This window comes from Rhinichthys klamathensis, unplaced genomic scaffold (assembly GCF_029890125.1).
Source record: "Rhinichthys klamathensis goyatoka isolate OS25496 unplaced genomic scaffold, OSU_Roscu_1.1 h1tg000022l_1, whole genome shotgun sequence".
NCBI lineage: Eukaryota > Metazoa > Chordata > Actinopteri > Cypriniformes > Leuciscidae > Rhinichthys > Rhinichthys klamathensis.
The window spans coordinates 536034-644445 of record NW_026606573.1 but is presented as its reverse complement, the minus strand read 5'-3'; the positions used below and the strand labels follow the sequence as shown (position 1 = coordinate 644445).

At 40.4% G+C, this 108412-nt stretch overlaps 2 protein-coding genes across 4 annotated transcripts; one reads left to right on the top strand and one right to left on the bottom strand.

Annotated features, from left to right (window-relative positions):
- Nucleotides 1-9914: 9914 nt before the first annotated feature.
- Nucleotides 9915-16946, top strand: crabp1b (cellular retinoic acid binding protein 1b). The gene is made up of 4 exons (XM_056242419.1): nt 9915-10022; nt 11655-11833; nt 13533-13646; nt 16701-16946. Exons 1-4 carry the CDS (start codon nt 9953-9955, stop codon nt 16749-16751), a joined length of 414 nt encoding a protein of 137 aa, XP_056098394.1. The 5' UTR covers nt 9915-9952; the 3' UTR covers nt 16752-16946.
- A 2979-nt stretch (nt 16947-19925) lies between these two features.
- On the bottom strand, nt 19926-51206 carry sin3ab (SIN3 transcription regulator family member Ab). 3 transcript variants are annotated; one of them, XM_056242319.1, is made up of 21 exons: nt 50989-51206; nt 48078-48291; nt 45935-46102; nt 45745-45857; nt 37711-38002; nt 37377-37628; nt 36314-36466; nt 36081-36236; nt 35888-35971; nt 35637-35755; nt 35235-35445; nt 34629-34745; nt 34298-34536; nt 32765-32948; nt 32120-32687; nt 31622-31791; nt 29031-29204; nt 25561-25653; nt 22967-23061; nt 20971-21172; nt 19926-20311 (listed from the first exon to the last, which is right to left on the bottom strand). In XM_056242319.1, exons 2-21 carry the CDS (start codon nt 48258-48260, stop codon nt 20090-20092), a joined length of 3795 nt encoding a protein of 1264 aa, XP_056098294.1. In that variant the 5' UTR covers nt 48261-48291; nt 50989-51206; the 3' UTR covers nt 19926-20089. The 3 variants fall into 3 exon arrangements, with proteins under 3 accessions (XP_056098294.1, XP_056098302.1, XP_056098309.1); XM_056242327.1 differs by having other exon boundaries at nt 45751-45857; nt 50989-51205; XM_056242334.1 differs by lacking the exons at nt 19926-20311; nt 20971-21172; nt 22967-23061 and adding an exon at nt 24888-25167.
- Between the last annotated feature and the right edge of the window lie 57206 nt (nt 51207-108412).

Sequence of the window (108412 nt, the reverse complement as noted above, 5' to 3'; positions counted from 1 at the left end):
CTGCAACAATTTTATTGTTAATCGGGGAATGATGACAATGTTTGGGTGAACTATCACTTTAATAGTGTTACTTTAAACATATTATGATGCAATTGGAGTGAACTGTGGGGCTATTAAGACTTTTTTTTCTAACCATATCTCTTAAATATGCTGTCTGCGAAGCCTCCAAATAATTATTTGCCTATAAATGTTGCATTGGCAGCGTAACTGTATACTGCAGGACAACGTTTAACAATGGTCATGGACTCTGTGCCGTGTGTTTCTAATTGTCACCACTAGGGAGCAGTCACTTATAAGGAGTTAGATGTTCTGCTCTAGTTTTATAGACATGCCTGATAAAGTCATCCCAATCATACTAATTATATATTCAGCAACTGTTGCTCTTCTGAGGCATTTTTACTTGCAGTTTAATTTTAACGTCATTTCAGCTACCACAGGGCAGACAGCAAATCAATATTAGCTTTGAATAATTTAAACTTGCTTATAGGGGAATCTGTGTTTATTTTTGCGAGCATCAACAAATGAATAGTTTATTGTATTGATAAAAGTATCAATACAGTAACAACCTGAGCAAAGAATTCAGAACTCACTTATTTTTAATCATTTTAAATAAAATGTCAAATATGATTTAATATTAATCACAATGTCAACAGGTATTGGAGTAAATTTCTGAAACGTTATGCATGTGCATAGCTGTTGATCTGTAAAAAAGTATATTAAGTACATACACTCACCTAAAGGATTATTAGGAACACCATACTGATAGTGTGTTTGACCCCCTTTCGCCTTCAGAACTGCCTTAATTCTACGTGGCATTGATTCAACAAGGTGCTGAAAGCATTCTTTAGAAATGTTGGCCCATATTGATAGGATAGCATCTTGCAGTTGATGGAGATTTGTGGGATGCACATCCAGGGCACGAAGCTCCCGTTCCACCACATCCCAAAGATGCTCTATTGTACAGTGTACAGTGAACTCATTGTCATGTTCAAGAAACCAATTTGAAATGATTTGAGCTTTGTGACATGGTGCATTATCCTGCTGGAAGTAGCCATCAGAGGATGGGTACATGGTGGCCATAAAGGGATGGACATGGTCAGAAACAATGCTCAGGTAGGCCGTGGCATTTAAACGATGCCCAATTGGCACTAAGGGGCCTAAAGTGTGCCAAGAAAACATCCCCCACACCATTACACCACCACCACCAGCCTGCACAGTGGTAACAAGGCATGATGGATCCATGTTCTCATTCTGTTTACGCCAAATTCTGACTCTACCATCTGAATGTCTCAACAGAAATCGAGACTCATCAGACCAGGCAACATTTTTCCAGTCTTCAACTGTCCAATTTTGGTGAGCTCTTGCAAATTGTAGCCTCTTTTTCCTATTTGTAGTGGAGATGAGTGGTACCCGGTGGGGTCTTCTGCTGTTGTAGCCCATCCGCCTCAAGGTTGTGCGTGTTCTGGCTTCACAAATGCTTTGCTGCATACCTCGGTTGTAACGAGTGGTTATTTCAGTCAAAGTTGCTCTTCTATCAGCTTGAATCAGTCGGCCCATTCTCCTCTGACCTCTAGCATCAACAAGGCATTTTCGCCCACAGGACTGCCGCATACTGGATGTTTTTCCCTTTTCACACCATTCTTTGTAAACCCTAGAAATGGTTGTGCGTGAAAATCCCAGTAACTGAGCAGATTGTGAAATACTCAGACCGGCCCGTCTGGCACCAACAACCATGCTACGCTCCAAATTGCTTAAATCACCTTTCTTTCCCATTCTGACAGTTCAGGAGATTGTCTTGTCCAGGACCACACCCCTAAATTGAAGCAACTGCCATGTGATTGGTTGATTAGATAAATGCATTAATGAGAAATTGAACAGGTGTTCCTAATAATCCTTTAGGTGAGTGTATAGCAAATATTATACTTCTCAATCAGGTGGCCTCAAGATTACTTAAATTATTTAAAATGATACAAAACAATAAAAAAAACGTTTTTATTTTATTTTTTATTCACCTCCTAAACAACTCATAACTCATCTTGAATATATGAGAAAGCCTAATTTTAATAGTATGATTTCTAGAGCTGAAAAATTAATGTACTTTTTATTTTCACTGCTTAAAGTATATATTTGTTTTCATTGTTTACCAAAACAGTTCAGCTCTGCTTCATGCTTCAAATATATTGGTTTTTCATTAAATAATTTTCCACTAATTTCAAGCGGTTAGGGAGACAATGTCTGCAATGTTTTATTTGCATAGATCATACAACAACATAAATATAGCTATAAATGCACAAGCAATGGCATGCAGCGCACTGATAGGTTGTTATCTCTTCAACACAGCAGCAGAAGACCAAACCAACTGACAAAAAGATTTGACCGTTTGGAACGAGTATATTCATTAGTTCAATTTCAGGGCAAGTGCGCTGCCCCCTACAGTGTGTTTGTCTTTGGGCAGTAGAGTTTCTTTCTGCTCTGATTTAATGATTAGTGCCAGGGCAGTGCTTCTCTAAAGCCCGAGGTATGTTTCCCTGCAGCTGCATTCATATGATGGTTCGTTGTGCTTCCTTCAAATCAAATGATATTACACATTTAAAATCCCAAGTTTGCAAATCTCATTGTTCTTTTTCTGTCAGTCGGACAGTTTTAAAATTTTGATGACTCTGCTTCAGTGTGAAACAACTTACTAAATAAAAGAGCAACCTTCAGTTTAGGCTCAACCTCAAAAGGTTTATTTGCTCAGTTGGGATGAAATACCAGGCTGCTTTTTATATAGACTACCATACTGAGGAAAACCATAAAACAATCCAAATATAAACTTGGACAGTTTTATGCAAAGTGAACGTAAAACACACAGCATATGGCATTTCTTCACTTACATAATTCACGCTTCCCTAGATTTGAACGCATGCACATAATTAAATCATAATAATAGAACAATGGCCTATTATCAGCATGCTAGCTGCAATATTTTGTGATTGGGGTGCAACATGCAGCTGTGATTAACTAGTGCTGTGATAGGGCCTCCACCCTCGGGCCAGGAAAGTGCTGCCAATGATCAATGTCTCAGCCAGAACACAATGGCACAGACTTCATCACTGTGGCCAAAACCACTATCTTGCGCCCGCAACGACTATGGACCGCTGAAAAGAGCATTACTGTCCTTTCACATAAAACACAATTTATGAAAAGAAACATTTTTTTTCACTTGTTAATACTTGTTGTTCTATAAAAAATAAAAAGGAAATGACGCACACTATCAATACTTGCAAAAAGTATAAAAAATGTTTATTTGCCAGTGTGCGATGGTAATTGTTAATTAGTTTGTCTATAAAATATTTATTATTTATAATAATGTTATATTTACATTTATTTAAAAACGTATTTATAAATGACTCTTATGCTATTTTAAAGGTTTCTATTTTTGTTTTGGAGGTCTCCTACAATAGGTTTACATGCATCCATGGTAAAATAATAATTTTCTCATAATATACAGTACATTTCAGGATCACCTCTTTATTTTATTTATTTATTTATTTATTTTTTATTGGAGAAATATTAAAAGTAGGATCACCTCTTTTCTCACAATGTCTGAAACGGTTCGATAAAGGAGTTGGTCTCTCTAAACCCCTCCTTTCTGCTCTCATTGGTAAGATATCTAAGCCTGTTGTGATTGGTCGGCTGCTAACAGCGTGTGTCAGAAACTAAATGGCCATTTCCTAATCTGAATTTCACTTCCAGACGCTCCTCATCACTTGTATCACAGTGAAACGAACAGTAACGAGGGCGTCAGTTTTACCGCATTAATTCGAGGCTGATCATCCCTTGGAAGTGCATGCAAAGTGGATTTGCTTTTCCAGAACAGAAAACAGCTTCTCGACATGTCGACAACACTAACCAAACTCTTTTAGGCCTCAGCAACAACTGCAGTGTTTGAGGGCTGGTCAAAGTAGACGTTCCTCGCGGGCAGCCAATGAAGACCAAAGACTGGCATTATGCAAATTTGTTACAAACCTAGATTCTTGGAGGAAGTTTCAGTCAGTTTAGAATCGGTTCTTTCTTTTGGGAGACAAGGGGCCTCATTTATAAAATGTTTTGTAGAACCCATAATACATGTGATCTTACGATCATTTCTCAAATGTGTGTATACTTGTGAATCAGAGAACGAACATATGCACAAAAAACGCGCATGCGTCTCTCTTCCAGATGTGAAATCTCGCAAATGATTTTGAAATTGTGCGCAGCTGAATGGTTTCAGATCTCCACCTTATAAACACCGGCTAATTAATGTCATTAGCATATAGAATAACATCAGTTCAAGTCCAAATCCTTTACTTGAGAATGGCAAGTGGCAAGAATTGCTTAGATTTCTAGAGACTCTTGCCAACATGGAAAAGTGTGTACATGTGCTTAAACCCTGATGTGGCACCACATCAAAGACTGTTTTCACAAATCTTAACATTGGTGTGGATTTTAGCAAATGCACACTCTTGTCACGGTGCGTGGTGTGGAATAAATCCGTGGATTCAAGTGCAGAGTAAGAAATATTTAATAAGGACCAAAACATAAAATAAACACAAGAAAACTACAACGTACAACCTTAATCCAGAACAAACAAGGCAGGGCAGGAACAGAACTCAACACGACGAATACACGTAACAAATACAACGAACGAGCACAGGACAGCAAACACAGGAAGACTAAATAGGAAGGCAAATAAGGTGGGTAACGAGGATAACAGGTGGGACAAATAAACCAATAATCAGATAACAAGGAGGAGGGACCAGACAATAACAAGAGCACATGGCCCAACATAACAAAACACTCAAGTGCATAACCAAGACAGGACAGACATGTGACACTACCCCCTCCCTATGGAGCGGCTTCCAGACGCTCCATAAAACCGGGGCGGGAGCGGAAGGTAACACCAGGGCGGGAAGGGAGGGACAGACCAGGGCGGGACGGACAGACCAGGGCAAAACAGAGAGTCCATCGACGGCCAGGGCGGTGAAGACCCCTCGGGCGGCCAGGGCGGTGAAGACCCCTCGGGCGGCCAGGGCGGTGAAGACCCCTCGGGCGGCCAGGGCGGTGAAGACCCCTCGGGCGGCCAGGGCGGTGAAGACCCCTCGGGCGGCCAGGGCGGTGAAGACCCCTCGGGAGGCCAGGGCGGTGAAGACCCCTCGGGAGGCCAGGGCGGTGAAGACCCCTCGGGAGGCCAGGGCGGTGAAGACCCCTCGGGAGGCCAGGGCGGAGCAGACCCCTCGGGCGGCCAGGGCGGAGCAGACCCCTCGGGCGGCCAGGGCGGAGCAGACCCCTCGGGCGGCCAGGGCGGAGCAGACCCCTCGGGAGGCCAGGGCGGTGAAGACCCCTCGGGAGGCCAGGGCGGTGAAGACCCCTCGGGAGGCCAGGGCGGTGAAGACCCCTCGGGAGGCCAGGGCGGTGAAGACCCCTCGGGAGGCCAGGGCGGAGCAGACCCCTCGGGCTCGGGCGGCCAGGGCGGAGCAGACGGCTCGGGCGGCCAGGGCGGTGGCTCAGGCTCTGGAAAAGCAGACACCGGCTCAGGAACAGCAGACACCGGCTCAGGAACAGCAGACACCGGCTCAGGAACAGCAGACACCGGCTCAGGAACAGCAGACACCGGCTCAGGAACAGCAGACACCGGCTCAGGAACAGCCACAAGAACTGTAACAGTCACAAAAACAGACACAAACACAGAAACAAACACTGGCTCTGGAACAGACATTGGCTCCAGCTCTGGGACGGGCACTGGCTCTGCCTCCGGCTCTGGAACGGGCAATGGCACTGGCTCCGGCTCTGGAACAGCAGACACTGGCTCCGGCCCTGGAACAGCAGACACTGGCTCCGGCCCTGGAACAGCAGACACTGGCTCCGGCCCTGGAACAGCAGACACTGGCTCCGGCCCTGGAACAGCAGACACTGGCTCCGGCTCGGGAACAGGAGACACGGGCATGTCCAGGATCCGAGCCAGACGCTCCAGATAGTCCAGGTCCATGAAGGCAGATGGCACTGGCTCTGCCTCCGGCTCTGGAACGGGTACTGGCTCTGCCTCCGGCTCTGGAACGGGTACTGGCTCTGCCTCCGGCTCTGGAACGGGCACTGGCTCTGCCTCCGGCTCTGGAACGGGCACTGGCTCTGCCTCCGGCTCTGGAACGGGCACTGGCTCTGCCTCCGGCTCTGGAACGGGCACTGGCTCTGCCTCCGGCTCTGGAACGGGCACTGGCTCTGCCTCCGGCTCTGGAACGGGCACTGGCTCTGCCTCCGGCTCTGGAACGGGCACTGGCTCTGCCTCCGGCTCTGGAACGGGCACTGGCTCTGCCTCCGGCTCTGGAACGGGCACTGGCTCTGCCTCCGGCTCTGGAACGGGCACTGGCTCTGCCTCTGGAACGGGCACTGGCTCTGCCTCCGGCTCTGGAACAGCAGACACAGGCATGTCCAGGATCCGAGCCAGACGCTCCAGATAGTCCAGGTCCATGAAGGGAGACGGAACGTGAACAGTCTCTGACTGGGCAGACGGAACGTGAACAGTCTCTGACTGGGCAGAGGGAATGTGAACAGTCTCTGACTGGGCAGACGGGACGTGAACAGTCTCTGACTGGGCAGACGGGACGTGAACAGTCTCTGACTGGGCAGACGGGACGTGAACAGTCTCTCGCTGGGCAGACGTGACGTGAACAGTCTCTCGCTGGGCAGACGTGACGTGAACAGTCTCTCGCTGGGCAGACGTGACGTGAACAGTCTCTCGCTGGGCAGACGTGACGTGAACAGTCTCTCGCTGGGCAGACGTGACGTGAACAGTCTCTCGCTGGGCAGACGTGACGTGAACAGTCTCTCGCTGGGCAGACGTGACGTGAACAGTCTCTCGCTGGGCAGACGTGACGTGAACAGTCTCTCGCTGGGCAGACGTGACGTGAACAGTCTCTCGCTGGGCAGACGTGACGTGAACAGTCTCTCGCTGGGCAGACGTGACGTGAACAGTCTCCGAATGGACAGGCGCAGGTCTCCTCCTCCTCCTCCGTCCCTTCTGACGGATATGCGCAGACTCGGGGCTGGCTAAAACCATCGACGGAGTACCAACACTGGACGGATCCAGTGACAATGATTTTCTTTCCGAAGAGGCCAGTGGAGAAGACTCTGCTGCCCTCCTCTCCTCATTCCTTTGAGCGCACAGGGAGAAATATTTTAAAAGAGAAATCCCATTCTCCCTTTCTGCAGGACAAAGTTCGCTCCGCTGAATCCACATAATGGCTCGTTCGTTCTGTCACGGTGCGTGGTGTGGAATAAATCCGTGGATTCAAGTGCAGAGTAAGAAATATTTAATAAGGACCAAAACATAAAATAAACACAAGAAAACTACAACGTACAACCTTAATCCAGAACAAACAAGGCAGGGCAGGAACAGAACTCAACACGACGAATACACGTAACAAATACAACGAACGAGCACAGGACAGCAAACACAGGAAGACTAAATAGGAAGGCAAATAAGGTGGGTAACGAGGATAACAGGTGGGACAAATAAACCAATAATCAGATAACAAGGGGGAGGGACCAGACAATAACAAGAGCACATGGCCCAACATAACAAAACACTCAAGTGCATAACCAAGACAGGACAGACATGTGACAACTCTAAGTTTGAAGTATGCACATGTTATAAATAAGACCCAATAACTCCATTTATTGTGCACTTTAATCTTTGAAATTTTGCAGACCCTTTACATTCAGTACATACTACATGGAAGGTAATATCCAAAAAAGCAAAATAGGGGCATACTAAATGAAACCTTATTCTAAAGTGTTACCAAATCAATATTAATGAAAGAATACTGCTGAGAGAATCGTTCAATGATAAGCATGGGAGATGGGAAGATTGCGAGCTGAGGTCTAAAGACTCAATCACTGATTAGTCAACATAGATAAATGATCAAGCAAAGATCAGATGGACTGGAGTTTGATGTACTGCTCTTCAGACGCCCAGGGCATTGACGCATACCGTCCCACTGGGAGTGACTTCCATTAGGTACGTTTCTGAGTGAAAAATGACTGAGCATAATAGATACCCTAATGAGTCTGGGGGTCTCTATATCTATGACATCAGTGGACAGGGTGTTGTCACACTAGGCCATGTCTCTTTTGCTAAGCTGGACGTTGATGGATGTTCTCCATTAGTGAATGTCGATTGGTGATTTGTTATTTGATCTGGTATGACCTCAAACCAGGTCCATCTGAGCCCTGATGGGAAGCTTTTAAAATCTAGGTGTTCATAAAAAGACAAAAGGAAAGATGAATACTTTACAATAAAGTTCCATTTGATAACATTAATTAAAACATTAACAATGAACAATACTTCTACAGCATTTAGTAATCTTTGTTAATGTTAATCTCAGCATTTACCAATACATTTTAAAGATCAAAAGTTGTATTGGTCACACTTTATATTAGGTTTTTAACTACCGGTATGTAAAAAATATGTTAGGTACAATCTACTTATTGAATTGCAAAACAGTTGCTGCTATTGAGGTCGGATACGGGTAAGGTTAGGGTCAGGTTTGGAGGTATGGTTAGTTTTAAGGGTGGGTTACAGACCGGTGTGAGGGAAGGCTTAACAATGCAATTATAGTAGTTGAGTACAATGTATAATTAAGTTCAATGTAAAACATGTATGTATGTACACAATAAGAGCATTGCATCAAATGATTAATTTAAATTTTAGTACACAGTACTAATGATTAATGAATGCTGTAAGAATAGATTGCTTATTATTAGTTATTACATGAACTCATGAGAGCTTATTGTAAAGTGTTACCCATAAGTGAAATAAAAGTACTTAAAAGCAACAGTCCACTGTTACTGCAATAACATGACACAATACAATACAGTATGTTAATGCAAACTTTAAACGTTCTGCAGGTTTTTGAGGAACAATTGCCCTCCACATCATGGTCTTGGCATAGCGTGGTCTCTTTCATGGACCACACATTGGCACATTCACCAGGGCCTTATAAAAACAAAGGAGAGAAAAGATACATTCACACACAGCATAATCTAAAGGCCCATACCAAATCAATTGATTGATGGGACAAACAGTGGCTGATGAGGGTGTGCGAGCGAGTGGATGGGTCCGTCCCTTCTCCTGGATACTTCCTGGAGAAATGACAGAGTGCTCTCTGCCCTCTCTCTACATTAATTATCAACCGCTGTCTCAAAGGCACTTTGTCAAATGAGATAAATGAAACAACATCGGGACAGGAACAAATCAGACTGTCGAGCAGGGGAGGGAGGAGTTCAGCCTGGGGCCCCTCTTTCTCTCCTGGGGCTCCTGTCCTTCTCCTCTTGGGAGGCAGGATCCGGGATGAATGGGTCTTCATGGGAAATGTGTCGAGGACATGTTCGGGGGTTGTTTTTAAAATGTGCTGTAGGTCGTTTAAAAGAGAATTAATATTCAGCACTTCGGAATGGTTTTTAAAAAATGAAACCTATTGCTTACATTTATATTCATCCAAAAGTTGCAGAACTGGCAGAATGATTAAAAGACTTTATAAGAGTGAACTGACTACTTAAAGTCTTTAGGAGCTTTCTATGAGAATAAATGCGACAGCTCGGATAGTATTAAAGCAATGAATTCAAGGATGTGAGATGAATGAGAAGCGCTAGAGAATGGCTCCTGTAAGCCATTACATCCATCTGGGCGGGAGGGAGGGACCACTGACGTACGTCACAGATGCTTGCTATCAGCAGTGGTCCAGAAGGCGTAACACAGAGACAGAAAGAAAGAGACAGTAAAAGAGACAGTGTGAGAAAGAGAAGAAGAAAACGGGGAGAGACTGACAAGTTCTTAGATCTGAAAAAAATAAAAAGGGTTGGAGATCTATTTAAATCTATTAGGTTTTTTAAAAGTTTTTAAAGTAACACTGATAAAAAGGAACCGGTCAAGATGCCTAATTTTGCTGGAACCTGGAAGATGAAGAGCAGTGAACATTTTGAAGAACTCCTGAAAGCGCTCGGTAAGTGATCCACTCAGTTTATCCTTCAATATGTGTGTAGTAGGTGAGCACTAGACTATTTTATCCTGTTGTTTAGGCCGCGTCCAGGATCCTCTCTTCTTCTGCTGTTTCGTCTTCAATAGCATATTCATGGATTAACTAGTGTGAAGAGTAAATCACTATTATTTTCGGGCTGTTGGACTGCTTCTTCAGTCTCTTTTGTTTCTTTGGCAGCATGAGTTGCCTGGATTCGTATTCAAATTCTCAAAGCTAGAGAGACAGAGCAAGAGATTTAGCAAGGGCACGAAAATGAACCCACTCAGTGGATTTTTTTTTCTTCAAAATTAAATTAAATCTAATAGTTTAATACCAATAACCATTTTACGAGGCCCCCTGCAAATACGGTTTGGTCAAAGTCTGTTCAGAACTTCACACTACCATTCAACTACTTTACACTACCATGTTTTTGAAAGACGTTTTTAATGTTCACAGAGGCTGCATTTATTTGATTAACAATACAGTTAAAACTAATAATGTACAAAAAATATTACAATTTTAAATAACTGTTTTTGGGTTTAATATGTTTTGAAATGTAATTTATTCCTGTGATGGCAAAGCTGTATTTTCATTAGTCCAGTTTTCAGTGCCACATGATCCTTCAGAAATCATTTTGCTCAATAAACATGTCTTATTATTATCAATGTTGAAAACATTGGTGCTGCTTAATAGTTTTGTGGAAACCATGATACACTGTGGTTTTCATGATTATTTGATGAAAAGAAAGTTCAAAAGGACAGCGTATTTAAAATGTAGAAATCTTTTAAATGCCTTAACTGTAACTTTGAATCAATTTAATGCTGAATAAAAGTATTAATGAAAAAAATGTGTGCATATTAGAATCAAGAAATGTCATATTTTCCAATCAAAAAATAAAGTAATGCTGAGTGAAACTGATGCCAGTTCTCCAGAAAAGCCTCTAAATTGTTTCCAAACATAAAGAGAGAAATTTTGGGATGGAGGGGAATGAGAATTGAAATATTTATGAAACTGATCAAACAGTTACTCACCCTAATAGTTTACACTACAATCCTGTGTAGTCCAAAAATGTGCAATTAGTCCTAGATTAATTTCAACATTGTCCAAGTAGGCACTATACAAGACCAAGAGCCGTGGCATTCCTTCCAGTCAACACCCTGTCATTACAACTCCTTATTTCCAACATCTGCTGATAACAATTTACTCTGTGGTCACTTGCAAACTATTTATGCAGAGAATGGCATACCACAGCTGTATGAATGCTTGCTTTGCCCCAGTTATGGCTTGGAAAAATGAACATCAGACACATTAAAAAACATGAAAGCAGATCAGATATTCCCTTTGCCCCAGTATCTATTGCAGCAGATACAAATAAATGATGTAAGTATACCGTCTTGAGGGAATTATATGAAAGTGGATAATTACAGCACAGTCGAGAGTGATGAGTGCTCACGGAGTTATTCGATTATTTATTGCGTATAATAATCATTTTAATTGGAGACTTTCAATTTGAGACATTTATCCACTCTGTCTCAATGACATAGAGCTGAAAACATTTACATAAGCAAAGTGACACATTTGTACACAAAACATGATTACATGTTTTGTGTAATGTAGGGGTGAACGCTATGCTGAGGAAGGTGGCCTGTGCAGCAGCTTCCAAACCACACGTGGAGATCCGTCAGAACGGAGAACAGTTCTACATCAAAACCTCCACTACCGTGAGGACCACAGAAATCAATTTCCAGATAGGACAAGAGTTCAACGAAGAGACCGTGGATGGGCGGAAGTGCAAGGTAATACAGCTTAGGGGTTTTCTTTTGTTGTGATCGATATTTATATTGTCATTTGAAAAAGAGCATAGAGAGATGACAAATCATAAGAACTATGTACAGACAGCTGACTATACCCTAAAAAGAATAACAAACAATACTGTTTAAAAGTTTGGGGTCAGTACTGTTTTCAGCTACATTAAATTGAACAAATGTGACAGCATAGACATTTATAATATCACAAAATATTTGAAATTGAAATTTCTATTCATTAAATCCTGAGTCCTGAAAAAATGTATCATGGTTTAAGCAGCACATCTGTTTTCAACAATGATATAACAAGAAATGGTAACATTTTACAATAAGGTTAATTAGTAACATAAACTAAGAATTAACAATACTTCTTCAGCATTTATTAATCTTAGTTTATATTCATTTCAACATTTACTAATACGTTATTAAAATCAAAGGTTGTATTTGTTAACATTAATGCACCGTGAACTAACATGAACAAACAATGAACAACTGCATTTTTATTAACTAACATTAACAAAGATTAATAAATACTGTAACAAATGTATTGCTCATTGTTAGATCTTAACACATAAACTAATGTTAACTAATGAACCTTATTGTAAAGTGTTACCCAAATGTTTCTTGGGCAGCAAATCAGCATATTAGAATGATTTCTGAAGGATCGTGTGACACTGAAGACTGGAGTAATGATGCTGAAAATTCAGCTTTGACATCACAGCCACAAATTACATTTTAAAATATATTAAAATAGAATACATCAAGTAAATGCAGCCTTGCTGAACATAAGAGATTTATTTAAAACAAAAGAGCAAAACACAATTCTTTCACCTCTTATTTAGGTCACAGATAGTTTGGTAAATTAGATTATAGGACACACAAGCGCATCAAAGCAACACTGCAGGCTTATCTAGACTAATTTCAGTCACCCTTATGTCTTCCACCTTTAATCTCCTGGATTTAAATGGATCTGAGGGGATTCTGACTCAAGCGGTTGCACCATCACACCCAGAACTGCATAAGATAATGTGTGCATACTAAAGAACTGATGAGCACTGATATGACAGGATGTGTTTCGTGAGGGCACTGAGTTTTCCTTCTGAGCCTGTCGACCCATCAGAGGCTGCTGAAAGGGCAATCGGCGGTTGCAGGCCGAGCTGTCATGTGCTGGAAGTCCTTTTTAACAAGTTAACCTTTATGACTGCTGCCATTTAACAGGCAAATAAAAGTAACCACAGATCTGGCACAAAATAAACATCTGTTTTTGACATAAATCGACACCCAGGCATTTTCTATTTAGATATTTGGCAGAGGCCATCTGGCATAATAAAATAAACATGAAATAAAACCTGTATATTTAGTCATCCAAGATTTTAGTTAAGCAGAGAGGGTGAGTAATACAGATGAATGTATGTAGAGGATATATAGAAGGGTAAAATGTATAGCTGTGGTGGGCGTCTCTCCTCAGCCTATTACTTAGGATTCACTCCCTCAAATCAATGGCCTAAGAGGCTTTAACATTCAATGGAGATCATAATTCAAATGCAAATGGACAGAAGAATTCCTCTGAGAATAATTTGAATGTTCTTCCCTGGAAAGAACTATTTTTTTTCACAGAGTAGGCCTACTGTAGATGTAGATACAGACGTGCATCTTCAAAAGACTACCGTTAGACTGTAATTGTCCACAGAGCCTGGTCACATGGGAGACAGAGAACAAGATGACCTGCAGGCAAACCCTTGTGGATGGTAACGGCCCTAAAACGTACTGGACACGGGAGCTGAGAGGGAACGAACTCATGCTGGTGAGGAACTTTTCCCTCAACACTACTAAAAATCACTCATTCTGTGTCTGGCACCCTCCATTCTGAGCTGAAGGTCGCATGTTTCAATCTGCTTTGCGATTACTAACACTCGTGATAAACTGCTCATATTCATTTATTTGCTTGGAATTAAAAAAAAATGCAACACTGGGTAAACATCTGGCCTTCTGTCTTTTATAGGCCAGATGGACAACAGTAAACTGGCCTTATAACTGAGGAGGTTTTACTGACTTTGCTGCCCCTGAGGGACATCAAATGCCTTCCTCTTTCGCTCAAGTATCTGTTGTAAACTTTAAAGCGCATTTCGGAAAGACTTGTGATGGTGAAACACTGTGAAATGATTTTTTACCATTCTTTACATGGGTCACTGAAAATATGTGCCATGAAAATGAGCATTCAATAAAGGTATCTTGTGCAGGACACAACCTACAGTAGCAGCTAACCTCATGTGACACTAATTTCTGGATCACATGGATCTTCTGCAATTTTGCTGATGAAAAAAAAAAAAAGTCATGCCATGACATAAAGTTCATGCTATTTATAAGTAGTTTGATATGTGTAGGCCAAACTTAAAAGTTCATAAGGGTTCCATATAACACAAGTTATGATGACCGAGGCCCAATTTTGGATTCGCTCACTATGCTTTATTCAGTAACCTCTTCAGCAAAATGCAGTACACTTTAGTATGCCAATACTTTTTTCAAAGCATTAGAAGCACAAACATCATATTTTTGTTGTGAGAACTATTCGTGATAATCACAGACAAGGCTTAAGCCGAGTCCCAGACTAAAATGCATGAAAGAAACATCTTAAAATATGTCAGTTCCATCGTTTGGTCTCAAGATGCACACCAGTAATGTTTTTTCGAAGACACGGACCGGTTAAAAAAAGCTACTTCGATGTCCTAATTGAACTAAGGTAAATAAATAAATATTCTTCCTTAAAATACAGGGTGCATAAGTCAGGACACCCATGTTAAATTCCCATAGAAACCTTCACCTTGGCTTACTTTCCATAAGATCATCTCAATGCAAATCAAACCAGCTATTAGGCTAACTGAAATAAAACCATGCCAATCTCTAGGTATGGTGAAGGGTATGTGATGATGTGGGGCTATTTAAATTTCAACGGCCAAGGGAACTTTATCAGGATGTCCTGGATCCTTTAAAAATAAAAATCTGCCTGCCTCTATGGGAATTTAACATAGGGGTGTCCTGACTTAGGCTATGCACCCTGTATTTTAAGGAAGAACATTTATTTATTTACGATACATTATTCATTCACAAAGAAAATTGGTGTCCTTAAAGGTTGGGGTTTTCCTCATTTTTTTAATTAAGGCATTAAGATCAATTTCCAAAAGATGATTTTTTATTCCTCTTTTTAGTCAACTTTAGCATGGGTGTGTTCACTTATGCTAAGCACTGTATACACATCTTCTGGGTTTCCAAAAAAGCTCTTTTTTAGTTTCATCTGACTAGAGAATCAGGGCCCTTTTGAAGTTCCAGTCGTGTCCGACAACTGAATATGCTGGAGTTTGTTTTTGGATGAGCGAGAAGGATTTTTCTTGATTATTGCCCTGATGGTCAAAATGGGAATTTTCAATGCTTTAGCTATTTTCTTGCAGCCACTTTCTATTTTGTGAAGCTCATCAATCTTTTTCTGCACATCAGAACTATATTCTTTGGTTTTACTCATTGTGAAGGATGATTAAGGGAATTTGGCCTTTGTGTTTCCTCATATTTGTAGTCATGTGAAAGTCATAGCTAGACAATTTCATGTTCCTAGTCACCCTGTTGTGCTAAAAAATGTACTGAGTAACAGCTAAATTTGCAGCATAGTTTTATATTACTTTTTAGTATTTTATTTATTTATGTATGCATTTATTCTTTTGTCTTGCATTATATTTTATGCTGAAATGTATTTCACATTTGTTGTAAAAGTGATTTAAGAGGCCATTTCAGGCCCTATGTACTCCTATTCATGGAAAGTCATTGCTAAATAAATGACCTCAACAGGGAAATACGCTGGACCATTAACACAGCACAACTTGCATCCAGTCTTATTTTTGGTCTACATTAATGCACTAATGGACCTTGACACAGTTGGTGGCATTACATGATGCAAGACAAGACATGTTGAAGTCACATCTGTGTCTTATTAGGCAGAGCAGTGAAATGGTGATGCAGCCGGCTCACATCACAATTCCTTCAGACTTTTGAATGCAAGATAGTGATGCATATCTTTCCATTCATGACCAGCTGTTTTGTCACGAGCTGAATAATCATGCCAAAGTATTTGACCAACTGCAGCTTATTTTAAAAATGTTCCGTTGCATACGCAATGGCACTTGCGCTTTTGTTTATTGAAATTAATGTGTTATTCTCATAAACCATTTGTCTTATGCATTGCAGCTCTCTTCATTATAAATGGCTCACTTAAACTTTTCTTCATCTTTATCTGTTTTTCCTTACCCTAATGATTAATGCGTGTGTGTTTTGTGTAAAAATGGCCACACATTACCAAAATGCTGGCATCATGGAGCAAAGTTACTGGCAGTGACCCAGAAAATACTTTGCAAATGTGTCTAATTGATCATGTTACATGTAGGAATGCTGGCGGTGTGTAGGGGCCTGACACTCCTCTCTCTAATGTCTCCCACGGCACCGCCACACACACCAGATGGCCTGTCCTAATACCATTTTTAAAAGAGTGTGTGAGGTGGTCCTGCTCTGGAGCGCAGATGGTGTATGGTGTTGTCAGCTGCTCTAGTTCTGTTTTGGTGTGATTTTCAAACTCGTAAATGGCAGCATCGAGATGTCAGAGGCACTTCCTCTTAATTCGATCAATACATCGGTCAAAGCATTTCAGTGATGCACAATTTCAACAAGCTACATACAAAAGTTAAACGTAAAACAGCTCCTGTACCTTCATCTTAATGACTGCAAATGAATCATGGTAAACGAAATAAACTGTGAATAACACTGAAAGAATGATTGAGTTCATGGCATTCTCTCTCTGTTTGTCTTCATTGCTCAGACCTTTGGGGCCGACGATGTGGTGTGCACACGGATTTATGTGCGGGAATGAGCACCGAGATGAACTGGATGGAGGGATATTCCGGCACTTGCAGCTTTGAAGGAGTAACATTTTGTTCATGATTAACTTGCACTGTGGTTTGTTAGTTGATACTTTCTTCTGTTCTAAGTTGGATACCATTTGTGTGCATTAATAATTAGATTCATTTTTATAATGTTTCTTATTAATTATAGCCTATATGTACAGTGTTAGTCAGGCCTGGCGCGAGGTCTAAGATTTAAGGTGGGCTACAGGACCCTTGGGGAGGGCCGGACAGTTGGGGAATTGAGTGATCCTGGTGTTAGTTATTATGGTAACACTTTACAATAAGGTTCATTAGTTAACTACATTAGTTAACATTAACTTAGAATGAACAATACTTCTTCAGCATTTATTCATCTTTGTTAATGTTAATTTCAACATTTACTAATACATTATTAAAATATTGTTAACATTAGTTAATGCACTGTGAACTAACATGAACAAACAGTGAACAGCTGGATTTGTATTAACTAACGTTAACAAAGATGAACAAAAACAGTAACAAATGTATTGCTCATGGTTATTCATGTTAGTTAATACATTAACTAATGTTTAATAAATTAACCTTATTGTAAAGTGTTACCGTTATTATATTCATGGTTATATCTGATAAAACATTCTTAGCACAGTTACGATGGTTCATTGCAGCCACGTCTCAAGAACTTAATTTACTTTACTTTCTTTTTCAGTCACTGACCGTGCATGAAATAATAAAGACATGTACTTGTTAATGATGTGATTGCATTTTTTTTCATGTAACTGTTTTATTGTAAAATATTTTAAAATGTAATTTAGTCCTCTGATCAGCGGGAATTATTTGAGTCTTCAGGATTTGACACAGAGACGCATGCACACACACACACACACTCTCTCTCTCTCTCTCTGTCTCTTTATTGGGACATTCCATAGACATAATGGTTTTTATACTGTACAAACTGTCCCCTTACACTAACCCTAACCCATCACAGAAATATTCTGCATTTTTAGATATTCAAGACTTAATTATGATGTATGCTGTGTTCCCTCATGGGGACCCCCAAAAAAAGTCCCCATATGGTCAAAATTTACTGGCATTACTATCGTTGTGGGGAACATTTGGTTCCCATAACATACACTCTAAAAAATGCTGGGTTGTTTCAACTCAAATTTGGGTCAAATATGGACAAACCCAACCGTTGGGTTAAGTTTTTTATTTAAATGCATATAAATGAGTGTAGGGAATACCAGGTATACACACACACGTAATACATTTCTTCCAAAATATGAAAGCTCATTAATATAAGACATTAGCAAATGCAAACAACAAACATGTGGCTAATGGTTTGTAAAAGAATCAAGGGTCAAAAGAAAGTGTTGGAATCCTACTCTCCATCTGTCATTAAAAACGTTTTCATTTCATGCTCTGAGAGTTATGGACTTGTAGAGTTTTTTTTGACCAATTTCTCCAGAGACTGCTTAACTATAATGCAGGGTAAAATCTTTATTGAATAATGAGGCATATCGAACCAGCACCTTTTTATTAATTGTTTTGTTAAATTTCACTGTAAACTTTTATTACTCTATTTGGTGTTAAAATTTCCCCTCCCCCCTTTTTTTGGGTCAAGAAAAGATCTTTGATTCTCGTTTAAAAAAAAAAAGCTAAATTTTATAAATTTTTACTAAGTATTAAAAAAACATAACAGATTATTAATAAAGTCTTAATTGCATTTCCTAATAACAACTGTAAAGAATTAACATGAGAACTCCTGTTATAATGAGAGTTCGAGTAATGTTTTAAGTTAACTCTAAAGTCACATTTCAGTGTAGAACATTATTACACTGTGCCCCAGGAGACGGTCCCAACGCTCCCTCTGCTGCCAGTGTGGAAAAACAACACCGTGGTTTCAGTGCACATTAATTATGCATCCTCATATTCAGAGCATGTGAACGTAATTCAGTGAAAAAACAAGCATGCATTATTGATCGTTACGGTTCCAGGAAGCAAGACACACGGCAGGGTAATCTACTACAATTCTGTTTTATTTCAATCTTTAAAACAATAAGTAATAATATAAAAGGGCTGTACATGAGAACATAGAAACATGCCATCATTGCCTTCTTTAAATATGTTTTACATATTTGTCAGCATAAACCAAAGCCTCAAAGCACACACAAATGTGCCCCAAGTTACATTTCCAGACTTCTCGTTATAAGAGGGCAAAATGGGACCAAACAGGATCGTTTCTAAGTTCTACTCAGAACACAGGCAGTGATATCACAAATTTGAATACAAGTTCAGATAAGGGCCAAATATAGCATCATGAAAAATGATCTTATATAACATCTGCAACAACAGATGTCAAAACGAACATTTCTGTGACTACATAAAGAGAGGAGACAGAGTGACCAGACAAAACACAAGTACTCCCTTTGGTAAGAATAGTCAAAGTGTTTTCTTAAACATCCCAGCATTAGCCTCCTCCACTACGCGGATAAGGAAGCCTAAAAGCTGAACTACGTAACAGTGAAGGTTGTCTGAATATAAACAGTCAGGCATATATATATATATACACACACATTGTATTTACATTACAAGAGCTTTTGTGACTGTACTTATTCTGGTGTTCCTGATTGACACGTTGTGGCTGGTATCTTGGATGTCTATTAACTAACAGTAATACCTTCATTAATGGTGCTGTAATTAACCAGTGAAAAGAGACCTTAATTACATTTCATGTATATTGCGAACAATAGACAAGGGAAATTCACATCATCATTCCTGGTTTAGCTGCGTAGCCCCAAGCACAGAGGCTTTTTTAAAAAAACTCAAGATTCAAGAGTCAAGATTTTATGTCATCGTCAGACATTTTCTCTCATTTTTTGAACATGTGTGTGGTTTAAGTGAACCACAAAAGATTGCTAATAAACTACTATTCACCTTGAGGAGATGAAAAATAAAAAACGATATACAAATGGGCATGGATTTGACCTGTATTTGTAAACCATCCTTTTCACAAAAAGCCACTCAAAAAGACAAAAGTGATTCTTATTGTCGTGAGAATCAAACGAATGTCTGACAAGAGCTTCAGCATTTTTAAGAAGTGTTTTCTTGCCCTCATGATTAAAGGGCAATAACCAACTGGGTATAAAGTCCTGGGGGACTCCAATCTAAAAAATTTAAAAGGTAAAAATAAAAAAAGAAAGTGAGCAATCTTCAAAGAACTCAATGGCGGTCCCATTTTAATTTCAGTGCTACTTCAGTCATCATAAAAACAACATAAAAAGGAGGTAAAAGCCCCCCCCCCCCCCCTGTTTTGAAAACTTGAGCTTTACAATGTAGTGCCATAGGTGACTTTATATTTGTTGATGTTCTGGAAGTGGACGATCTTGGGTTCACAGACCGTTCTGCAGGGCAGTAGCCCCTCCCGGCCCTCTCCCATCAGCCACTTGTGCGCGGCGGCTGCCATGTCGCTGGTCACGTGCTCTTTCCGCCACCTGTCCAGCCACGCCTGAAAGCGCTGATGCAGACGAGTGCTTACTCGCTGGTGAGACTGAAAACCATTGAGATAAACGGAAATCGAATCATTGTAAAACATCTCAAAACAAATTCCTTTATCACATTGATTCTTAACTGTAATTACATTTCTAATAAATATGAAAAAAAAAACAAGATGTGAATTGAAATCATATTTTCCTCTCAATAAGAACATACAGAATTAGAATCGTTAACATTCTGGAATCACAAAATTTATTGGGATAGTCCACCCAAAAATGATAATTTTGTCACAATTTACTTCCCCCATCATGTTGTTCCAAACCTGTAAGACCTTCTTCTGTGGATTAGAAAAGATATTTTGAGGACTGTTGGTAACCAAACAGTTTCAGTTCCCATTGACTTTCATTGTTATTTTTAAGTCAATGGGAACCAAAACTGTATGGTTACCATAATTCTTCAAAACATCTGCTTTTATGCTCCACAGAAGAAAGAAAGTCATACCGGTTTGATGAAAGAATTGTCATTTTTGGGTGGACTACACTTTAAAATATCAACACTCCCAGATTCTGTTAATACAAATAATCATTTTAATATTATAAGATAATTACAGAGGAAATTTCTCATTCAATAAGGGGGCCTTTGAATATGGTGTTGGACATTGGGAAGCCCTCAAGTCAAAAAAGTTTGAGAAGCACTGCTCTATCATCTATATACCTGATGCGCTCTCAGCTGTGCAGTGCGTCGGTACATGTAGTCCTCCGACTTAAAGACGTACACCATCTTGTAGGAGTTGAGCTTAAACATGCACTCCATCTTCGAGTCCTCGCCACCCTCAGAGGATTTCTTGGCCGTTTCTTTGACCTCTCTCATCTGCACCTCTTGACCTCTCTGGCACTTCCGGATTCGCCTGAGATTCCTTAAAAAAGAAAAGGGCACATTGTTTCATTTTCAAGAAACTTTCCTAAATTTAGTACAAATGCTATCAAACATGTTAAAGCTCAGTATCTGACAGCTTAAGGAGAGGAAGATCCTAATCTAAAAGAGAAATTATGCACCAATGCAACTGTCTACAGTGCACCTTGGTCTTAATAGATATCATAAAATATCAACAGATACGATTATTTCCATTGAAAACTCATATCCATGGCAAATTCATATTGATCAAGTGCCAAATCAAGGTTTTGGGTGGATAAAAAAAATCAATAAAAAAACAAACAAAAACAAAACAAAAAACCGGACAGTTAATTTCCTTGCTTCAATTAAAGACTAAAATTAGAAGTGTACTTACCAAAGGTTACAGATGTGAATGGGCATAGAAACCATGACTCTTATTTTGAATTCAGGACTTCACTTAAAGAAACTAGCCAATCGTCACAAAAAAAGAAACCAGGTAGGGAATTAGGTTAAATAGCCAGGATATGGGTTGACATTGTGCATTATGCATTGCATGACCATGCACTAGAAATGTTTGTTGCATTACTTTTTTCTTAGCAAAAACAGTGGTGCAATGTAAGCTACACAACCTCACACTGCACATAAACAGAAAAGAAATGAATCAATAAAAAAAGAAATAAAAGAAATTGATTGTCTGAATCTGGATGGAGACATCAAGAGCATCTCTCCAGCACTGCACATAAAACATGCATAAAAACAAAAAAGAACAAGCAAATCAATCATCCTTCCCATGCTAGAGCTCAAACGTCTGTTGGAAAGAAATACACGCACATTTGAGGATAAAATCCAGACCAGATTTTTATTGACAAGCCCCTCTCTGAAATACAGCCGTGTTTGTGTCAGACCATGGTGAGTTTAATTTCGAGTCACAGCACTACTTTGTAAACTGACAACCCCAATCGAACTCGAGAGAGAATCATCTCTGAGATCTCAGCATACAAGGTCTACTCAGTCCAATCTTTGACTATAAAAACATTTACACACAAGAATGAAATCAAGTTACATACAGAAATATATCTGTGAATAGAATTACACAAACAGACCACAGCACACTTTATATGAGAAAGCAAAGACGTTTTCTGAAACCCAAGAGTGGGCTATTTTAAAAAAGATTATGAAAATCTATTCAAAGGAAAAAAGTACAGATCTGAACAGAGCACTCAGGCTCATCTTATCTAAATGCACAGTCTTCAGTCTCTCCCAAAGAAAATGATGACTCAACCGAACCCTGTTAAGAGCAGGCATTTAAAAACATCTTCCATTTTCTCAGATGAAAAACATTAAAATAAAATGAATTTTTCCACCTCATTAAACGTGTTATAAAGGCTCAACCGCTATTATGCCCTAAAATAAAAAAGGGTGCACACAATTTTAGATGACACCTCTGCACACATTCCCCACAAACACACCATACTTACAATTCATAAATAAGCATAAAATAACCAATATGACTGTATTGTGGCCACATCTGAGCAGAGATAAACAACCTAACAATGAGTTTTCATTAAATAAATTCTCAGTAAAGTGCGAATGCAAGCAGGCAGAGAGCTCATGTGTGTTTGGGTAGAAAAAAACAAAACAAAATGCCAGGCGATTACAAACAGGCAGCACTTGTACAGTGTAACTCCCAGACATTTTCCCAAGACTACCGTAAGCATTCCTGGGATGTTCCTGTCTTGAGTTGATGCTTGATGGGAAGGGGGCAAGTGTAAAGGACTCATGGCTCTAAAGATGGGTGTACTTGGCTGAGCCTCACCTGGGTAGAAACACAGGCTTCTGGGACAGGTGCTCTCGCAGTTCTGGAGAGGCCGAGCTGGTGTTCAGATATCGCTCCACGTAGTCGGGCCAGCGCTGAAACACACACACAGACATTCAAGGTTACTCTTACAGGATAAAGAGTCACTGTTAATAGCTGAATACATACATAATCGGCAGGATATCCCCTCTGCGTGACAATTCTGTGTATTGTTTTTCATTATTTATTTCTATGAATGAACCTTGTGTATTATGTAAACACTTCATGTATTTCACATCTTCAATTGTTTTCTCTTTGTTGGAGCACAAACCCAAAACTGACATTTCCAATGTAAAAAGAACTGAATTAAAATCAAATCTAGTGACATTATTTAAAAAAAACAAAAACAAAAAACAACAACATTGGTAGCAATTATTACAATAACTGGGTAATAACTAGGTACTACTAACCCTAAAACCTAACCCATGTAGTTACCTTATATTACTAGTACTATCTTAGGTAAGTACTTTAAAATAGTGTAACCAAAACATTAAATAAGTACACATTACATACATTTATAACACTTTAATAACTAAACATTTGAATAAGTGGTTACAATATAAATAACAGAAACAACATTTTTTTATTAACAAAGTCCACCAATTTGAATTATTTTGCAATATAATTTAACAATAAATCTGTTTTTTTTTACATTATGTACAAGTGAATTAAACAGTATACAGTGCTTCTTTGTCTCTTTCTCTCTCTCTCAAACACACACACACACACACACGTTTACTTAGCTATCTAAATGGGGACATTCCATAAACGTATGGTTTTTATACTGTACAAACGGTCCCCTTACACTAACCCTACCCCTAAACCTACCCATCAGAGAAAACTTTCTGCATTTTAACATAAAAAAAAAAAAAAAAAAAAAACGTTATATACCAGATTTACAAATGAGGACGGGAGGTTTTTGGAGATTTTGTCAAGTTTTGGTCACTTCTGGGTACAAATGTGTCCTCAAAATATAGTTAGTTTCTCACTCACACACACACACACACACACACACGCGCTTCAGAATATAGAAAAGTCCTGGAGGAACTGTGGGACCTGATGCAGAAGTAGATGTACTTTGACAACCTATTTCTGCAAGGGCCACAATGAGTGTCCCCTTGAATACTGTGTGGGTCATTCATGTTGGCAATCTGCTGAAGGCCAAAACAGTTCAACACCACTGCCTGATTTCATGTAAAACTTCACAGCATCCAATTCATTAGGGTCCACTCTCTGTCACCATCCCTACAATCTCTGTAGGCTCTATGGAAGGATCAGTAGTTCCCACCATTCATCAAGCAGCACCTTGTTGTTTCTGATCCAGTGGATACTGCCGCAGAGAAAGTTCCTTTGCAGCATGTTCAGGTGTTCGGGACAAACTTATCCTGCATCCCGAACATTGCCACAAGCCCGAATGAATTTATGAAGGAACTCCCTGAAGAGTGAGAGGCTGGTGTAAGAGTTGCCAACAAAAAGCTTGTAGTCAGTGACCAACAATTTTTCATCCACAAGGGCTGTAACGAAGTAACAACTCAAATGGTCTGTGCTGAAAAAGACGTCTCCTCTCAAATCCCAAGCACAAATAAGAATCTGCCAGGGCAAATTTTTTTAGTCACCTTTGTGGGTTAATTTTTTCAGATGTTGGATGAAGTACAGCTCTGGAACATTCATTTATCAACCGCAATAATCTGTAAAACATGAAGAGGTCTTGCAGGGATCCGTCCATTCCTCATAGTGTCCAATTTCATGATATGGAGACTAAAGACGGACAGACATTTTGTGTAGGCCATGATTTGTGCCAGACATAGTGATGAGCAGAACTGGCTCATCTAAATAACAGCAAAATCTTGCCATGGCATGTCCTTTCTTTCTGGTATTAGAGCCATTTAGACAGTGTCAGAAAACTGCCCCAGTTGTTCGTACAGTTCAGAAACCAATATCTGGTTCATATCCATTGTCACCTCTCTTCTGAGGTGCAACAGGAAAGAGCAAGAAGGACATGGCACCATTTTTTTTTTACTTGTTTCCCCTCAACACCTCATGCAGCAGCAGGCGGCACAGATGTACCAGATGTTGTTGGAAACAGCGATGCAGCAGAAATGGCGAAATCTGTTCCTCTGAAAGATGGATCTCAGCCTTCAGGAGACGAGTCATCTGAAGGCCTATTGCACAGCACAGAATTTAAGGAATAGCACAAGTACCAAGTTTACTGACAACTACATTGGTAGCAAGTTATCATGACTGGTCTGTGCATTGCAACACTCACTTTGACGTCACATTATGTGGTCCATGCCCCCATGATTTTAAAGCAGTTTTCAGATCTTGTGCTTTAAAAACTTGAAATAGCACATTTTGTTTGTCAAAACTATTGGTGTCTCACCTCTAATAGTCTTAGCCTAAAGAACCTTTCAGAACGTGATGTGTTCTTGCATTTCGTTGTGCTATATTTTTTATTCTTTAATTGTTGGTTTTTATAAAAACATGCATCAGGGACAACTTTTGCTGTGAAGCAACTTTTCGCCGCTGTGAGCGATGGCCAAATCTTAGGCATGTACCTCAGTATCCACAGGTCCATCCGAGTTCTCTTCCTCTGTGTCCAACAACTCCACAGCCAGCTGCACAGTCCCCTTAGACTTCTGGAACAGTAACTGTAATACATATATATATACATATAAATATAAAGTATGTGTAGCTGACTATAATAATTATATATGCAGCCTATGTGATCTCACATAAATTGAGAGACAATATGAAATCTTTGCACTTTTACAAACTCTTTTTGTACAAACTATTGAAAGACTCAAAGCCAGTTTTAAGATGCAGTTTTTCTTATACATTCACATAAGTTTTAACCTAAAATGTTGAGAAAAAAATACATTATGAGCTTTATAGATGCATATCTATATACACAGGGCTCCAGGATAACATTTGAGAGGAGTAGCACCAGTGCGACTAAGTTCTACAGATGGTAGGAATTGATGGATAAAATTACTATTGTATAAGTTAAGTTACTAATAATATTGCATGTTTGTTTATTGGAAATTTGACAGTAAAGCACTGAGCATGAATTGAGATGCAGATAAAATTGGACTTTTATGAAGCCAAAAAGTGCTCCTCTGCCAGCATCTTCTAGTTATAATGGTAATTTCATGTTTTTTTTTTGTTTAAATAAATATAAAATAAAAGTGTTTGCCACAAAGTTTTATTTTTAATCCATGGAGAATGTTGGCGATTTGTGGATTAAAAAGCCTTTTATAACTCGTTCGTTCATGGCACAATGTTTCTCCTGGTTTCCACGTCAGTGCTGTTTGATCTGATATGGTTTATAACAGAATTCTGTGCCAAATTGAAATGCTCCTCACTAGATCTCGCTGTGATGTTATTAATGCAGCAGTAAATTCAAACGTTTTCTCACTGGATCTTCCAGCTGTGTAGGAACGTGTCGGGTGATCAAAGATCAGCCCGCAAGTACCTGTTCTGAGCTTGTGCTCAAACGGTCTAAGCAACAAATGGTCGCTCTTATCAGTTAGGCAACGTGGTGGTGGCACCAGTGCGATCTGTTGCAAAACTGTTGCACCGGCAGGAAAAAAGATCGCAAAATGTGACCATTTGGTCACAGTCTGGAGCCCTGATACACAAACGAAAGTGTGGTCAAACAAAAGTAGTTAAATGAAGCAGAGGTGAAGAGGCAGCAGATAACAGTGACTTTGAGAGATGCGGTCATTTAAACAAAAAGCAGTGATTTTAGTCGATAAAGCATCTTTGACCGATAGCTTGATGGATGGTCAATTGGCTTGCTTGAAAAACCAACAGAAAGACCTTTTCAGCATTTCCTATACAACCATCCTTTACGGAGACTTCACCTTTGTCACTGTCAATACAATTCTAGTACAAAACAAAAACACTTTCTTTCTACAAACACACCATAATATCTTCCCTATATACTACTGATACCACTTGTCTTCCACCCTTCTTGTAAATTGCTTTTCTTAAAAGTGACTGCATAAAACTACAAAAGCCCAAAGTACACTTTATTTTTGACTCAAACATTTAGTGTATGCGTAAAACCCAATGTGTAGCCTTTCAAAGTATATCCTATTTGATCGGGTGCGCGAACACAGGCACACGACAGATTCACACTGGAAAGCTTCATCCTTGTCCAGTGCCTGCGTTATTGCTCTCCAGAAGTTATGAGTAATAAACATGTCTTTGAACTCTCAACGCATATGTGTATTATTGTTGTCATCTCTAGAAGTTTATTGTTGCCACCTTGTGAACAAACTAATTACTGGAAGAAGAAAAAAATCGAGGCGCATACAGTATGCGAGCTGTACATACAGAGTATGCTTATTAAGTAGTATATTTATTATATAGTATATATTGTATTCTGAACACATTTAGTAAGAAAAGAAATGCATGTGTACTAGGGATGTGAATTTCTGCCAAAAATGACATTCGAAAAATCGAGGAGCAAAAGTCGATTATCGTAAAAAAAAAAAACAGAAGAAAAAAAACGCACACTTACAATGACAGAAAGGGAGGCCAATTTCATCTTTAGCGATTTGTCATCAAACAAACTGTTTATTATTCGAACAATTAACATGTTTTCGTCGTTTTTTTTTTTAACATATGCCTACCGGTAACTTAGTTAACATAGAAAAAAACAATAAGCACGACAGTCCGTTTTTGCATCGCCAATCGTTAGATAAAAAAAATAATGTCATAATGATTTTATGCAAACCTGCCTTGTTACTGCAAAAGCCTACTTTTTAAACAAATTAGTTTCAATCAAAACTATTCGTGTGATGCCACTGCGCAATAATACACACACATTACCGCGGGATGGCGGGGGTTCATTTCATAAACTGTGGACAATGGTAGCTTATTTAATGTAGCCTATAAATGAATGTATATGTCCAAAAAACGGATAATGTCATCATACTTGTAGTGCTATCGTCGAGTAATAATCTGTTTGGTTGTAAAATGTATTACCTGAATGAACTGAACTAGAATGTATCGTCCTGTGGATTAATTCATTCACAGACATCATACGAAGATGTTCAACTAGATCTTCATCGCTGGCAAAAATATGATGCATTTGCTTTCACTAGACTAAACTGTAGGTCCACGGCCACTTCATCCAACGCTCTTGATGTTCTTAAATCTTCCTGCTACGACTCCGTGTCGAGTGTGAATTGAAAGCGCTTCAGACGATTCAGTGCGCGAGGAACTGAACAGATCATTCAAACTGATTCGCGAACCGATTTAGACAGATCTGCCAACTTGTTTGATGAAGTCTTTGAACAGAATCGACTCAAAAGAGTGATTCATTTGTGAATGGAGCATCGCTCATGCCCATAAAAAAGACAGCGCGCTTGGAATAAACTACGCATTTAACAACATGTATTGCATTAAAATAAAGTAACGAGAGGAACGTCGCCCAACGTAGTGAAGTAAATGTAGCCTACTTTGTTACTACCATAGACGGTTACTACCATAGACAGTAAAGGTTAGTCTACTACTCTGTTGGGCGCAGAGTTAACGGTCACGACAATGCTCTTCTTCTGATGTTTGTTTACACTATGTATAAAACACTGGTATCCTAGATCGCGCAGGAGGGGGTTTCATTCATGTTAGTGACACCTTGTGTCCCTGACAGGAAAATACCCTGCTGCGCGATCTGTGACAGTATAGGCGCGCCGTCAATTATGTCACATTGGAATTGCGCAAAAATATAACGATATTCGAATAAGCAATTTTATGATCGAATTTCGAACGCAGTTCGACTATTCGACTATTCGAAGATCGCGACTCATCCCTAATGTGTACACAATGCGCTTACATGTTGATAACGATATTTTCGTTACACGCACTGCACACGTACCCTAGTGTATGGGTAAAAAAAAATGGTATACTTTGGGCTTTAATGAAAATCTTCTGTGGTAATTTTATCCATACCACTCTAATTCCATAAGCAATAAATAAGTACACAGTGTGTCTAGGTAAAGTAGAGAGATAGTCAAACCTTAAAACAGTTCTCGTCAGACATCAGCTGCTCAGCTTTGCGCTGGTAGGATGTCTCAACACTGCCTCTGGATGTTTGTGTGGACAGGGACCCACCAGTGGCTTTGTTGGTACACTCGCCAAGGTAAAGATCAGTCACCTGTACACAGATCTCATCGCTTACTATATGCTGCAGCTGTGGGAAAGTGAAAAAGAAAGAGAAAGTAATAAGTTGAGATGAAAATGCTCACGGATACACTTTTCAAGTGAAATTGAAGAACGAACTGGTGTGAAACCAAGTTCCTTTTGGAGTGTGTTTTAGAGCTCAGCCTGCCAAAGCAAAGTTTCCGGAAAAGTTTGCTCCGACTGATAAACAGACACGAACCACCACTGCTCTGAGGCTCTGCTTTCTTTGACGTGGACATCTCCTCTGGTTCATTTCTTCTGTTCAGTCCGTCGAGGTCATTGCAGAGCTTGTGCAAACATCCACATCGCTATGATCAGATTTTTACACTGCTGTCATTTTTGTGGTGAGTTTATTTTGTTATTGAGAGGAAAGCACATATTTACATATACATCTAAACTAGGGGTGTGCACGAATATTCGAATTTTCGAATATTTGATCTGTAATTATTATTCGAAAAATAAAATACTATTCGAATTTTACTACGTTGCTTTGCTGGCCGTAAATGCAGTGAATCCATGATAAATCCCAAGCACTAGCTCGCAGTTATAATTAAATGCACTGGGTGGCGCTGTGGAGTGTGTTAACAAGTTGTGTGTATTTGATCACATAATGTTGTCGTCTGCCTCGCGAAGTTTGGAATTACTTACTATCTTACTAAATGATCTTACAAAATGGAATTACTTTTGATCAAATTAATTAATTAATTTGAGTTATAATATCATCACCACAATGAGAAATGAAATCCAAACAGTCGAATGAGGAAAGGCAGCTGACCAACACTGCATTCACGACTGCAGGTAAGCGCAGCTGGACCCCGCGTGATCCGAGATGATAACTTATCTAATAGCAAAATGATTTTGAGACACATACTTCTTTTAAGATTCGTTGAGGGAGACCGGTTTAAGAACAGAAAATGCAAAGTGATGTTAGAAACTTAAGAACACCGATATCTTTGTGTCTCTGAAACGTCTGTCAGCGAAGCGCCTTTTCTCACTCAAGCATAAATTGCTGGCGGCGCCCCTGCATGTGGATATTATTGTTTTTCTCAACATAAACGTCAAACAATATAAACGATAATCATATGCTGACTCGAGTGTGTGTGTGTACGTTCTGTACGATATCTGGCGCCATCTGCTTTATTAGGCGTTTTTTTCCGTTCGCGCTGCTTGAGCATGCCATATTAATGCTTCTGTTTTTTTAATTTTTTGTTTACACATAGGCCTACTGTTTAAAATTTTCAACTAAAAGAAAACTTTAACATTTTTGTAAGCTTGTTGTGTATATTGCCTAATCGTAAACTTGTTCAGAAATGGTGACAAAAACGTAAAAAAAATTAAACTTAAAAAATAACATCTTTTTCGTTAAACGTCATTTAAATAAACGAATATTCGAATATTCGATTTATATGAGCCCGAATATTCGAATGCAATATTTTTGAAAAATGCTCATCCCTAATCTAAACGCCGCTCCCAGTGGTGTGGGTGGCGTCGGGATAATCACTAACATTATAAAACGGTTAGTTCCAATCCTTGATTCTGATTGGTCAAATAGCTGTGCTTTATTCACGATAAAACACGGCTATGACCGCTTCACCCAACGGTTCTATGTATCACTACACAACACCCCTAGCAACCACTCTTAGCAACTTAAACAGATGTTTCATCTCATTGATATTGTTCATTTAAAGCTAGAGCAGAGCATTGTAAGAGATCGAGTGAGCGAGTGTACCTCCATTTACAGTAGACGTAGCATTTTCCTTCAGGCCAGTCCTATATTCATAATAAAAAAATGCGTTTGAATGTCCGCTGCATATTTTGTCCTTTTAACAGTAATGGGGTTTTCCGTGCATAACGTTAGTCATCTGTCAGTTGCGTCTGTCTTCTCCGTGATCACAAGTTCGAGTCCTTTCAAAAGCCTTCTCTACAGACTCACTCACTCACTCACTCATAAAGACAGTCTTTGCCGCCATCTATTGGCGAAATAATATATGTAACTTCTGTTGCTGTTCACGTTCCGGGACTATTTTTTCCAGCGGAAGGCAGGCTTTTAGTGATTTTACTTCATGAAAGTTGCATAGATACATATTTTTCGGCTTTAATATTTTTATTGTGTGGCAACCGTTTTATAAAAGCAATAAGGTACTCGAGGCAAGTGCTGTATCGTGAATAAGTAACGGCTGAAGGGGTTGCAGGCACTCCGCTTCGCGTCGTGCCTAACAACGCCCTCCAGCCGTTACTTATTCACGATACAGCACAGCCTCTCGTACCTTATTGCTTACGTATATCGCTGCAAAGGTTACTTCTTTTTACCCCTCAGCGATGAAAATATGAGTATGCTGTGAGTATAATGGGGCCTAAAAGGAAGACCTTATAAAGCTAAAGCCAAAATAACAATGATAATACAAGTAATACAATAAAAAACCCTACCTGTCTCACTATACTCTGGACGAGTTTGTCCATGGTGAAGGCAATGTAGGCATGGATGGTAAACATTTCCCTCAGCTGGTCCTCGTATTGAGATGTCTCCATGTTGCCATCCAGAAGGTTTCGCACCATCTCTAAGAAGGCAGAGTAGTAGTCTTCAACATCGATGTCCACTGCAAAACAAACAAGACAATTTTATTTGATCAAAGTCAAGCAACTGCATTACCAACAAACAAATTACAGCCAATCTGTGAGTCGTTCAAGTAGTTTCCATGGTGATAGGGCCCTGAGGGTTGCAGGCAAATCTGAGAGAAATATCATTAGCTCTAACATGTGTTAAGACCCTTGAGAGAGACTGGTGATAAAACATCCTCCTGTCTTCACAAATTCAGGGCGAGTTCTCAACCTTACACGAAACCAGTGTGAAAATTTAGTGAAAAGGGGAATAAATTCATTTTGCAAAATGAACAGTTGTGTTCTGCTCTGTCATCTGAAACTTACTGGGTTCTTTCAAACGCAGCTGGATGGCCGGGCTGTCGTTCTTCTCTCTTTTCAATCCCAGTACGTTCCTTTCCCACTCCCTCTCTCTGGAGTCTTCCTCGATCTGTTTTTCCGCCTGCCCGTAGATCCGTAGCAGTCGGGAGCACAGGATCTGGTGCAGCCGAAGGAAGATGTACCAGTTATTGTTGACAAAGAAGAGGTTGTAGGCATCATCACAGTTACTCAGCTTCTGCTGGGTAGCTGCTGTATGGCTGAAGAGGAGCTTAGACTTTGCTGACGTCGTCCCATTGTGCTTTTTAGTCCCGTCTTCATCTTGTTCGGTCTCCTCTTCTTCCTCCTCCTCCACATCAGAAAGCTCACCACGCCGGGCGAACAGCATGTCGGGGATGAAATGGTAGATGATCTGTTTGATTTTATACTTGTCGTCTTTGTGGATGCCGGACTGCCTCTTGACATGGTGGATGATGAGAGCAGCTGCGTCTTCCAGGATCTGGCTGTCCTCGTACATGAGGGTCATGTGAGGGCCTGATGGAGGGGCGGCATTGTCTTCAGAAGCCTGCTCCTGTCGCTAAGTGGATGAAAAGGCCATTTTTAAGCAACCTAACAACAATTAAGATGCGCATGTACATTTAGAATGTTTCTTACCTCATCATAAAGAGACTCGATTTCATTGAGCAGTGTCTTGGAGCGAAACACCTTTGTGTCATTCTGTTTGAAGTTAATACCTTGGTGATCTAAAGACTTCAGGTAATACTTCTCATTCTGTTCTCTCCAGATCTTATTGAAGCCACGCTGCGCCTCTCGCCACTCTTCTTCTTTAATTTTCAGCCTGAGAAGACAAACACACAAGGAATTCTGTGAGGAAAACCTGAAATATAAAGAACTGAATAAGACAGCTCTCCCTGTCTGAAAGAAAAGTGCATAATGATGCTATAGGATAGTAATAACATGGTAAATTACTACGGTACTACTAAGGCTAAAGTTCTTTTTTTGTGCAATTTGACAAAAAATTCCAATTGCGATACATAAACGTTTACCATCTCATATTTCTGCTGCTTGGATATAAAAAAAGAAATAAAAAAAAGAAAGAACAAAAGCCGTAATAATCACATTGAAATAACAGATCTCATATTCAATAGTGTGTTGAACAAGTTTTGCTGCCAATAACAGGAACAATAAAAGTTACTCTTTAAGGGTATTTTTTTTTTTATAATTTAGAAATTTAGTTGATCAAAATGTGGAAAAAACATGGTTCTTTGCATTCACATCCTACCTGAATTTGAAATCAATCAATCAATCATGAAATCCAATTGATGGGTCTGGATCAGTCTACTTTGTACTCACACTGTCATTTTTGTAGCAAGCAAGCTAACTTTATATTTATTATATTACTGTAATATAAATAATTGATTATTAATATTATCACACTAGCAATACATTTTGGTCGTCAATTCTTCACTTTCACAAAGCAAAACTAGGCAGACTCTAGTCTTTAGTTTGGTTTAAACACAAGGAAGAACTGGTAGCTAAGAAATGTTTTAAATAAAGTCAACATGGAGCACTCTGAGGTTTAATAATCAAGATTTTGATCTTAATTTGAAAAACTGTGGAGCCCTATATGGTATTGAATAATTACCACATTCACGTACTATGCTGTAAACATTATACTCAAAAGAAAACTATGGTACTACCAAAGTAAATGTTAAAATAAAATGTTTTTAAAGGACAAGCTCGGTATTTTACACTGATATGCCCACACAAAAATCGCTGCAAAAGATGCTTTCCAACAGGTTTTATCGTAGTTTTTGTCCAACTCTTTTTGTGTGGGCATATCAGTGAACACCCCTGACCACTCGGTGAGTTTCACGTCTTTGTAAACTAGAGTTTAATGCGTTTTATGAAGGAATGTTCCAGTGCACCTATGCAACCATTGTGGAGGAGAGGGGGGGGGGTAGCAACCACAGAAACCGAAAATTCTCGGGCCAGCAGCATGTGTCCAAATTGAAATCTTAACCATTCTTTTTCATCAGAAACGATCTTAAAACAGGGCTTTAAGTGTAAAATACCGAATTTGTCCTTTAAACCAAATCCTTTCCTTTTTCATGCAACAATGTATGACATTTTTATCGTTTTCAGGAATTTGCTGGGAAGAAGTCAGACAATAACATTTATGCTGACCTTTTGAGTACAATAGGTACAGAGACAGCAGGGTTGGTCTTGAGCCCATCTATGATGTCTGGAGCTTTGTCACCATATATCCTCTGAATAGCTTTACGGTGGATGACCTCAGAGGAGCCTCCAATGGTGTTGTCCAGTCGGAACTTGGCTTGTTCCTCAGCAGACATGCGCGAGAGCCTCTTTTGAACAGACTCCAGAACACGGATAGTGGCGAGGTTTGTCTCCAGAACCACATCAAGCTGCATGACACATGACATGTTTGATTAAGCACCGAACTGAATATCCAATTACACCGATTTCTATGACAGTGAAGCTTTGTTTTATTTCTTACCTCAAAGCGCTCATCTTCACATCTATATATGTGCTCTTCATACTGGGTCTTTTTGGAGCTGACAAAGGTTGAGTCCTCAGACCAGGATGGAAATGACACCCATGTATCATTCAACACCTGAGAAGTATTCAACATTAGCATAGCGCTGTCACAATATCACAATTTGAATACACAATTATCGTGTTTAGAAGAATTTGCGATATTATTATATCTATATATATAAAAAAATATATATATATTAATAATAATTTGGCCAATGACTTCACACTGAAAATACGAGTGTAGGGAGGCAGAGTTTCTAACCATAACTGAACAAAATCATACAAAAAGAACTAACTGTTGATCAGCACTTCCTGCAGACTACAAAAAAACCACCCACAATGGCAAGCTAACTTCTTTAATTTTTAAATATCAAGATTATCATAAATACTGGTATATAGACACCCCCCTACATAACTACATGCTATCTGATATTTTCCTCCAAATAGATTTATAAGTGCCGAGTTAGCCTTGAATTCAGAAACAAAACCCTTTTGTGGTGTGATGTTTGTACATACAAGTTGAAATTGTATTTACAAACACACCACCATTGAATGGTGTACTCACCTCTTTGCACAGTGGAGTCCTGCCTGTACATCTAGGCTGCTGGAAGCTCTTGGGAAGGGCCCTATAACTGGAGCCCAATCTCTTGCAGGACGCATAATCAATTTCCATTGCAATGCCTTCAGTGGCTCGCTCTTTGGGAAAGCTCTCAATATGGGAACACTCTCTGTAGCCGAGGAAGTTCTTGAACCATGTAAAAAGCTCCGGGAATTTCCTGATAACCAAAAAAAGCAAAAATGTTAGAAAAAGGTCATAATATTTATTACAATTTTAACATGTAATAATGTGTAACGAATAATCTTATTGGTTTTTAAGTTATAATTATATATAATCAAATTAAACAATGGCTACATAAAATTAGTCTGCAAGTGTCTCACAGATGAAATTAATATGAATTCCACTCACCCCAAAAATGGCAAGACCAACTGCACAAGTTCAGCCCGTGAGATCACTTCTTGGTTGAAGATGACCAAACAGCGTAAGAAATTGTCATAAGCCTCTGAACTCCGCAGTGCTTTCCGCACCTAAAAAGAGAGCGGAGCATTTAAGCCACATAACTCACTGTAATCCTTGTAATATTTACTGTACCAACATAATGCTGCCGTTATATTTGTATTCCATTGTAATCAGTGCAAGACTATATTAAAAGCAATCACCTTTTCAAAAAAGAGAGATTCAGCACCAATTCCAAGTTTGCTGGCTTCAGCCATCGATTCTTTTGCCATAAACTTTTGCTTTTTCTGTTTAGGAGTAAAAAAATAAAGAACATGAATATTGGTTGATATGTATAAAAGAACAGTGTAAAAGAACAGCCATTAAGTACAATAATGTAAAGTTTTACTCAGTCACCTTAACAGGGGGTGTAGTGGGCGGCCCCGCGTGTCTGCGGATCTGACAACCATTCTGGTTAAAACTCTGCTTATGGTTAGGCTGGGGTCTCTTTACCGTCCCTCCACGATCAATACGCACAGATTCAGCCTTCTCGGCTGTAGTCTTACTCAATAACTGAGGAGAAGAGAAAAAAAGGCTTATGAATAATAAGCTAAATGAGCTCCATGATTTTTAGTTTTCATAATACCTACCGCTGAACTGTTAGCATCTGGCAGGAACTGGCCGAATTCTGAAAGGAGGTCCTCCTGGTTCTTGAAGAGCTGGGCCACCTGAGCATACACCTGCTGCTCCGTGAGAGTGGGTGTGTAGTTTCCTCCTGCCTCCTTAGCATTACGCTGCTCCTTCTATACAACACACAGAACAGAAAGTTTACAGTAAGCATGAAGGGCTGTAAATATACATTACTGTTAAAAAGTTTGGGCTCGGTAAGACTTTTTATTGTTTTTGTAAGAAGTCTCTTAGGCTCATTTTTGTATCATGTCTTTTATGCTGTATTTTTGATCATTTATTTGCTCAAAAATACAGTAAAACAAGTAATATTGTAAAATATTATTATTACAAATAATTTTAATACATTTTAAAATGCAATTTATTCCCGTGGTGGCAACTTTCAGATGATGAACTTTCAGCAGCCATTACTCAAGTCTTCAGTAGCTATGATTCCATCCACCTATTTTATACGCATTTTGGGATATCACGAAAAAAAAAAAAGCTGGATGGAAATGCCCAGATGCACATAAATTCTAAAAATAAAAAAATTCAAAATCTAAAAAAGAAAAATGTATACGATAAGAAAAACTACGACGGACCTAATAATTTCCTCGATGCGCATCAAAAAAAAGTAATGTGACTGTCACATAGCTAGTGTCACATGTTCCTTCACAAATCATTGCTGCTAAAAAAAAGTCTTATTATAACCAATGTTAGGGTTAGTCATGCTTGCTTAAAATTTGTGTAGAAACTGAGATACAGTTTTTTCAGGGTTCTTTGGGTTCGTGAATAGAAAAGAGAACAGCATATATTTGAAATAGAAATCTTTTCTAACATTATAAATGTCTTTACTGTCATTTTCGATCAATTTAATGCATCCTTGCTAAACTGAAATATTAATTTCTTTCACAAAAAGGAGAACAATCTTACTGAGCGCAAACTTTTGAACAGTAGTGTACTTAGCTGAATAAAAAAGTTGGTTGTACTACACAGTTGCACAGAGCATTTTGAAATGGATATTGCCCTTAGTGCCTCAGCTCTCACCTGGTATGTGTGCAAAATTTCCAAGAAGGATTTGTAGACCTCTGGCTGACCCTGAAATCGGTTCTTGATTTTGTTCACGTAGCTGATAGCATGGTTGAACTCTACAGGCTGGTTATTCTGTAGAGGGGTTGAACCGGCAGTGCTGCTACTGATGGGAGTGTGGGACTGGGCCGAGGGCGAGCGCGGGGAGGCGTACGAGGGAATGGACGGATTAGGCTGGCTCGTTGGGGTAAGTGCAGGAGACTGCATTGGCTGCGGAACATAAAACTTATTTAGACAACTTTGCAAATATACAACCCAAATCTGTACAGAAGGTAAAATAATTCAGTTTTACCTTGCTGATCTTGGCAGGGGTTGGCTGGCTAGGGATGACCACGGCAGCAGTGCTGGTGGGAGCTGCTGGTTGGGTCTGGTGCTGTGCTGGCTGGGTTATGGGGAGGTTCTGGACTGAGATCCCATGCGGGGTTATGTGGTGGATCTGGCCAGGAGTGGTCACATTAACCAGATCATTGGTCTGAACCTCAATCTTGTAGCCAGGAGGCAGGAAGGTGTTGAAGCCCATGATTAAGTCTGGATGACCTTTGAAGAGCTGGGAAACTCTGCTGATCACACCTGGTGTATCAATGCTGACAACACAAGGACAGTAGATTTATGGTATTTGATTTGCAGTGTCCCAAGAATCAATCCAAGTGTCCAAAAACACATGATTATAACAGTGTTATGGATATTACTTTTTTCTAAACTTGTAACACTAAGTATTAAACTTTAAAAACACTACATTAAATTATTTGTAATCATGTTATTTAATAATAAAATAATTAAATTAATTGATAATTATGTATTATGTAGGAATTTAAATGTTAAAATCTCCTGTTTACCTACATTAAATGCATGCTGGCCATTCAAAATCTAACTGACAGCAACGATTGCATATATGTAGAGTGAACTGTGATTGGGTACAGGTGATGTATCCGTGATGTATCCAGGATGTCTCCACAATCACTTAGTCAGGTTAAACACTGCCCTGCAAGCTTGCAAGCTTTAGAGTGCAATGCCCACATTTCAAAATTAAAATCAATGATGCATTAAATGAATAAAACACATAAATAAAAAAGTCCCTGATTGTGATTATTTAACCATCATTAGGTTTTTTTTAATAGAACTGTCCTTTTTAATAGAATTGGTTCTCGTACACTGATGAGTGTGAAGAGCAGCTCTAATTCAGCATTCATATACTCAGATCGAAAGCCTGACACCTAAGCTTAAAATCTTACTCTTCTGCTGCCTTGCAAAGCACTAGTATTTCCTATTTGGAAATGCAAATCTATTAGGGGTGCAACAGATCACAAAACTCACGGTTTGAATCATATTAAAATTTTGGACCGGAGAAAAATGAAAAAAAGGGGGGGGGGGGATAAATATAACTTTGCTTTAACTTTATTTATTACTTAAAGAACACTTCAAGTACTTCGATACCACAGCCAAATTAATACATTTCAAACATTATTAAAGACAAGTGAACAATAAGTAGTAAAATAAGAACAATTACATTTCATCCTTGTTAAAGCTGTCTCTTTTTATTAACATTAATGACACAGACAGCAGGAGGTTTATTAGGCGGCTGTCACTTTAAGATCTAATGCACGGATCCAAAATAACAACACATCCAATTTCTTTCTGTTTACGTTACGGTCCCATGACATGGGGTTATTTTATTATTTTATAATGTTTCCTGGGTTGCCCTTATAATGTTAGTATGTTTTTTAGATCAAAAATAGTCATCATTCAGAAATAAAAGGCATTTTTCCTAGCCTGATTTTAGCCTCTGATTTGAACGTACTGTTTGAAGGGGCGTGTCTGCTGTGGGATGCAGTGTAACCGGCCACTGCTGTGATTGGCTGACATGCTTGCAGAGCCGTCGCAAGGGCTGTGCGAACTGTGCAACCGCACAGGGCCTCGCACCACTAGCGGGCCTCGCAATCCTGCTGTTTTTTTTTTTCTCCCCCCAACAAATTAAGGGTTTTTTTTTCATAGGGCTGTAATCTCCCAGTCGATTTATTGGTCGATACGTTCTGGATTTTTTTAGTTTTTGACGTGTTAATTTCATCAGGTGGAAAGCACTAATTGCTAATGGGGGTGTTTTCAGAGCACCCACAGGTAACAGCCTGTCTTCAGAACACCCCCCTTGTTTTCACTTTTTTGGATTAGCCCAACCCACTGGAGACAGATTGAAGAAAGTACTAGACGGCATTGGTATGGAGGTTTGCTGAATATTAATTTAATTGCGAGCGTTTAATTTACTGTCAGTCCTTCTTTACCATGTCAAAGACATCGACAGTGTGGCAGCATTTTACGAAAATAGATAACGGAAAAGAAGTCAAATGCAAAGTTTGCAAGCAACAGTTTGCATATCACAGCTCTACTACAAACATGGCATATCACCTAAAAACGGTGAGCTAACTTGTCTGCGTTAGGTTGCCCCGTCTGTTTTGAGTAGGCTATATGAACGAACATATAAGAATTGGCATTGAAATATGCCAATTAGTAATAATCATGTTTATAACTGAAGGCGCACCCGCACGCAACGACGGTATTGCGTAATTGTGCTGTATTTGTTTTGAGCCAGTAAAAAAAAATTAAGTTAATGATCTCCATACGGGTGATTAGCCTATCCGCTTATTATTTAATCTACCCACGAACTAAATTTACACTCTATTCAACAGATTTCAATGTAATACCTTTTAAACATTTGAAAAATATATTCGTGTCTCAGCCGCGAAACTGAGCTTTAGCCTCGCTCTGTGCAAGAACATGCACAGAACGGCTGAAATGATAGTGTCTGTCAGTTATTATAACATTATGACAAAAACAACTGTCTAAATTATGTTGCATATTCCTCTACAGTTCTTGTGCTGATATCACTAGTTGACATAGTACTATTTACAGAAATCATAGGCTTTATTGCGCAGGTGCACGTGATGCAACGCCATCAGAGCCGACAGTGTGTGTAATTTCAGTACCAAATAATTAGGTCAAAAACGATTTAATATACTGCAAATAGCCTACTAGTTTTTTATGTTTATTTATAATTCATTTAAGCGGACAAGGCTGACAAGTACGCTACGCAGCCAATTATTCTAACGTTCAGAGCCTGGGAGGGGCCTCGCATTTCAAGTTCGCACAGGGCCTCGCACCCCACCTGCGACGGCACTGCATGCTTGCATATGAAATAGCTACGTATTACATGTGAAACTCTCTCGAATCCTTTTACTACAGCTATTATACGTTTTTACTATTACAGCTATCGAGATTAACGAATCGTGAGAAGTTTTTTAAGTATTTAGATCTATTCCCATCACATAAAATGTTGCCGTGATGAGCATTGAGCAAGCAGATGACAGTCTGTTGATCGCGAGAACGAAGATCTTCTCATTGCAACTGTTTCCTCAACTTGGGCCAATACAGAGCTGGCCTCGATGAACGTCTGAAAATAAATCGATCGAGCTACCAAGCAACAATTTCTGATGTGTAGCCTAAAGGTGATGATACACAGGGCAACTTTTTGAGCAATGTTGCCAAGCAATTGTTGCTTGGGTACTTTCCCATTGAAAATGGGCAATACATTTCTATCTGGATAATTTAGGTCAGTCGTGGGCCCTGTGTCTCATCTGGTTGCCCGTTGACGGCAACATTGCCCAGCAACATTGCTCAAAAAGTTGCCCTGTGTATCATCACCTTTAGGCTACACATCAGAAATTGTTGCTTGGTAGCTCAATCGATTTATTTTCAGACGTTCGTCGAGGCCAGCTCTGTATTGGCCCAAGTTGAGGAAACAGTCGTCGGTGAAATGTTTGGACCATACACAGGGTTCTTGCAGGTTTCAGTTTGTTACATTTAAGACCTTTTTAAGACCTTTTAAGACCATTATGTGTGAAGTTTAAGACCAACACGACACATAAATTGAAACATTAGAATGATCCCAGAAATTCTTAAACATATTTTAAGTTTGTAAAATACACACACTGACTGATGTCTATGGAAGCGGCAATAATAATCCTTTCCATTATAATAAGACGACACGTTTTATTCATATCAGATACACATTGTGTAAGTAGCTTTACATTTTACACTATTCTTCTCCCAGTTCTCCGGCCACTTTCATGTATTTCGTGAGAAGTTGAGGAATTGACGTGTTGTAAACTAACATGGCGCCGCCCATCGCACAAACAGCTCAACTAACGCGATCGTTATGAAGGTGTTTAAACAACAAAACACATCCACTTGCACATATTTGACAATCGGAATATCAGTGTTTCATGTTATAGCTAATACATTTGTGAATATTTTGAATAGAAAAGGGAAAATGACATCAAAGCAGATCATCATTCATTCAGCACTGTGTTGTGGTTGCGCTGTGTCACGTGACAAGCAATGACGCGTCACCATGGAAACATTAAAGTGACAGGTTCTAAATAACGGTCGCCTAGAAAAACTCACGCTGGGGATCAGTTAGAATATTTTAAACTTACGTGTGAAAGGGTTAAATACAAAAACAACAAACAAAAATAAACACAAATTAACAATGGTAAATTATTTAATGTATTTATTCTTTTTAGTAAACTGTTGTTTTTTCGTTAGAAACTCACGCTTACGGATGACGTGGTCGTTGAGCGCCCTCAGGCGACCGTTATGATTACATTCAAATGACTACACAATTTACAGATGATTATTGATTAACGAATATTTTTAAATCATCCACCAAATTATCATCTCTTTCTTGCAGTTTAATGAGTAAACAACGAACATCAAGACATACGGTCCGCTAATGGTGTTAATTAGATCTCTCTTGATGAAGTCCGCTATACCAAATCTTGTTAAACACACACTTCCCAATGATCTTTGAAAACTACGCGCTCGACGACAGCCCTGACTTAACGTTGCACGAATTCGGCGGGCAGGTAGCTAGTGAATCAACTTCCTTCACTTTATTGGCGGCGCGGGTTACATAACGCCACCTATTACAGGAGTTATACCTGCAGTGATCACGCAATGGGATTATCATCATCACGTAGCCTACTAGAAAACAAACAAAACAACCAACGTTTTATTTTCGGCGGACAACGCTTGACCACAATTAACAAAATGAACGGAGGTAAGAATTTTAAGACTTAGGTAAATTAAATTTAAGACCTAAACTTGTGTTTTTTAGACTTTTTGAGGCCTTAAATTTCACTTTCTGAATTTAAGTCTTTTTTAGACTTTTTAAGACTCCGCGGGAACCCTGATACAAAACTTTGGGATGTTGTGTCGGCGCATTTCTAGAGAAAATAAAATTAACCCATTGTTTCTTCAGAGGCTCGGATGAAGGGACTAAAAAATACCTTTGTGTTCATTTGTACATCCGAACACTGATCAACTGCCATGCTTCGCTCGTTTGCAAGCCATGATATCTCTCGAGGAAAAACTCAAATCGCGCTCGCGCATTCGTACTTCCTAGCTTATTTTCTCATGGGCGAGCCAAATTCTCTGGGCGGTCAAAGCAGAGAAAGGGGAGGTTACCTTTCCTCCTTATGACGTCATACGGAGGAGATTCAAGATCAGCCTGTCTGAGCTTTCATTTTCTCAAAGGCAGAGAAAGATAGGCAAAGCTCGGTTTACAGCGATTAAAATTTCTAGCCACTAGGGGACCATATACAGGCTAGGGGAACTCATATTAATGTTAAACCTCAGAAAGTGAAAATTTCATGTCATGGGACCTTTAACTTCACTTAAGACATAACTGACTGTGTTTACGAGAATACTTTCCAAGACAAGTATTTCGAGATAAGTTTGTGTGAATTTGTCTGTCAAGCACAAGGAGACGTGAAAGAACTCAATTCTGTCTAGGGCTGTGCACGATTTGGGCCAAAATGATAATCACGATTATTTTGATCAATATTGCGATCACGATTAATTATCACGATTATTTGTTGATTTTAACCAAAACAAATTTTATTGCCACATAGGCTAATTATAACTGCTTTCACATCCATATTGTGCTACATTTCTGCTAATGTATGTGTATCTAAATAAAATAGGTCCTCTTATTCACCAAAATTCAGTGCATCTCCTTAAAGAATAAAGAAAACAATAAAGAAAATGTAGCAAAACTTCAACAGGGCACTATTTTACATTTTACATTGTGTAAATCTATTTTAGGAAGCAAAATATAAACTTGCATTGTACCTGCATAATGGATGTGAATAAAACACGCAAAATATACAATCAATAAAAAAACAAATATTCCATAACAGAATGTAACCAAATGAGAACATTTCAAGGCAGAACTGCACTATGGAAGTTCGATTAATGGATGAAATTCAGAGTCATTGCTATTTGACGCTTAATAAATGTAAAATGTTGTGGTAGGCCTACAGTGTCAGTGATTAGTTGTGAAGTCTTACTGCATAAATTTAATCTATTTAATTCTCCATGTGAAAGTTTATGTGCTCAAATTATTTCTATTTGTTAAACAATAGGTCAAAACAAGACGTTTGTAGGACTGATTATTGGAGTCCATTAATCGAACTTCCATGCCTCTTATGTAAGGGTTAATGCCCGACGAGGTGTCCGTTGTCAGGTTTTAATGGACGACGGCGAGGTGTAAACCGGCCGACGCGCAGCGGAGGACGGTTGCCTCCGCCGAAGTCCATTAAAACCTGACAACGGTCACCTCGAAGGGCATTAACCCGCTTATACCATGGTCACTTGTCAAATAAAACATTTTTAAAACATTAGTTTATATTTTAATTAGGCTAAATCTAGTTTTTTCAAATAATAACTTGCCTGACGATTTATTTAGCAACTTGAGATATTTATAGTCCGCTCAGCTTGTAGAACCCTTCAGGTTCAAAAATGCATTTTTTTTTTCATGAAACACAAAGGTAGGCATAGTTATTTTTTTATTGCACATAAAACACTTTGTGTTACACTAGTCTACACTAACCACAGCCTCCGAAGCACCGCTGTAGGTCGACTCTCCGATGCTGGACTGGAGAGCCGTCAAATAAAGTCGGTGACAGGCCATCGATGCGAGAGCAGTCTGCGGGCTTACTGGGCTCCGTCAGTCCGTGAGAGACTGAAGATGAAATAACGAACGAAGTCGCTCATTGTAGTAGGCTATGTAATATCTAACTAACGTTGACTGCCTGTTGCTATGGTTACTCACACAGCTGTTGTAGTCAGCGCATTTATTTATTAATTTCGAATGGTAAACAGGCAGTTTCACCAGAACTACTTTAGGTGTCCTCTATCACTTTTTAACGGACACCCTGCAGCCAATCAGAATCGAGTATTCACCCAGACCATGGTATAAATAGTAAATATATATATGTAGTATGTACCAATTTACTAATGCAATTTAATAATGCTCACACTCGGTCTCTCACGCGCACTGTCACTCAGTCTCTCTCGCGCGCGACACAATCGGTAGGCGCGCGCTGTTGCTCGCACGCAGACACACTCGCGGTCTCTCTCGTGCACTGTCGCTCGCACGCAGACCGTAGGTCTCTCTCGCGCACCTGGGCTCATGGAGGCACGTGATCAGACACTGGTTTACGGTGCGCTAGATTGGCAAAAAAAAAGCTTTCTGTGAACTGAATGACGCATTTAAAATATCGCTCGATCACGCGAATTTGATCGTGGGAAGCCAAAATCGTGATCGTGATTAAAATTCGATTAATCGTGCAGCCCTAATTCTGTCTTTGCGCTATCTGAAATGGGGCTCTCTGTGTGCACGTTTTTGAGTGTTCACGCACAAAAACCTCGTCATGTTGCGCTTGAATGGTTTAAAATCACAAGACTTAGAAACACGTGCAAATAATAAACTTTCACTGTATGATGGTTAAAGTTTGCAATTAATCCGCGGGCCACATGCGTTCTGAACCGTGGGGTCTGGTCCGTACGGATCATGGATTAACAACGATCTGTTACACCCCTAAAATCTACGAACAGAACATATGGAAACATAAAAATAATTAATCAGTAATTTGAATGTGAATTTTAGATGAAAATGTGCAAACTTCAGAAGAAAATAACATACAATACAATGACATACAAACTAATCAAAAAACTCTCTTCAATGCTTGGCTTACTGGTGCAAATAACTCCTCTGTCACTGACAAAGAAAAGAGGGGTCAGAGCACAAGGAAGTACAAAGACAGGTTAAGGGTTTCTCTCAGCAACCCAGACCGAAAATAAAGTCCCCAGGGCACTCTGCACAACTAGATCAACCCATCCGTGCCACGGTGTGAAGCTAGCCTGAACTAGAAAGGACAGAAACACAACAAGCCCCAAGAGGAGAAAAAAATTCAACAAAAACAAAACTCACGCTGACCTTTGAGACTTGAACTCCTTCATGATATCCAGGAAGTCATTGTAGACCTGCGGCTGATTGCCAAACTGAAGTTTAACTTGATCGAGATAGGAAAGAGCATCTTCAACCTGAAATCACATAAATCTTAGCTCTCCATCTAAACTAATGCAGATAATTTCCATACTCTACTAGACAGATCTCTTACCTTAAGCCGCTGAAACTGCTGTTGGCCCAGTGTTGGGGCAGGGGCTGGGGTAGCATGAGAGTGCCCCTGGCCCACAGGCTGGACAGCTGGCCCATGGTGATGAGGCCCACTGTGCACAGCTGAACTGCTGGTGTGACCATGTCCCCCAGAACTCTGGGCCATTGACAACTGTTAGAGCAGAAGGAGAAATGGTTCATTATCATGGCTGCTTATGTGAAGTAAAATGTCCTTTCACTTTTGAAACTATGCAATGAATTCTCATTTGTATATTTGTATATACCGGGTAGCCCAGAAAGGGCTTTAAATAAATGAAATGCACACAGTGCTTAATCTGTCATAATTTGTCATCTTCTGCACCTTTTGATCAATGAATTTCCATGTATTTTTCCAGTCAATCACAATTAATGGATTCATTATTTTTATTTAATTTATAGAAGTTGCACTCACAAACAGCAATTTCTAGCCAATTCAATATTTAAATAGTAGAGTCAGTGTAACTATAAATACAGAAAACAAGTTTAAAGAAATAACTATCTAAATTTAAATTTGCAAAACCATGCAAAAATATATATAATATACACACACACACACAATACCAGTAAAAAGTTTGGAAACATTACTATTTTTAATGTTTTTGAAAGAAGTCTCTTATGCTCACCAAACCTGCAATTATTTGATCGAAAATACAGAAATGTTGTGAAATATTATTACAATTTAAAAATTAATGGTTTTGTATTTGAATATACTTTAAAATATAATTATAAAAACAAAGCTGAATTTTTGTCAGCCATTACTCCAGTCTTTAGTGTCACATGATCCTCCAGAAACCATTTTAATATGCTGATTTATTTATCAACGTTAGAAACAATTGTTCTGCTTAATATTTTTTTATAACCTGTGAAACATTTTTCAGAAATCTTTGATGAAGTAAAAAAAAGAACAGCATTTATTTAAAATAGAAATATTTTGTAACAATATACACTACCGTTCAAAAAAGTACATCAAAAATGTAAAAATTTTAAAGGAATACTTTTATTCAGCAAGGATGTGATAGTAAAGATTTATGTTGTTAGAAAATATTTCTATTTTGAATAAATGCAGTTCTTTTTAACTTTTAATTAATCAATGAATCCTGAAGAATGTATCACAGTCTGCAAAATAATATTAAGCAGCACAACTGTTTCCAACTTTGATAATAACTGAGTATCAAATAAGCATATTATAATTATTTCTGAAGGATCATGTGACACTGAAGAATGGAGTAATGATGCTGCATGATGAACCATTATTTTTAATTGTAAATGTTTCAAAATATTATTGTTTTTTTTTCTGTATTTTTATCAAATAAATGCAGGTTTGATAAGACCGGTACTATATACACAGTAAATATATATATATATATATATATATATATATATATATATATATATATATATATACACTACCGTTCAAAAGTTTGGGGTCAGTGAGAATTTTATTTTTATTTTTTGGAGGAAAGAAATCAATACTTTTATTTATCAAGGACAGTAAAGACATTTATAATGTTACAAAAGATTCTATTTCAAACAAATGCTGTTCTTTTGAACTTCCTATTCATCAAAGAATCCTAAAAGAAAAAGAAAAAAAAACTGTACAACTGACAGACCAACAACTGTTTCAACATTGATAATAATAATAAATGTTTCTTGAGCATCAAATCCTCATATTATACTGATTTGTGAAGGATCATTTGACACTGAAGACACTGACACTGGTGATGCTGAAAATTCAGCTTTGATCACAGGAATAAATTACACTTTACTATATATTCACACAGAAAACAGCTGATTTACACTGGAATAATATTTAATACTATAACTGATTTTTGTTGTATTTTTAATCAAATAAGCGCAGAATGGTTAGCAGAAGAGAATTCTTTTAAAAGTATTTAAAATCGTACCGACCCCAAACTTTTGAACGGTAGTGTATATATATATATATATATATATATATAACACACACATACATGTTTCCTGATGTTTACAGATTATATTTAGATTTCGTATTTATAAATTATATTTAATACATAAAAAAAAAAAATATATATATATATGTATGGACATCCGCACCGAAATGATGTAAATGTGTTGTTCACTTTTAGTACCTGATAGGTCTGTGAGACAGAGTACTGCATGCTGGACGACGGCTGCATGTTATCCGGTGCAGTCTCGTAGAGGGAGGACTGGGAGGCAGAGTTGAGGACGCGGTGCTGAAAGCTGTCCACACCCCCTGGGAGCCGCCGCTGAGAGCCGATCACTGTATCCTGATCCTCCAAACGCCGCTTCATTGTGTACTCATGCTCCTCACTGCGGCGGAATCTACAACAACAAAACAGCAAATATTCATAAGAAAGTTGTACATGCACTAGTCAAACATTTGGCACAATTCATGTATATTTTGATATTAACCTGATAGTTCACCCAAAAGTGAACTAGTTTGGAACAACATGAGAGTAAATTACTGAATGAATGTGAACTATTCCTTTAAAGAACATATGATCTAAAGAAACCAGAGGCCTGTTGCACGAAGCCGGTTTCATTTGCTAGTCAAGTAAGTTTGAGATTAGTTTGAGCAAACTCTTGTTATTTTGGGCTCGAGAAGTTGGATTTGTTTTTAGCAGTGTTCATCGCCATAGTAACTTACACTTCATGGCTAACCTCCTCCGGAGCAGGTTTTAGTCTGGATTAGAGATCCCAAAACAAAACTGAACCAATCAGCTGTGGGCAAAGACATATATGTGTAGCAATAAAGCCACTCCCTCTGAACCCCCAAATTAAATCAGATAATAGCAAAATAATTTGAGACAAAATTGCCAGTCTTTTGCTGCTAATTATTTAATATATTTATATTATATGTATATTAAAATGTCAAATATTAAACTTTCCATTTAAATTAATATAAATATATACATACAAGTTTTATTATATAAAGCTTTTAAAATGACTAAGCTTACGTATTTTCCTTTAAACACTTTGTGAACCAATATAAATGATTATTTAAATTCAGTTGATTCACTTGCATTGATATAGACATTTTCTTTTAGCGCTGCCTTCTCAAACGTTTACTGCAGCAGCAGTTTATTCCTGCCTTAAAAAATTTTATTTACATTCATGATATTTTTCATAATTTCTTAATCTTCAGGAGAGAAGTGAATTGTGCCGGCTCTCTCGCGAGAAGTGAATCAAAGTGAGTCAAAGTTGACAAAGTTTATATCGAGTGTTGTGAGCCTAGTGAACCGGATCTAAACAACTATGCATGGATTTGTATAGTTTTGTCAACTCTAAACCTACTCTGAAACTCAGAGTTTGTTTAGCTAGCTTCATGCAACAGGCCACACAAATCAGTTTTCTAGACAAATACATTACAAAACTAAAATGCATTATTTTAATAGATGAATTGGACTGGATAGTGCAGGTGAATGAGCCAAAGTGTTCAGCAAACATCCCAGGTGGCACTTTATGAAGTTGGTGAGAAAAGCCCAAAGTGTCACCATGAAGACTATAGTGTAGTTTTAATTTGTGCAATATTTTTGGCCACTACATAATTTCCAGACTTCCATGTGTCCCATTTCATAGTTTCAATAACTTTACTAATATTCTAAAATGTGCCAACATGAGTAACGTTACAAAAATAATGGCTATACACATTATTTTAGATGAACAAGTCACAAGATTGGCTTATTCATGCCTCATTACTAAAGGAGTGTCGATTTTTTGTTGTTGACATTTCTGGTCTACAGATTAGTTTATGACAGGTTTGGCTGAATTATTGTATTATGCATAATAACCCGAAAGTGTTTAAATCCCACATTGTCTTGAAAAACTCAACGTGTCAGCAGCCTTCTGAGAGGAGATCCACTTTATGATTTTTTTCGACACCTGTCAAATGTCCTCCACTGCCAAATAATGACCCTAGATGTTTGTTCGACCTGGTTATAAACTGTCCATCATTTGTCGTTGCTTACACAGATCGGCTAACAGATAGCACGGCATTATGAGTCTGACCTTTCGCCATTACCACATGAGACTTTAAACAATGTTACAGTTTTCTATAAACCTGTGTAGGCGGATAGTGGTGTGTAAACAGTTACACTGTGAGGCAAACATGCTGGGGCACGTGTGTTGTCTCACTTTTATTTGAATGGCTGAAACTCAGTTTCATCCAACCGTACAGTTTCTTGTCGTCCGAGTGTGTCAGGCCTGACTATATGACCCACGCACTCTACAACACACTGAAATGCACAGTACAACTTGATCGAAAACACGTATTGTGTATTTAATTTAGTCCATGTGCATGTTTACTAATGTTCTGGCTCTTAAAACGCGTTTTACGAAGCCGATAAAGCTTCTTGAACCTCTAAGAGGCGTTGAGCGGTAACCGCCTCTGTCCGATGCAGAGTTCAGTCCAACACAATCTGATCACACCAAAATAAAAACACGATCCGATGACTACCGCGTCGACTGAACCCAGCAAAAAACATCTAATAAATCTTCAAACACCGAGAAAATGTGATACGGCAGCCTGGTTAGCACTCGATGTTGTGAACTGTTTCTAGCTACAAATCAGGAAGTCCTACTGAACGATTTCTACCGGTAAACACACAACTGTTCAATGATCAATGCAGCACCGTTAGCCGGTAACGTTAAGCAGAAGACGCCAATAAGCCGGTACTGATCGCTAACAGGTCAAAGGCAGAGAATGATAGCTAGACCCTCATGTTGAGCAACTGATCAATCCAGCAGAGCTTAAAAACCTTATGTAGCCATTCAAGCTAAGTGCGGCTAGCTAGAGCCTCGACAAATACTCTTATATAATCACTGCTATGACATGCTTCACTTGTCGCTATCTTTGAATTTCGCTATCTTTAAATTTCGCATCACCCGGGTGATTCAGTGGCATTTGTTGAGGAAATCGCTTTAAGGGTCATTAACTAGAGTTAGCTACTTTTAGCCTGAATGGAGCACTGCGGCGACGACAGCTAGCGAGCGTCCGCTAGCACGCAAGAGCCAACTCACCCCGCAACAGACACTCCGGATGACTTCTTTCTGCTCCGCCGAGAAATCAAAACCTATAAAGCTCGGTAACAGCGCTCTCAAACGTTGATTCGTATAAGGTTCGGATTTGAAAGGTAAATTAAAATACACGTAAGCACCATTCAGTCAAGGCGCCAGACCTCAAATTGCATGCTAGGTTGCTAATTGGCTAACATAGGAAAACAACATCAGCAGGAGGATCCTCTGATGGGGGCGTGGTCTTGAAGGAGGCGGAGTCAACGAACTCCAACCGAGAATAACGATTGGTGAGGCGTTGGTGAAATTCGAATATATCAGATTTCTGCTAGGATTATTTACCCGCCTCCTTTCTGACAAAAGGAGCAGTGGTGGGGATTTTGATTCATCTCAGTGAGTCGACTCATTTGAATCTGTTCACTAAACGTGCCTACATTTCTGTTTGCTGTTGCAACCAAGTGTGGTGTGGATGGATCCTTGCATTCTTCCATACTGTGTACTTTGCAAGAAATACGTTCAAAAGAAGGCTACTTCATCAGTGGCCAAGAAGTCAGATAGCCCGTACGTCTGTTAAATAGCTTTTCATCTGCTTTTGTTGTCTACAAACATCTGATAAACTTTTTGTATTATTATTATTTTTGTTTAATGTAAAAAATATATATTTTATTGACATTAGAAAAACATGCCGAAAAGGTCTTCTTTGTGTTCTGAATGAATAATTGACATATACTTAATAAATACACAGTCTTTTAGTCATTTTAAAAACCACTAATTTAAGAGTTGCAATATTGACTTTTCAACATTTTCACACATTCCCATCACGTCTCTTTCTTTCCATATTATGAACGAGAATTTCTTACATGAACGAACGACTCATCCCCTCAGTGCTGTTTCGAGTCTTGTTCATTGAAGTAAGCGTATTTGTTCACTAGGTCCGACTAGCCATAGAGAGAGATACGTCAGGGCAGAACAGGTCACTCTTCCGCCTGAACTAGAATAGCGTATTGCCATTACTGGAAGCCAGTGTTTATAGTTTATAAAGTTAGAATATATTTTTCGAACAAAAATGCATCGCTTCGCTTCAGAAGGCCTTAATTAACCGTTAGGCCGTATGGATTACTTTTATGATGGATGGATGCGCTTGTTCGGGCTTCAAAATCGTACTATTCTATAGTGAAGTTACTATTCACTCCCATTATAAAGCTTGAAAGAGCCAGGATATTTTTTAATATGAAAGTGAAAGTGTTTGGCTAAAAGAAGAAAGTCATACACATATGATGGCTTGAGGGTGAGTAAATTATGGGATTATTCTCATTTTTGTGTGAACTAACCCTTTAATCTTGTCATATTTGTAATATAAATTACTTGGACTATCGTGTTATGTAGGGAGCTGTTCATGTAAAAGGTGTTTGTTTTTTGGGATGGAAGGGGTAATTTTGCTATCGGATTAGAGGAGCTAAATAACAATTAGACATTCGACCTAAATTATAATAGTAAGACAAATTGCTTTCACATATTGATGACATCTTACCCTCAAGTGGCAGGCACAGCAGATTCCGCCATAGTCGTTTCCTGTGTTGCATAGTGTATACATGAATGTGGGAGCAGAGGCATCAAGATAGGGGTGTGATCCTTTTGGTTAGGGGCGTGTTTTTTTGGTGATTTCAAATATCAACAACGTTTACCGGAAATCGCTCACTGCACCTTTGAATCAGGGGAGCAAGCTAGTGTTATAGGGTCCATGGTACTCTACTATTTCAGAAGTGAGTATTAAAAAAACCGTAATGATTTGATAGAAATACATTTTTCACAGTATAAATTGGGTGAAAGGAGGGAACGGAGACGTTACGTCGGACTGACGTCATGGGGTCTCGCCTGGGAGCCCAATCACCTCCAAGTGGTAATAAAACGAGCCAATGGACATTGGCCAGTGAGATTTGCATGCCGAGTCACACCCACCCATAGCCTGGTTAAAACCAGACCATTCTCAGTTGTAACTGAGTTAGGGTCTGGCAAAGCTTCATAGACAAATCATTTCCAAAGGGGCGTCACCAACGGACGTAGCTCAAATGCATCTGGGCGCAATTGGATAGACCTAAAACCAATCAGAGCGATGAAGAAAATGACATATGCAGAGCGACGTTGGTTCGTCTGTTATAGAACAACTTTCTGACACTGATTAGCTACTTGCTCTACGTACTACGTTTATTTAAAATTAACAGCAAGACAACTGGAAGTGAATGTGCTTTCCAATAAATAAGTCACACACCGTAAACAAAACCTTAATAAAAAAAAAAAACTTTGCAATTTAGACGCGCAAACTGGGTGCCGGTGCTGTGAGACGTACGGCTCGGGCAGATTCGGCTTGAAGTCGTTCATCCTCGGATGCTGCGCCGCGCGCGCTGTTACAAAAAAACCTGTGCACACAGGCAAGCGAAATGGGGTCTTGCCGGTCTTGCGCACCGAACGCGTCATTTTTGCCCCGCGCACCTTCGCGCTCGTGCGGACGAGTCGAGTTAAACAAGGCTTTACTCCGTGTCAGCGCGCGCTCTGACCGGTAAAGGGGGACAGACCTCTCCCGAATCATCTCCAGCAGTAGCAGCCTCCGATCGCACCACTAACTCCGCCTCCGTTTCCCTTGTAAGCTGATATTTGTCAGGGTTCTGTCACTTCTGTCTAGTCTATCTCTTGGTTTTGTGACAGAGCCCTGACACACCTGTTTTATCTTGTCTGTGCCTTGTTTCATGTGCTGTGTAGCACACAGCTTGTGTTTTACACTAGCTGTGTGCTTTCATGTTGTCATGTTTTGTGTGAACACGTGGCTTATGAGTGTTTTCATTAGCTGCGTGTTCATGTCTCGTTTTGTGTGAGCACATGGCTGGTGATTGGTTTTACTGGCCATGTGCTTGTGTTCAAGTCACGTTTGGTGTGAGCACATGGCTTGTCATGTATGTTTCCTTGTGCCATGTGCTCTCCTGTTGATTGTCTAGCCCCTCCCATCTTGTTACCTGATTATTGATTTGTTTGCCCCACCTGTCCTCCCTCATTACCTGATTGATTCATTTGCCCCACCTGTCCTCCCTCGTTACCTCCGTTGTTTGGTCTCCCTATTTATTCTCCCTGCGTTTGCAGTCCTGTGCTGTTTCGTTGTCGTATGTACCTGGTGTGTTACTCCTTGTGTCAAGTCAAGTCAGTCAAGTCATTTGTTTTCCCCTACGGGGTAGTTTTGTTTGTATTTTTGTTTTGTTATTATCATTAAAGTACCCATTATCTCTGCACCTGAGTCCTCGCTCCTTTCACCTCCACCACACCTGACAGAACGAAACAGCCATCAGAGGACTCAGCAGAGAATGGGCATCTTCTTGTTTCCATCTCCCAGCCCTTGCCCCTCCACTCGTCAGATGATGGAACGCTATGGCAAGCTCTTTTCTCTTCGCCAAGGGGGCTCCACAGTAAAAGAGTTTGCCCACCAGTTCATCATCACTGCGGAGGGGCTCGACCTTAACAACTCTGCGCTTAAAGACATTTTTAACAGCGGCCTGAACGAGCCTGTCAGCGCCTGGGAGATGGAAATGTTGGGGATACTGTCTTTCTGGCAGTTTGTGGGGTTTGTATACAACCGTGGGGAAGAGGGTGGTCTTCCGCCTCTTGGCCCACCTCCCATTTACCTCACAAACTGCCAGGTCCCCAGTCCTCCGATGACCCCTTCGGAGAGAGGGAGGAGGAAGAACGGGTCCACCTCTTCTGCCACCTATCCTGAGGCGCCCGTGAATGCTGCATTTCCCCCAGAGGCGGCCGTGAATGCTGCATTTCCCCCAGAGGCGGCCGTGAATGCTGCATTTCCCCCAGAGGCGGCCGTGAATGCTGCATTTCCCCCAGAGGCGGCCGTGAATGCTGCATTTCCCCCAGAGGCGGCCGTGAATGCTGCATTTCCCCCAGAGGCGGCCGTGAATGCTGCATTTCCCCCAGAGGCGGCCGTGAATGCTGCATTTCCCCCAGAGGCGGCCGTGAATGCTGCATTTCCCCCAGAGGCGGCCGTGAATGCTGCATTTCCCCCAGAGGCGGCCGTGAATGCTGCATTTCCCCCAGAGGCGGCCGTGAATGCTGCATTTCCCCCAGAGGCGGCCGTGAATGCTGCATTTCCCCCAGAGGCGGCCGTGAATGCTGCATTTCCCCCAGAGGCGGCCGTGAATGCTGCATTTCCCCCAGAGGCGGCCGTGAATGCTGCATTTCCCCCAGAGGCGGCCGTGAATGCTGCATTTCCCCCAGAGGCGGCCGTGAATGCTGCATTTCCCCCAGAGGCGGCCGTGAATGCTGCATTTCCCCCAGAGGCGGCCGTGAATGCTGCATTTCCCCCAGAGGCGGCCGTGAATGCTGCATTTCCCCCAGAGGCGGCCGTGAATGCTGCATTTCCCCCAGAGGCGGCCGTGAATGCTGCATTTCCCCCAGAGGCGGCCGTGAATGCTGCATTTCCCCCAGAGGCGGCCGTGAATGCTGCATTTCCCCCAGAGGCGGCCGTGAATGCTGCATTTCCCCCAGAGGCGGCCGTGAATGCTGCATTTCCCCCAGAGGCGGCCGTGAATGCTGCATTTCCCCCAGAGGCGGCCGTGAATGCTGCATTTCCCCCAGAGGCAGCAATCTCCACACCATCGCCTTGCAGACGTAAGCGGAGGAAGAGAAGGAAGGCTTCCTCTGTCTTAACATGTCTGGTGCTCCCAGAGCCGTCCACTTTCACTGTCGAGCCCCCAGTGTTGGCCGAAGAGGCTGCAGCGCCCCCAGTGTTGGCCGAAGAGGCTGCAGCGCCCCCAGTGTTGGCCGAAGAGTCTGCAGCGCCCCCAGTGTTGGCCGAAGAGGCTGCAGCGCCCCCAGTGTTGGCCGAAGAGGCTGCTCCGCCCCCAGTGTTGGCCGAAGAGGCTGCTCCGCCCCCAGTGTTGGCCGAAGAGGCTGCTCCGCCCCCAGTGTTGGCCGAAGAGGCTGCTCCGCCCCCAGTGTTGGCCGAAGAGGCTGCTCCGCCCCCAGTGTTGGCCGAAGAGGCTGCTCCGCCCCCAGTGTTGGCCGAAGAGGCTGCAGCGCCCCCAGTGTTGGCCAAAGAGGCTGCATCGCCGCCTTGCTCAAGGAAACAGAGAAGGAAGAAGGCTTCCTGTTTACCACAGGGCCCGGAGGTCGTTCCAAAGCCTGCTGTCAGCCCAGAGGTCGTCCCCATGCGCCTTGCCCTTCCGGCGCCGCCCATGCGCCTTGCCCTTCCGGCGCCGCCCCAGCGCCTTGCCCTTCCGGCGCCGCCCATGCGCCTTGCCCTTCCGGCGCCGCCCCAGCGCCTTGCCTTGCCGGCTCCGTCCATGCTGCCAGTCAGGCTGGTTCCGCCCAAGCTCCAGGAGGCTGTCCCAGAGCCCGTTTCTAGCCCGGAGGCCGTCCCAGAGTCACCCAAATGTCTTGTCCTGCCAACCCAGTCTTTGCTGCCTGACCCACCCTGGCCTTCTGCCAAGTATTCAGATCCACCTGGTCCACCTTGGCCCTCATTCTGGAGTCCTGAACCGCCGGAGCCTGCCTGGTCCGCCCCCCTGGCACCGCCCTGGCCCTCTGCCAGGACTCCAGACCCGCCGGAGTCCCCCTGGAGCGCCCCTCCGGCAACGCCTTGGCTCTCTGCTGGGACTCCTGATCCGCTGGAGCCTGCCTGGTCTGTCCCGCCATGGCCCTCTGATGGGACTCCTGATCCGCTGGAGCCTGCCTGGTCTGTCCCGCCATGGCCCTCTGCTGGGATTCCTGATCCGCTGGAGCCTGCCTGGTCTGTCCCGCCATGGCCCTCTGCTGGGACTCCTGATCCGCTGGAGCCTGCCTGGTCTGTCCCGCCATGGCCCTCTGCTGGGACTTCAGACCCGCCTGAGCCTCCCTGGCTCAACCCTCCCGTCCCTCCCTGGTCACTTATAGAGACTTCCTGGACTGTCATGCTGGCTCTGTCTTGGCTCCCCTCCCTTCCTCCCCACTTTGTCTCTGTGTTTTGATCTACCCGTCTTGTTGTCTGTTGGTGAGTTGTCATGTTCCTGTCTTTTTTTTTTTGGTGTTCCTCCTTAGGGACGCCAGGTGGCGTCCTTTAGAGGAGGGGTAGTGTCAGGGTTCTGTCACTTCTGTCTAGTCTATCTCTTGGTTTTGTGACAGAGCCCTGACACACCTGTTTTATCTTGTCTGTGCCTTGTTTCATGTGCTGTGTAGCACACAGCTTGTGTTTTACACTAGCTGTGTGCTTTCATGTTGTCATGTTTTGTGTGAACACGTGGCTTATGAGTGTTTTCATTAGCTGCGTGTTCATGTCTCGTTTTGTGTGAGCACATGGCTGGTGATTGGTTTTACTGGCCATGTGCTTGTGTTCAAGTCACGTTTGGTGTGAGCACATGGCTTGTCATGTATGTTTCCTTGTGCCATGTGCTCTCCTGTTGATTGTCTAGCCCCTCCCATCTTGTTACCTGATTATTGATTTGTTTGCCCCACCTGTCCTCCCTCATTACCTGATTGATTCATTTGCCCCACCTGTCCTCCCTCGTTACCTCCTTTGTTTGGTCTCCCTATTTATTCTCCCTGCGTTTGCAGTCCTGTGCTGGCAGTCCTGTGCTGTTTCGTTGTCGTATGTACCTGGTGTGTTACTCCTTGTGTCAAGTCAGTCAAGTCAGTCAAGTCATTTGTTTTCCCCTACGGGGTAGTTTTGTTTGTATTTTTGTTTTGTTATTATCATTAAAGTACCCATTATCTCTGCACCTGAGTCCTCGCTCCTTTCACCTCCACCACACCTGACAATATTAGTATTTAAACATTCTCTATGATAAAGGTTTGTGAAAAATATATTTTAATAACATTGTTTTGGCGGTTCTAGAGTTCTAATGACGGTGTTCAACTATAACCGTCACACATAGTTCCACGGCGGCATCCATCTTTGTAAATGTACAAAATCTGCTTCACCGTCGCTGTGCTGTCGTCATCGTGTAAAGCCCGCCCCAACGTTTCTGATTGGTGCCGCGATTTCTGCGGACTGGAAATGGGTTTCAATGAGCTCTTTGCCAGACTAACTTTCAGAGCAAATCTAAATTTGCCGGAAGTTGTCTGGGTTTTCCCAGGCTAACCCACCCAGACATACGGGTATAAATAGGACCGGCATTACTCACTTCATTCAAGTTTTGCTGAGGAGCAGAGACAAAGCCCGGCCATTCAGTGATGGTTCAGGGCTGTGGCCGGGGGGACGTAATGTCTCCGTTACTGGATGAGGATCAGATGTTGTAGTCCAGATTAAAATGTAAAAAGTTTGAAAATAAATAGAAAATATGAAGTTGTGCGATGAACACCATTGTAAATAAAAAAATCTGAATGGCTGTTTAAATCATTTAAATACTGTTCAGAAACAGAAAGTAGCTGCTTTGTTGACAGGGTAACCAGGGTAATGGCTGCATGTCTGCGGTTCCATCAGCACCAACTGCTGTCAGAGAGAGAATGTGCATTTTCATTTAGCGCGTCTCCTTCACTCGTTTCGCACATAGGGTTCCGCCATGCGCTTCTCATCCGTGTTGGGCTTGTTTACATCAGAGTGTGCATGCCTCTTTGACACAGCATGTAGAGGTGTTGTGCATTTTAACCAGTTGATGGGAAAAGTATTTTTAACCCTTAAATGCATACCTCGGGTCTTTAGTGACCCGGGACGTCATTCACTACCCTCCTCCTCATTCACTTTTTTAAGTTAGACATCAACCTTTTTAGTATATCTCAATAAATTCACTACAAACGATGTAACAAGAAAAATAAATTACAAAAGAATGCCTGTTTTCCCATTCCTTTTTTGTAAAAATTGTATAGGGTCGCTAACGACCTGAGGTAAAGCTCTCTAACAGTGTAAGTATATTTTTTATACAATAAATAATTGATTCTTTGATGATTGAATAAGTGCAATTCAACTTTATTCCACAAGGTGGCAATGTCCGACTGATACACAATGGTGAAGTGACGTTTCACTCATAGTTACCGCAGGCAGAAAAAAAAAAATAGGAAGTATCATCAGCAAAACTTGAATTGGCTCAGCGATTTACTGCAGAGCAAGTACTACTACTGAACGCAGTCAAATGTTAGTGTCACTGTCACTTGATGGTGGATCTGGTGAAGAAGCTGTCAGTGATCAAAATATTGATTTTGAAGATGTTGAAAATGATAGTTTTGAGAATATGTTTGAGATGGCGAATATGAGCCAGATGCTGAATGTACTGGGAAATGAGCTCTGATGATGATATAAAACATCTGCTCAAACTAAACCCTTCCAAGATCCAAAAGGTAACTAGATATGCTTTATTTTATTCTTCTGTAATTGATACTCTAATATCAGGAACGTTTTATATTATCACAACAGGTAGAGATCCATCCGTGTTAGATATAGATCTGGGTCACTAAAGATCTGAATATTTAATAATGATTGGCGAAACATTCATGCATTTAAGGGTTAAAATGGATTTAAAAAAAATCGGTATAATTCGTAATAAATATCGAAAACAATATTGTGCATGTTCATTATCGTGATGCAGTTGTGTTCAAATAGCAGTGCGTTAATAAAAGTGCAAGTATGTTTTAATAGCTTTTATTTCCATATTCCAAATATACTGGAAACCTTACACATCCAATTCCAAATCAAAGCATAAACATTTTTTTTTCAAGTCTGCGTTATTCTTTTACAGGAAGCAAAGGAAATGAATATTAATATGTTCATAAAAATAGCAGCGTCGACAAGATTAAACTTCACTTGAAATTACTGAACTAATATTTAGTTACAGTTCTTTTCTTTTCTTTTCTTTTCTTTTCTTTTTATAACTGCTGCGCATCTACGTTGCATCAAGTCAACCTTCTGGCACCTAGAAACAGGTATTTCAGCCCAGGATGAACAAGCTACATTCCACAGTTCCTGTGAATTTTTAGGTTTGGCTTCAGAAATTGCATTTTTAATGTCACCCCACAAGTTTTCAATGGGGTTGAGGTCAGGGGATTGAGCTGGGCACTCCATTACCTCAATCGTTTTCGACTTTTGATTTCAAGGGCATTTCCTCTTCAGCAAATTGCAACATAATCTCTTTACAACACCTATATGAAAAACATCCTCATACCATCATTTTTGAGCCTCCATGCTTCACTGTCTTCACAGTGTACTGTGAAATATTTGCTTCTCTTCTTCCTTAAAAAAGGACAATTAATGACACCTGTTTTTTCACAGAATGAGAGAATTATCTAATTAAACTCCACACTGCAATTATCGTGAACATGCTTCTTTCAGTAAACGAGTCAATTACTCTGAACAAGCAGTGTGCATGTCATGACAGTTGGGTCTGTTGTTTTTCTGATGTACACTACAAGTAAATTATTTGCAATGCAGAAATATCACTACTACTAATAACAGTGGTTCATCAGGTTGCTGATGTTGTACTGCTATTTTTAACACAACTGTATATCATATTACTGTATACCTGCACATATCTAGATATTATGACCCTCTTAGCTCAAGCTGGTAGAATGCTCAACTACACCAGCATTTTTCAAAATTGATGGCCATTCAAAATTAGCAATGTGTTCTGCAACTACAATTTATAAAAAAAATCAGTGGACTTCAAACACACACACTCTCTCCTCCTTCTCTCTGCTCTCAGAGGCAGAAGTCTCCAAACTCATCCTTTCCAATCACCCTAATACCTGTCCACTTGATACTATCCCCGCTAATCTCCTTCAAGCCATTTCTTCTTCAGTTGTACCTGCACTCACTCACATTATCAACCCTTCTCTTCACCCTGGTACCTTTCCCACAGCATTTAAGCAGGCTCGGATAACTCCTCAGCTTAAGAAACCCACTCTAAATCCAGCACTTTTAGAAAACTAGAGACCGGTATCCCTTCTTCCATTCATTACTAAGACACTTGAGCAAGTCGTGTTCAAACAAGTCTGTACCTTTCACAGAACAACCTCCTGGACAACAACCAGTCTGACTTCAAAAGTGGCCACTCAGCCGAGACTGCCCTGCTCTCGGTTATCGAAGCTCTGAGACTGGCAAGAGCAGCTTCCGAATCATCAGTATTCATCTTGCTGGATCTGTTTGCTGCTTTTGAAACGGTTATTCACCAGATCCTCCTGTCAACCCTCATGAATGGGCATCTCAGGAACCACACTCCAGTGGTTCAAGTCTTACCTCTCAGGTAGGTCCTTCAGGGTGTCATGGAGGGATGAAGTGTCTAAGTCGCAACATGTAGCTACTGGGGTGCCTCAGGGCTCAGTGCTTAGACCACTTTTCTTTTCTATCTGCATGACATCACTTTTTCATATATATGTTGTTCTTTTAACTTTGCTCATCAAATAATTCTGAATAAAATGTATTATGGTTTCCACAAAAGTATAAAGCAGCACAACTGTTTTCAACTGATAATAATAATAAATGTTTCTATAGCAAATCAGCACATTAGAATGATTTCTGAAGGATTGTGTGACAATGAAGACTGGAGTAATGATGCTGAAAATTCTCCTTTGATCACAGGAATAAATTACATTTTAAATTGTATATTCACATAAAAAACATTATTTTAAATTGTAATAATATTTCACAATATTACTGTTTTTACTGTATTTTTGATCAAATAAATACTGCCTTGGTGAGCAGAAAATACTTATTTCAAAAACATAAAAAATCTTACTGACCCCAAACTTTTGAACAGTACTGTATGCAACATTTATTATAATTCGTTTGTGCTTGATTTAAATTGATAGTTATGTTTTGTAATTGCTGTTAATAAATCTGTCCGAAAAAAATGGGGTACAATAGCCTGTCACTGGCAGTCCTTTGAAAAATTAACAATGGCTTAACTGCAGTAACAATACACATGACTAATTACAGCCACGTCGAGAGCACAAATCACAAAATCTTTTAGTGGTCACAAAAATGTATTCAGATTTGGCATATTGATGCTGTTGTGGCAAAAACTCATCTCAAACATACATCACTGCGTAAGAGACACTCAGAGTCAAATTATATAAAATAGAAGTATTTATTCTTGCAAGAATAGGAGCAGTCTAATACACAGTTGTTACCCTGTGCAGAAGAGTGACACACCCCCAGACAGACTGAACCAGCTTTTATCTAAGTTTCAAGGCCTTCTTTCCCCCAGAGCCTTCCTCCCAGTAGTTTTCCATAGACTAAGCTCCCCTGCACCAAATGGCCTTCCGACATCTAGGTCAGAGGTCCCTGTTCGTCTGCTCCCTGGAGTGTCTCCCTCTTCTGCCTCCCCAGGTACATAAACAGAATCTTCTCTCACTACAAGTGAGAGACACACATGTGACATTCTTTGAATCATCTATATTTTACACATTGAATAGGTTCTCTCTCTTATGATATCTGTTAGGGATCAATGACTATTAAAATTTCCACAACAAATTCCCGCTTTTTATCATTCTGATTACCCATAATCATAACAATAAACAATAAGACAAATTTTAAGTCATATCCTCACACTTATACTCTTCATCTCTGATTTTTGCATAAATGATCACTCTCCTTGAACCTGTGAAGAAAAGTTTAGAATGAAGAAGCATAAGGCTGTTTTTGTGGGGGAAAGCCCCGTAATATTTTAGCTAGCAAGTAAATATTTTCACGACGCCGGGCTGAACGAGAAATCTCTGTTCCTGCGCTCCTGTAAACAGACCCTCAGTCACGCCAGTAAGGAAAAGGGTAGTTATAACATAGTAAGGAAACAAACAGATAAAAGTATAATAAAAAATCACTCAGTTTCAAACCCTATCTTTGTACGCCATCTCGTAACACGGATGACCGCTGCTTGTAACCTTCTTTAAATCTTTTGCCCTTAATCTTTCTCAGAAAATAAACAAATAGAAGAAAAACAAACAGAACATACATTTAACACATATCTCACTGTAGCTCCCACTAACTGTATCGTCACATAATTTTGTTCATCCTTGGGATAGACTGTCATTTTCACCAATTGAACAGACAGCATGTTTCACCTGTCACTGTAATCATATTCACCCATGAATAACAAAATTATTAGAATAACAATCCTAACTCCTATCATTAAGCCTTTTCCATTAATCTACGCCCATCTCCATATTTCACCTCGGTTTTCCTAACCATATTTTGTTCACTTCTAATTCAATTTAGTAAGCTCTATTTAATGCCATATTTAACAAAATCTAACCAGAGAAGTCTTATAATTTATCCATTCTTCTAACCAATGCAGTTGTTCAATATTAACGGACACAATCAATATATTTCTACATTTACAATCAAATCAATACCTAGTTTGATTCAATCAAACAAAATCATCACAAAAACAGATTCTTCTGTTAAACTTAAACCATCAGTTGTGTTGATCATCTCGTTCGCCCCACGGACGTTCTGTTTCTTTTACCTCTAACTTTTAATTCAAACATGCTGTGGTTCTACTTAATAAGCTTCAACAATTATCCCTATAATTTACATTAATTAATAGATCTTCTCTTCCCAAAAACATTTTCCTTAAATATTTCCTAATGAATAAGTAACCAATCAAATCTTTTGATCTACTGTATATCAATACTAAGCCCTATTTTGATTTAATCAAATCAAATCCTCAAAATAATCACAAAACCACATTCTTAAATCATTAGTCGGTTCACATCCTCCTCCAGGCGTGTTGATCATCTCGTTCGCCCCATGGACTATGGGATGATTGTGGCCTGTTGGTGTTGTCTAAGGTGAGAGGCTTGGACCCAGGTGACACACTGATCTCCTGAGATCACCACCGCACCCCCACTGGAATGAACCATTTCCTGCTTCCCGTCACCTGTGAATGGAGACCTTAAGTATTTTGTTAGTGACCGCTTGTCTTGCCGCTCGTCCCCTTTGGTGTGACCTGTGGATTCAACAATCTGAAACATTATCACCGGATAATTTCTTGCTCACTTAATAGCACTCAGTCCTTTTCCCCTGAAAAACACATATCCACTTTGCTTACGTTAACAAGTCAATATTCATACATTTGGAAACACAATCAGTTCAGCTTGATGCAATCCATCCTGACATTCTGTAAAAGGAAAATTTTAAGTTATGCGCTGCGCAGGTGTAGCACCTTTCTTCCACAATAATAACCCAGGCCAGGACAGTTAGCCAAATTCATCCATAACCATTATTTTATTGGGCACATTTTGCCCTGTCTCCCAATCCTGCATGCTCTCTGTAAAGAGAAACAAATTTCGAGGTTATTGTCAGATAGTAAAGTACGTAGTTTCTTTTGTCTACTGTTCCCCCGTGGCCTTCGATGCCCTGGCGTTTCCTGTTGAAACAATCTTTGTTATTGGTGTGTGCAGCACACTCACAGACATAAATTTTGTTAGGCAGAAAAATGGCTTCTTTCAGGGCTTTTATCAAATTACCCCTAGTGTTCTCCCAACATTTATTCAGCAAATGTGAACCCCTTAATAAACCATATTTGGCAATTGTTATACCATCCCCCTTTTGATGCACGACACAACTCGAGCATCAATTTAACATAACATTTAACATAGTGTTTTTGATAAAGTTTGCCATCAACACTAATCCAAACATTCCTTCAGACAAATTCCCTCCAGACATCTTTCTCTGCCTCTGAAACAAAAATATTACAAAAATATTACATTCTTCACTTAAAGCCACAATCTCATCTTCTTATCGAAGTATTTGAAAGGCAACGGCCCTCAGTCTCACACCGAATCTTGCTTTTCAGGCCTGTTGTTTGGTCTCTCAAGTCAGTCATCTACAAACATTTCCAAAGTCATCAATTTTCCCTATCAGGTCAAGTCGTGCTGTACAGACTTGGTCAATGTCAGTCAATCATTTCTCCCCCTTTGTTCACAATAATCATAAATATGAGAGGCTCTCTTGATAATTTCATGTTGACTTAGCCAATATGTCACTTTGTTGTTTCCCTCAAATCTACAACATTTTCATTTATCTCAGCCCATGCCAGATGGTGATCTACAACTACACAATTCCAATTTACTTAAACTGATCTTCAAATCTACATTATGTATGACAAAATTATTACTACCAGACAGAGCTTGATGGCCAATCAACTTAAAGCTTGTCCCATGTTCTGTATTGTCTTTTCATCAGAATTATCAGCTTCTTTAAAATTTGTCATTTGCCTTAACCCATCTGTAATGATAAACTCATTCCAGAGGTTAATGACGCAATATACACACCATTCAGGCGGAATATTAGTGCCCCAAACTAATACATACAAGACATAAAGTGCTGTCACCACACACACTCATACTAGACACACATATGTTAACTGTTCATTTTCAATATTCATTTTTCTTTATATTATTGCTTAAAGATTTAAATTTTAAATAAGATTTTAACCTTTTCATTTTTTCCTGTAGCTTCTACCTAATTTTACATCTGTTCATTATTCATTTGATTTTTAGACAAGTCAGCTGGGTTGTTTTGTTTCATTATCATTATTTTGCTTCAGCTTGCTCTAGCAGGCCGATAACAGAAAGACAGACACAGTTACCATCCCTTCCTCCAACTCAGGCAGTCTCTCTCACTATAAACAAATAATATTTCCCCCCCCCCAGCCTCCTAAGGCTGTAACTTAGACAAAATTTGTATTCATTACAATAACCTTTGACCATTCACCTTTGTTATCCAGACTTTTCTCAAATCTACAAAAGCTGTCTTCATCTTTAGCCACCACCATGTCTAACGACCTTCAAGAGTTAAAACTATGTTATAACATATTAGTTCAAAATCAACACTATGATTTTCCTTGCCCATAAGGCAACCAGTACATAAAAATTTTTTATTACTGTCTCCACAACAACTAATGGGAATCACTTCATGGCCTCAGCTGGCTCTTGAAAGCCCACTCCTGTTCGCCCTTTATCTATAATCTCCATCAGGGTGTTTTCCCCTGGCATATTTGCAGACGCTTGTCACAATAAAAAAAACAAGCCATACAACTAATGCGGTTTCTTCTGGCGAGTGGTATATATCGAGGAGCTTTGCTTTATTGGGGAGACATGCCGTGACTCGTCACCGCGTCATCTCCCCTTAACGCCATAAGGACGCTGCTGGCCTCACAGCTCCTGCTCAACCCTCATACCTGTCTCACATAACACACCTCCATTCAGGAGATGCCCAATGACTTTACGTGATCCACTCTGGCTTGGGTTGCCCCCTGTCAGGCCAATAGAAGGTCTTACCCGTCATAGAGATGGCCACTCGTGCCCACTGGTGACCGCTCTTTCCAATCACACAATCAGTTCTCTTCAACAGAACTCAGCTGTTTTCTGGAGCTTAGGAAAGGCACGTTCAAGAGTCACCAGAGCCATTCCGATTGCCTAATAGTGTTCACATAGGGAGACAGATTAATAACAACAGTATTTAATCACTTAAATCCATTAACCATCTTAAAAGCAGAAACCTAGCTGCTTAGATTTATACTCAGTGAATTTAGATCACAACCGTACATTCAGTGTACTTCATCTGTAGCCGGAGCCATCAGTCCTGAATGGTGGAGACTAAATGAGACAAAGAAGTTACTGGTCCTTAAAAAAACCTAATCAAAATGTCATCTCTATCTGTATTATTATTTTAAATACTTCTTTAAAGTCATTCAGTTTTACTTCTAAAACAAATTGCTCTCTAAATGGTTTCTTTTACCATCTCTGTGTCTATGATTCTTCAACTGAAACACTGTGCTTTACACATTATCACAGATACCAGCTTTTAGCTGACTCATTGAATGAGAGAGACTCTGAGACTCTATTGGATGGTACACTGCTCTCTCATATACTTCTAACATCAAACATTTATCTATCATCTTTTAACTCTATCCCAGCTTAAGGCATCTTTGCCAGAAATTACATACGGTTTCAAATAAACATATTATTTATATTTGTCTTTTGCCCACCTCAGGGAATTTAGACATTACAAATTTTCCACTCAGATTGAGTCTGTTGCACTGGCAGTTTCAGCCACAGCACACATCAGATTTTAGATAAGCGAACTGTTTCATTACAGCCCATAACAAACTTATCTTTTGAAAGCAAAACATCAGCTCTGTTCTTTTCATGGTCAACACTAGCAGGCCTTTTTTGTTTAATCAAATGCCTCTCTATACATTTTACATTTCGCGACTGTTAATCCTATAACACTGCTTCTGCTTATTTGTTCTTACATAATGGTAATTATTCTAGTTCTCAATAACGTTTCACATTTCTCAATCTCAATTTTAGTTGTCAAGTTCTCAATTACCATAACTTAATATCTGACCTCAAAGTTTTCTCTTCTAGGAGTTTATCAGTCTCCAATCAGGATTCACACTAACTTTTACAAGGCTACTGCCTCTTTTGCAGTTATTATAAATCCTCTGTGAGATTAGTCTCTCTATATCATCTAAAATCTTTTTAAAATTTTTAATTGCAACACAATCATCCTTTTAGTTACTTTGATATATTCTGCAACTCACATTTGTTGGAGTCATTAATTTTACATCAACTTATAAAAATTACTATTATAGATCTTTTCTTCAAAAGGATTCACTTTAAGACTTCAATCTTTTGACCTTTTTTTTTATCTCTTATTTCTCAGACCAAAAATTGTCACTGTCGTCATTTAAACACTGATCTATTTTCAACCCTACATTATTATCAGAAATGTGTCACGTGTCAAATGGTCCTACTGACCACAGTCAAGACAATCTCTGTCATCTGGTTGGTTCGTGTGTCAGCCTCAACTACAGCATCAGACACCTTGCAGTTTGATCACTGTGAGCTTCCAAAGGGCTTCAACTAACTGCACACTCTTGAAGCAGTGTGTCCCATTCAGGAATGTAAACAGACCCACTGATAAGCAGTTCTCTGTATTCCTTTGACCATCCACCAATGGCGGATTCAAATCACAATAGCCAAATCATACTCTTTATCATTATTATTGGCAGAACATAATTTCATGAGCAGCACAGAAAATGCTCAAAATATTCGAATTTGTTTTCTGTCTTTACCTTACTAATTTGGTATTATCATCAACAACACTAATTACAAGTACTGTTGCTGTTATCCCAGCTTATCTTTTACAAAACATCATCTGCAAATCTCTTCAAAGTGAGATCTTCAGAGCAGAGCTGTTTACAGCATTTGCTCTCTTCTGTCTCACTATTTATTTATTTATTTATTTTCCCGGACTGTTCCGTTACTCTTCATAAAGTGTAACAATTTGTACATCATCATTTTCATTACAACTGGTTTGAAGCCTTTTTTCCTTCCATCACATTATTGTCTCAGTCTTATCTCTACTGTTTCTCCAAAACAGATTATATTACTCAGTCCGTAAATTACACAGACAACCATTATAGCTACTTGCTTCAATACCCTTATTTTCTTAACATTAATAAAATAAAGCAGATATATCATCATTTCAATCATTATTTTATCAAAATCTAGAATTGTTCCCCATTCTGCTTAAAACATTCTTCATATCATGTTAATCCCTGTCAATCATACAATGCCTTATTTTATTCTAAAACTTTTCATATCATTTAAACAGTTAATTTGACTTCCATAAATTCTATCAGACCATGTCTATTTTCATCACATATAGTTTTCTACTATATTCCTCCTCAATCTTTCCCTACATGCCAGTTCCTTCATTATCCTCTCCTTTCTTTTCTCAAACATGCCAGTTCCTTCATTATCTAACCAGTACATGATTGTTTGAACAATCCCCACACACACATATCTCACACACCAACCTTTTTGTTTTTTTTTTACTTCCCTCTTCCACCAAGTCTCACTTACAGTTACCTCTATTTCACACAGACAGCCTTATTGCTTCTTGCTACTTCAATCCTTGTCATATAAATTTAAGTTCTATAGACATCCCATGTCATGCATCCATTATCTGTTCACATTTTTACACACATGTTGAACGCAGCCACAACAACCTTTTGTCCCGCTGCCCTGTTCCACTGATTCTCGCACACTCTTAGTCTGTTTGTGCTCAGTGTTCCCTCCCTGGGGAAATCATGGTATTTTCTCAGTTTTTTCAATATCTAAAACATACATTTTCCCCCATACTTTCCTAGTTCTACAGAAAACCGGTGTATCAAATTTCGCAAGCTTGCTTTTGAGACATCCCCATACTGGCTGTTTTCTGTTCTCTGTGGATTTCTCTTCAACGCGCGTTCTCTTGGTCTGAAAGGCGTCCCTCCCAGACCCGATTTTTCTTTTAACCCAAATCGGTCGGGTTGCACTATTAGTGCCCTCCTAATTATGGTTTACCAAAAAATCTTTTCTGGTTCCCCCTAATTAGCCTCAGCACCTAAAAACAATTTGCTCCGTGGTGGAACAACTGATTTTCAGGTTACCTATCTGTTTGAAATCTCTTGGTCTGTTACAGTTCTCACTTAATCCCAGATTATTTATCTGCTTGAAATTTCTTGTTCTGTCACAGACCTCAATTAATCTCAGATAATTTTCTCTCGTATCTGTTTGAAACCTCTTGATCTATATATAGATCTCAATTAATCTCAGATTACGTACCACAGAAACAGCCTTCAGCCAATATGGTTCAATTTCACTCTTCTCCCCAATTAAACTGAATTTAATTAACTTACCCAAAAGAAAATAAATTGAACTGTCTCTTACCAGAGATGCTTCTGTTGCCACCTGCGGGTTCTTTAGGTTCCAGTGGTCGATTCTCCCGGCCCTGATATCGGTCGGCCCCTCTCTCTCAAGTTTACGAGGTAGAGCTGGAACTTACTTAGTCCAGGTGGCCAAACACCGTCCGATCTCAGGTCCAGGAGGCACGTCCAAGGAATATCACTTCTGACACCAAAACTGTTGTGGCAAAAACTCATCTCAAACATACATCACTGCGTAAGAGACACTCAGAGTCAAATTATATAAAATAGAAGTATTTATTCTTGCAAGAATAGGAGCAGTCTAATACACAGTTGTTACCCTGTGCAGAAGAGTGACACACCCCCAGACAGACTGAACCAGCTTTTATCTAAGTTTCAAGGCCTTCTTTCCCCCAGAGCCTTCCTCCCAGTAGTTTTCCATAGACTAAGCTCCCCTGCACCAAATGGCCTTCCGACATCTAGGTCAGAGGTCCCTGTTCGTCTGCTCCCTGGAGTGTCTCCCTCTTCTGCCTCCCCAGGTACATAAACAGAATCTTCTCTCACTACAAGTGAGAGACACACATGTGACATTCTTTGAATCATCTATATTTTACACATTGAATAGGTTCTCTCTCTTATGATATCTGTTAGGGATCAATGACTATTAAAATTTCCACAACAATGCATTCACCTTACAAATCATGACACACTGCTTTACCCTACAGGAAAGAACATGTAAGTTCAAGTGCATGCTTTTAAAAGTAAAAAGTATCAGTATCGGTATATCGGCGACGGCGATACTGGCCCTGTGGATCGATACCAAAGTTTGCAGTATCGGCCACCCCTAAAAGAGGCACAAAATCACTTTCACACACCTTTTCCTGGACTTTTCCCTGCTGGTGGAATGACCTGTCTAATTCAAACCAAGCAGCTGAGCCTTTAGCCATTTTCAAGAAACGGCTAAAGACACATCTTTTTCATCATCACTTGACCTGTTACACTTACTATTCTATTCTATTTATATTCTATCTATATATATATTTTATTTATAAAAAAAAAACACTTGCAATGTGTAAACTGTATACTATGTATGTACACGATGTATACTATGATTGATCAACAGAGACTTGCATATTGTTGATTTGATTGCTTCTGTTTTCCTAATTTGGATAAAAGCATCTGCTAAATGATTAAATGTAAATGTCTATATTGCATGGTATTTAGTAGATGTTTTATTAGTTCTCATCTCTCAGAATAATCACCAGTGAAAGTTTTGGGACTGTGCAGATTCTTGTGGTCCCATCAGCTAGTCAGTGCTGTCATGATGTCATTTTCCAGAGTAATTTGTCACATGGCATTTATGGCCCAGGTGATTGGCTCAAAAGAACCTGGCAGCAGAACTATGGGTCCACGAGCAAAGAAGCCTTGAGCCTTGAGCAAAGAAGGCATTACTAAGGTTTCCTGCAACATTGAGATTAATATGAATGCTAACAGATAGCTTTCTCAAGGTATTATAGACATCTTTGAGTTTGAATTTGATATCACGTCTTTGCCAGTTACGTGATAAGGATATGACAAATGTCATAACATCTACTGTTTCACTTTCTATTTTTATTATATGTAGGCATGCATACTGCACAAAATTCATCAAGTTGTAGACTATAATTATTTTCTGAACATGTCTTTGTGCCCTCCGAAAAAAATGCTCACTGATAAAACACACATATATATTATTCAATGAAATATTTGCAATTGTAAAAAATAAATAAATAAATAAATGATTAAAAATTTAACAGAGCATTGGTAAATCTAAAGTTGTGATGAACAGTGTTGTATGGAGGGACCCATAACAGCAGAGGGAGACAGAGTTATTTCTGGGTTGTTAATCGCTCTCTCTTTAAGGACATAGTAAATAAAATGAGCTCCCTTGCATGTTGTTGAATCATGAATCATGAATCCCTTGCAAATAATGATGAATATTCAGCTAGTGCAGTGGGTCCAAATTTATACTCATTCACAATCAGCTCTGTTTATTTTCTGTCACGTTTTTCTCAATTGCTCACTCTAAATGCATTATGTTAGCCAAACAAACCATGATTCTATTTTCTAATGGAAATACTAATTTCTTAGAACTATTAAAACTATTCCTGATTAAGGCAGATTGCAAACCTTTTTTTAAAATACTGTTATAATTACAAATTCAGCATATTACACAGTGTTATTGCATGTATAGCATGCATTAATCATCATGCCATCACAATTCTCACCATGGGAATGACAGAAAGCTCTATTTTTCATGCACCAGCACCTCAGGATCTAGTGTCACATGTAAGTTTTGTGCTAGTTGACCATGTCCTTCTCAATGATGGACGGTATATGACATAAATCTGAGTGAGCAGGAAATCTTTCTGCAGGTAATATAGGTGGCTTGGAAGAATATTACTTTGGAGTTTTAATGCTGCAAAATGTGAGAAAAAAAAGTGAGGGGTCTTTACGAAATAAACCTCAGAGTGTGTGGAGGATGTTCAGTGTTTCTCTGGATTGGATGACTTTGTGAGCTTTTTTGTAGGTGAAATTTAATTTTGATTAAATATAATTAACAGCACAGCATAAACTGCAAAGTAGACTAGATGCATCAACAACAATTCTTTAAATTACATTTCTGTGCACTTACGTAAATACTATTAAAAAATGAACTGCTGGAGAGCACTAAATAGTCTACAAAAAAAATATATATATTTGCAGTAGCCTATGTCAACATGCATTAAAAAATAATATCTCCAGTTGCACCCAGATGCTCATATATTATGCATGACATTGTCTAGTGGTTTATGTGAATGCACTTTTTTATTTTTATTTACTTAGTGGTAGGCTGTCAAATTATTTGAGGCCAAGCACCAAAGCTGTGTAGGCACCTGCTCTGCCCATATTTCCGTTTATTGTTCTTCTGTCTTGGAGTTTAGGGCCCCTTGATCCAAATGGTAAAAAGTTGTGAAAGGTGCCAAACTGTATGTGACAATTTAGGGGAGCCCGGGTATGGTTGTAACACTTTTTGCTTCAGCATCTGTAACTCAATTTTTGAGCTAGAGTGCTCAAACTTGTATACAAAGTGGCCACATTTGTTTACTACAAATGCATCAATTCAAACATCTGCAAGAATATCACATCCCTTATGAGTTGATGTCAAATACATGGGGCCAGTGGCGTAAAAAAAAACAAATGGGTGGGACAGGTGTAGGTGTTGGTGTGTGTGTGTGTGTGTGTGTGTGTGTGTGTGTGTGTTGGGGGAGTTTGCTAATACAATGCTAAATCATATGTACAACAATATATGTGTACAAAAACATTACGATGTCCAGCTATCGATTTACATAGTACATTGGGTTTAATTTGTCGTTTAATGAGATCTAATATATGTTATTTACTTGTATACTTTAATGGTCCAGTGGTAGAACTTTTGTTAAGCGTGTCAGAGGTTCTAATCCCCACTCGTATAGTTTTTGTTTCCTCATCAAAACCGAATATGTTCATCAGTGGTTGTATATCAAGCAGGGACACGTTTGTGTGCATTTTGTTTTGTGATTTCACAGAAACAAATAAAGAGTCTCCGCGACGGATTGAAGCGTGCGTCCTAATGAAGACTGCGAGCGAGCCACAAGAGAACACTGTTTCCGCGCCACTGATAGCAGCGGCAACGAACACTTTGATCACTTGATTTAAAAACAACACATTCCAGCGCTAGATCGCCTCTTATTTAACAAACGAATGAAATGAATGCTCGGTAACACTTTATTTTAAGGTGCTTGTAATAAGCAGTAATTAACAGTTAATAAGACACTTATAAGACCTTATAAGATGCATATAAGATGCATATAAGCATTAACTACTTCATATAAGGGTTAATTAAAGGTCCAGACCCTGCAGAGATCAGGGAAACTACTCCCTCTTGGGAAGGTCAATTTTTAAGGGACTGGGAGTTTGTGTTACCATTTATGTTTGTTCGGCTGTTCTAAAAGTGCAATGTATTGATACTTGAGAAATTTATTATTTAATTTAATTTATTTATGATCATTAGTTAATGCTTATATGCATCTTATATGTATCTTATAAGGTCTTATAAGTGTTTTATTAACTGTTAATTACTGCTTATTACAAGCACCTTAAAATAAAGTGTTACCGAATGCTCTGCTAGTTAACTGAAGATGTTTTATTTATTTGTATTGTACATCCGTGCTGCGAGATATTTTAAAAAGTGGTGGGGACAATATCGACCCTGGCAAAAAGTGGTGGGGACATGTCCCACCTGTCTCACCCGCAAATTACGCCTATGCATGGGGCCCTATCATACACCCGGGGCAATGCAGCGCCAAGTGCGACACAAGTGTTTTTCGCTAGTTTCAGCCTGATGCAGTTATCATTTTCTCATCCTGCGCCACGTTGTTTAAATAGCAAATGCATTTGCGCCCATTTGTGCGCCCGTGGGCGTGCTGGTCTGAAAACGAGGTGTGTTCAGGCGCATTGTTGGCGCGTTGCTATTTTGAGGCAACTGAAATAGACTGCGCCATTGACCAACAAAAACCTGGTCTCAAGTCAAAGGCGCAATATTTTTATTTTTATTTAAAGAGTGCGTTAGTAATGTGCGTACACTCTGCTTATTATACACACAGGGACGCCCAGTGGCACACAAACATGCCAAATATTAAAAATAAAAGGATTACAATTTAAAAGATTAATATTGTGCACATAAAGATATGGTGGAATCCGGCTTGTCCAGTAGATGGTCTGTTTGCGCGCTTTAACCTCGCACACGAGCAGATCCGCTGGCGCTCTGGAGACACGTCCAGTCTTTCCGCTTGTAAATTCCGCCATGTAAATAACGAAACCACCATAGTGCGAGCACAGCTGGCTTTTAAAGGGAATGGGAAATTACAATCTAATTGGTTTTTTGCATGTTATGCCCAAAACACACCCATTACTCATTAAGAAAATAAAGACAAACCTTTTAGACCATGCGCTGGGCGCACCGACCATTTTTCCCGTCGTAAAACTAGAAAAAGTGGATTCGGATACACCCTAAGTGCACTTGCCACCCTGCGCTTTAGACCATGCGCTTAGATCATTAAAATAGGGCCCAAGGTGTGCCTTTGTTACAATCTACCCCACTACCGGGGTAGGATTTAACACATGCTGGGGTCAGTTACAATTAGTAACAATAAGACAAAAGAAGCAAAAAGAAAGGACACATTAAATAAGATGAAAACTAAAATAAAAACTAGTTTATTGAAGCAATTCAAAAGAACAATAAAAAACAATGTCTCTCTTTCTGTGACCATGACTCAAATCCACTTTATGTTAAATTCAGGAGTGTGTGCATGTGTCTGTAAATTAGTCTACTAGAACAAACTTCCATAACAGTATTTATGCTAAATGAACGCTTGACTCCACTGTGTAAAGAAAATGTAGGTATAACAAAAAACACTGTCGTGTGAGTTTGTCAATGTGTGAATATTCCCAATCAGAGTCACAATGGTGACAAATGAATGTTGGTAACCTTAGAGTGGTGGGCCCAGAGACTGCATAGGGCACATTTTACCCACACTTCCTTTGGCTTTGAGCTGCCAAATGGCTCCAGACAACATAAAAGTTCTCTTACGAGAGGTTCTCTCGTACTGCGTAATATCTTAACGTAATATCTGCGTAATAATGCCTATTGACTGTCCTGCGGCAACTGCAGCAGCCTATCGAGAGAGGCCCATGGTGACGTCAGATCCAATGGGGGCGCTTCGCGCCCACTACGTCACCTCCCGCCAAAGCGGGCGTGGCCTGGGCCTACAAATATAGCTCGATGGGCTGATAGAATCTGGTTTTTCATCTCTTCAGCGAAGCTCACGCATCGCTGGATCTGGAGTGAAGAAGCCGCGCCGTCTGAGAAAACGCCTTCTGCGGGACGAGCCTCTGCATCTGAAGCCACTGGCCTTCATCTTGCCGCCTTCAGTCGCCGTACCTGCTACGCTTTCCGGCGTTATATCCTTTTTACTCCGCCTAGTGTGTGTTCGCCGCCACGACTCACACTCTCTCTCACTATCCTCTCTAAAAGAGCTAGCGTCTTTTTAAAGATGCCTCTTTCCTGCGGCTCGTGCCGAGCCCCACTCAGCGACGGGGACCGCCATGTCATTTGCGTTTCCTGCCTGGGAGAGGATCATGCAGCTCTCACGCTATAGTCCCGCTCAAAAGGTTTAAAAAAATGCTGGGTCTCATGGCCTCAGCATCATCAGTACTCCAGTTGGGTTTGCTTCGCATGCGCACGCTGTAGTTATGGCTAAAAGCGCGAGTACCACCTCGGACATGGGCCTCCGGTCTGTTTCGCCTCAAAGTCGATCAGAAATGCATCTCAGCTCTGAAACCTTGGAGAGCAATCGACTGGTATCTGTCAGGTGTAAACCTGGGGACTTCTTCGAGTGTGAAGGTGGTGTCCACTGACGCCTCCACCTCGGGATGGGCAGTGGTCAGAACGGGAGAAGCTCCTACACATAAACTGTCTAGAAATTATGGCAGTCGACAACGCACTGAGGCATTTTTGTCCCCAAATAAAAGGTCACCACGTCTTGGTCCGCGCGGACAACATGTCAGTGGTGGCCTACATAAATCGCCAGGGTGGTGTCAGGTCCCGAAACCTTTACAGGCTGACGGAACGCCTCCTGGTCTGGGCTCAGCACAATCTGCGCTCATTGAGAGCAGCACATGTGCCTGGTCACCTGAATTTGGGACCAGACAGACTGTCCAGAAACAATGTTCCAGCAGGAGAATGGTCTCTGCACCCGCAGACGGTCCTACTGCTGTGGGAGACATTCGGCAGAGCGCAGGTAGACCTGTTTGCGTCCCAAGAAAACGCTCACTGTCCGAAGTTTTTCTCCAAGAGCAGGGATACGCTGGCCCATGTCTGGCCCCGCTGCCCACTCTATGCTTTCCCCCCCGTCTCACTCCTGCCTCAGGTATTAGAACGAATTGAGGGAAAACGGATGCTCAGTGCTACTTGTGGCTCCGCTCACGAAAAACCAGGCTTGGTTCCCAGTTCTGATGCAGCTGACAAGCACTGCCCCATGGCCAATACCTACAAGGAAAGACCTACTCTCTCAGGCCAGGGGCTCGATTTGGCATCCTCTCCCGGAGCTGTGGTCCCTGCACGCATGGGCCATCAACGGGTACCCGCAAACCTCCCGGAGGGAGTGTTAAACACGATCACGCAGGCTAGAGCCCCGTCCACTAGACGACTCTATTCCTCAAAATGGTCTGTGTTTTCTGGCTGGTGCAAAGCTCGAGGCTTTTCACCCCTAGACTGCGGGGTTATGGAAGTTCTCTCCTTCATTCAAGAGGTACTGGATAAGGGCAGAACCCCATCCACGCTCAAAGTTTATGTGGCGGCCATAGCAGCGTTTACAAAACCCACGACTGGCCAGTCACTGGGGAAGAACGATCTGGTCATCTGCTTCCTTAAGGGAGCTAAGAGGCTGAATCCTCCCAGACCCCCCTCAGTCCCCATGTGGGACCTTTAAACGGTTTTGGAAGCCATGAAAGGTACCCTGTTCGAGCCAATCCATTTGTCTGACATAAAACATGTGTCGTTCAAGACAGTGTTTCTTATGGCTCTTGCTTCAGTGAAGCTCATAGGGGATTTACAAGCGCTCTCAGTAAGCACGACGTATATGGAATTTGGGCCAAATGACTCGAAAGTCATACTCAAACCAAGACACGGATACGTGCCTAAATCCCTCAACACACTGTTCAGGGCTCAGGTTATTTCCCTGTCTGCCCTGCCGGTTTACAACGAGGAAAAGGACGCGAGCTTCCTTTGCCCAGTCAGGGCATTAAGACAGAGGGTTTAAGATTTTAAGGGTTTTCAGACAGACTGAGCAGCTCTTCGTTTCATTCAGCGGACGTGCTAAGGGACTAGCCGCATCGAAACAGAGCCTATCCAGATGGAAAGTTGATGCCATAGCGCTGGCATACACGTCTAACGGCTTGAAGTGTCCTTTAGGTGTCAGAGCGCACTACACAAGAGGCATGGCCTCGTCGTGGGCCTTAGATTACCTTGCAGGATATCTGTATGGCGGCAGGCTGGGCCTCCCCATCTACATTTATAAGGTTTTATAACCTAGAGGTTCCCGCCTTACAGGCTAAACTACTTTCGGTCTAAAAATCAGTATTGTCTGCCTCGTTGCTTCGGCTCAGAATACTACAACCGCTTGAGCACCGCTCGCTGGAGAGGGAGTAAAATCTTTCCGTGGCAGGGACAGCTGCCACCGAGACCTGTCACTCCACCCGTCACCGCTATTGGCAGCTGTCTCTCGACCTGTCACCGCTATGTGCGCCTGCCACTCGACCTGTCACCGTTATGTGCGCCTGCCACTCGACCCGTCACCGCTATATGCGCCTGTCTCTCGACCTGTCACGGCTATACGCGCCTGTCCCGCATTCTGTCACGGCTATACGCGCCTATCCCGCGGGTCTCGTCACGGCAAAATGCGCCTGTCCCGCTTTCTGTCACGGCTGTACCCGGCTGTCCCGCGACCTGTCACGGCTATACGCGCCTGTCCCGCGGTCTGTCACGGGTATACGCGCCTGTCCCTTGTTCCGTCACGGCTATACGCGCCTGTCCCACGACCCGTCACGGCTAAATGCGCCATTCTCGCTTCCTGTCACGGCTATACGCGCCTGTCCCGTTTACTGTCACGGCTATACGCGCCTGTCCCGCGACCTGTCACGGCTATACGCGCCTGTCCCGCGACCCGTCACGGCTAAATGCACCTGTCCCCCGACCCGTCACCACTATACGCGCCTGTCCCGCGAGCCGTCACGGCTATGGGCCTGTCTCTCGACCTGTCACTGCCATACGCGCCTGTCCCGCGCTCCGTCACGGATATATGCGCCTGTCCCGCTTGCCGTCACGGATATATGCGCCTGTCCCGCTACCTGTCACGGCTATACGCGCCTGTCACTCACGGTTAAATAAATCTATGCTATGGGCTAGTTATTGCTATAATTATTAATAATTATTTATATTATTATAATAATTATTATTATTATAGGCTATGTCAAGCCAACCTCACTGCATGCTATCTTAAGGTAAACTTGCACTAATGTTGCACTATGAAAGTGCGTATACCACGAATTTAATTTCTCGTGCCATTTATAAGCCAAAAATAGTTTTTGCGTAGGCCTATATGATACGCAGTATTTGCGTGTATATGATACGCAGTTTTCGCGTGCATATGATACGCACTTTTTGCCGTGTAATACGCACGCACTCCACACCCCAAATCCTACCCAAGAGATTTACAGTGCGTGCGCACTACCTTGGACCATTCAAACGTACAAAATCTGTTTCATGCCCTGTTTCCAAATTATGTTTTTGTAAAGAAGATCCATATTTATGTAAAGATTGTTATTGAAATATTAATTTAAATACATGTTTATATATATTTACAAATATATTTATAAAAATGTATGTAAATAAAATATTTCTTATACGCATGCAAATTTCAATAGGGGACTTTTTTGAAGTTTTATTACAAGAAATTGTAAGTGAAAAACTAATAAACATTCTTTGTATTTATACATATATTGCATTTTTTGCAGCATTTTAGGTTACTGTTATAACTCGGTTGCAAAGCAACTACATCACTGTGTATTTTAGACAAATATGGCCTCTTTAATGCAATATAATAGCCTAACTGTTTATCATTAACATTGATGTTTAAAAAAAAATCTAGCCTAAACATTGTTAGATTTAATGACAAAAAGACACCATAGCCATAGCCGTGCCCGTGACGGGTCGCGGGACAGGCTCGTATAGACCTGACGGGTCGCGGGACAAGCGCATATAGACCTGACGAGTCGCGGGACAGGCTCGTATAGACCTGACGGGTCGAGGGACAGGCTCGTATAGCCGTGACGGGTGGAATGACAGGTGCATTTAGCCGTGACGGCTCGCAGGACAGGCGCGTATAGCCGTGACAGGTCGCGGGACATGCACATAAAGCCGTGACGGGACGCGGGACAGGCTCATATGGACCTGACGGAAAGCGGGACATAGCCGTGACAGTGAGCGGGACAGGCGCAGATAGCGGTGACGGGTCGCAGTACAGGCGTGTATATCCATGACAGGGCGCGGGAAAGGCGCATGTAGCGGTGACGGATGGCGGGACTGGCGCATATAGCGGTGACGGAAGGCGGGACAGGCGTGTATAGCCGTGACAGAACGCGGGACAGGCGCATATAACGGTGACGGACGCCGGGACGGGCGTGCATACCCGTGACTGGACGCGGGACAGGCGCATATAGCGGTGACGGTGTGCAGGACAGGCGCATATAGCGGTGACGGGTCGAGTGACAGGCGCACATAGCGGTGACAGGTCGAGTGGCAGGCGCACATAGCGGTGACGGGTGGAGTGACAGCTGCCAATAGCGGTGACGGGTGGAGTGGCAGGCGCACATAGCGGTGACGGGTGGAGTGACAGCTGCCAATAGCGGTGACGGGTGGAGTGACAGGTCTCGGTGGCAGCTGTCCCTGCCACGGAAAGATTTTACCCTTACTGGCTCGCTGATCGATAAAATAACTCCATGGGCAAAAGTAAGACCCATACCGTTACACAGTTCAGGCCGAACATTTTCACCCTGACTGTGTGGAACACTGTTGATGTGATTAGCTCCCTTAGGATGCTAACTTATTGGGAATGACGCTTCTAGCCTCTCTTCTCAGACTCTTTGTGAGTCCCTGGTGATTATGCACTATATGAGCCCCGGGCACCTGCCCTTGGGACTTTGGTGTTGGATCCCAGCACACACGGCGTTTTACACTGTGTTCCCCTAGCGTAAGATATTACGCAGTACGAGAGAACCTCTCGCAAGAGAACGTACTCGGTTACTAATGTAACCTCGGTTCTCTCTAGAAGAGAGAACGAGTACTGCGTATCTTTGCCGTGCCTGCAACATGCTCTGGTTCGCTTCGGAGATGAAAAAACAGATTATATCAGCCCATCGAGCTATATTTGTAGGCCCAGGCCACGCCCGCTTTGGCGGGAGATGACGTAGTGGGCGCGAAGCGCCCCCATTGGATATGACGTCACCAAGGGCCTCTTTCGATAGGCTGCTGCAGTTGCCGCAGGGCAGCCAATAGGCACGCGAGCCATCTTGCCTATGTCTGCATGCTGCCGCAACGCGTTTTACATTCATTCAAAATTAAGGATAAATTTTGGCTTCAATATCTCGTTGAAAAGAGGTTTTCCCCTAGCATAAGATATTACGCAGTACTAGTTCCCTCTTCTAGAGAGAACCGAGGTTCTGTCAGTAACCGAGTACGTTCTCTTACGAGAGGTTCTCTCGTACTGCATAATATCGGTTTTCGTTACTCTGAAGTCTCAGAATCCTCACCACTGGCTTTCAACATCTTCGCAACTGATCAAACTGACCTATCCTTCTTTGAAACCTTGTCACCTTTTTAGTTATATGATTTTATTTGCAAAGGATAAGTACTAAACAAAATATACTTTTGGTAAAAAAATAAATAAATCAAAAATTACATTCCTCAAAATCAGTTTTTTCTTTATAAAATCAGCATGTGCCTATTTCCAGCCTTGGCAACCATTCATATGGGATCTGGGAAGAATTGGGTAAATAATGAAATGATCATAGGACTCCTAGCTTATCCCTGATTTGTGATGTTACAACTTTCCCGATGTTACCTATCTCCCCATGTTCTCTATTTTTGCAATGATTTGGCGTATTGGTTTGCTGCAAATTGGAAATTGTGATCGTCTTTTGTCAAAGAGAAAAAAGGTAGGGCAAGACTTGATTTTGATCATCTGGAATTGATTGGACCATTGCCGTTTCTGCGATCTCATATGCATGACAGGCTGTTTGGCAGGAGAGATTATTTCCCCAGGGTTGCCAGGTTTGCGTAACAAAACTAGCCCAACTGCCAATCAAAGTAGCCCAATGACCATATCTCAAAACTGAAAATATGCAGCCCATTCTCATTCGCGATCCCAGGGCGTCATCTTACTGACGCTTTACCTTTAGCGTCATGTAACTGACGCTTCCTACCCCAGACCTAAACCTACCCGCGTCATAAAGGTGACGCTAAAGGTAAAGCGTCAGTAAGATGACGCCCTAGGATCGCGTCATGTAACTGACGCTAAAGGGTGCCTAAAGCGTCGAATATTGAAGCATGGTCAAAATTGTCATTTAGTGACGCCTTGGGATGAGAATGCTTTGAAATATGCCATTCCCATACCTAAAATACATATTTTACAGTCACTGTTATGCAAATTGAAACCACTATATTGTAGTGATCATAAACACAGCTCAGAGGCTCCCTACCAGAGCCCTTCCTCTATCACAGTTTCATCATTGCTAGAATATACAATATTTCAATACCACTCTTTAATTTAAATCTAATTAATGCAAAATGTCAAACCTTCAAGGCATCACTGGGAGGTCTATGTTTACATTTGCACTGTTTTTTTTTACAGAATTATTCTGGCTAATACAGCTGACAGTTTTATTTTGTAAAAATGGTGGAATTTTTTTTTTTTTTTTTTACAGTGATGCACTGTGTCTAGCAGAGTCTTTCAAGAGTGAGTTAATTATAAATTTTCTTAGGGCAATAATATAAAATATTCTTAATATTCTTACCGAACTCAATGAAGTGTTCTAGTGGGCGCAGTGGCTCAGTGGTTCATGTAGTTTGTCTACAAACCGGAAGGTTGGTGGTTCAATCCCTGGTTCCACCTGACCAAGTGTCAAGACACCTAACCCCAGCTGCTCCCGACGAGCTGGATGGCGCCTTGCATGGCTGACACCGCTGTCGGTGAATGGGTGAATGTGAGGCAATATGTAAAGCACTTTGGTGGCCATTGGGTCTGTGAAAGCACTATATAAATGCAGTCCATTTACACTGACCTGCCATCTGATGGTTTCCCTAATGGCCATGATATCAGTCCTCCATCTGACAGTCTTCTAAATTTGATTGTAAATCCAATTGTAAATTACAATCTAAATTTGATTGTAAATCCAAATTGTAAAACTATATCCACTAGATATAGTTACAATTTTAAAGGGATACTCCACTTTTTTTGGAAATAGGCTCATTTTACAACTCCCCCAGAGTTAAACTGTTGAGTTTTACCGTTTTTGAATCCATTCAGCCGATCTCCGGTTCTGGCGGTACCACTTTTAGCATAGCTTAGCATACATCATTGAAGTGGACAAGACCATTAGCATTTCTAAAAAAAAAATGACCAAAGAGTTTCGATATTTTTCCTATTTAAAACTTGACTCTTCTGTAGTTACATCGTGCACTAAGAACGACGGAAAATGTAAAGTTGCGATTTTCTAGGCTGATATGGCTAGGAACTAAACTCTCATTCCTGCGTAATAATCAAGAAACTTCACTGCCGTACCATGAGTGCAGCAGGCGTAATGATATGACGCAGCGCCTGAAAATAGTTCCGTTGTGTTGACGGAAGGTGGCCTATTTTCAGGCGCTGCGTCATATCGAACTTGTCCTGAGGGTAATATACAAGTTGTGAAGACTAAGCTGGTGGGTGTTTTTGCCACAAAATTTTCCCCTGACTTAGACTCTGAGACATTGGCTAACTATCTCAAGGATAAACTCCATCGTGATGTTATTTGCCAAAAGATGGACACCACTCAGAATCGGTACAGTTCCTTTTAAGTAACTGTTGAGTGCGATAAGGTGGAAGATGTATATGAGCCACAGATCTGGCCACATGGAGTAGGCCTATTTGTACGCCGAGTCTTTGAGGCGCGCAAACCCAGGGCAAATGCAGGACCAGTGGATGTAGTAATACCGAGTAGTGTAAGAAGTGTGTCGGCATCTGAGGCGCATGCGTCTGTTGTAATGAAGTTATGAACATGATTTATGAATCTTAGAGTGGTGTCATATAACTCGCGAGGGTTGCGCTTGGGTCGGAATGTTGGTGATAAAGCGCAACGGATTGTTATTGACAAACTCTTGGAAAATGCGGACATTCTACATACAAGAGACATTTTTACATTTACATTTACATTTACATTTATTCATTTAGCTGACGCTTTTATCCAAAGCGACTTACAATTGCTATATATGTCAGAGGTCGCACGCCTCTGGAGCAACTAGGGGTTAAGTGTCTTGCTCAGGGACACATTGGTGTCTCGCAGTGGATTCGAACCCAGGTCTCTCACACCAAAGGCATGTGTCTTATCCACTGCGCCATCACCACCCCTCGTCACCAAGGGGGCGCCATCACCACCCCCTTGTTTTGATCATGTTTTTTATCAAAACAAGATCTAGACAAACTTAACTCTGTTAATGAGGATTTCTATGGAGTGGGTGAATCCACAACAGATTTAAGTATGAGAATATTGCGTGGCAGAATACCTGGGGGTGTGGCCATATTATGGCATAAGAAGTATGATCCACTGATCAGTTTGATTAGATTAGAGGTAGACTGGTGCATAGCAATCAAAGTGGAGCATAATAAGAAGGTCTTTGTAATTTTGAATGTGTATACTCCATATGAATGTAGCCAAAATGAAGATGAATATATGAATAAGCTTGCTTTTATAGGTGCTTTTATTAAGGAAAGTGAATGTACAAGTATATTTATATTAGGGGATATAAATGCTGAAATATCTGATAATGATTCTTTGTTTGGCCAACAGCTAATCAGGTTTTGTCAAGATAGCAAGTTGACTTTTTCTAGCCAAATATTATTGCCAGTAGATAGCTATATCAGTGAGGCATGGATCTTGGCTGGATCACTGTATGTACAGCAGATGCACACGATTCCCTAGATAAACTTGAGATATTGTATAATCTGGCTACAACAGACCACATACCAATTTCAATTATGCTAAATGTTGAAAGTTTGCCTGAGATGACTAATTCGGAACATTTTGAACAAAGTGGAAAATTAGATTGGGCAAGATTTACAGCAAATGATCTTTGGGGATATAAACTATTGACAGAGAAGGGCTTGAGCAATATAGAAGTTCCTACTGAGACAATTGTGTGTGATAATGTTGATTGTAAGAATCCTAAGCATAAGCGTGATATGTGTGATGTATGATGAAATAGTGGACTGTTTAGATAATGCCAGCCAGTAGACTTTTTTTGTCAAAAAAGAGTTAAAAATGATAATCTGTGGGCTGGATGGAATGCATATGTTTCTGAACTGCATTTGCAGGCCAGAGAAGCTTTTAAAAACTGGGTTTTAACAGGTAAAGCTAGGTATGGGCCAGAATTTGAGCAAAAGAAACTGGCAAATGCTAAATTTAAATGTGCTGTACGTTTTATAAAAATAAACGAGCTGTCTATGAGAGCAAACTCAATGGCCAAGAACTATCAGCAAAATCATGTCTATGAATTTTGGAAAGAAGTTAAGACTATCAATAATAGTAAAATACCACTGCCAACTAGTATTGATGGGGTTGTTGGGGCTGAGAATATTGTTAACTTGTGGAGAAAATACTATGGAGATATTTTTAATTGTGTTGAGAGGAAGGAATTTAAAGTTGGTCATGTGCCGAACGATGAAGGAATGATTATTACACCTGATGAGGTCAGATACGCAATTGAGAAATTAGCTGAGAATAAAGCTTGTGGTCCAGAGCGAATAACAGCTGAACATGTGAAGCACGCTAGCTCAAGGATCACAGTGTTACTTGCCTTGTGTTTTACAGTTTTTTTAATCCATGGTGTGCTACCTGATTCCATGATAACAGTTTTACTAGTGCCAGTAATTAAAGATAAAACAGGTAAAATATCTGGGACAGAAAACTATTAGCCAATTGCATTGGCAAGTGTGATCTCAAAAGTATTTGAGCGATTCCTCATGGATAGGCTCAAAGAATATTTAATAACTATGGATAATCAATTTGGCTTCAAAAGTAAGGACTGATCTGTGCATATATTCATTAAAAGAAGTGGTTGGTAAATATAATGGACATAATTCCACAGTTTTCGTGTGTTTTTTAGATGCATTGAAGGCGTTTGATCGAATCAATCATACTAAGTTATTTATAAAACTGCAAGAAAGAGGGGTTGCCCTAGCCTGGTTAAAACCAGACCATTCTCAGTTGTAACTGAGTTATGGTCTGGCAAAGCGTCATAGACAAATCATTTCCAGAGGGGCGTCACCAACGGACGTCGCGGATAGATCTAAAACCAATCAGAGCGATGAAGGAGATGACGTATGCAGAGCGGTGGAGAAACATCTCCGTGTGTTGTTCTTTGCTCGGTTTTTAACGAAAAGGAAACGTTCAAATCGCTTAAAACAGACGCGATAGCTGATTCGAACGAGTGATGTTCGACGGCGGCATCCATCTTTGTAATGTAGGCTACAAAATCTGCTTCAAAATCCCAGCGCTGTCGTCATCGTGTAAAGCCCGCTCCAACGTTTCTGATTGGTGCCGCGATTTCGACGGATTGATAATGGGCTTGAATGAGCTCTTTGCCAGACTAACTTTCAGAGGAAATCTAAATTTGCCGGAAGTTGTCTGGGTTTTCCCAGGCTAGGGTTGCCCCATATCTGATAAGAATTTTACATTTATGGTATATACATCAAACCTTAAAAGTTCGGTGGGGGAATAATGTGTCGGAACCCTTTTATATGACGAATGGGGTTTGGCAAGGGGGGATATTGTCACCTCTTCTTTTTAACCTTTACATGGATGGTCTTTCTATAGAGTTAAATGATTGTAAGACTGCATGTGTAATAGGTGATAGTCTTATTAACCATCTGATGTATGCTGATGATTTAGTTATTATGTCTCCTTATAGTGCAGGATTACAACAGCTGCTTCGAGTATGTTCAAGTTATGGTGTGCAGCATGATATAAAATTTAATATTAAAAAGAGTGTTGTCATGATGGTTAAAACCAAAGAGGACCTTAAGTTAAAATTTCCTTCTTTCTATATAGATGACCAAGTTTTAAACGTGGTAACTAAAGTTAAATACTTGGGTCACATTATTAGAAATGATTTAAATGATGACGATGATGTGCAGCGCCAGTGCTGCAAGTTGTATGCAAGCTAATTGGCTCGTACATTTTCTATTTGTACAGATGATGTTAAAATAGCTCTATTTAGGGCATACTGTACTTCTCTTTATACAGCCCACTTGTGGTGTAAATATACTAAAGCTAAATTGAAAAAGCTCCAGGTAACATATAATGATGCGCTAAGAATTTTGCTGAAAGTCCCAAGGTGGACAAGTGCAAGCCAAATGTTTGTATCTAACAGTGTACCTACTTTGCATGCTGTATTACGGAAGTATATGTACAACTTCATGTGTCGGTTGAGTGATTCAAAAAATAGTATTATAATGGTCTTAAACAATATTACATTAAGTGATACAAGGTATTTGTCCTGTTTTTGGAAGCAGTGGAATGAAAGCTTGTACGTTTTTTAAAATCTGTCTGTTGTTGGTGAAATTATGTTTGTATGTTTTTTGATATGGACCCATGGTCTGAAATAAAGAATAATAATAATAATAACACCCATATTGCATATATAAATCACATGAATAAACAGTAAAAATACAAATACAAGTTTATTATTTAATAAACATTTTTATTTTTGAATTTTGGCAGGGTAGGCAGTGCCTAGTTTGCCTTCCCAGACCGCACGTCACTGTAGACTGGGACCGTGACCGACCTGTACTGCTGGCTCTGGTGTGGTGAATCAGCGATTCAAATACTGTTTGAGTGTTGAGTGCGTGAAGGAGCAGACGCTGATTGAGCCGCGGCACGCCATTGTTTTCCTGTCTGACCATGTATGGGCGAGCGAATTACGGCAAAGTAATGCCAAACTACGTCCACGTTTAATAAGCGTCGGCTGGAGACTGCGACTGCAGTGGGATGTTTACATTCAACTTAAGCCCCTTTCACACAGCGCTTTGAACCCGGCAAATTGCCGGCAAATTGCCAGAGTGCCTTCTGTGTGAACGCAAAACACGACCCGGGATTGATGCCGGGTTGGGGACCTAGTAACATTGCCGTGTTCAGACCCGGAACGCGCGCTGTGTGAACAAAAGCCAGAACCAATGCCGTGTAAGGGGTGTGTCATAGTGATGATTCACGAGCCTTTGCAATGACGTAGTTATCGTGCGACTCAGTTACTCTCAAGGGGGTAATCATAGACAGTAAAAGAAATGGACAGAGCGATCTCATTGGAACTCAGTTCAGACAGTTGAAGCCCACTTTTAGCGATTTTTGAGAACTTCCGTTCCTGACGCGCAGACTCAGACCGACTCAAACTAAGCTTGATGACGTGAGCAACCTGTCTGACAGACGTTAATCTTCTAGTAGCTGTGCGTGAAAACTGCCAACGTTAATCTTGCAGAGACGGGGAACTTGAGCAAAGAGTTCTTTGGCGTGAGTGAGCAGGAGTAAGAATTCCGTTGCTTTTATGGACTCATTATCTATGGGCTTCTCCCTTGACGGGACGTCCCCCCGATCGCCTGCGAGCTTCTCCTCCTGTCTGTACGGTAACTTCTGTACAGCGCGACAGAGAGTCGAGTGGTTATGACGCAATCGTTAGCCTATTTTTACTAAATCTGTTTCTACGGGGCCATAGTGTAACATAGAAGGTAATGGAGCCCTTTATACATTGTCGTGTTTCTTTAGAAATAAATAATGGACAAATGGAGTCTTTAAACGCCTCAGATGTAAAGTTATTCGCTGTCAAAGTGACGCAAAAATGAATGGGAGTCAATGGAAATGCTAACGCAAGTGAAGTTCTGCTACAACATGGCGGCACCCGGCCGGCTTCAACTTCCGGTCGATGGATTACCCCTTTGCAATGGATTACAACTTCCGGTAATCCATCGACCGGAAGTTGAAGCCGGCCGGGTACCGCCATCTTGTAGCAGAACTTCACTTGCGTTAGCATTTCCATTGACTACCATTCATTTTGGCGTCACTTTGACAGCGAATAACTTTACATCTGAGGCGTTTAAAGACTCCATTTGTCCATTATTTATTTCTAAAGAAACACGACAATGTATAAATGGCTCCATTACCTTCTATGTTACATTATGGCCCCGTAGAAACAGTTTTAGTAAAAATAGGCTAACGATTGCGTCATAACCACTCGACTCTCTGTCGCGCTGTACAGAAATTACCGTACAGACAGGAGGAGAAGCTCGCAGGCAATCGGGGGGACGTCCCGTCAAGAGAGAAGCCCATAGATAATGAGTCCATAAAAGCAAAGGAATACTTACTCCTGCTCACTCACGATAAAGGACTCTTTGCTCAAGTTCCCCGTCTCTGCAAGATTAACATTGGCAATTTTCACGCACAGCTACTAGAAGATTCACGTCTGTCAGACAGGTTGCTCACGTCATCAAGCTTAGTTTGAGTCGGTCTGAGTCTGCGCGTCAGGAACGGAAGTGCTCAAAAATCGCTAAAATTGGGCTTCAACTGTCTCAACTGAGTTCCAATGAGATCGCTCTGTCCATTTCTTTTACTGTCTATGGTTACTCTAGAAGAAAGTTTGTGTTCGTCATCGATACAAGAAAGAACGAAAAAATGTCTGCAAACTGGACTGAAGTAGAGACCCGTCACATCCAACGTCACGCATCTTTCCGGAACATACACGGCTTGTGTCTGAACGCGCTCTCTGATTCCGGCAAATCACTGGCAGTGTGAATGAAGCAATATCAAACGAACCCGGGTCAAATCCCGGGTCACTTTATCCGTGTATTTTACGGAATCTCTGTGTGAAAGGGGCTTTAGTGTTCCCTCTTTCACCGTGAATGCTACGACAGATCTGTGCAGTTACCCTTGAGTTGCTAGCTGCTGTTCTCCATACTGTGTGATTGTGTATGCTGCTTATAGTATAAGTAGTTTATATTATTATTATTTTGTTTTGTTTTTTTCTCCTTTTGTTGGTTGTTTGTTTTCCTCTAGCCTGTTGGCTGTAGCTGTTACTGTATGTGGTTGTATGAATTGTACGTCACAGGCTAGAGTGGGTTTATTTATTTTATTATTTTCTTTATGCCCAATTTTCCTTTTTGTTTGTAACCAGCCTCGGGGTTAGTGGAGCCAGGGTAACTCCTGTATAAGAGACCTCACTGGAAAGCGGGTTTCCTCTTTCTTTTCTCTGTTTTTTTTCTTTTTCTCTTGTTTAACAAAGAAGTTTGCAGTGCCGTGTATTGTGAACCTTAATGCCTTTTAACCATATTTATTAGAGTGCTGTGAGTGTGCAGTGTGTAGACATTGAACTCTAGTGTGTATACTTCAAATGAGGTCTGTGTCTTTGTTCACCAGTGGTAGTGCGAACTTAGCCTTCCTTTAGCGTTTTCTCAACTGCTTTACTGGCTCCCGTGCGGATGGCTGGTATTCCCTAGTTATATGTTCATTTATTTAATTTATTCTTTTTTTTTAGACCAACCAACAACTTTAATCATTCCTCAATAAAGATTGTATTTTTATACTTTTCTAAGAACCTGTGTTTGTACATTCTATTGGGGTAGAGTTCCCCTTGCTCTGACACTTGCACTAACTAGTTTAGCCCAAGGGGTGGCGTAGTCAGTTGTACAATTAGGGGTGCCACGATTCACCGGTAACAGCTTCTTGAGGGTGCAAATGTCACTTCTAGAGGAGAATGTTTCTCTCTCAGTCAGCAACTGTTTGTCTCTGGTGCTCTGGAACAGCACCAACAGTCACGTGCCAACAACTGTTCCTTCACCAGACTGGCTACTATAACTGGCTTCACTCACTTGCCCTAAAAACTTCCCCACTGCCATATTGCACTCAGTGCTGAAACCGCTCAGCTCACCACTAATTAAAAATGACTGTAATGTGGGGACCCCTGTTTTTTTTTTGGAGGAAACATTTGTGTTTTGCAACCCTCATCAAAACCAAATTGTAAAGACGTCATAAGGAAGGGCCAAGACAACAAAAACACAATGCAAAACAGAAGTAAAAATAGTATGGTGACTAATAACAATATAGCAGCAATTATGGGGCAAAGCCAGACCAATGTCATTGCCATGTAGCCTATGTTGTTTGCCCATAGCATAAAATTACTTACTACAGTTCTTACATGTTTTCACAAACAGGTGGAACTATCACCACAGTGATATGATAACGGGCCATACTCACGTTCCATTAGATTACATGGAGGGGGTGGGGATAATGGGTATACCTATACTGCATCCAGCCACCTGGGGGCGATTGAAACATTTTGGCTTCACTTTTCAGAACTTGTGCAGCACACTTGTAACGGACACTGTGGCGAGGACACTATTGATGACACTTAAAGGGGAGCTATTACGCCCCTTTTTACAAAGTGTAATATACAGTAAGTCTCAGGTGTCCCCAGAACCTTTCTGTGAAGTTTCAGCTCAAAATACCCCACAGATAATTTATTATATCATGTTGTAAATGCCCATTTTTGAGTGGAAAAAAAAAACAAGCAGTTTTCGTGCATGTATCTTTAAATGCAAATGAGCTGCTGCTCAGAATCAGAATCAGAAAAAGCTTTATTCAGGTATATTTGCACATACGAGGAATTTGTTTTGGTGACAGAAGTGAGCAGGTGACAGGACACAGATAATACAAATAATAAAAATATAATTAGTAAATAGGAAATAACAATATACAAAAAAATATTTAAAAAAATACACAATAGACAGTAGATGGTATGTACGGGTATTTATGTACAAATGCAAGGAAATGTAAATAAGAAATATGGTGTGTTAAATAAATAAATGTATGTTGTGTATTGTACGTTTATTGCCAAGTGGGGCATTAACTGTTCATGAGATGGATTGCCTGAGGGAAGAAACTGTTCTTATGTCTGGCTGTTCTGGTGCTCAGTGCTCTGTAGTGCTCTGTTTTACAATGGTTTATTGTGCATGCAGATTTTTTTTTAGTTGTTAAGCAAAATTAAGGAGTTTATAAGACTGGTGCTGTAGGTGCAAAACTTTTAGGAATCTTATCCAATGGGCTCTATGCACGGCGGTATTTCCGGTGAAGGTCTAAGGATGCTGGATTACTTCCGCCGATCGTAGAGTCCAATGCTATACCGAGAATTTATATTGGTTTTTATACTCTATTGCTATATTAAAGAAACGTTAGTCACAAAAACAGACAAAACAGACACCCCTCGTTTTGTTTATGCTTCTTTGTTTATTATATTAAATAAACATAACTATATATAAAATTACAACTAAACGTATTAAAGTTTCGTTTCAAAGACGAGAGGACAGTAAATTTTGAAGACTCTTCCATAATCCCGTTTTCCTCCGTTTTCCTCCGCTTTAAATCTCCCCAACCGGAAACGTAAGAGCATCCTTGCTTCAAACGCGGAAGTTATGCGTGCATATAGCCCATATAGGCTACTCAATATTGGTCAGTCGTATCTGACATAAAGGATCCGCGAATGAAACACCATTAACTTAGGTGAATGAAAGGCAATAATAAACTACATGTATTCACACAAATTACTTTCTTTAAAAGTTTCATTGATATAACATGACACTTTATTTGAAAATAAATGTGTAGTGTAAATATTATGCAAAAGTCCCCTTTAAAGTCACTGGTCAATTTTGATTTAATAGCTATTCTTATTTTTTTATGGAATTTTGCAGTGTATATATGATTTGTATAACTGATAAGAAATTTTTTAAAGGTACAATATGTAGAATTTTTCGCCACCAGGGGTCGCTAACCTCTTACAATAACAAAGGCGTATATTGATGACGCAAAGCATTAACCCTCTGGGGTCTGAGGTGTTTTCGGGGTCCTTGAGATGTTTTGGCATGCTCTGACATTTGTGCTTTTTTCAGTTGCTTATAAACATATTAATGGCACAGGTGAAATTACACTCTATATAGCACACACAGGGCTACCATAATATGTGAACAACATGTTAATACATGTTTGTATTTTTGAGAGAATATTGTTTATGCGTGGTTATTGAAAAAACTAAAAACTAAAGTTTCTAATATAAGGCCACAAATAACATACTAAATATTTGTCCACAAGACTTTTGACTAGTGGATGTTGTTGCCTAGAGTTTTTGCTTTGAATTGATCTGAAAATCATTCTGCCTAATCATTCACATAAAATAATAGATTGTTTTAAATTGTGAAAAACATTTTTTTGTTTGCAAAGGCAATATGCGGATGGGCGGAACGGCCCAACCCCCTCATGAATAATTAGGCAGTTCTCACCTGAGCAGACTGCATACTAATGAGCCTTTCATTCAGGGGTGTCACACAAGAAAGAATGCAAGGACAATATATATATATAAATAAATAAATATTTATACACACACACACACACACACACACACACACACACACATATATATATATACACACTACCGTTCAAAAGTTTGGGGTCAGTGAGAATTTTATTTTTATTTTTTGGAGGAAAGAAATCAATACTTTTATTTATCAAGGAATAATTCATTTGATCGAAAGTGACAGTAAAGACATTTATAATGTTACAAAAGATTCTAACCCTAACCCTATTCATCAAAGAATCCTAAAAAAAAAAAAAAAAAAAAAGTACAACTGACAGACCAACAACTGTTTCAACATTGATAATAATAATAAATGTTTCTTGAGCATCAAATCCTCATATTGTACTGATTTGTGAAGGATCATTTGACACTGAAGACACTGACACTGGTGATGCTGAAATTCAGCTTTGATCACAGGAATAAATTACACTTTACTATATATTCACACAGAAAACAGCTGATTTACACTGGAGATAATATTTAATACTATAACTGATTTTTGTTGTATTTTTAATCAAATAAGCGCAGCCATGGTTAGCAGAAGAGAATTCTTTTAAAAGTATTTAAAATCGTACCGACCCCAAACTTTTGAACGGTAGTGTGTATATATATATACAAACAATCAAAATATAAATGAAAGCCAAAAGCACATTTTTAGTCACACCTTTTAGCCATCCACATCCCATTTTTAGCCATCCACCGCGGTCAAAATAAACCAGTCGCATTTCAAAGTCGTTCGCGAAACGACCGCCAGGTGGCGCAAAGGGACATTTAGTAAAACGTAAGTGGGGCTAATGTCTGTAGCCTATAAGGATGAAATACTACAAGTTATGGTAATTTCCAAATAAGCCTACAACAAACATTTATAGCCTACTCCATAATTGTTGGTCATACAGATAAGATATAATGTTTTAAAACTGTAAAAGGCTCAAGTATAGGCCTACACTCACAGGCTAAATGAAAAAATCGCTCATGTGAGAAACAGACGTTCGGGTATTTCTCAGTGAGTAAATTCATAGCCGAGCGGTAGAACTTACGGTTCATCATCAAGATGACGCGGGTTCAAATCCCGCACAAACATGGTCTGCTGTATATTTTAGATTTATTTAGATTTGTCTAGCTCTAAAACTCTGTTACACCATACAGTTTTTTTTGCTTATATTTATAAAATACAATTATCATGCATTTCCATTTTACACTATAAGGAACAAAATAGTAGCTATCCAACAGAACGACTTTGCATCTGTATAATAATAGGCTACCAATCGTAATTTCAAAAGCAGTTCTGTAAAAAAATTAATTATATATAGCCTATATATATATATATATATATATATATATATATTTTTTTTTTTTTTCCAGGGCTGCCAACTCTCACGCATTGAGCGTGAGCGTAGGCTACTCACGCAATTTACCCAAATCTCACGCTCTCACGCCACACCCCCGATTTCTCACGCTGAAGTGTCAACCCGGTCGGTCAAATTCCTAAAAGATATAGTTTATCTATAGATCTACCTGTTGAGATCACGAGTGGCTCAGCCACTCGTGATCGACTAGTTATACCGCAAATTAGTTAAAATATCCCGTAATCTATCTAGAGCGAGCGTGCATGCGAGGCAGACCATGCGCGTGCATGGCAGAGAGGTCTGTACAACCTAGAGTTTTTTAAAAACATGGTTTTAAGTAAAGTGTGATTTGCCAGGGGGGACTAGGATTTCCTTCTGTTTTCATTATTTATTCAATTACATTTCAGTAGCCTAATTTCAGTATTGTGATTATGAATTATTTTAACTACGTTTCACTTGTTGAATTCTTCGGTGCGGCAGCAGATTACGCATTAGAGAGAATAAACCGGAATAAACGAACACTTTTCAGAGTCTATGATTGTAGCGCCTCTTAGCGGTAAAAGGCAGCAAATACACCACACATTTTACCGCCGCGGTGGAACGGCTGATGTGGGCATTGTCATGGCTTGCCGACATTTGCGTTTGAATAGCGCGCGTCCTCCGTGGGCGTGTCAGATTAACGCGTAATGAAGTGTAATGAGCTGGGAAAAAAAATACTGACAGCACTCTCTTTTCATACAGATTGCATAAACTGAGAATATTTGTTTTTTATATAAATTACTTCATTTAAAAGAAGAGAATTTAAGCTTCATAAAGAAAAACCTCTCGTGCCTGTGTGACAAGTAATCGCGGAGTTACAGTTAATCTTAGGACGCGTTTCAGAATGGACTTCACTGACAGAGAGAACGCAGAACTCGCATCATGTTTGTTTTTCTTTATTTGGTGAAAAGCACAACACTTTGTTTTTATTGTGAGTATCCATAAAAAAAATAGAAACTTAACAGGATCTAATGATGTACAACACTTATATGTAAGATCAAAACCAACCGAGTATTTTGAGTCTCTTTTACACTGATAAGAAAAAAAGCAAGACAATCGCGCCGGCGCGATAGCCGACCCCAGGGGGTTAAGCGGAATTATGGATCTTGTCGTCAAGCTGATGGATCTTTTATGGATGAGTGAATACATTGATGTTTGTAACATGACTGTGGTATGAAGCAGGGCACGATTGCTAATGAGAGACGTATATCAGCACCACACGCAACGCGATTCCCGTGGATATAAAGGAATAAGGACATTTCATTCTACTGAACTACCCGCAAGTGCTGAATTAATACTCACACAGGTCAGTTTATTAGACGAATTAAACTTGAGGTAACGCAGCGCTGTTTCACGTACTATAAAGTTACACTATCACACTAAACGGCATTTGAGTGTGTTGAATGTTGTTAAGAGGTTGTTTGTTGGCTGTATGAGACTAACTCTAAGCTAGATCAACATTAGAATAACATACAGATTATATTCTAACATTTCATCATGTTTAACTAAATAACATTGATTCGTTTTTTGTACATTTGCTCACCTGTCTAATAAAGTACATGCAACACTCGCGTCTCTGTCAAGTCGAAGTTAGTCGCGGACGTGGAACTCTCGGCATCTCGAAAGATGTTGATCTTCGTTTTAGTCCTCTTTTTGTCTCAAAGTCTGCTTGCCATGGTCCATAATGTTTGAACAAAACAACAACAGTGTGAGCGTCCTGCTAGGCATAACCCAGTTGTCCATGTCTGTCGCCATGGTTACTATGGCAGTACAAGTGGAAACCGAGGGTAACGCGGATATGACATCATTGACTGGCGACTCCTCACCCCTGCTGACTCGTCCCGTTTCCTTAGTTAAAAATCGCAATTTTCTCACGATTTACAAATAGTTGGAAACATTTGGGATATTGTAAGTAATCAACTAAACAAAATATATAACATTGGCCTAGTGGTTTTTTGATATTTTACTGCAAAAATCCTACATATTGTACCTTAAAGTAGAAACATAATTAGCCTATTACATTTAAAAACCGTCACACAGGGAGTTCTGGAAATATCACTTTATGGATTTTCACTGCAAATTACAAAATGATTTGTTCTTTTTACTTCCAAAAATTGTACATTAACAGTATATTACAGTAAAATTACACACAATGTAAGGTTAGATCTATTACAGTTTTTCCCATACAGGAATTGATATTGTAGTACAACGAAAAGGAAGCAGCTTTGAAGTATTTCTAAAGCATTTACTCGGATCACTTTTGCAATGCTGCAATATGTAGGCAATATTCTACATATGGTAATGTGATTACAGCAGCTCATGCGTTTTCTGTCTCACTGCGACTTTACCCTCAGTGTGACATCTGCCCGTGGGGGCATCAGAGATTGCATGATGATCAGAAATGACATATTAATGCAAATTCAAGTAGTCGTGCTGCTAAATATCCATTTAGCGTAGCGTAGGTCAAATGAGCCCTCAGCTGTGGTGATGACCCATACATATGGTTGTCACATCTTGATTTCGATCACCATTTCAGACTCTGCCAGCATGTCTTTTGAAGGGTCATTAACAATCTCTCAAGATCTGTAAATTACACAAAGAAATATCGGATGTTACTGTATAAGGACATAATCCTTTAAAAAAAAAAAAGGTATCATTAAAGTCTGCAATTAACCAAGATCCATTGTGAGATCAGAACCAAGTTTTCGTTAATATCCCCAGCTAGATATCCTCAAAACTGTCTCTTGCTCACATGATTGCGAAACATTCAGAGGTGGAAGATTTCAGGGGAGATTTCAATTCATTCTATCCTTTCAATATCACATCCTGTGTCTCATTCTCCTTTCAAGCTGAGAGTTCCTGTGGTGATTTTCTGCGGCTTGTCCTCACTCCGTGTCCACTTGGCAAATCAGACTCTCTCAGCTCCCCTGTGCGGTGTCTATACTTCAAGCTGGATACCTGACAACAGATAAGAGTCCTGTTCGACAACTCTGCAAGGTACGAGGACAGTCCACCCTAGCTGCAATGCCTCTGGGCAAGCGTCATCCACAACACATATTTAGCAGCTTCCAGTCCGAGACCTTTTTCTGTTGTGTGCACTTGGGTCCAAGCATGATACCTCCATTATTATCTCGGGTAATCAGATTTCTGCCAGCATCACATGGATTTGACAAATGGCCCTGTGCATTAGGCCCGACTTCCCATTTCCCCCTCTTCAGGTTCTTCCTGTAAATGTGCCCATTCTAAGTATGATGTATAATGGTGCCCAGTACTGTCAGACAGCTCTGAATGAGATTGTGTTTTCCTTTATTGTTCCTCTGCCTTTGCTGAGGCAGTTAGTTCTGAGGATGGACATATCCATTGAGATGCCTCAATAAGATGAATCCTATGGCGAACAATCATGCTGTGCAGTGCTGATATGTCAAAGACAGGGACAACACAGAGATTGGAGAAAATTCCAACCAAACAGTAATGATTTCTCTGTATGCTGTTGCTTTCGAGGTTCTCAAAAGTACTTACTGTCTTACAGGGACGTCGCTAGTGTCACGGGGTGGTTCAAGGAAGACGGAGATGAAAGTAGAAATAACACTTTCTTTAGTAACGCAAACTCAGGAACAGGCAAATGGGTGAGACAGCGTGTATAACACAAACAATACCGAACACTGAACTGAAGACTGGCAGGAACTTAAATACACAATGATGATTAACACAAACGACAGGCAGCTGTGAGGAAGGTGATCAGTGTCCATGGATACAGATTGGTGGCGGGAAACTCAGACAGAGGAACATACGTGAAAACTGAAAACAAACTGAAAGTCAAAAGAGCCTATTGGTGACAGCTAGACCCTTTTTACTGACAACGTCGCTGTTCCCCAGTAAAATATTACTGATAAATGCTTGTTGTCTGTTGATGAAGATTATATACAGAACTGAGAATAATTTTCCTTATAATATTTAAGCAATCATGTTGTGTGTTTTTGATCAGCTGTACACGGCAAAGTGTAAGGAGTGACAAACACATTCAAATGAAGTCTCTAGTAAAAAAATGTTAACACTTCTTGTTAGTAATGTGTTTTCACATTACAAGTGACTTTTCACTTGACTTTTTAAAGCAATGTTTGCTTGTTTACTAATTGAAAAATATATAACGCTATGCTAATGTTTAAATTATTATCACTTAGCTATAATTGTTATTAGGATAAGTATTTAATACATTTATTTTATAGGCTATTTATTTTGTGGAAATTTACAGGATTCTGTACCGATTAATTTTGGTATGGTGAAAACACTACTTTTTATTTAATTGGTCAAGCAGGTCTGCAAAAAGGTTTGCTTTTCGAGTGGATTCATTAAGACAGTTTACTCATGCACTGAATCATTTGCAGAGGTTTCTCACACTGAAAAAGTAACAGGATATTTTATAGAGAACAGAAAGAGCACTGGTTGAAGTGGATAATTTACTGTAAGAAACAAAACTTGCTAATGTCGTCAATGATGAAGCATCTCTTTATTACATGCAGCTTGTGACGGTGTAATCTTGAAATGAATATATCACTCGTTACAGAACTACATATTACACCATATTAAAGCTGCAGTAGGGAGTTTTGAGAAAACGTTGACTTAGCCTGAAAATTTGAACAAGCACAACTTACAGGTCCCACCCCCTTGCTCTCTGCTGCGCTACAGCCCTCCCTCCACAGCTCGTCCTCCACAGCGGAGCCTGTCGTGAACGCGCAGGCTAGTAAACAGGGCCACCGATGACGGCGGATAAAAAGTTATATGGCACATTCACTAATAGGGACTAAACGTCAATAATATGCTTTACATTGACTATGGCCTGCCCATACTTTGACTACAAACTTGGTCCTCAAATCATTATGTATTTTCCAATAGCCTACATGTAACTTTATAACGTTGCACTCTTTCTATAAGTTATAAATAGCTAGTGAGATAACGTTAATATAACGGTAACTAACGTTACAGTATGTAAGTATATATTCTAGCGATAATGCTAGATAAGGTGTGCTAGTACATTATTTCAGCAACATGACAAGCCAGTGAATTAGCAGGTTTCAATTGTTGCTTAGCAGAGTGCGTGACATTTTATCTACATGTTATGTGGCTAGAGTTTTGACACCGAGTCAATGGGCTCTGTGTAATTCTTTCTTTTTCGCTTGTTTATCGTCATCAGTCTTTTTCCTTTTACCTCTTTGTTTTATGAGCAGGTGTCACTCGAGAATTGGCAGTTTAGGTTGTTTCTCCGTCATTAGCACAGCTGCAGCTCGCCGGCAATCTTGAGTTTGAACGACGGCTCGTGCTCCGGCGCTCGCGCTGTGCAAGAGAGGGGTGTGATCAGCGCGTACACAAGCGTGATTGACAGTGCTAAGACAGTCCTCCTGGCTCTGATTGGTTGTTTCTGACCGGGAGCGTGTATTTCTTGCAAATGGCAATAGGACCACTGGGAGGAGCCAGAGGAGCTTGATTTTTACACAGATTATCTGTCTCATATTCTACTGTCAGGACATAATGACAGTTTTAGCAAATACATGTTTTCAAAAGTTACCTACAGGAGCTTTAACATAAAGTAAATTCTTTATTTGAGCCTTGTTGTATAGCTCTTTTTTTTCTTTTTTTTTCTTTCAAAAGCCCCTTTCTAAATCACAGACAAAACAAAACTATTCTCATAGGCTCATAATTCCCAAAGCTTAGAGCAGGGTGTTCACAAAATTATAGTGAATACATAATCATCTTGAGCAATCAACAAAGCATTTCATCAACCACTGCGGTAAATGCATTTAACAAAATTTCACCCGTAAAGGTCCACAAAAATAAAAATAATAAAGTGGTTCAACTCACATCACAAAATAAATAGTTCAATTCATTAACCATAGTTCATGAATGACCGCGGTAAGTTAATGTTAGCAGTCGTTAGTTGAGGAAAGTGCGTGTATGTGTGTGTGTTCTCCGTTTGTAGCGTCTTTTTTGTTGAGGGCGGGTTGAGGGCGCGTGAATAGTTTACTGTTCCAGCAGTCTTACCTGGAGTCAGATGCTCAGTATCTTGGATTTGTGTCTCAGTCTACAACGAAAAGTAGTAACTCACAGGCGCTGCCGCGATCAGCTCTCGCTCAGCCAAGGCAATTCTGAAAACGAGCATCTTCCAGGAATAGCAACAATGACAATCCAGATCCTCTTTCACAGTGCAGCCAGCGAAATACTTAAACACAGCAATCTTCAATCGAGTTCGTCCTTTTCGGCCGCATTAAAATGGAAACTCATAACAAATGCTTTACTCAGCTTACGCACAGCCAAAACACAGCGGATGGAGTGTCCTTCAGGAATCGCGACAACGGTAATCCCAACACTCTTCCACAGTGCAGCCAGCGAAATACTTAGAGACACGAGATTAACTCAGGCTTTTTAAAACTCCAGGCAGCTCGAATACGTCCAGTTCACAGTCACTCTGGGTTTTTTAAACTTCCCCGCTTTAACCCTGCACACCTGTTGCTTAATTAAGCTACGTCCTTCCGCAGTAACCTCTTGATAACCACATTGCATTCTGGGCAGTGTAGTTCGTTCCTTATTTTCGTCACACTCTCCTCCCCTTGAACAAAACATCTCATAGTTCTCTATGAAGATGTTCAAACATTAAAATCCTAAGAACTCCTCTTCTTCATTTGAAGATTCATTAAAGAGATCGAGAATCGCTTGTTTCTCTTGAGTCTCCAATTCTGTATCAGTTGGATAACAGGGTTTTAACTTGCAGACATGAACATTGCGAACGTCTTCACCTGTAGATTCCAGTGCTACTTGGTAATTTACTGGACCCATTTGTTGTATTACCCGGTAGGGTCCCTTCGGTGCAAGTTTAGCAGTAAAGTTTTTCTTTGCACTGGATTGTGGGAACTGTCGGACCCACACTCTGTCTTTTTCTTTGAATAAGACATCCCGTCGATTTTTATTGTAGTTTCTCAGTTGTCTTAGGTGTGCTTTCTTACAGTTCTCTCTTGCTTTTGCTTGCAGTTGACTAACGTGATACACTACTTCAAAGTTGGGTGCATCTGGGGAGAGATCATGACCTTTAGCTTTCAGAAGTTTGTTCATCGGCCCTTGTAACTTCCTTCCCAACTGAAGTTCCGCAGGAGACATTCCAGTTGTTTCTTGCACTGCTGAGTTGATGGCAAACCTAAATTCGGGTAGGTATTGGTCCCAATGCTTATGGTTGTGATCTACGTAGGCTGCAATCATACTTTTAAGGGTTCGATTGACTCTCTCTGTCATGTTTGTCTGCGGGTGGTAAGCGGTAGTCAGCTTTGATGTTACATTCCAGCTTTCGCATAATTCTTGAAATACTGCAGACACAAACTGTGTGCCCCTGTCAGACACCAGAAAATCTGGGACTCCCCATCTGGTTAGGATCTCTTTTCTGAATAGTGTAGCGACTGTCTTGGCTGTAGCTATACGCATGGGGAAAAATTGTACCCAGCGGGTGAAGTAATCAACAAACACTAAAAGGTACTCGTTTTGGTTAGTGCTACGGGGTAAGGGTCCCATGACGTCTACCCCCATCATTTGATTAGGTTGGTTGCTGACAATTTTCTGCATCTTTTCAGCAGGTTTCTGTTGGTCAGCTTTTAAGGTTTGGCATTTTACACATCTTTTTACAAACTGTTTGATGTCGGACCACATCCCAGGACAAAATGCCACATCCTGAATTCTTTTGTATGTTTTATAGATCCCGACATGACCACTTATAGGGCTACAATGATAGTGTTCCAGTATATGAGGTACAAGATCTTTGGGAACAAAAATACGGTAATGGAACCGATTCTCGGACAGCTGAGTTTTAAGGTACAGCTTATCTTCTATGACTTCATATTTGACTTGCTGGTCGTCATTGTTCTCAGCCAAAATTTGAAAGATTTTTGTTATTTCTGGGTCATTGTGCTGTTCCTCCCAAATCAATTCTGCAGTAACTGGAAGTGGGTTGTCCTCTTTCTGATTGGAATACAAGTTACAACTTGTATGTGGAATAATCCTTGACAGAGCATCTGGAGCTGCATTTAACTTTCCCTTTCGGTACTTAACCCTTAAAGACCTAAACGGCCGCCGGCGGCATAAAAATAACTGTTGTTCTTAAATGTTTAATAACTTTTGAACCACTAATCCAATTTGTATGCTTTAAAAAGTCCCATAAAGAGGAGATTCGCGGCTTTATTTTGGTATCGGGTTCATAGCGATTGGACATTCAGATGCTCCGTAGTGAATGTGATTGCATCATCAAGTTTTGATCAGCATTGATTCGTCAAAGAAACCCATGTGATTTGTTCCTCTGAGCCAAACGAGCAGTTTGTTGATGCTTAGTCCCACCCCCAAGCCCAGATCGGTTGAAACTACATAAATATATATAAAGTCACATTTGCTTCAGTGCTCTATTACAATGTTTCTATTTATTTTTCTTCCTGAACTTTTTTGGACACATCTACATTGTAAATAACACCAGATTTTCACTGAAAATCGCCTATAATAATGTTATAATAAATGGCTATAACTTGCTTAGGGATTGTTACATGTAGTAAAAATTTCATCTGGAAATCTAGAATATCCAAGTACAACTTTCTAAAGGAAAAAATCCAAACTTCAGGAGGATTTGTTTGAGCTGAGTAAAAAAAAAAAAAAGAAATCTGCTGCCGTTTTTCTTAAATCTGGTAAATTTATCCATTCTAAGACAAAATAAATGTAGAATTGGTCATTTAAATGAGCTAGATTGAAACATCAAGTTCTCTTGTTTAAAATGATATATGGTACTTGATGCTGACTGCTATAATGGGTTAGAAAAACAAAGAAAAGAGCAGGCGAGTCATGTGCTCCAAAAATGGTCTAGGTCTTTAAGGGTTAACAATGAAATCGTACTTTTGTAACTGTAGGGCCCATCGAATAAGACGGCTAGTGGTTTTTGGTGAATTCATTACCCACTGCAAAGCAGAATGATCGGTAACATTCTGTAGTGAACATTCTGTAATCCAAGTAGTGCTGCCACTTGTCTAATGCCCATATTATGGCTAAACACTCCTTCTCTGTTGCGGAGTAATTTGTCTCGGCAGGATTAAGAGTTCTACTGGCATAAGCTATTACCTCCTCTACGCCTTGTCTCCGCTTTTGGGTCAGCACGGCACCCAGTCCTGTCTCACTGGCATCCGTGTACACAATGAATGGATGTTCTAAATCAGGATGGCCAAGGATGGGTGGAGTCATCAAACATGTTTTCAGTTGTTCAAAGGCCTGTTGGCACTGCAATGTCCACTGAAAAATTCGGCCTTTTTTCTTTAAGGAGTTGAGTGGTTCAGCAATACTAGAGAAGTTGGGAACAAATCTGTGGTACCACCCAGCTAGTCCAAGGAAACGTTGGACTTCCTTCAGGTTTTTTGGCACAGGATAGGTACGAATAGCTTCCACTTTACTAGGGTCAGCTGAAATGCCTTGGATGTTGACCAGATGACCTAGAAATGTCACTTCATGCAAGCAGAACTTACTTTTTCGGAGGTTGATTGTTAAACCAGCCTCTTGTAACTTCTGAAAAACAGCGTGGAGATCAAGGAAATGGTGAGTAACAGATGGAGAGTAAACGATAATATCGTCAATGTACACAAAGCAATTTCTTCCACGTAGCTCTCCCAAGACCGTCTCCATAAGACGTTGGAAAGTAGATGGGGCATTTTTAAGCCCAAACGGCATTACATTGAAGTGAAATAGTCCTGCAGAGGTAGTAAAGGCAGTCTTGGCTTTACTGGAAGCATCCATAGTCACTTGCCAATGTCCAGAGTGGAAAAAATAGCTGACCCCGAAAGGGATTCCAAGATTTCAGTAAGATTTGGCAGAGGATAGGCGTCACTTTCTGTAATGGCGTTCAATTTGCGATAGTCTACACAAAATCGAAGACGTCCGTCCTTTTTTGGCACGAGAACTACAGGAGAGGCCCATCCTGACTGTGATGGCTCTACAATACCTGCATCTAACATTTCTTTGAGTTGATGGTTCACTATGGTTTGTTTGGCAGGGGAGACCCGATAAGCTCGTTGTTTTATAGGAACTTGATGATGTGTATAAATATGATGTTGGAGAACAGCTGTTCGTCCCAACTGCAAGGTACACACTCGAGGAGTTGTTTTTAGGAGGTGACTTAATTGAAGCTTTTGACCAGGTGGTAAGTGAGCCGCATCCACTGCTTGATTAATGAGGGTTATATTATCCTCACCTTCAACTTTTAAAGGGCATATTGCAGGTTAGAGGACCCAACGAGTCAATATATAGAAAAATAATGTAGGAACTAGATTTTCTTTAAAATATTCGTATAAATACGCTACATAAGCTTCTGGAGTCGTTTTTGTGAGAAAATTTTACTTCCGCGTCTGAAAATGGGTGTGGTGGGCGTGACGTAACGGGCGGGAGAGCGGTCGATTCAAACAACAGGAAAACAATGGATCGCAATGACATTTCGGACGCTGAGGAAATACTTACTCGTATGACGGACTACAGCCATACAATTATGAGCCTGCTATGCTGCCAAGAGAGTAGGGACAGGCCAGGATTAATGTTAGACAGAACGGTCAGAGACACATTGAGTTGTGGTGTGAGGAGAACCAGTGGAGAACAGGACAGGTGTCTTGGTGAGAGACGTGCTTATAGATACACGTTCGCTAACGATATACACTGTGCTCACAATATTGTACAGATTATTACCATTGTATATCAGGCCAGCAGACATTGTTTAGGGTAGATGTATACTATTAAATGTATAAAAACTATACTTGAGTATATTTCTATTGTAAGTTACTAAAAACATACTCAAGTACATTTTTAAAACATATTTTTCATCTGGGTTATAACATAAACAGAAAATTAAAGATTTGAATATTTAATCAACCTAGTAATTTTGTTTTTCAATTACAAGTTGCCTCTATTTAGGGCATGACTACCTATATCACACTATTTGATGCCATTGGTACAGTATACGACGATCAATATTCTTGCTTCGGCATCCCATGTTAAACTCCATCATATCGCCGGGATGATAATCCTCCGATCTGAAGTGAACGCTACATACGATCTGAAGTGAAAGCTACACACGACCGCGTTTCTCGAAGCCGATGCGGAAGAGAAATCCCGTCTCTTCACCTGCACAAACCGCACCAGGCACGAAAGATATACAGCACCATCCTTTTTCTTGTTATGGAAACCTGTGGACTCGATGTCCTGACAGGCCGGAGTTTTTGCAACCTCCACAAACACAATAATTTACCATGACGATGATAGATTGAAATACAAAAACTACCGAAAACACACTGACTCACGGCCGCTCTCACTGAATACCAGCCTACTCTCCACTGAGCCGAGGCTGAGGCTCCCTAGCGTGACGTAAAATGACGCGATGTTGAGAAAAAAAAGCCGTTTTTACGAGCAGTCCAAGAAACGCTCACTTTATCTACTAAATTAGTGCCCTTATGTCGTTTTAAAACATTTTAAATCCTGCATTACCTTTTCATATGGTATTTTCATACAAGGTTATATATTAATTTAGATTTTTTTTTTACCTGCAATATGCTCTTTAAGGGAATGGGTGGCGTTAAGGGTGGAATGGAGCTCAAAAGAGAAATACTTGGTGTAGAGTTGTGAGCTTGATTTTGCGGACGCTGATACCCTATCTGTGTTGGCACACTTGCATGACCGGGTTGGAAGGGGTAATCCACATCAGGAGCAGAAGTAAAGGAATACTGCCCATCAGACACCTTTATTTGCATTCCACTAAAGAAAATGAAGTCTAGTCCCAAGACAATAGAATAAGCAAGGGCTTTGGAGGTTAACACAGCGACAGGAAGGGTGCAAACACGATCATGCAGTTTAAGCGAAACATTTGACCATCCCAGAGGTACTTCTGCCATTCCGTTTGCCAAATATAAAGGTCCAAGAGACCAAGGGCTAAGGCGGCTGTGTTCTGTGGGGTTGAGGTCTTTCCACAAGTGCTCATGCATTAGGGTAAAACTTGCCCCAGTGTCCACAATAGCTTTACCTACCCAATTACCAATACCAATCGGTACAATTAGCTGTTGTGGTACAACAACATCTTTCTGTGAACATTTTGTCAATTTCTGTTGTAAATCATTTGCAGCTGTCACTGAGTTGTTGGTGGGTGGTTTACCTCTGGATCTAGGAGGATAGGATCGTTGCAAATTAGCAGAAGGTTGCTCCTGTGATGGAACAAACTGAGAAGGTAAAGAAAAATGTGGACAACTCTTCTGCCCTCAGCTGAGTGTGTAGCTACTCAGCCTATGCAGCGAGCTAAACAATACAACAGGAAAGGCGGTTCCAGGAATGACAAGACTCAGTTTTCTTCTCACTACCTTCCCTTCTTGTCTTTTTACTGTAAAACTGTGAACATACAAACAAATACAATTAAAGATACATTTAACAAACCAAAACACATTGTTGTGTGCCTTTACATATTGGAAATAATTAGAATACAAAACATAAGAATCACAAGATTACAGTGTTAAACAATACAGCTTGCATCAAGAGACACTATAATGCAGGCTGCTGAATATACTGCAGATAATTGTACACAAATTCACAATCAGCTCAGAATATTGTTCAACGTATCTGAGATCCCGACATATATTCCCGCTACTGAATAATAAAGTTGTACATTATGTTCTTTCTACATCATTTTGTAAAAGCACAACAGGATTTTCTCTTTTAATTACATTTAGTCGAACGCGAACTCAGCCAGTCTTCGCCAAAGCTATACAGGAAACACCGAGACTATTCCTTCAACCTTTAACAAGCTATAAGTACAATCTGACGACCGGGATGACAGAAAAACAGATTTATATGCAACAGAGTTATATATAACATCGACTTATAGTATATTGCGCGATCGCATACTAAACGCGGAGCTAGTAACGTTAGCTAGGAAGAGTTACATGACCTCTAAAATAACAGATTATTTAGAAAAACAATATGGGCAATGAATTAGGCTACTTACAGATTATGTCATATCAACGCTTCTCGAAGATATACGGGGGTTTGAGAGGAGAGTAGAAATGTAAACGCCTCAGGAACATTTTCCTAACACCTCGTGAGACAAACTTTTCTGCCTGTTGCTTCCGCTCATCACTAACGCGCGTTGAACTAGCGCACGCGAATAACAAAGAAGAAACCCAAAATCGCTAAAGAAGATACTGACCCCTAGAGGGTAGGATAAAGAAATACAGCGGCAAACTAATGCAATACGAGAGACAGAACAACAACTGTTAGGAGCATGTTGCCCCTTACACCTCCAACACTGTAACTGTGGCTTATCTTATCTTATCTATCTTATCTTATAGCCAGCAGCCATATCACCCTGTAGCCCAAGACTGGTTGCCCACTGAAGCTAATCAGGGCTGAGCCTGGTTAGTACCTGGATGGGAGACCTCCTGAGAAAACCAGGTTGCTGCTGGAAGAGGTGTTAGTGAGGCCAGCAGGGGGTGCTCACCCTGTGGTCTGTGTGGGTCCTAACACCCCAGTATAGTGATGGGGACACTATACTGTCAAAGAGCACCGTCCTTCGGATGAGACGTTAAACCGAGGCCCTGACTCTCTGTGGTCATTAAAAATCCCATGGCACTTCTCGTAAAGAGTAGGGGTGTAGCGCCGGTGTCCTGGCCACATTCCATCCATTGGCCCCTGCCAATCATGGCCTCCTAATAATCCCCATCCACTGAATTGGCTCTATCACTCTCTCTCCTCTCCAACTATAGCTGGTGTGTGGTGAGCGCACTGGCGCCGTTGTACTGTGGCTGTCGTCGCATCATCCAAGTGGATGCTGCACACTGGTGCTGGTTGAGGAGAGAACCCCTGATATGATTGTAAAGCGCTTTGGGTGTACAGTAGTACATATGAAAGCGCTATATAAATGCCTCGTTCATTCATTCATTCATCTGCAGGCCGGTTAATGGTGGGTAAGGGTCCTTTGAGTCCAGACTGACCTTGTTTTGAGTTCAAACAGTAGTTATACTGTAACTGCTGTAAATTATCCT

Bases quoted from the DNA above. Each gene is read 5' to 3' on its own strand.
- crabp1b (XM_056242419.1), top strand. From the start codon at position 9,953: ATGCCTAATTTTGCTGGAACCTGGAAGATGAAGAGCAGTGAACATTTT. The intron at 11,834-13,532 runs GTAATACAGCTT...AATTGTCCACAG, and splicing joins TGGATGGGCGGAAGTGCAAG to AGCCTGGTCACATGGGAGAC. The intron at 13,647-16,700 runs GTGAGGAACTTT...TTCATTGCTCAG, and splicing joins GAGGGAACGAACTCATGCTG to ACCTTTGGGGCCGACGATGT.
- sin3ab (XM_056242319.1), bottom strand. From the start codon at position 48,260: ATGAAGCGGCGTTTGGAGGATCAGGATACAGTGATCGGCTCTCAGCGG. The intron at 38,003-45,744 runs GTGAGTTTTGTT...TTGTGTTGTCAG, and splicing joins TTCAAGTCTCAAAGGTCAGC to CATTGATACACCAGGTGTGA. The intron at 29,205-31,621 runs GTAGGGTTTTTT...ACTTTCCCACAG, and splicing joins TCCAGAGTATAGTGAGACAG to CTGCAGCATATAGTAAGCGA.